General features: G+C 43.8%; 11 protein-coding genes and 3 long non-coding RNA genes across 16 annotated transcripts in view; 3 read left to right on the forward strand and 11 right to left on the reverse strand.

Moving 5' to 3' along the window:
* Positions 1 to 347: 347 nt before the first annotated feature.
* LOC311008601 lies at positions 348 to 1,026 on the reverse strand. The gene is made up of 3 exons (XR_014596533.1): positions 703 to 1,026; positions 533 to 574; positions 348 to 455 (listed from the first exon to the last, which is right to left on the reverse strand). It is a non-coding gene; the product is annotated as an uncharacterized lncRNA (long non-coding RNA).
* Positions 1,027 to 23,478: 22,452 nt separating this feature from the next.
* LOC311008595 (uncharacterized protein) lies at positions 23,479 to 29,090 on the reverse strand. Its single transcript, XM_084002322.1, has 6 exons — positions 29,059 to 29,090; positions 28,529 to 28,858; positions 24,865 to 24,906; positions 24,679 to 24,789; positions 24,547 to 24,581; positions 23,479 to 23,815 (listed from the first exon to the last, which is right to left on the reverse strand). Exons 2-6 carry the CDS (start codon positions 28,851 to 28,853, stop codon positions 23,702 to 23,704), a joined length of 627 nt encoding a protein of 208 aa, XP_083858448.1. The 5' UTR covers positions 28,854 to 28,858; positions 29,059 to 29,090; the 3' UTR covers positions 23,479 to 23,701.
* A 2,652-nt stretch (positions 29,091 to 31,742) lies between these two features.
* On the forward strand, positions 31,743 to 33,700 carry LOC311008592 (uncharacterized protein). 2 transcript variants are annotated; one of them, XM_084002318.1, is made up of 7 exons: positions 31,743 to 32,101; positions 32,184 to 32,254; positions 32,456 to 32,632; positions 32,720 to 32,778; positions 32,849 to 32,914; positions 33,038 to 33,094; positions 33,181 to 33,700. In XM_084002318.1, the coding sequence occupies exons 1-7, from the start codon at positions 31,935 to 31,937 to the stop codon at positions 33,370 to 33,372; spliced, it is 789 nt and encodes a 262-aa protein (XP_083858444.1). In that variant the 5' UTR covers positions 31,743 to 31,934; the 3' UTR covers positions 33,373 to 33,700. The 2 variants fall into 2 exon arrangements, with proteins under 2 accessions (XP_083858444.1, XP_083858445.1); XM_084002319.1 differs by having other exon boundaries at positions 33,038 to 33,700.
* A 72-nt stretch (positions 33,701 to 33,772) lies between these two features.
* Positions 33,773 to 34,428, reverse strand: LOC311009220. Its single transcript, XR_014596625.1, has 4 exons — positions 34,332 to 34,428; positions 34,117 to 34,229; positions 33,923 to 34,034; positions 33,773 to 33,842 (listed from the first exon to the last, which is right to left on the reverse strand). It is a non-coding gene; the product is annotated as an uncharacterized lncRNA (long non-coding RNA).
* Positions 34,429 to 40,087: 5,659 nt separating this feature from the next.
* On the reverse strand, positions 40,088 to 43,020 carry LOC311008596 (uncharacterized protein). Its single transcript, XM_084002323.1, has 6 exons — positions 42,988 to 43,020; positions 42,467 to 42,796; positions 42,288 to 42,329; positions 42,102 to 42,212; positions 41,971 to 42,005; positions 40,088 to 40,616 (listed from the first exon to the last, which is right to left on the reverse strand). Exons 2-6 carry the CDS (start codon positions 42,789 to 42,791, stop codon positions 40,503 to 40,505), a joined length of 627 nt encoding a protein of 208 aa, XP_083858449.1. The 5' UTR covers positions 42,792 to 42,796; positions 42,988 to 43,020; the 3' UTR covers positions 40,088 to 40,502.
* A 5,215-nt stretch (positions 43,021 to 48,235) lies between these two features.
* On the reverse strand, positions 48,236 to 50,287 carry LOC311009129 (uncharacterized protein; the record flags this gene model as incomplete). The annotated part of the gene is made up of 6 exons (XM_084003102.1): positions 48,236 to 48,776; positions 49,229 to 49,263; positions 49,361 to 49,468; positions 49,544 to 49,585; positions 49,722 to 50,051; positions 50,242 to 50,287. The coding sequence occupies 6 exons, from the start codon at positions 50,285 to 50,287 to the stop codon at positions 48,663 to 48,665; spliced, it is 675 nt and encodes a 224-aa protein (XP_083859228.1). The 3' UTR covers positions 48,236 to 48,662.
* Positions 50,288 to 51,220: 933 nt separating this feature from the next.
* Positions 51,221 to 60,918, reverse strand: LOC311009131 (uncharacterized protein; the record flags this gene model as incomplete). Its single annotated transcript, XM_084003104.1, has 6 exons — positions 60,888 to 60,918; positions 55,131 to 55,460; positions 54,952 to 54,993; positions 54,766 to 54,876; positions 54,634 to 54,668; positions 51,221 to 51,340 (listed from the first exon to the last, which is right to left on the reverse strand). The coding sequence occupies exons 2-6, from the start codon at positions 55,453 to 55,455 to the stop codon at positions 51,221 to 51,223; spliced, it is 633 nt and encodes a 210-aa protein (XP_083859230.1). The 5' UTR covers positions 55,456 to 55,460; positions 60,888 to 60,918.
* On the reverse strand, positions 59,874 to 60,642 carry LOC311008890. Its single transcript, XR_014596579.1, has 4 exons — positions 60,371 to 60,642; positions 60,192 to 60,233; positions 60,006 to 60,116; positions 59,874 to 59,908 (listed from the first exon to the last, which is right to left on the reverse strand). It is a non-coding gene; the product is annotated as an uncharacterized lncRNA (long non-coding RNA).
* Positions 60,919 to 87,877: 26,959 nt separating the features above from the next.
* On the reverse strand, positions 87,878 to 89,913 carry LOC311008597 (uncharacterized protein). Its single transcript, XM_084002324.1, has 6 exons — positions 89,881 to 89,913; positions 89,363 to 89,692; positions 89,184 to 89,225; positions 89,001 to 89,108; positions 88,869 to 88,903; positions 87,878 to 88,417 (listed from the first exon to the last, which is right to left on the reverse strand). The coding sequence occupies exons 2-6, from the start codon at positions 89,685 to 89,687 to the stop codon at positions 88,304 to 88,306; spliced, it is 624 nt and encodes a 207-aa protein (XP_083858450.1). The 5' UTR covers positions 89,688 to 89,692; positions 89,881 to 89,913; the 3' UTR covers positions 87,878 to 88,303.
* Positions 89,914 to 111,659: 21,746 nt separating this feature from the next.
* Positions 111,660 to 112,981, forward strand: LOC311008800 (uncharacterized protein). The gene is made up of 3 exons (XM_084002696.1): positions 111,660 to 111,692; positions 111,797 to 112,162; positions 112,534 to 112,981. The coding sequence occupies exons 1-3, from the start codon at positions 111,662 to 111,664 to the stop codon at positions 112,971 to 112,973; spliced, it is 837 nt and encodes a 278-aa protein (XP_083858822.1). The 5' UTR covers positions 111,660 to 111,661; the 3' UTR covers positions 112,974 to 112,981.
* Positions 112,982 to 115,026: 2,045 nt separating this feature from the next.
* LOC311008876 (uncharacterized protein) lies at positions 115,027 to 117,510 on the reverse strand. Of its 2 annotated transcripts, XM_084002819.1 has the most exons (6): positions 117,181 to 117,510; positions 116,767 to 117,111; positions 116,337 to 116,672; positions 115,954 to 116,085; positions 115,839 to 115,870; positions 115,027 to 115,730 (listed from the first exon to the last, which is right to left on the reverse strand). In XM_084002819.1, the coding sequence occupies exons 1-6, from the start codon at positions 117,218 to 117,220 to the stop codon at positions 115,671 to 115,673; spliced, it is 945 nt and encodes a 314-aa protein (XP_083858945.1). In that variant the 5' UTR covers positions 117,221 to 117,510; the 3' UTR covers positions 115,027 to 115,670. The 2 variants fall into 2 exon arrangements, with proteins under 2 accessions (XP_083858945.1, XP_083858944.1); XM_084002818.1 differs by having other exon boundaries at positions 115,027 to 115,870.
* Positions 117,511 to 119,948: 2,438 nt separating this feature from the next.
* LOC311008938 (uncharacterized protein) lies at positions 119,949 to 121,508 on the reverse strand. The gene is made up of 5 exons (XM_084002900.1): positions 121,447 to 121,508; positions 120,657 to 121,346; positions 120,438 to 120,560; positions 120,310 to 120,353; positions 119,949 to 120,166 (listed from the first exon to the last, which is right to left on the reverse strand). Exons 1-5 carry the CDS (start codon positions 121,499 to 121,501, stop codon positions 120,050 to 120,052), a joined length of 1,029 nt encoding a protein of 342 aa, XP_083859026.1. The 5' UTR covers positions 121,502 to 121,508; the 3' UTR covers positions 119,949 to 120,049.
* Positions 121,509 to 127,557: 6,049 nt separating this feature from the next.
* Positions 127,558 to 130,154, reverse strand: LOC311008957 (uncharacterized protein). Its single transcript, XM_084002918.1, has 6 exons — positions 130,102 to 130,154; positions 129,699 to 130,022; positions 129,246 to 129,596; positions 129,033 to 129,164; positions 128,702 to 128,748; positions 127,558 to 128,615 (listed from the first exon to the last, which is right to left on the reverse strand). Exons 1-6 carry the CDS (start codon positions 130,142 to 130,144, stop codon positions 128,487 to 128,489), a joined length of 1,026 nt encoding a protein of 341 aa, XP_083859044.1. The 5' UTR covers positions 130,145 to 130,154; the 3' UTR covers positions 127,558 to 128,486.
* Positions 130,155 to 141,865: 11,711 nt separating this feature from the next.
* Positions 141,866 to 142,214, forward strand: part of LOC311009196 (prostaglandin D2 receptor 2-like) — a 3,228-nt gene continuing 2,879 nt past the window's right edge. Inside the window, exon 1 of the mRNA XM_084003219.1 lies at positions 141,866 to 141,930. The gene's annotated coding sequence lies outside the window, so the exon portion shown is untranslated. The remainder of the gene's footprint in view (positions 141,931 to 142,214) is intronic.

The following is a 142,214-nucleotide window of genomic DNA, read 5'->3' on the forward strand; positions in this document are numbered from 1 at the left end:
TTCCTGTGTGTTTCCGAGGTGAAATCAGTGTTAGGAAGAAGAGAGTGAGGAAGCTAATGAACCTCACTTTAGAGATCATAGCTGAAATTAGAGTTTTAAAGTAGGAATTAACAAGATAATTTTAATTGAGCTAAAATAGGACTATTTCCTGTTTGATGCCACTGAGCATTAACTTTAAAACCATAAACACAGTTTATTTAAAGTTCTGGGTTCACCTCGTTTCTTTCTGTCTGCGTTTCTTCATTCACAGCTAAACAGCAGAAGACAAAGTGTGATTATTTAATTATTACTGATCATATTACTGAGGATTTATCCATCATGCACTAGAAATAATTTTACTACTGTACCTTTCTGGAGTTTCCTGATTTTAACAGCAGGAATGACGAGTATGGTGAGGAAAACAATCAGACCGACCAGGATCAAACTCATTAGGTCTGTCTTTAAATCAGGCTCGTCTACAAGAAAAGTCATAGAATAAGTATATAGTAATAATTACTAGCTCATTCATTTACAATGAAAAGGACAACCTTACTTTCAGTTTTAATGTCCAGTCCACCATCAGATTCACTGTTACCTAAAAAGAAATGTTGATGGAATAAGCTTTGGTTTGCAGTTTGTTTGTCTTCATGCTGTTTTATACATTATCGAGATACACTGTTAAAATGATGAGAAAAAGTTAACAATTCTTAACTCCAATCTTACCTTGTACGATTAAATGAACTGCATAGGAAATTACTGTATGTGCATCTTTGTAGAATCCACAGAAATACAGTCCAGAGTCAGATAATACCACCCGCTTGATTGTGAGAAAGACAGTGGAGATGTTGGAGGTCATTTCAAATCCTTCTCGAAACCCATCACAGACTGAAACTTCGCCACCATAACTGTACATAGAGGAGATGCAGCTGGGCTTGCTTCCGTTGATCAGTCTGAACCACTCTGTCTGAGCTGGCTCTTTGGAAATGTTGAGGCACAGCAGTTTGACTTTTTCACCAGGCTGGACCTCCACAGAAACCGAGTCAGACATCCAGCCTGAAACAGACAGCAGAGACAACAAGACATTTACTCCTCAAATTTGCAACATTTCAATTCGTTAAATTATAGTAAATTAAAAACAAAATACTAACTAATTAGCATATTAAAATATAAAGGTGGGTTTCTGGATAAAAGAGAGATAATAACTGTATTTGCTGCTAAGGAATGACTGAATACCAGGACTTACTGAGGCTGCAGAGAAGCAAGGCTGTTATTAAGGTGAAGCTTTCCATTGTGCGTTGAACCATGTCACAGCAGGGGCATTTTATATCACTGTAGAGGGGCTTTCATTGGAAAGGGGCGGGGTATTGAATAGTTCATGCAAGGAAGCTCAAATCTGTCACCACATAATATCTGTACCAGTTGCAATTTGAGCCGTCTGATGCACAGCTAATAAGGTCAGACATACATTAATCACATGCAAGTTTGTTGCTTCCCATGCTCATCTCAGAGTCAGTCTGCTGCTCCTGTGTGTTTTAATGACACTGAATGAATGACTGAAGCGGCTCAGATTGGCCAGGCATCGTTATTTGACGAGTTGGGAGTGAGGAGGTGTTGCACCACTGGTCTGTATGATGGAGCTAGAGATGTAGCCTTTTGCCACAAACTCTCCAGTGTTTTTTTTGTGGCCGATTATGAAACCTCTAAAATTTCAAATTTTTCACCAGTCCCCATGTGCACACCAATTTTGCTACTGTTTAATTAAACAACTCAAACAATCAAATGAACTTGTTACAAGTTTGATAGTAGCTGCAGTTTCACTGTGGCGCCAATTTTCCAAAGCACTCTCACACTTGTTACCTCTCCACGAAACTGAAAATATAACAGTGGAATAAAAATCGTTTGAAAGGTTAATACTAGGGTTGTAAACGATTAACCGATGCGACCGGATATTCGGTTCAACAAGTGAGAGATACGGCTGCATCGGTAGCAGCCTCCTCAATCGATATGAATTATCAATGAATTCCTAGATGAATCGGTTATAGAGTCATGGATCGGGTATCGCGAGACTTTGAAGCGGTTGGCGGCATTACACCAGCGTCTCTAAAACAACGCGAGAGCTGAAGCTACCCGCGAAACGCCGTAGCTGCCTAGCTGGTATGAGTTATAAACAAGGGACAACACAGAACATGGAGGAGGTGGAGAGGCGGGCGCAGCACAGGTAGGCGGCTGCAACGCTGCCGTGTAACCGCAGGCATTCCACGACCGCATCTGAGAGATGGATGGCTTTGAATGTCAATCGCTTGTGTCTCAACTTGCGCCACAAGAGGCGGCCGCAGCACGGGTAGCGTCCATGACACTGTCCTGTGACCGCCATCCAACCATTCAGCCAAACTTTTTTTTGGTATTTAAAAATAAATACATTGACATGTGATTTTGTTGTTCTGTTTTTGTTTTTGTTTTTTTGTTTGCCAGTTCCATACAGCCACAATGCTTGGGGATATGTGGTATTTTACATATTTGAAAAGAAACTATTGTACTGTCACTTTCATAGAATTGGCTTCTTTATTTTATAAAATATCTACAACAAATATTAACCGTAGAATCAAATCGTATCTGTATGACAGATTGACTATATAGGATCTCAGGTGGCAGCAACCACTTCAGGGTGTCGGGTCAGGACACGGGTAAGTGCAGAATGAAGGACAGAGCCAGCAATAAAGTCAACCTTTTATGAATCCGAGTGGGTGTGTGTGTGTGTGTGGTTTCTGCAATGTTAAACACAACAATACAGATTGATTAGAAATAAGGTACAACTTAACATAAACATATACTGAGTTAGATATACACTATCTCTCTAATCAGATAACTACAGCTCCAAATGATTTATGAACTTAAATCATTATTAAACAATAAACAGAGAATGAGCATTGATATGCAATATACAGTATAAACATCAAAGACTAGCAATACAGTAGCCTAGCATAAGGCACTCAGGCTATTGCTAGTTAGCGGCTAATTGTTTGACACTCATTAGCACCTAAGTGTTTATCACATAATGAAATCTGAAGGCAAAAACTACTACAGTCATCAGTTGACTCATGAATAAAACAGAAATATCAACATAGTGTAACATATGAATACAACAACATAACTCATGGCTCAATGGAGGCACACACTGCAGACACACGGAGGGACAGTTCAGCCGATACCTGCTCTGAGCTGAGCAGTACGTATGTGGTGCGTTCAAGGACCTCAGAAGTGTAGGAATTCACATGCACAACAATTATCAACAACTTAAAGGAATAATGCTCAGAGGGACGACCTTTTGTACAGCCGCCCCCAAATTTGGTGTGCAAATTTGACACTGCTTAGAGGTAAGATCGGGCCTAAAAAATCCAGCCCGACCCGACCCAGGCCCGCGGGATTAAAGCCCGACCCGGCCCGAACCCGAGCAATTAACTTGATTTGCAGGCCCGAGCCCGAACCAAACCCGAAATTTCATATTTTATTTGTGAGGACTCAGAGTACGTCCTAAGAATCTAGCGCGGCACTTTAAGAGAGAGAGAGAGAGAGAGAGAGAGAGAGAGAGAGAGCGCAGAGAGAGAGACGGGGAGAGGGAGAGAGAGAGAGCGCAGAGAGAGAGACGGGGAGAGGGAGAGAGAGAGAGCGCGCAGAGAGACAAAGAAGAGCAATGACGGGGTGGATAATAGACATTTAAATAGAATAATGCAAATAAATGTGAATATAAAAAAAAAAAAAAAAAAGTCAGCGAGAGAGAAGCCCGGCCCGACCCGACCCGAACGTAATGATTGACATTTTATACCCGACCCGACCCGAAATTCGGGTCGGGTCGGGCTCGGACTCGGGCTCGGGCTTAAGATCTTACCTCTAACACTGCTAGAGCACTTTGCTAGATCTTGGTAACATCCTGGGGCAGAGAAGGTAGCTTTATGAGTCGTACCACTGGGCGGGTATAGGTCCGGTCCTTGACTTGGACGACCGCGGTTCTTATCCGACCATCAGCTCCAGGTATGACGGTTTTCACTGTTCCTACTTGCCAGAGAGCTCTTGGAGTTTGCTGGTCAACGATGAGAACCACAGTTCCAACAGTAATGTCGTCCTTCTCGGTCTGCCATTTCTGCCGTGCTTGTAAGGTGGGTAGGAAGTGCCTTATGAAGTGCTTCCAGAAATGGTCAGACAGGACTTGAGTGTGTCTCCATCTCTTGCGACTGAGCAGTTCCGATTCTGGGTAGACCACTTGTGGCAGAGAACTCTCTGGCCGCCCCATCAACAAGGAGTTGGGTGTGACAGGATCCGGGTCTGCGATGTCTGTGGAGACGTAACCCAAAGGCCTGGAGTTGAGGATACTCTCTACCTCCAACAAGACGGTCCTCAGCACCTCCTCCGACACAGTTTGGGCTCCCAATGTGCTGCGCAGGGCTGCCTTCACGGATCGCACCTCTCGTTCCCAAGACCCGCCAAAGTGGGGAGCGTTGGGGGGGTTGAAGCGGAACCGGATCTGTTCTGTTGCCAGTTGTTCTCGGAGGGTTGGTTCCATGACTTTGAACGCTTCATGCAGTTCCTTACTTCCGCCCTTAAAGTTGGTGCCTTGATCCGATAGGAGCTCAAAGGGCTTCCCTCGACGAGCTATAAACCGTCGGAGCGACATCAGGAATGAATCGGTGTCCATGTTCGCCACCAGATCTAGGTGGACTGCCCGAGTGGTGAGACACTTGAAAAGGATGCCCCACCTTTTCTCATTGCGTCGTCCCACTTTGATGAGCATAGGGCCGAAGCAGTCCATCCCGGTTGAGTAGAAGGCAGGTCGGAAGAGCCTCAGACTCGAGGGGGGCAGATCTGCCATTCTTGGGACTGCTGGTTGCCCTCTCCACTTCTTACACTCAGGACAGTGGTGTTGATATTTCCTCACTGCTTCTCTACCTCTCAGAATCCAGTACTTCCTGCGGAGCTCCGCAAAGACACGTTCAGCTCCAGGATGATGCAGCTGCGCGTCACAGTGCTGGATTAGGAGCTTCGTGACTGGGTGAGAGGGGTCCAGAAGAACCGGATGCAGAACTTCAGAGCTTAGGCTATCACACCTACGGAGTCTACCTCCCACTCTGATCAAGTCGGAAGACTCGTCATACTCAGGAGCGAGGGTAAGTAGTCGGCTGCTGGATGAGATGGCCTTCCCGGCTTTCAGTAGTGCAAACTCTCCTTGGAAGCTCTCCATCTGAGCATGTCTCAGCAGGGCCAGCTCTGCCTTCTGAAAGTCATCAGCAGTAGGATGGCCGGTGGTAGCGGCCGCCCCGTGCAGCGACTGCGTGGTGGCTTTCAGGAGTTCCTGGTAAGTGTTGAACTGGTGTATGTCGGGTATTGCTGAACTGGTTGACCCTGTCAACAGGCCGCAGAACACTGTCTTCCTCAGCTCCTCTACTCCCTCTGCAGGTTCTCCCACCGGTGCCTTTGGCCAGTGGTTAGCCTGCAGGTGAAGAAACGGTGGCCCTCGGCTCCAGCGATTCTCTCCAGCCAGCTGAGCCAGTGTCTTCCCTCTCGTGATGTCGTCAGCGGGGTTTGTTCCAGAGTCGACATAGCGCCAGGATGCTGGGTCAGACAGCTCTTGTATTTCTGTGACTCTGGTTCCCACGAACACTTTATACCGGCATGAGTCCGAATGGAGCCAGTTGAGCACAGTAGTTGAGTCTGTCCAATACACCACCTCCTGGATGTCAAGAGTGAGCTCCTTCTTCAAGACTGAAGCCAACTGTGCTCCTGTTAGAGCTCCGCACAGTTCCAGTCTGGGGATTGAGAGTTGCTTCTTGGGCGCCACTCTTGACCTCGCAGCCAAGAAGGCCACACAGACTTGGCCTTCACCTCTGTCGGTGCGCAGATAAGCTACGGACCCATATGCGCGCTCGGAAGCATCGCAGAACACATGAATGCTCCGAATGCTGCTGCTGCAGTCCAAACTTGGGTCGGTGTAGCATCTTGGCAGGGTTATGTGCGACAGCTGGGACAGTTCACTTTCCCACAGACGCCAGGCTTGGAGCAGGTCTTCTGGTAGGTGGGGGTCGTCCCATCCCCGTTTCTTGTTCCAGAGGTGTTGCACGATGACCTTGGCTCTGGTAGTGTATGGGATAAGGAACCCAAGCGGGTCGTACTGCTGGGCAAGCAGCCGAGAGATGTTCCGCATAGTCGGCTCTGGACTTTCGCTCTGGTGACGCTTGTACCGCAGTGTGTCGAACTTGCACTGCCATACAAGTCCTAGAGTGCGCTCCTGAGGATCGGCTGATTCTTGGGAGAACCAGAGTACACTGCTCTCTGACCGGGACTCCACAGGTAAGTGGCCGATGACTGTAGGGACATTACTAGCCCATTGTCGCAGTTCGAATCCACCTTCCATGAGAAGAGACTGCAGGCGGTCCACCAACTTTTTAGCTTGCATTTCCGAGGGGAGACTCTGCAAACAGTTGTCAACGTAGAAATTACGTTCCACGGACAGACGTGCATCCTCTTCTGGCTCGGTGTGCTTCTGGACATGGGACTGAAGTGCAAAGACAGCGCAGCACGGGCTGCATGTAGTCCCAAAGGGGAGTACTTGCCATTTGTAGACAGTAGGTTTCTCGTCTACCTTCATGTCTCGCCACAGGAAGCAGAGGAAGGGTTTGTCCTCTTTCAGCAGACGGACCTGGTGGAACATCCCCTTCACGTCGCTAGTAATGGCGACTGGGTGTTCCCTGAACCTGAGGAGGACTCCCAACAGGGTGGCTCCGAGTGTGGGCCCTGGCAAGAGGTGGTCATTAAGGCTCTGACCCTCGAATGTGAAGGAGCAATTGAAGACTATCCTGTTGTGGAGAAAAATGTAAATACATAAGCTAATCACACATGTTTTAAATTACTACACACACATACACACCCACAGGCACAGGCGAGAGAGCAGCGGGGGTAGGGGCCAAACAATATACATAGGACACATTCCTAAGCGGAATCCGCACAGGGGGGGAGTATATGATATATGTGCATCTCGACAACATACATACACATACATAGAAGACAGCACCCGGAGGGATGGACCGTATGAGCCAGTGTGGGTGGAGATACCCAGCGCTCCAACCAGGCCGCGGCATGCTAAAATTACGCTCCGCCTGCATCTATAGAATGAGCCAATCAGACTCATGCGGAGTCTCTTGAAATACACTGCGCACTCTGTTGTAAAGCGCCTTTTGAGTAAATTCAACCCTATGTTGAGTTGACTTTTAGGTCCGTGCACGTTTAACTGCCGGAATATGTTTTCCTGATATTTGTGCTAATAAAGCGCTGTTATTGATATAACCTATAGACTCTCCTCGTATATTCAAGCTTACTATTTTTTTCACAACACTGTCTTTACCATTGTGGCGCACCATGTGGTGCGGATGAACCACGAATGGTTACTCTTTGCAGCCTCTGCAGGTGACACAGGTGTGACGTAGCCAGTGTCAAGAAGTTTGTGGATCTCCTTGGAGTAGGATGCCGCTCTTTCTGGTTCTCTGGCTAGCCGCTTCTCCGTCCCACGTAGCTGAGCCAGGACGACCTCCTGCGTAGCATGGAGCGGAGGAAGATTCTCCTTCCACAGCAATGGGGTGGCGAAGCGACTCACTCCATCCACGGTAACCTTGATTGTCTTCTCCTCAAGCCTTCGGACGGCCTCAGCATCTTGTCTGGACCTGGTAATGAGCCGCTCACTCCTATACGGTAAGGTATCCATTTGCCACAGTCTCTCGACATGGCTGAAGAGCTCGGTTTCTGGTGAGGAGCAGGAAGTGAAAAGACACTGCTGTGGTGTTAACCGGTGACGCAGGAATCTTGAGGGACCTTGTAGAGCCCATCCGAGTCTGGTGCGCACAGCAGCAGGTCCACCAGGGGGACCCAGGCGTACTGGCTCCACTGGAGTGATAAGATGTGGATTATCTGACCCAATGAGCAGCAGTGGCTGGACCTCCCTCATGTCCGGCAGTGGCAGGTCCATAAGATGACGGTACCTCTCCTGTAGAGCTTTCACTGGATAAGTATGGCGAGCGAGGCCGAGTTCCTTTGCAGTGAAGGCTCTGTGGATCTGAAACGACTTGCCAGGCTGTGATGCAGGAGCCACAGAGAATGAAACAGTGGCACCATGAATAGTGCAAACCTCTTGCCGGACCGTCCGGAGTGCTAGGTCCTCAGGTTCCCCATGAAGCCCCAAGCGATCAGCTGCCTCACGTAGGAGGATGGTACGCTCCGAACCATCGTCCAATATAGCGTAGGTCTCAATCACCTTGGCACCACTCTTGAGAATGACACGACTCAACTTGAGTAGAACCTGGCTGCTGCTGGTTGGTCGATCTACATAAAGCGTCTCGGAGATGGAACTCACCAAGCAGGCGCTTTCTTCAGTGGAGCTGGACTTAGCAGATGCTGGTGCAATTTGGCTGGTGTTGACTCCGTGAAGAACCTCAAGGTGCCGTCGTTCGCACTGTTTGCACTTCGCTTTGAGGTCACACTTGGCCGCTTGGTGCTCACGGCCACATTTCCAGCACCTCTTGTTTGACTTGATCCACTCTGTTTTCTGTTCCCTCGACAAGAGTTTGAAGTTACTGCACTGATTCATGTAGTGCTGCACAGTGTCGCAGAATGGGCAGTACTTCTTCGGTTTCTCCTGTATGGCAGTCATGTCTTTCTCTGCGGACTTTCCCTTCTGTTCACTACCGTGGAGAATAGTCGTAGTCTTATGAGGCTTGTACTCAGGACGCCTCTCCTTCCGTGGAGCTGGTTTCTCTCTGTCTGAGTGGTCACAGTACTGGTCTCCAATCACCTGGACACGCACCTCATACTCAAGCCACTCAGCTAGGTCTAGCAGTGTTGGTATAGGAGTGTGGATGGGGTTCACAAATCTCTGGAAGTTGGCTCTTAGGTCGTATGGCAACTTGGCTAAGAGGCGAGATACGTGTGAGCCGCACCTCAACTCTGTCCCACCCTGTTCTCCCAACTGATGCAACATACCAACTAGTGCACGGATCTGAAGAGCGAATGACTTGAAGGATCTGATGTCACCACTCCTGATGTTAGGTCCATCCATGAGTTTGGTGATCCACTTCAAGGCCAGATGTTGAGGTTGACCGTACATCTCGGTAAGTGCTCTCATGGTGTCACTAAATGGATATGGACTGTTGCTGTATGAATCAGCGATGAGCAGCGCTTCTTCACACTTGAGGTGATCGGTCAATATCTGAAACTTGAAGTGCTCTGTAGCCTCGAGTGGGAGTATGTTGTCCAACGCTAACTTCAATCTTGCAAACTCACGTGGGTCCTCATGCACGAGATCAGGGATCGTTGGTTGAGGTCCACGATAGGTCTCTGCTGGTAGGCGTCTGCTGAAGGGGGCAGGCGTCCGAGGCCACTCAGCTGGTTGCAGGCGATCAGGTGAGTACCTACGAGGATCACCAGGGTAGCGGTTATCCCAGGGCTTGTACTGATCAGTATGACTATAATAGCCATGTCCATGTGCAGGACGGTAACGACTGTCACGGCGATCAGAAGAAGGATATGTGTGATCTTGTCTGTAATATTCATCATCATAGCGGGCTCTCGGACTAGGCAGTCTATGGGACCTGGCAGGCTGACTGTAGCTGCTGACATGCCTATCATAAATATCATCAACCTGGGGATGATACCTGCTGGCACTATGATGAGGGCGGTGACTGTCCATAAGCTGACTGTAAACAGCACCAGGTGTAGAGCACGAAGTGCGTTGCTCTTGATAGAGTTGCTGCGACTGTCCCTCAGCGGTTGAATGTTGAGGTGGAGGAAGCTTCTCACCCTTTGTTGTGGTTGGGGGGAAGTCTTGAGATTGAGGGGATGACTCACCGGAAGATGATGGTGACTGTGCTGCGCCCTTACTTTGTAACCCTGCTCCCTTTAGACTGCGACTGAGCTCCTCTATCTCGTCATGCTGACTGTCCTGTTGGTGTGAAGACTTATCGCTGAATGGCACCTTTATGGCACACTCAGGCTGATGTGGGTCCTCTGAATGGCACCAGCTTACTAGTGTGCGCAGGTGTGGATGTCTTCTCGTCCTCACGCAGTCTGGACTGTGACATGGCGTGCTGTGGGGCTAGTACAGGAGAGCTAGAGATTACCTCTGTAAGGCGTTGCACATCTCGTCGCAGTTGGTCATGTTCCTCTCTCATATTATGAATGTACTGGAGAACCTCAGGAGAAGTAGTCTGTCTGGCCTGCTCATCATATGAGAGGCGGTGCTTAGCGGGGTAACCCACCTCATAGTCCTTGAGATATGGTGGCAGTTGGCTGCGTCGGCGCGGGCGATCAGACTCTCTGTATAGGTCTCTCTCTTCCATGCTGATCAGGTAAGGCTGAAGTAGTTGCTCCGATCCGGCTCGAAGGACCAAAATTGTATGACAGATTGACTATATAGGATCTCAGGTGGCAGCAACCACTTCAGGGTGTCGGGTCAGGACACGGGTAAGTGCAGAATGAAGGACAGAGCCAGCAATAAAGTCAACCTTTTATGAATCCGAGTGGGTGTGTGTGTGTGTGTGGTTTCTGCAATGTTAAACACAACAATACAGATTGATTAGAAATAAGGTACAACTTAACATAAACATATACTGAGTTAGATATACACTATCTCTCTAATCAGATAACTACAGCTCCAAATGATTTATGAACTTAAATCATTATTAAACAATAAACAGAGAATGAGCATTGATATGCAATATACAGTATAAACATCAAAGACTAGCAATACAGTAGCCTAGCATAAGGCACTCAGGCTATTGCTAGTTAGCGGCTAATTTTTGACACTCATTAGCAGCTAAGTCTTTATCACATAATGAAATCTGAAGGCAAAAACTACTACAGTCATCAGTTGACTCATGAATAAAACAGAAATATCAACATAGTGTAACATATGAATACAACAACATAACTCACGGCTCAATGGACGCACACACTGCAGACACACGGAGGGACAGTTCAGCCGATACCTGCTCTGAGCTGAGCAGTACGTATGTGGTGCGTTCAAGGACCTCAGCAGTGTAGGAATTCACATGCACAACAATTATCAACAACTTAAAGGAATAATGCTCAGAGGGACGACCTTTTGTACAGTATCGTTCTTACACTGTATGGAATCGATTTGAATCGAATCGGTCTGTAATAAAAGGATGTCGTTTTTGAATCGAATCATAACCTGTGTATCTAGGATCATATCGAATCGTTTATCACAGAGAGATGTGCAACCCTAGTTAATACTTGCAAATATCATTTCAAACACTTGCTACATAGACATCCTATGTATATTAAATAACATTGACATTCATTTATGACATTTCAATGACACTTATTTTTAATGTGATGGTGTCACACCAGTAAAATCCAGGGCTCACAGTAAAGACAGAGGTTCTGGTGCACCATAAATGTCAGGACGAGGACGAGGAGGGAGGACCCAGACGCAGGACAAGCAGTTTTAAAAGGCTTTATTCAAAAGTACAAAACAACGAGAGGGGAGTTATTTTCAAAATAAAACAGGAAATGACAAGACAAAAACCCAAGACGAGACATTACCTCACCGGCGTGACAGTACCCCCCCCTTAAGGGACGGATTCCAGATGTCCCTAAGGTCCATGATACGTAGGGCGGGTGGAGGGGGCCAGGAGGAGGGGCTCAGGAGGCCGGACATGAGGGCGACCCAGCAGACGGGGCCGCTCAGGAGGCCGGGCATGAGGGCGACCTAGCGGGCGGGACCGCTCAGGAGGCCGGGCATGAGGCCGACCTAGCGGGCGGGACCGCTCAGGAGACCGGGCATGAGGGCGACCTAGCGGGCGGGACCGCTCAGGAGGCCGGGCATGAGGGCGACCTAGCCGACGGGGCCGCTCAGGAAGGCGACGTGGAGCAGGCGTAGGATGACCCCCCGTCGGAACAGGAACGAGCGATGAGCGGACCTCCCGAAAGCTGCTCGGAGCAGGCGTAGGACGGCCCCCCGTCGGAACAGGAACGGGTGCCGGTCGTCCCTTGCCTGAATCCTCTCTTGCCTGAATCGTCGTGTCGATCATTGTATCAGACGATTGAAGTTGTCGTGCTCGACTGGGGTGCAAAGTTCTACGACACTGGGACCTTATACGGGTGCAAAAACATGACATTTTATGTCGCCACTAGGTGGCGCTCTGATTGTGAGTCAATATTGCAGTGCAGACGTGTTCAGGGTGGGACACTCTTCAAATGTGAGAAGTTTGAACATGATCGGACAATGGACACTGAAGTTATAACAGTTTAGAGTATTGTGGTGAAGCATGAAATACGTCCACGTTCAGGGCGCCGTAATTGCGCTCCCGTAGGACTTATGTAAGACCTTTAGCTGATTTTTAATCGTCGAGGCCTCTAGAACAGGCTCACAAAGTTTGGTAGGAATCGGATCAACGGTGTAGGAGGAGTTCGTTAAAATACAAACATTTCAATTGAAAAATGAGTGATTTACTGTAGCGCCCCCGAGTGGTCAATTTTAATAAAACTTTCAAAATATGTTCCAGCGAGATGTGTGAACATATCCTGCAAGTTTCATGATGATTGGGTTAAATATTGTGGAGTTATGTGTATTTATTTCTAGAGCCCCGCCCCTCTGACGTTCATTGGCTAATAACTTCTGAACGCAATGATTTTTACAAAGCTTTTCATGGCACTTGCCCAACTTGGTCTAATGATGATGCACAGCAAATTTGGTGAGAATCGGATCTACGGTTTAGGAGAAGTGAGCAAAAACGTGTTTTTCACAAAATTCAAAATGGCGGAAAATTTCGGGAGGCGGACTTTAGTACTCCATGAGGCTTTTTTGTAGAACACACTTGCCTGCACATGTGTACCAAATTTTGTGTCAATTGGAGTTACGGTGTGTGCCAACGTAAGACGCGTTAGGTGGCGCTAGAGAGCCATATTTTTGTGGCACATTACAAGACCTCAAAAATATCGCAATATTCGCCAGTCCCCATGTGCACACCAATTCTTTTAAGCCAATTTTGATGCTAAGGCCTCCAAAATGGCAACCAAAGTGGCAGAAAAAAAAGAATAAAAAACTATAGTTTCAATAGGGCTTCGCTGCCCGACGTTGTCGGCGCTCGGGCCCTAACAAGTGGGACAGTTTTCACAGCTACTGTTGATGGTTTCCACAGAGCTTTGACTTCAGACATGTTCACCTCAGTGGTTTTAAGACCACACTGTGCTGTCTCTTTTAGTCTTTTTAACAACCTATAATAAGACTTCTCTTTGTGTAGAAATCAAGATCGACAGAATATAAATTTTACAGCATGTGTTTCTGGAATGCTCTTGGTGTCATCCAGTATAGCTTCAGAAGAAGTTATAATATCTAATCTCACTTTGTGTAAACGCGAGTTCTGTCCAGTGTTTCTGGTATCACTGTTCCCAAAGGAAGCTTCAGTAAACAACTTCAAAAGAAAGCTTTCAAGTCTTTGGTGCTATATTCATATTCAAAAAACCTGGTGTAATATTTTTAAAGCAGAAGAAACTGACCATGAGTACAAGAAGTAGATTAATATGATGAAACATTTCTTCTGTTACAGTGTGTTCCTGAGTCCTATCTGCTGGCAGCATAGTTGGTATTTGGGTTCATTTGGACCAGACCAAGGGAAATAAATGATGCATTGTCAAACATGTCCAAACGTGGTGAAAAGAACAATATATTATTATATTAACAGTTTATGCAGTATGTTAATGCTTCTGATACAGTATGTGTATTAGGTTCTTTATTAATACATGATTAGATAGGCATTATAAGTATGATCATAGGACCGCATGTCATGATTAATGGTAGAGACAAGACCGCTTCATTTGCTTTCACACCACTAACCTTTATTTATTCCCTAAAGAATCTTTGAGGTTTCCCTCATTTGCAAAGAGCCAATTTAAACAAGTGGGACAGTTTCCACAGCTACTGTTGATGGTTTCTACAGAGCTTTGACTTCAGACATGTTCACCTCAGTGGTTTTAAGACCACACTGTGCTGTCTCTTCCTGTCAAACAAGTGATGTGTACGCCACACCCTCCACAGACCAAGTACGTTTGACAGTCATGAGTGTCCTTCCTGACTCCATTACACATTAAGCAGACAAAAAAAGAAATATAGACACTTTGACCATGAGAGAGAGAGACATCAGAAAGAATCATGAGCGAAAAAAACAGACATATCATTCTAAACATGTTTTATTAAGTAGATCCTTCCTCCAACACTGAACCAAACAAACCAGCAGAGGAACATTATAAAGCAAAGTCTATCTGGTGGCAGCATACACAACGCTTGGCTCCAGCTCTCTGTCCGATGCAGGCCTTCTTCTTTTTGCCTGGAAACTTAGAGCTGCGTAGTTCAGTTCATCTGATCCCAGATTCTGTTAATCAGAGTATATAAAGTCACATCACACACACTGTAGCTGAGTTTCACAAAAATCCTTATTTGTGGTGTCTGTGTATGACAAAAGCTCATAAACAGAATGAGTTACACCGCAATGTGGTTATGTTTATATTTTAAAGTAACAATGTTGTAACTGCTTGTTGTTTGTAACTGTATGCAATGAAAAGGTAAAGCAAATCTTCTGAATGAGCTGATGGAGCATTCCTGTGTGTTTCAGAGGGGAAATCAGTGTTAGGAAGAAGAGAGTGAGGAAGCTAATGAACCTCAGTTTAAAGATCACAGCTGAAATTAGAGTTTAAAAGTAGGAATTAACAAGATATTTTTTAATTGAGCTCAAAGAGGACTATTTCTTGTTTGATGCCACTGAGCATTAAATTTAAAAAGCATAAACACAGTTTATTTAAAGTTCTGGGTTCACCTCGTTTCTTTCTGTCTGCGTTTCTTCATTCACGGCTAAACGGCAAAAGACAAAGTGTGATTATTTACTTATTACTGATCATATTACTGAGGATTTATCCATCATGCGCTACAAATAATTTTCTTACTGTACCTTTCTGGAGTTTCCTGATTTTGACAGCAAGAACAATGACGAGTATGGTGAGGAAAACAGTCAGACCGACCAGGATCAAACTCATTAGGTCTGTCTTTGAATCGGGCTCGTCTACAAGAAAAGTCATAGAATAAGTATAGTAATAATTACTAGCTCATTCATTCACAATGAAAAGGACAGCCTTATTTTCAGTTTTAATGTCCAGTCCACCATCAAATTCACTGTTACCAAAAAAGGAATGTTGATGTAATACGTTTTGGTTTGCAGTTTGTTTGTCTTTATGCTGTTTTCATACATTATCGAGATACACTGTTAAAATGATGAGAAAAAGATAACTGCAAGGCAATTCTTAACTCCAATCTTACCTTGGACGATTAAATGAACTGCATAGGAAATGATTGTATGTTCATCTTTGTAGAATCCACAGAAATACAGTCCAGAGTCAGATACTACCACCCGCTTGATTGTGAGAAAGACAGTGGAGATGTTGGAGCTCATTTTGAATCCTTTTTGAAACCCATCACAGTAGAAATTTTTGACACCATATATGAACATAGAGGAGATGCAGCTGGGCTTGCTTCCGTTGATCAGTCTGAACCACTCAGTCCGACTTGGCTTTACGGTAATGTTGGGGCACTGCAGTGTGACTTCTTCACCAGACTGGACCTCCACAGAAACCGAGTCAGACATCCAACCTGAAACAGACAGCAGAGACAACAAGACATTTACTCCTCAAATTTGCAACATTTCAATTCGTTAAATTGTAGTAAATAAAAAAAAAAAAAAAAACTTACTAATTTGCATATTAAAAAATAAAGGTGGGTTTCTGGATAAAGGAGAGATAATAACTGTATTTGCTGCTAAGGAATGACTGAATACCAGCACTTACTGAGGCTGCAGAGAAGCAAGGCTGTTATTAAGGTGAAGCTTTCCATTGTGCATTGAACCATGTCACAGCAGGGGCATTTTATATCACTGTAGAGGGGCTTTCATTGGAAAGGGGCGGGGTATATATAGTAGTAGTAATAGTTCATGCAAGGAAGCTCAAATCTGTCACCACATAATATCTGTACCACTTGCAATTTGAGCCGTCTGATGCACAGCTAATAAGGTCAGACATACATTAATCACATGCAAGTTTGTTGCTGCCTATCTCAGACTCAGTCTGCCGATCCTGTGTGATTTAATGACACTGAATGAATGACTCAGATTGGCCAGGTGTTGTTATTTGATGCTCAGAGCAACTGACCTAGTATAAAGTGCGAGAAAACCTGGTATTTGACGAGTTGACGAGTGAGGAGGTGTTGCACCACTGGTCTGTATGATGGAGCTAGAGATGTAGCCTTTTGCCACAAACGCTCCTGCGTTGTGTCACTTTTTTGTGGCTGATTACAAAACCTCTAAAATTTCAAACTTTTTTTTACCAGCCCTCATGTGCACACCATATTTGCAACTGTTCAATTAGTCCTTAGTTTCCCCTGATTACATCTTTCCTCGTTACACAAGATAAGCAAAGGAATTTGTTGGAAGTCTGACAGTAGCTGCAGTTTCACTGTGGCGCCAATTTTCCAAAACACTCTCGCACTTGCTACCTCTCCACGAAACCGAAAATGTAACAGTGGAATAAGAATCTTTTGAAAGGTTAATACTTGCAAATATCATTTCAATAACTTGCTACATAGACATCCTATGTAAATTAAATAAACTTAACATTAATTTATGACATTTCAATGACACTTGTGATGGTGTGACACCAGTAAAATCCAGGGCTCACAGTAAATACAGAGGTTCTGGTGCAAGCACACAGCCTTCTTTCAACCATGTCAAGCTTCTCCTGTCAGATGGTTCACATTCTCTTGCCACCTTCATTGATGGCAGCATTATCAATAAAGGGCTCCCCTTCCAGCTGGGTTTGGGTCGGGCCACCCTGCCTCACCCAATTCCAGCCAATGCTTTGGACAGTCACCTGCTAGGGACCATCACCAACCAGATTTCTCCGGTCCATATTCTCCTGTCTGGCAATCACCATGAGACTCTCCGGTTCGACATCCTGCCCTGTCCTCACATTCCGGTGATCCTAGGATATTCCGGTGATCCTAGGATACCCTCGGCTGTACCAACACAACCCTCACAATGACCATGGTGCCATCCTCGGGTGAATGCTTCCCTCCACCAGATTTGCCTGAAGCAAGCTACCACACATCTGTGCCCACCTTCGCCCAGTGCAGGTTCCTCCTGAATACCATAAATTCAAGGAGGTGTTCAGCAAGGCCAAGTCTCTGCCCCTGCATCAACCTTATGACTGCGTCATGGACCTGCAGCCTGGCACATCCCTGCCCAAGGGATGTATTTACTCCCTGTCTGCTCCTGGGAGAGGGTCTATGGAAACCTACATCGCAGATTGCTTGGCCAGTGGCATCATCTGTCCATCATCCTCTCTTGCAGGGGCAGGTTTCTTTGTGGTGTAGAAGGATAAGACTGAGGTCCTGCATTGACCTGCTAGGGACCATCACCAACCTGACTTCTCCAGTCCATATGCTCCTGTCTGGCAATCACCATGGGACTCTCCAGCTCCACATCCTGCTCTCTCCTCACATTCTGGTGATCCTAGGATACACTTGGCTGTGCCAACAGGAGGTGTTCAGCAAGGCCAGGTCTCTGTCCCCGCACCGGCCTTATGGACCTGCAGCCCGGCACATCCATGCCCAAGGGATGTCTTTTCTCCCTGTCTGCTCCTGAGAGATGGTCTATGGAAACCTACATTGCAGATTGTTTCCCGCTGGCATCATCCTCTCCTGCAGGGGCAGGTTTCTTTGTGGTGTAGGAGGATAAGACTGAGGCCCAGCATTGACTATCGGGGCCTAAATGTCAAGGACAGTTACCCCTTTCCACTCATCTTATCAGAGTTCTAGCTCCTTGAGGGGGCCACTATCTTTACCAATCTAAAACTCTGCACCGCCTACCACCTGGTCCGTATCCAAGAGTGCGATTCGTGGAAGACGGCCTGTAATGCTTTAACGCTAATGCTCTGGCCATCTTCCAAGCCTTGGTGTACGACATCCTCAGAGACATGCTCAACCGCTGTGTGTTCGTTTACCTCAATGACATCCTTATCTACTCCAAGTCCCAGGACAAACATGTCCACCACGTACAGACTGTTCTGCAGTGTTTTCTGGAAAACTTGGTCTTTGTTAAGGCAGAAAAGTGTGAGTTCCATGCCTCCTCCATCTCCTCCCTGGGGTACATCATTGCACAGGGCAATATCTAGATGAAACCGGCTAAAGTCTCAGTGGTCACTTCCTGGGCAGTTTCTGACTTCCAGAAGCAGCTCCACCAATTCTTGGGGTTTACCAATTTTTACTGCTGCTTCATACGAAACTACAGGTAAGTTGCTGCCCCCCTCACGGCTCTCTCCTCTTCGAAGTTCCCTTTCCACTGGACCCAAGCCACAGAATAGACTGTCGGACACCCAAGGCAAGATTTACCTTTGCCCCCATCTTTCAAGGTCATGATTCCGTCTCACAGTTTGCCATGGAAGTGGACGCTTCCAATGGAGTGAGGGCCGTATTGTGGCAACTTGCCAAACCGACCGGATACTCCATCCCTGCACCTTTTTCTCTCGGCACCTATCTCCGGCCGTGACAAACTATAACATTGGCAACAGGTAGCTCTAGGTGGTCAAGCTGGCTCTTGAAGAGTGGGGACACTGGCTGGACAGGACCAAGCTGCCATTCCTGGTTTGGACTCATCATAAAAACCTTCAGTACATTCGGATGGCTAAGAGACTTAACTCCAGTCAAGCTCAATGACAAGGAAGATAGTTTAATGACGAGAGGCAATTGTACCATGCTCTTTTTTTAACTACCTATGATCAGACTTCTCTTAGTGTAGAAATCAAGATCGACAGAATATACATTTTACAGCATGTGTTTCTGGAAGGGAGCTTTAAAAGTCTCTAGCAATTAAGAAAATAACACTTAACATATCACAAAGTATTCAGAAGTATAATAATTGTAATACATGCAATGCTTTATGAAGCCTCAAAGACACTTTACTGTTAAAAAAATCTTACTATAAATTTACATTACATACATTTACATTTAGGGCATTTAGCAGACGCTTTTGTCTAAAGCGACTTACAATAAGTGCATTTGTCAAAAGAAAGGAACTACAACATATCATTGCCAATAAAGTAAGAGCAACAAGTGCTAGGTCCTCGTCTGAGTTAAGTAGTAGCTGTTCAGCAAATATACCTTAAGAACACAGTGCTATGATCAAAGTGCTATAGGTAAGAACATAGAAGTGCTATTTTTGTTGTGTGTGTGTGTGGGGGGGGGGGGGGTGTGTGTTGTTAGTGAGTCATGCTAGAGTCAAGGTGAAGTCTCTCTGAGTCTTGAGCCTTTTTCAGAAAATGGCAAGTGACTCTGCTGTCCTGACATTGGTCGGGAGTTCGGTCCACAACTGAGGCGCCAGAACAGAGAAGAGTCTGGACTTTGCTGAGCAACATTCGTTTGATTTCAGCGATGGTGGTACTAGCCGGCCAGCTGAAGTAGAGGAGTGAAGTGCTTGCGTCGGGGCATGAGGTTTGACCAGTGTTTGAAGGTAGATGGGTGCTGTTTGATTGCTGGCCTTGAAGGCCAGTGCCATCGTCTTGAATTGGATGCGTGCTGCAACATGGAGCCAGTGGAGGTCACGGAGGAGGGGGGTCACATGGGAGAATTTGGGTAGAATGAAGATAAGGCGTGCTGCAGCGTTCTGGATACGCTGCAATGGTTTAGCCACCGAGGCCGGGAGTCCAGCCAGGAGAGAGTTGCAGGAGTCAAGGCGGGAGATGACCAGGGTTTGGACCAGGGTTTGGACCAGGGTTTGGACCAGGAGTTGCGTTGCATCCTTTGTGAGGAAAGTCAGAATCCTGTGGATATTGTAGAGGGCAAATCTGCAGGATCGGGCCACAGCAGTGATGTTGGGGGGTGTAGGATAGTTGGTCATTGAGGATTTCACCCAGGTTCCTCGCAGTTGACGACGGCAATACCGTGATGCCCTCGACAGTGACCGACAGGTTCATACGAGGGCAGTCTTTCCCCGGGATGAAGAGGAGTTCGGCTTTATTCAGGTTAAGGTTGAGGTGAAGTGCAGATTTCCAGGCGGAGATGTCTACCAGACATTCCGAGATGCGAGTTGCAATGTGATTGTCGGAGGTTGGGGGAAAAGAGAGGAATAGCTGGGTGTCATCTGCATAACAATGGTAGGAGAATCCATGTGCGTCTAGGGTGGGGTTTTTTTAGGAGGGTGAAGCCGGTGCTGAGGAATGGCAAGTTGTCGTGTGAGATGTCTTGGAGTAGAGAGGAGGGAATCGGGTCAAGGCAGCAGGTGGTGGCACGGTTAGAAGTAACAAGTGTGTGAACGTCTTCAGAGGTGAGAGGGCTAAAGCTGGTTAGGCCATCAGAGTTGAGAGTTGGGGGAGATGTTTTCTGGGAGGTTATAGGAGTGAATGAGGAGCTGATGTCTTTTACTTTCTTAGTAAAGTAAGTTGCAAAGTCATCAGCAGGGAGGGAGGAAGGAGGGGGAGGGGTAGGAGGGGTGAGGAGGGAGGAGAACATGGAGAGAGTTTCCTGGGGTTGGAGGCGGAAGAGTTGATCCTTGACAGGTAGAAGGCAGATTTAGCTGCCGAAACATTTGAGGTGAAGTCAGAGAGGAGGTGGTGGTAGTGAGCAAGGTCCTGGCCTGATTTCTTCCATTTTCTCTCTGCCGCTCGCACACTGGGCTGGTCGTGAGATTCGGGGACAGAGTGTCCAAAGAAGAGGAGAGTGAGGTCATCAGGTTGGAGGAGGCTTCCTCAGTAGGCATTAGGGAGAATTGTTCTGTGGATGGTAGTGAGGAAAGAACAGTTGAGGAGAGAGCGGAGGGAGTGATGGATTTCAGGCTGCGGCGGGTGGTGACAGTTTGAGGCGTAGAGGGTTGGGACGTGGTGGACTTCATGGGGAGGGAGAAAGTCACAAAGTGGTGGTTGGACACGGTGAGAGGGGTAACAGAGAGTGCCGAAATGCAGAAAATTACATTTCAAATGACACTATTCTCCTAACAGGAAGAGGTAACTCCTGAATCCTCCTTTTTTGTGGCTGTATCAAAGTGAAATATTATAAGTGAACTGACTTTTGAAACACAGGTTTGCATAAACAGTTAACTTATCTAAATGCACTGCTCTCTGTGTCATCCAGTATAGCTTCAGAAGAAGTTATGGGGCGGCTGGTGGCGCAGTGGTTAAGGCAGCCACCCCATGTATAGAGGCTCATTGTCCTCCACGCGGTGGTCCTGGGTTCGACTCCCACCTGGTACGCGTTTCCTGCATGTCATCTCCCTCTCTCTCTCCCTGTTTCCACACTGTCTGAATAAAGGAATAAAAAAAAGGCTTCAATGGCGCTCTAGCCAAAAAAATAATCTAGAAAAAAGAACATGTTATAACATATTGGGCCCTAGTTTCGTGGCGCAATGCAAGTTTCGACCCGCGCAGCCTTGTGCATGGTCAGTTTGGCAGTTTGGTGGATCGCCTGCGCCAAGATGGGTGTGGCGGCGCAGCAGGGGGAGGCGTCACAGATTCAGCTTGGCGTAGCGGAAGTCTTGTGGCAAAAAGCCTCGCCGAGACTGCGCTGAAAGCCCGCCAGCTCCAACCTGGTCTACTTTCGGCGCGAGGCGTAAATAAAGTCCATTCATTCAATGCGAATCACAGCTGGCGGAGTGGAAGTTTGGCTGACGGCGCGCAGTGCGCACACGTCACCGAGACCTCACAGGCAGGTGTCCACAGTTCCAGGCACATTTAAATGCAATAAATAATCACAACAAACACTATTTAATGCAACTAATTGAATCAACACGTGAATTTATATCTATATAGATTGTCCCATCACATCTGACGTCAGATCAAAGGCGGATGGTACGCGTAACGGAAACTCAGCCTCTCGGACCAAAACATCTCCCTCTCTCTCTCTCTCCTGTTTATTATAATATCGGTATTGTTATTATTATGATACGCACGCACAGCGCGTGATGCGCGTGGTGGGAGCGGCGGCGCTGCTTCTGTCATCGGGTTGTCAAGTGACGGATCTTGCACTGAACCTCCCCTAACGCATTAAAGGAGAGGAGAGGAGCTCATTTGATTGGTGATCTGAATCGGCTGTATTAAACCCAGTCCACGCCTCGTCTCCTCGTCTCCCACTCACGCCTTCTTCTCCTCCCTCTATCCCACTTGCGCGGGTGGGAGTGACGGGAGGTGTGCCTGCGCGAGCCTGCGCGGTGCACGAAACTTGCAAAGTCCAGGCGGACACACCCCGTCGGCATGGCGCAGGTGCGCTGAGAGCTGACTGCGCCTGGTCTACGAAACTAGGGCCCCTAATCTCACTTTGTGTGAACTCAAGTTCTGTCCAGTGTTTCTGGTATCACTGTTCCCGAAGGAAGCTTCAGTAAACAACTTCAACAGATAGCTTTCAAGTCTTTGTTGCTATATTCATATAAAAAAAACCCTGGTGTAATGTTCTTAAAGCAGAAGAAACTGACCATGAGTACAAGAAGTAGATTAATATGATGAAGCATCACTTCTTCAGTTACAGTGTGTTCCTGAGTCCTATCTGCTGGCTAGTTGGTATTTGGATTCATTTGGACCAGACCAAGGGAAATAAAGTATGCATTGTCAAACATGTCCAAACGTGGGGAAAATAAATTATATATGATTATATTAGCAGTTTATGCAGTACGTTAATGCTTCTGATACAGTTTATGTATTAGGCTCTTTATTAATACATAATTAGATAAGCATTATAAGTATGGTCATAGGACCGCATGTTATGATTAATGGAGACACGACTGCTTCATTTGCTTTCACACCAAAAACCTTTATTTATTCTCTAAAGAATCTTTGAGGTTTCCCTCATTTGCAAAGAGCCGATCATGACTGGGACTTTGACTTTAGAGGGATACCACTGGATCTCCTTACTCGCTCATCGTGGTGGTAGCACAAATACTCACACAGATGATAAGGGCACCACCAGTTAAAAGAACTCAACTATGTTCCCTCATATTAATAATATAATAAAGAATTTTACCTGTCTTTCATGTGTGTAGAAAAAGGTTAGTGTGAAGTCTTGCTCTCAATTATAGTTAGAAAGAAAATATAATTGGCAAAAATTGTGATGGTCAGGTCAGACTTAAGAAAAAATATCTGCACAAAAAAATGCAATCAATGCTTCTCCAATGTAAACTCATAGTACATTTTTGACAACCACAAGTTGCTGTTTATTCCTTTATTAATATCCTGCCTCCACTGATTCTCCAAAGAGTCTAAATACAGCAGTTCCTTTTATTTTAAACACGTGGGACAGTTTCCACAGCTACTGTTGATGGTTTCCACAGAGCTTTGACTTCAGACATGTTCACCTCAGTGGTTTTAAGACCACACTGTGCTGTCTCTTCCTGTCAAACAAGTGATGTGAACGTCACACCCTTCACAGACCAAGTACGTTTGACAGTTATCAGTGTCCTTCCTGACTCCATTACACATTAAGCAGACAAAAAAGACACTTAGATACTTTGACCATGAGAGAGAGAGAAACAGGAAGAATCATGAGCGAGAAAAAACAGACAGATTATTATAAACATGTTTTATTAAGTAGATCCTTCCTCCAACACTGACCCAAAAAAACCAGCAGAGGAACATTATAAAGCAAAGTTTATCTGGTGGCAGCATACACAACGTTTGGCTCCAGCTCTCTGTCCGATGCAGGCCTTCTTCTTTTTGCCTGGAAACTTAGAGCTGCGTAGTTCAGTTCATCTGATCCCAGATTCTGTTAATCAGAGTATATAAAGTCACATCACACACACTGTAGCTGAGTTTCACAAAAATCTTTATTTGTGGTGTCTGTGTATGACAAAAGCTCATAAACAGAATTACTTATTTAATTTGCTACACTGCACTGTGGTTATGTTTACATTTTAAAGTAACAATGTTGTAACTGCTTGTTGTTTGTAACTGTCCTTCCATCCATTGTCTACCGCTTATCCTGTATTCAGGGTCACGGGGGGGCTGGAGCCGATCCCAGCTCTCATTGGGCGAAGGCAGGGTGTAGAGACAGACAACCATTCACGCTCACATTCACACCTACGGGCAATTTAGAGTCATCAATTAACCTATCCCCATGCATGTCTTTGGACTGTGGGAGGGAGCCGGAGAACCCGGAGAGAACCCATGCTTACACGGGGAGAACATGCAAACTCCATACAGAAGGAACCCAGGAATAGAACCCGGGACCCTCTTGCTGTAAGGCGAGAGTGCTACCCACTACACCACCGTGCAGTGTTTGTAACTGTATGCAATAAAAAAGCAAAACGAATCTTCTGATTGAGCTGATGGAGCATTCCTGTGTGTTTCAGAGGGGAAATCAGTGTTAGGAAGAAGAGAGTGAGGAAGCTAATGAACCTCAGTTTAAAGATCACAGCTGAAATGATTTCCTGTTTGATGCCACTGAGCATTAACTTTAAAACCATAAACACAGTTTATTTAAAGTTCTGGTTTCACCTCGTTTCTTTCTGTCTGCGTTTCTTCATTCACGGCTAAACGGCAAAAGACAAAGTGTGATTATTTAATTATTACTGATCATATTACTGAGGATTTATCCATCATGCACTAGAAATAATTTTCCTACTGTACCTTTCTGAAGTTTCCTGATTTTAACAACAAGAACAATGACGAGTATGGTGAGGAAAACAGTCAGACCGACCAGGATCAAACTCATTAGGTCTGTCTTTGAATCAGGCTCGTCTACAAGAAAAGTCATAGAATAAGTATAGTAATAATTACTAGCTCATTCATTTACAATGAAAAGGACAAACTTACTTTCAGTTTTAATGTCCAGTCCACCATCAGATTCACCGTTACCTAAAAAGAAATGTTGATGTAATACGTTTTGGTTTGCAGTTTGTTTGTCTTTATGCTGTTTTCATACATTATCGAGATACACTGTTGAAATGATGAGAAAAAGATAACTGCAAGGCAATTCTTAAATCCAGTCTTACCTTGGACGGTTAAATAAACTGCATAGGAAATGATTGTATGTTTATCTTTGTAGAATCCACAGAAATACAGTCCAGAGTCAGATACTACCACCCGCTTGATTGTGAGAAAGACAGTGGATGTGTTGGAGCTCATTTTGAATCCTTTTTGAAACCCATCACAGTAGACATATTTGACACCATATATGAACATAGAGGAGATGCAGCTTGGCTTGCTTCCGGTGATCAGTCTGAACCACTCAGTCAGAGTTGGCTCTACGGTAATGCTGGGGCACTGCAGTGTGACTTCTTCACCAGGCTGGACCTCCACAGAAACCGAGTCAGACATCCAACCTGAAACAGACAGCAGAGACAACAAGACATTTACTCCTCAAATTTGCAACATTTCAATTCGTTAAATTATAGTAAATTAGAAACAAAATACTAACTTATTTGCATATTAAAAAATAAAGGTGGGTTTCTGGATAAAAGAGAGATAATAACTGTATTTGCTGCTAAGGAATGACTGAATACCAGGACTTACTGAGGCTGCAGAGAAGCAAGGCTGTTATTAAGGTGAAGCTTTCCATTGTGCGTTGAACCATGTCACAGCAGGGGCATTTTATATCACTGTAGAGGGGCTTTCATTGGAAAGGGGCGGGGTATTGAATAGTTCATGCAAGGAAGCTCAAATCTGTCACCACATAATATCTGTACCAGTTGCAATTTGAGCCGTCTGATGCACAACTTATAGGGTCAGACATACATTAATCACATGCAAGTTTGTTGCTGCCCATGCTCATCTCAGAGTCAGTCTGCTGCTCCTGTGTGATTTAATGACACTAAATGAATGACTGAAGCAGCTGAGATTGGCCAGGCGTTGTTATTTGATGCTCAGAGCAACTGACGTAGTTTAAAGTGCGAGAAAGCCCGGTGTCGTTATTTGACGAGTTGGGATTGAGGAGGTGTTGCACCACTGGTCTGTATGATGGAGCTAGGGATGTAGCCTTTTGCCACAATCTCTCCTGTCTTGTGTCACTTTTTAATGGCCGATTACTAAACCTCAAAAATGTCCAATTTTTTACCAGTCCCCATGTGCACACCAATTTTGCTACTGTTCAATTAGTCCTTAGTTCCCCCTGATTACATCTTTCCTCTTTACACTAGATAAACAAATGAACTTGTTACAAATTTGATAGAAGCTGCAGTTTCACTGTGGCGTCAATTTTCCAAAACACTCTTGCACTTGTTACCTCTCCACGAAACCAAAAAATATAACAGTGGAATAAAAATAGTTTCATAGGTTAATACTTGCAAATATCATTTCAAACACTTGCTACTTAGACATCCTATGTATATTGAATAACCTTGACATTAATTTATGACATTTCAATGACACTTATTTTTAATGTGATGGTGTCACACCAGTAAAATCCAGGGCTCAAAGTAAAGACAGAGGTTCTGGTGCACCATACAAGCACACAGCCTTCTTTCAACCATGTCAAGCTTCTCCTGTCAGATGGTTCACATTCTCTTGCCACCTTCATCAATGCCAGCATAATCAGTGAAGGGCTCACCTTCCAGCTGGGTTTGGGCCGAGCCACCCTGCCTCACCCAATTCCAGCCAAAGCTCTGGACGGTCACCTGCTAGGGATCATCACCAACCAGACTTCCATATGCTCCTGTCTGGCAATCACCATGAGACTCTCCAGTTCCACATCCTGCCCTCTCCTCACATTCCGGTGATCTGAGGATACCCTTGGCTGTGCCAACACAACCCTCACAATGACTGGACCACAGGTGCCATCCTCGGGTGAATGCTTCCCTCCACCAGATTTGCCTGAAGCAAGCTACCACACATCTGTGCCCACCTTCGCCCAGTGCAGGTTCCTCCTGAATACCATAAATTCAAGGAGGTGTTCAGCAAGGCCAAGTCTCTGCCCCTGCACCAACCTTATGACTGCGTCATGGACCTGCAGCCTGGCACATCCCTGCCCAAGGGATGTCTTTACTAGAGAAGCATTATAAGTATGATCATAGGACCGCATGTTATGATTAATGGTAGAGACAACGGCTTCACTTGCTTTCACACCACAAACCTTTATTTAGTTTTCACAGCTTCTGTTGATGGTTTCCACAGAGCTTTGACTTCAGACATGTTCACCTCAGTGGTTTTAAGCCCACACTGTGCTGTCTCTTCCTGTAAAACAAGTGATGTGTACGCCACACCCTCCACAGACCAAGTACGTTTGACAGTCATCAGTGTCCTTCCTGACTCCATTACACATTAAGCAGACAAAAAAAGAAATATAGACACTTTGACCATGAGAGAGAGAGAGACAGGAAGAATCATGAGCAAGAAAAATCAGACATATTATTCTAAACATGTTTTATTAAGTAGATCCTTCCTCTAACACTGAACCAAACAAACCAGCAGAGGAACATTATGAAGTCTATCTGGTGGCAGCATACACAACGTTTGGCTCCAGCTCTCTGTCCGATGCAGGCCTTCTTCTTTTTGCCTGGAAACTTAGAGCTGCGTAGTTCAGTTCATCTGATCCCAGATTCTGTTAATCAGAGTATATAAAGTCACATCACACACACTGTAGCTGGGTTTCACAAAAATCCTTTTTTGTGGTGTCTGTGTATGACAAAAGCTCATGAACAGAATTACGTTTGCTATACTGCACTGTGGTTATGTTTACATTTTAAAGTAACAATGTTGTAACTGCTTGTTGTTTGTAACTGTATGCAATAAAAAGGCAAAACAAATCTTCTGATTGAGCTGATGGAGCATTCCTGTGTGTTTCAGAGGGGAAATCAGTGTTAGGAAGAAGAGAGTGAGGAAGCTAATGAACCTCACTTTAAAGATCACAGCTGAAATTAGAGTTTAAAAGTAGGAATTAACAGGATCATTTTTAATTGAGCTCAAAGAGGACTATTTCCTGTTTGATGCCACTGAGCATTAACTTTAAAACCATAAACACAGTTTATTTAAAGTTCTGGGTTCACCTCGTTTCTTTCTGTCTGCGTTTCTTCATTCACGGCTAAACGGCAAAAGACAAAGTGTGATTATTTAATTATTACTGATCATATTACTGAGGATTTATCCATCATGTGCTAGAAATAATTTTCTTACTGTACCTTTCTGAAGTTTCCTGATTTTAACAACAAGAACAATGACGAGTATGGTGAGGAAAACAGTCAGACCGACCAGGATCAAACTCATTAGGTCTGTCTTTAAATCAGGCTCGTCTACAAGAAAAGTCATAGAATAAGTATAGTAATAATTACTAGCTCATTCATTTACAATGAAAAGGACAACCTTACTTTCAGTTTTAATGTCCAGTCCACCATCAGATTCACTGTTACCTAAAAAGAAATGTTGATGGAATATGTTTTGGTTTGCAGTTTGTTTGTCTTCATGCTGTTTTCATACATTATCGAGATACACTGTTAAAATGATGAGAAAAAGATAACTGCAAGGCAATTCTTAACTCCAATCTTACCTTGGACGATTAAATGAACTGCATTGGAAATGATTGTATGTTCATCTTTGTAGAATCCACAGAAATAAAGTCCAGAGTCAGATAATACCACCCGCTTGATTGTGAGAAAGACAGTGGAGATGTTGGAGCTCAATTCAAATCCTTTTTGAAACCCATCACAGTAGAAAACATCGCCACCATAACCGTAGATGGAGGAGATGCAGCTGGGCTTGCTTCCGTTGATCAGTCTGAACCACTCAGCCAGAGTTGGCTGTACGGTAATGTTGGGGCACTGCAGTGTGACTTCTTCACCAGGCTGGACCTCCACAGAAACCGAGTCAGACATCCAGCCTGAAACAGACAGCAGAGACAACAAGACATTTACTCCTCAAATTTGCAACATTTAAATTGGGTAAATTGTAGTAAATTAAAAACAAAAAACTAACACTAAAACACTAATTAGCATTTTAAAAAATAAAGGTGGGTTTCTAGATAAGAGAGAAATAATAACTGTATTTGCTGCTAAGGAATGACTGAATACCAGGACTTACTGAGGCTGCAGAGAAGCAAGGCTGTTATTAAGGTGAAGCTTTCCATTCTGCGTTGAACAATGTCACAGCAGCGGCATTTTATATCACTGTAGAGGGGCTTTCATTGGAAAGGGGCGGGGTATTGAATAGTTCATGCAAGGAAGCTCAAATCTGTCATCACATAATATCTGTACCAGTTGCAATTTGACCCGTCTGATGCACAGCTAATAAGGTCAGACATACATTAATCACATGAACGTTTGTTGCTGCCTATCTCAGACTCAGTCTGCCGATCCTGTGTGATTTAATGACATTGAATGAATGACTGAAGTGGCTCAGATTGGCCAGGCATCGTTATTTGATGCTCAGAGCAACTGATGTAGTATATACTGCGAGAAAGCCCGGCGTCGGTATTTGACGAGTGAGGAGGTGTTGCACAACTCATCTGTATGATGGAGCTAGAGATGCAGCCTTTTGCCACAAACTCTCCTGTCTTGTGTCTCTTTTTTGTGGCCGATTACGAAACCTCTAAAATTTCAAATTTTTCACCAGTCCCTATGTGCACACCAATTTTGCTACTGTTCAATTATTCCTTAGTTCCCCCTGATTACACCTTTCCTCTTTACACATGATAACCAAAGGAACTTGTTACAAGTTTGATAGTAGCTGCAGTTTCACCGTGGTGCCAATTTTCCAAAACGCAATTCTCTTGCCACCTTCATCGATGCCAGCATAATCAATGAAGGGCTCACCTTCCAGCTGGGTTTTGGCTGGGCCACCCTGCCTCACCCAATTCCAGCCAACGCTCTGGATGGTCACCTGCTAGGGACCATCACCAACCAGACTTCTCCGGTCCATATTCTCCTGTCTGGCAATCACCATGAGACTCTCCAGTTCCACATCCTGCCCTTTCCTCACACTCCGGTGATCCTAGGATACACTTGGCTGTGCAAACACAACCCTCACAATGACTGAACCACAGGTGCCATCCTCGGGTAGAATCCTTCCCTCCACCAGATTTGCCCGAAGCAAGCTACCACACATCTGTGCCCACCTTCACCCAGTGCAGCTCCAGACGTGTCCGGGTTCCTCCTGAATACCACAAATTCAAGGTGTTCAGCAAGGCCAAGTCTCTGCTCCCGCACCGACCTTATGACTGTGTCATGGACCTGCAGCCCATGCACATCCCTGCCCATTGGATGTCTTTACTCCCTGTCTGCTCCTGGGAGAGGGTCTATGGAAACCTACATTGCAGATTGCTTGGCCAGTGGCATCATCTGTCCATCATCCTCTTCTGCAGGGGCAGGTTTCTTTGTGGTGTAAAAGGATAAGACTGAGGCCCCGCATTGATTATCAAGGCCTAAATGTCAAGGACAGTTACCCCTTACCACTCATCCTATCAGAGTTCCAGCTCCTTGAGGGGGCCACTATCTTTACCAATCTCAACCTCTGCAACGCCTACCACCTGGTCCGTATCCAAGAGGGCGATCTGTGGAAGACGGCCTGTAACGCTTGAACGCTAATGCTCTGGCCATCTTCCAAGCCTTATTCTCCAACCACTATGGGCCCTAGTTTTCGTACGCCAGGCGCAGTTGGGGCGCAGCGCACCTGCGCCCGACGACGACGGGGTGTGTCCGCGTGGACTTTGCAAGTTTCGTGCACAGCGCAGTAGGGCGCAGGCACTCCTCCTGTCACTCCTACCCCCGCAAGTACGAAAGAGGGAGGAGAGAAGGCATGGAGTGGGATTAACACAGGTGATTCAGAATCAAATGAGCTCCTCTCCTCACCTTTAATGCGCCGAGGCGAGGTGCAGTGCAAGTTTTGTCACTTGACAACCCAATGACAGAAGCAGCGCTGTGCGTAGGGCACCAAGTGCTGAGGGGGCACCAAAAATATTATGAAAAATCATCATAGTCATAATAATTATAATGCTGATATTATATCACTATAGAAATTGTAGGCACATTTCAGGCATGTAACAAAACATCACAAAACAGGGTCAGGGCGCACAGCAGTACACATAATGGTGGCGAGAACCCGGTGCCTGCACGAACCGGCTGGGCCATTCATCATCATCATCATCACCGTCTTCATCATCTGCGCTCCACAGCTGCACCGGATTCCCCGACCAACACCAGAACGGCGGGACACCGGGACCTCGCGCGCTGCTCAGACCAGCTGCAGCCCCAACTCCGGTTCCAACTCGCGGCAAAGTTGCGCGTTTCTCTACAGACATTGACAACAGGCTGCCAAGGCACGAGACCAGGCACGAGCTGCGCTCAAGCAGAACACCATCCCCAAAAGTGCTGTATTTTTTTTTAAAGATTTTTTCAGGCATAGACGCATTTAACAGCCAAACTTTTCCCAGGATGAAACTGATGTTTTGGTCCGAGAGGTCCAAGTTTCAGCTGTGTTATTCAGTCAGGCTAAGTTTCCGTTACGCGTGCCATCCGCCTTTGATCTGACGTCAGATGTGACGGGACAATCTATATAGATATAAATTCACGTGTTGATTCAATTAGTTGCATTAAATAGTGTTTGTTGTGATTATTTATTGCATTTAAATGTGCCTGGAACTGTGGAAACCTGCCTGTGAGGTCTTGGTGACATGTGCGCACTGCGCGCCGGTCAGACAAACTGCCACTCCGCCAGCTGTAATTCGCCTTGCGCCGAGAGTAGACCAGGGGCCCGTTTCACAAAGCAGGTTCAACAAACTCTGAGTGTAACCCTGAACTCTGAGTTGATCTACTCTGAGATAGGAAACTCTGAGTTTTCGGTTCCAGAACAGCTGATTTGAGTTAGGTTGATCAACTCGGAGTAGTTTCACCTGGAGTTAAGCTCGTGCACCACAAGTATAAAAAGACCGCATCAATGGAGCACCGATTCGACGAGACACCATGGCAACAGGGAAGCGGCGGGCGTCATTTTTCACCCCACTTGAGCTCGAAATTCTGATGCGCTCATACGGTGAGTTTGACGACGTTTTTCGAAGCAAGTGTAACACCGCTGCAGCAGCTAAAGCGAGGGAGACGGCGTGGGAGAAAATTGCTGCTCGGGTCAATGCGTAAGTTTTAATGTAGTCCTTTGCAATCACAATAATATTACAGGGTGACACTGAGTGCAGCCTAGTAATTAATTTCATTTAGGTGCAATCCCATGGGGGAGAAGCGAACTTGGCAGCAGCTGAAGATGAAACATAAAAACATTGTTCAAACAGGTAAGACCTCGGCATAATCTCACGGCGGTACCTCATTTTGATTATGTTTGACATTGTAAAGTAGCTAAATATTAAGTGGCTGTTTGACTGTACAGTTGTTTATCCCCAACATAATGTTTTCATACACATTAATGCCTTCTCATCTGTATCATGTTCTGTTAAATATATAGGCTATTTAAACTAACACAGACTTCTACTCAGCCAACAGAAAGAAAGCGGACGCCCGTAAAACGGGGGGTGGCCCCGCACCGCCTCCTCTAACGGAGGCAGAGGAGCTGGCTCTCAGCCAAAATGTAGGAAGGCCAGTGGCAGAGGGAATCCCGGGAGGGAGCTCATCATCTGAGCTCACCCCCCAAGACACAAGTGCTTTCATAAAATGTATTATGCCTAGATCTATCTATCTCTATCTATCTAAAGCCTATTTATTTCCCTTTCATGACTTTGTTTTTAATTTTGTCCCAACAGATTCTGATGGTGCTGTCTGCCTGGTGGAGCCCCCTCATGCCACAGCAGACCTTGCCACTGTAAGTAGCAATAATCCAAAGATTTTGTCAAATGGTAGTTTAAATATACTGAAACGTATCACTCATCTAGGATGAAGAGTATGAGGAAACGGTGTCTGCTGCCTTTACCGAGGGGGATCCAGAAAGGCCTATAGAGGTAACATGTTGATATATTACTGATAGTTCTCTTCCCATTTACATTTATTAACATTGTGGTGGAATATAGAGTGACATTTAGCCTACACTGAAGTATTAACACACTCTCATCCTTTTTTAACAGAGCATGGCTGGGCAGCAGCAGGAGGGTCCCTCAACTTCCACTGCAGAGATTGACACAGTGAGATGGATGTTCAGTTAACACCAGAGATTCATTCTGTGAATTCATGTGCAACTGTATAATGTCCTCCTTGTATGTATTCCCAGTTACCAGTAAAAGACATTTATAAAATTCACCTGCTGAAAAAAATACAAAAAACAGACAAAGAAATGCAGTACTTGGATCGGCAGATTAGAAAGGCAGACTTGGAAATTCAAATACTGGAGCACAAGTTAGAGGTTGGTACATGGTCGCAGGTGAATTATGTTAATTATGTTAACTATTGGAACATTACCTAAACTAGATCTTTAATTTGCAGGAAATAAAGAAGACCAAATGAAATGTGTAATATGTCTTTATTTGACGTTGGTGGTGGTGATGATGGTGACTCAGTCACTGAAGTGATGATGACATATTGTGTCCCTGACTGCTCTGCCGTCCTGCATAGCTGACAGGTGGATGGGGTCGTCATCATCAGCGTCTTCAATTTGTAGGGCAGGGTGTTGCTCTCCTCTAATAGTAGCAATATTATGAAGAACAACACATGCCACAATAATATCACAGGCCCTCTCAGGGGTCACCCTGAGGTGACGTAGGCACTGGAAACGGGCTTTCAGCAGGCCTATGGTCATCTCAACCCGGGCTCTCGTCCTGCAGTGAGCCCGGTTGAAGTTCGGTTGGGGGCCTGGTTCAGGGTCAGGGTAAGGGGTCAGCAGCCTCGGCTGGCATGGGTAACCCCTGTCACCCAGCAGATGGCCATCAAACTCTCCTGTTATGTATAGTAGAGTATATTAAAAGGAGGGAGACAAGTGAGTTATACAGTATTGTGCTAATCATTAGGCTGCTTACCACGTTGCAGCCTGTTGCTCAGGTTAGACTCGCGATACATTCTTGAGTCATGAACAGACCCAGGCCACTTGGCCTCCACATTACAAATTATGTGTGCAGCATCACATACGATCTTGACAGTGCAGAGAATGACAGATGTTGAATTATGATGCAGTCTTCATCATTTTGAAACAGTATACTCAATCCACATGTACCTGCACATTTATGCTGTGAATGGACTTCCTATTCACATAATCCACTTCATTCTGTGACGGAGCCGTGATGGGGATGTGTGTGCCATCTATGCATCCAATCACACTGGGAAATCCTGAAATAAATTACAATTAATAATCCCAGTCTGAGGTTGCAGCACAATGTCATTAACAGAATATTATTTAATATTAATTTAATGGATCTCTACATCATTCACCTGCAATCCTGTGGAACTCCTCCTTGATGGCTCTGACAGGTTTGTGCCCAGGGAAAACAACAAAAACAGGCAGTAGCCGTTTCAGCGCGAGGCACACCTTTCTGACCGCTCTGCATACAGTTGCCTTACTCAAGTGCTCTGCATCTCCGATGTTGTACAAAAAACTCCCGTTTGCCAAAAAACGCAGCGCAACACATAATACCTGCTGGGATGTGAGAGCATGACTTCTGTTAGTCAGATTGCAAATGTAAGGACGGATAAGGTTGTGTATGTAAATGATGGACTGTGATGTGAAACGGTAGCGCTCAAAAAGATAATTGTTTGGAAATGCAAGAACATCTAGGCGCGGTCTGATAATCATCTGCCGACGAATGTTTAATTCTCTGCGCAGTAACGCTGCGCCTTCATCCACGGGATCATTATCAAAAGGACATGCCATGATGGTGAAAATAGTCGCCACCTACAAAAAATTATTATGAACAGGTACTGACTGATGATTTACTCACAAACACATGGCAGAACTATAGTACGCCAAAACTCGCCTGCCGACTGAATGAGGAAATCAAATACCGTGTGTGGCTGAAAGAGGGCGGAGACAGAGAGAAACTCGAGGTTTGTTGAGGAAAAACCTGGTCCCGACCAGGTTAGGTTCAAAGAGTAAGTTACCATGGTAACTGACCGAGAGGTTAAGTTACCTCTCTCTGTGAAACAGGCTAGAGTTACCCCTCTTTCTCTGGTTTGAGTTACCTAGCTTTGTGAAACGGAAAACTCAGAGTTTCTCTGATTTCAGGGTTAACAGACTCAGAGTTTTCACTAAACCTGCTTTGTGAAACGGACCCCAGGTTGGAGCTGGCGGGTTTTCGGCACAGTCTCGGTGAGGCTTTTTGCAGCGAAAATTCCGCTGCGCCAAGCTGAATCTGTGACGCCTCCCCCTGCTGCGCCACCACACCCATCTCGGCGCAGGCGATCCACCAAACTGCCAAACGGACCGTGCGCAAGGCTGCGCTGGTCGAAACTTGCATTGCGCCAACTCTGCCACCCTGCGCCACCCTGTGCTGCACCACTAAACTAGGGCCCTATGTGTTTGTTTACCCTGATGACATCCTTATCTACTCCAAGTCCCAGGACGAACACGTCCACCACGTACAGACTGTTCTGCAGTTTCTTCTGGAAAACCCGCTGTTTGTTAAGGCAGAAAAGTGTGAGTTCAATGCCTCCTCCATCTCCTCCCTGCGGTACATCGTTGCACAGGTCAATATCTAGATGAACCCGGCTAAAGTCTCTGTGGTCACTTCCTGGGCCGTTTCTGACTTCCAGAAGCAGCTCCAACAATTCTTCAGTTTACCAATTTTTACTGCTGCTTCACAAGTCGCCGCCCCCTCATGGCTCTATCCTCTTCGAAGTTCCCCTTCCACTGGACCCAAGCTGATGAACAGACTTTTCGGACACTCAAGGCAAGATTTACCTTTGCCCCCATCCTTCAAGGTCCTGATTCTGACTGACAGTTTGCCATGGGAGTGGACACTTCCTATGTGGGAGTGAGGGCCGTCTTGTCGTGAAGTGCCACCACCGACCGGAAACTCCATCCCTGCGCCTTCTTCTCTCAGCACCTATCTCCAGCTGTGACAAACTATGACATTGGCAACAGGGAGCTCTTGGCGGTCAAGCTGGCTCTTGAAGACACTGGCTGGACAGGACCAAGCTGCCATTCCTGGTTTGGACTCATCATAAAAACCTTCAATACATTCAGACAGCTAAGAGACTAAACTCCAATCAAGCTCAATGACAAGGAAGATAGCTTAACTATTAGATGCAATTTTAGTCTTTTTTTACAATCTATAAGTCTTCTCTTTGTGTAGAAATCAAGATCGACAGAATGTACATTTTACAGCATGTGTTTCTGGAAGGGAGCTTTAAAAGTCTCCAGCAATTAAGAAAATAACACTTAACATAACATATAATATTCAGAAATATAAAAATTGTAATAAATGGAATGTTTTATGAAGCCTCAAAGACACTTTACTGTTAATTTTTTTTTTTTTTCAAATGACACTATTCTCCTAACAGGAAGAGGAAACTCCTGAATCCTCCTGTTTTGTCGCTGTATCAAAGTGAAATATTATAAGTGAACTGACTTTTGAAACAGGTTTGCATAAACAGTTAACTTATCTAAATGCACTGCTCTCGGTGTCATCAAGTATACCTTCATCCATCCATCCATCCATTTTCTTCCGCTTATCCGGTACCGGGTCGCGGGGGCAGCTGCCTGAGCAGGGACGCCCAGACTTCCCTCTCCCCGGACACTTCCCCTAGCTCCTCCGGGAGGACCCCAAGGCGTTCCCAGGCCAGCCGGGTGACAAAGTCACTCCAGCGTGTCCTGGGTCTTCCTCGGGGTCTCCTCCCGGTGGGGCATGCCTGGCCGCTTGTATCCGGGATCTTATTCTTTCGGTCATGACCCAAAGTTCATGACCATAGGTGAGGGTAGGAACGTAGATTGACCGGTAAACCGAGAGCTTCGACTTTCGGCTTAGCTCTCTCTTTACCACGACGGACCGATACAGCGACCGCATTACTGCAGCCGCTGCACCGATCCGCCTGTCAATCTCGCGTTCCATCCTTCCCTCACTCGTGAACAAGACCCCAAGATACTTAAACTCCTCCATTTGGAGGTGCTAATCCTCATCCCGGCTGCTTCACACTCGGCTGCAAACCGCCCCAGGACATGCTGGAGGTCCTGGCTCGAAGGAGCCAACAAGACCACATCGTCCGCAAAAAGCAGGGATGAAATCCAGTGGCTCCCGAACCAGATCCCCTCCGGCCCACGGCTGCGCCTAGAAATCCTGTCCATAAAAATAATGAACAGGACCGGTGACAAAGGGCAGCCCTGCCGGAGTCCAACATGCACCTGGAACAGGTCTGACTTACTGCCGGCAATGCGAACCAAGCTCCTGCTCTGGTCATACAGGGACCGAACAGCCCTTAGCAGAGGGCCCCCGACCCCGTACTCCCGAAGTACCTCCCACAGAATGCCATGAGGGACATGGTCGAATGCCTTCTCCAAGTCCACAAAACACATGTGGACTGGTTGGGCAAACTCCCATGAACCCTCGAGCACCCTGCGGAGGGTATAGAGCTGGTCCAGTGTTCCACGGCCAGGACGAAAACCGCATTGTTCCTCCTGGATCCAAGGTTCGACTATCGGCCTAATTCTCCTCTCCAGCACCCTGGAGTAGACTTTCCCGGGGAGGCTGAGAAGTGTGATCCCCCGATAGTTGGAACACACCCTCCGGTCCCCCTTTTTGAATAGAGGGACCACCACCCCGGTCTGCCAGTCCAGAGGCACTGTCCCCGACTGCCACGCGATGTTGCAGAGACGTGTCAACCAAGACAGCCGCACAACATCCAGAGACTTGAGGTACTCAGGGTGGATCTCATCCACCCCCGGTGCCTTGCCACCGGGGAGCTTCTTAACTACCTCGGTGGCTTCAGCCCGTGTAATGGGTGGATGAACCTCTGAGTCTCCAGCCTCTGCTTCCCCAATGGGAGTACGTGTCAGTGGGGTTGAGGAGATCCTCGAAGTATTCCTTCCACCGCCCGACGATATCCCCAGTCGAAGTCAGCAGCTCCCCACCTCCACCGTAAACAGTGTTGGTGGAGGGCTGCTTCCCCTTCCTAAGGCGCCGGATGGTTTTCCAGATAGTCCTCCTCCATGGCCTCCCCGAACTTTTGCTTCAGCGACCGCCCGTGCTGCAGCACGCTTGGCCTGCCGGTACCCGTCAGCTGCCTCGGGAGTCCATCGAGCCAACCAGGTTCGGTAGGACTCCTTCTTCAGCTTGACAGCATCCCTTACCTCCGGTGTCCACCACCGGGTTCGGGGATTGCCACCACGACAGGCACCGGAGACCTTACGGCCACAGCTTCGAACAGCCGCGTCAACAATGGAAGCAGAGAACAAGGTCCATTCGGACTCAATGTCCCCAGCCTCCCTCGGGATCTGGTCATAGCTCTCCCGGAGGTGGGAGTTGAAGACCTCCCTGACAGAGGGTTCCACCAGACGTTCCCAGCAGACCCTCACAACGCGTTTAGGTCTGCCAAGTCTGTCCAGCTTCCTCCCCTGCCAGCGGATCCAACTCGCCACCAGGTGGTGATCAGTTGACAGCTCAGCCCCTCTCTTCACCCGAGTGTCCAAAACATACGGCCGGAGGTCAGATGACACAACCACGAAGTCGATCATTGACCTCCGGCCTAGGGTGTCCTGGTGCCATGTGCACTGATGGACACCCTTATGTTTGAACATGGTGTTCGTTATGGACAAACCGTGACCAGCACAGAAGTCCAATAACAGAACCCTACTCGGGTTCTGATCGGGGAGGCCGTTCCTCCCAATCACGCCCCTCCAGGTAACACTGTCGTTGCCCACGTGAGCGTTGAAGTCCCCCAGTAAAACAATGGAGTCCCCGGTTGGAGCACTCTGAAGTACCCCTCCCAAGGACTCCAAGAAGGCCGGGTACTCTGCACTGCCGTTTGGCCCATAGGCCGAAACAACAGTGAGAGACCTATCCCCGGCCCGAAGGCGCAGGGAAACGACCCTCTCGTTCACCGGGGAAAACTCCAACACATGGCGGCCGAGCTGGGGGGCTATGAGCAAGCCCACACCAGCTCGGCGCCTTTCACCGCGGGCAACTCCAGAGTAGAAGAGAGTCCAGCCTCTCTCAAGGAGTTGGCCAGAGCCCAGACTGTGCGTGGAGGTGAGCCCGACTACCTGTAGCCGGTAGCGCTCTACCTCCCGCACTAGCTCAGGCTCTTTACCCCCCAGTGAGGTGACATTCCATGTCCCCATGGCTAGAGTCACCATCCGGGGATTGGGTCGCCGGGGCACCCGCCCAGGACAGCCACCCAAATCCCACCGCACCGGCCCCTTCTGAACCCTCCTGCGGGTGGTGGGCCTACAGGAGGGCGGGCCCACGTCGCTCTTTCGGGCTGTGCCAGGCCGGGTCCCGTGGGCACAGACCCGGCCACCAGGCACTCGCCTGCGAGCCCCAACCCCGGGCCTGGCTCCAGGGTGGGGCCCCGGTGACGCCAATCCGGGCGACGTGAACTTCCTCGATTTTAACTTCTTCATTAAGGGCTTTGGAACCGCTCTTAGTCTGACCTGTCACCTAGGACCTGTTTGCCTTGGGAGACCCTACCAGGGGCATTAAGCCCCGGACAACATAGCTCCTAGGATCATTCAGGTGCTCAAACCCCTCCGCCACGGTAAGGTGTCGGTTCAGAAGAAGTGATATTATCTAATCTCACTTTGTGTAATTGCAAGTTCTGTCCAGTGTTTCTGGTATCACTGTTCCTGAAGGAAGCTTCATTAAACAACTTCAAAAGATAGCTTTCAAGGGTTTGGTGCTATATTCATATAAAAAACCATGGTGTAATATTTTTAGTACAAGAAGTAGATTAATATGATGAAGCATCACTTCTTCAGTTACATTGTGTTCCTGAGTCCTATCTGCTGGCTAGTTGATATTTGGGTTAATTTGGACCAGACCGAGGGAAATAAATGATGCATTGTCAAACATATCCAAACGTGGGGAAGATACATTATATATTATTATATTAACAGTTTATGCAGTACATTAATGCTTCTGATACAGTATATGTATTAGGTTCTTTATTAATACATGATTAGATAAGCATTATAAGTATGATCATAGGACTGCATGTTTTGATTAATGGTAGAGACACGACCGCTTCATTTGCTTTCACACCACAAACCTTTATTTATTCTCTAAAGAATCTTTGAGGTTTCCCTCATTTGCAAAGAGCCAATTTAAACAAGTGGTACAGTTTCCACAGCTACTGTTGATGGTTTCCACAGAGCTTTGACTTCAGACATGTTCACCTCAGTGGTTTTAAGACCACACTGTGCTGTCTCTTCCTGTCAAACAAGTGATGTGTACGCCACACCCTCCACAGACCAAGTACGTTTGACAGTTATTAGTGTCCTTCCTGACTCCATTACACATTAAGCAGACAAAAAAAGAAATATAGACACTTTGAGACAGGAAGAATCATGAGCGAGAAAAAACAGACATATCATTCTAAACATGTTTTATTAAGTAGATCCTTCCTCCAACACTGAACCAAACAAACCAGCAGAGGAACATTATAAAGCAAAGTCTATCTGGTGGCAGCATACACAACACTTGTCTCCAGCTCTCTGTCCGATGCAGGCCTTCTTCTTTTTGCCTGGAAACTTAGAGCTGCGTAGTTCAGTTCATCTGGTCCCAGATTCTGTTAATCAGAGTATATTAAGTCACATCACACACACACACACACTGTAGCTGAGTTTCACAAAACCCCTTATTTGTGGTGTCTGTGTATGACAAAAGCTCGTAAACAGAATGAGCTACACCGCACTGTGGCTATGTTTACATTTTAAAGTAACAATGTTGTAACCAGTGTTGGGAGTAACGCGTTACAAAAGTAATGCATTACTGTAATGCATTACGTTTTGCTGTAACGCGGTAATGTAAGGCATTACAAAAAAAAAACTGGTAATATTTTACTCGGTACAAATCTCAGTAACGCGCGTTACAATGCATTTTAAACCCAAAATCGATTGACTCTACATTCGCGATCGCGAGATGGGCATACGCTCCACTTTTGGAAAAGTGTGAAAGCCGGTCCGTGTAACTCTACACTATGTTAATTAAGCGCTGTCATTTACAGTAACAAGTAATAAATAGAGGCAGGCTCCGATTCTCCCCGTCGGTTTTGAACCGCTTTTATGTCCGCGTCATAACGCTCTAGGTGCGAGTTTAAAACAGTAGGTTAACTTCAAAACGCGAGCGTCAGGCGCTGTCAGAGCGTTTATTTAGAGCTCCCCCTAAATGTCTCAGGTAGGCTTTCAGGTAATTTCGCAGCATAACACAGCGCCTTCAAGGTCATTAAAAAAGACGAACGGCAAATCTGGAATGAAAAATGGCCCTGTTATTTCATCCCCGAATCCCATTCATGAACACAATATCTAATATCAGTTATCTGAGTCGTTTTCCGTTTTTTAAACGAATAACGGGATACGAGTCATTTTCCATTTTTCGTTCTTTTATTTTGAAGCGAAAAACATCACATCCTGCTGTGAAATGAGCTGCATTGAACACAAGAAGATCTATTGAGAACAAAAAATCCATATTTCCATTTATTTTGGCGAAAAGTAATGCAAAAGTAATGTAAAAGTAGTGTAATGCCTTACAATTCAAAGACAGTAATATTGTAATGTAACTAATTACTTTGAAATGACAGTAACAAGTAATAAATAATGCATTACGCTTTTGAAGTAACTTGCCCAACACTGGTTGTAACTGCTTGTTGTTTGTAACTGTATGCAATGAAAAGGTAAAACAAATCTTCTGATTGAGCTGATGGAGCATTCCTGTGTGTTTCAGAGGGGAAATCAATGTTAGGAAGAAGAGAGTGAGGAACCTAATGAACCTCAGTTTAAAGATCACAGCTGAAATTCGAGTTTAAAAGTAGGAACTAACAAGATATTTTTTAATTGAGCTCAAAGAGGACTATTTCCTGTTTGATGCCACTGAGCATTAACTTGAAAACCATAAACACAGTTTATTTAAAGTTCTGGGTTCACCTCGTTTCTTTCTGTCTGCGTTTCTTCATTCACGGCTAAACGGCAAAAGACAAGTGTGATTATTTAATTATTACTGATCATATTACTGAGGATTTATCCATCATGCGCTACAAATAATTTTCCTACTGTACCTTTCTGGAGTTTCCTGAATTTAACAGCAGGAACAATGACGAGTATGGTGAGGAAAACAGTCAGACCGACCAGGATCAAACTCATTAGGTCTGTCTTTGAATCAGGCTCGTCTACAAGAAAAGTCATAGAATAAGTATAGTTATAATTACTAGCTCATTCATTTACAATGAAAAGGACAACCTTACTTTCAGTTTTAATGTCCAGTCCACCATCAAATTCACTGTTACCTAAAAATAAATGTTGATGGAATAAGTTTTGGTTTGCAGTTTGTTTGTCTTCATGCTGTTTTCATACATTATCGAGATACACTGTTAAAATGATGAGAAAAAGATAACTGCAAGGCAATTCTTAACTCCAATCTTACCTTGGACGATTAAATGAACTGCATAGGAAATGATTGTATGTGCATCCTTGTAGAATCCACAGAAATACAGTCCAGAGTCAGATACTACCACCCGCTTGATTGTGAGAAAGACAGTGGAGATGTTGGAGCTCATTTCAAATCCTTCTTGAAACCCATCACAGTAGAAATTATCGCCACCATACATGAACATAGAGGAGATGCAGCTGGGCTTGCTTCCGTTGATCAGTCTGAACCACTCAGTCAGAGTTGGCTTTACGGTAATGTTGGGGCACTGCAGTGTGACTTCTTCACCAGGCTGGACCTCCACAGAAACCGAGTCAGACATCCAGCCTGAAACAGACAGCAGAGACAACAAGACATTTACTCCTCAAATTTGCAACATTTCAAGTTTGTTAAATTGTAGTAAATTCAAAACAAAATACTATCTAATCAGCATTTGAAAAAATAAAGGTGGGTTTCTGGATAAAAGAGATATAATAACTGTATTTGCTGCTAAGGAATGACTGAATACCAGGACTTACTGACGCTGCAGAGAAGCAAGGCTGTTATTAAGGTGAAGCTTTCCATTGTGCGTTGAACCATGTCACAGCAGGGGCATTTTATATCACTGTAGAGGGGCTTTCATTGGAAAGGGGCGGGGTATTGAATAGTTTATGCAAGGAAGCTCAAATCTGTCACCACATAATATCTGTACCAGTTGCAATTTGACCCGTCTGATGCACAGCTTATAGGGTCAGACATACATTAATCACATGCAAGATTGTTGCTTCCCATGCTCATCTCAGAGTCAGTCTGCTGCTCCTGTGTGTTTTAATGACACTGAATGAATGACTGAAGTGGCTCAGATTGGCCAGGCATCGTTATTTGACGAGTTGGGAGTGAGGAGGTGTTGCACCACTGGTCTGTATGATGGAGCTAGAGATGTAGCCTTTTGCCACAAACTCTCCTGTGTTGTGTCACTTTTTTGAGGCCGATTACGAAACCTCTAAAATTTCAAATTTTTCACCAGTCCCCATGTGCACACCAATTTTGCTACTGTTTAATTAAACAACTCAAATAAACAAATGAACTTGTTACAAGTTTGATAGTAGCTGCAGTTTCACTGTGGCGCCAATTTTCCAAAACACTGTCGCACTTGTTACCTCTCCACGAAACCGAAAATATAACAGTGGAATAAAAATTGTTTGAAAGGTTAATACTAGGGTTGTAAAGGATAAACCGATGCGACCGGATATTCGGTTCAACAAGTGAGAGATACGGATGCATCGGTAGCAGCCTCCTCAATCGATATGAATTATCAATGAATTCCTAGATGAATCGGTTATAGAGTCATGGATCGGGTATCGCGAGACTTTGAAGCGGTTGGCGGCATTACACCAGCGTCTCTCAAACAACGCGAGAGCTGAAGCTACCCGCGAAACGCCGTAGCTGCCTAGCTGGTATGAGTGATAAACAAGGGACAACACGGAACATGGAGGTGGTGTCACGCCCCGTCGTGGTGTATAGTGGTTTGTCTGTCCTCCCAGTGTTTCTAGTCTCGTACTTCCTGTTTTATTTTGGTTACTCATTTGTTGTCTCGTTTCAGGTCCCTTAACTTCCTGCCCTCCTGTGTGATTGCCTACCCTGCCCTAATGTGCTGCACCTGGGTCTCGTTATCTCCCTTCCCCCCCAGAGTATTTAGTCTGTGTGTGCTTTTCCTCTTGTTGCCAGTTCGTCTTGTCCCTTGTGTCAGCGTTCCAGCGATTTCTGTAGAGTTTTTTCTTGTGAGCCTTCCCAGTGTGACCAGTTTTTGCCTTTTTGACTTTGCCTTAGCCTGTTGGATTTTGTACCTTTGCCTTTGTGGACTGAACACCCGTGTACCGACCTCTGCTGTAATTAAAACCATTTTTCTGATTCATCTCGAGTCGAGCCTGCCTTCTTGGGTCCTACCTGTGTTCGTTACAGTACGAACTGGCCAAGAATGGACCCAGCGGGCTCAGGGACCCTTGTTGATGTTTTGCAAGCCCAGGCGAGCAAGATCCAAGACCAGGACCAGCAAATTTCTACCCTTCGGCATGAACTGAAGGAGATGACGAGCCATCAGGAGTTCCTGTTGGCCGGTTTTGGTAACCAGCTCAACAGCCTTATGGATCAGATGAGGGGGCTGCACAGTCCTGTGGCTCTCTCCACAGAGGCTGCTTCTTCTTCGGGGTCTGCCGCTGAACCTGCCGCTCCGGTTGTGTTGTCCACTCCCGCTCCTCTGCCTCTTCACCTCTCCCGGCCTGAACGCTTCTCCGGGGATTCAGGTGACTGCAAAGCCTTTCTCACCCAGTGTGATTTGCATTTTGAACTGCAGGCTGCAGCGTTCCCTACAGACCGCTCCAAGATTGCATACATCATCTCCCATCTTACGGGGAGAGCGGAGACCTGGGCCACTGCAGAATGGAGCAGAGGCTCTCCGGTGTGTAGTTCCTTGTCCGCCTTTACCACTTCACTGACTCAGATTTTCCAGAACATTGTTCCTGGGAGGGAGGCTGCTCGAGCTTTGGTGCGTCTCCGGCAAGGCAAAAGGCATGTGTCAGACTACGCCATCGAGTTTCGCATTCTCGCGGCAGAGAGTGACTGGAATGAGGCCGCATTGTATGACGCGTTTTTGGGCGGTCTTTCAGACCCATTAAAGGACTACCTGGTGCCTGTGGATTTACCAGCCGATTTGGATTCTCTCATTGCCCTGGCGGTGAAGATCGACAAAAGACTGTGTGAGAGACGGAAAGGCTACTATTGTGCCCCCACTTCGCCTCCGCTTCACTGGGGGCAGCGTTCCAGCCGTTCCTCGTCGTCCTCGGTCCCTTGGCGTGCTCTTTCTCCTGAGGGTCCGCCACCGGCTCCCCCTTCTGTTCATGAGAAGCCCATGCAGTTGGGTCGCACCCAGCTGACTCCTGCGGAGCGACAACGCCGGATGGTGGGGAGGCGATGTTTATACTGTGGACAAGCTGGCCATTTCATCGCTGCCTGCCCCCTGAGGAATGCTGGCCCTCCTGACAAGGTGAGACGAACTTCAGTTCCTTTAAAAACATCCAGACTGCTGCCTTCTGTGTGTCTCCAGTCTTCTGTGTCCTCCGTTAAGGTTCCGGCTCTGGTTGACTCAGGGTCGGATGCTAATTTAATGGATATTGGTCTCGTTAGTAGTCTTGGTCTGAGGATGCTGCCACTCGATCTGCCGCTCGAGGCCAGCGCCCTGGATGGACGGATCATATGTAAAGTTACTCACCGCACTCAACCTCTGAGACTCTTTTTCCCCGACTCCCACGCTGAGATGATCTGTTTTCATGTTTTCCAAGCCCCACAGCATCCCCTCATCCTGGGCTATCCTTGGCTCACCACGCACAATCCCCACATTAATTGGGCCTCTGGTCAAATTCTCTCCTGTGGAAAGGACTGCCGTCGTCATCGCCTTCCCCCGGCTCGGGTTCCAGTGAACGTCCTACCGGAGTCCGCCTCATCTGGTGATTCTCCAGAGGTTTCGATCTCCATGGTTTCCCAGGATCCCTCCACTACGGACCCGGAGTTTCCGGACTTCTCCAAGGTTCCATCTTGCTACCACGATCTCAAGGAGGTTTTTAGCAAGACCCGAGCCACCTCCTTACCTCCTCATCGGCCCTCTGATTGCCCCATCGACCTGCTGCCCGGATCCTCGCCCTCCAGGGGGGGTCTGTACTCCCTGTCTGCACCAGAAAAGGAGGCTATGAGGAAGTACATTGAGGAGTCCCTGGCTGCAGGAATCATCCGGCCTTCCTCCTTGCCGGCAGGAGCTGGGTTTTTCTTCGTCGCCAAAAAAGACAAGACCCTGCGGCCCTGCATTGACTACAGGGCACTCAATGCTGTCACGATTCGCAACAGGTACCCCCTCCCCTTAATCTCAAGTGCATTTGAACTATTGCATAATGCTAAGGTTTTCTCAAGACTGGACTTAAGAAATGCTTACCATTTGGTTCGTATTAGGGAGGGGGACGAGTGGAAGACTGCATTTAATACTCCTAGTGGACATTACGAATATCTCGTCATGCCTTTTGGGTTGACCAATGCTCCAGCTGTGTTTCAGGGCCTAGTGAACGATGTCCTCCGTGACATGTTGAATGTGTTCGTGTTTGTCTACCTTGACGATATCCTGATCTTCTCTCCAGATGAACAGTCCCATGTTGGTCATGTCAGGAGAGTGCTTCAGCGTCTTCTGGAGAATCAACTATTTGTAAAAGCAGAAAAGTGTGTGTTTCATGTACCTTTGCAAGTTTTTGCCTTTTTGACTTTGCCTTAGCCTGTTGGCTATACACCAGATCACTAGGTTCTGTTATCACATCGCATGGATTCTCCTACCATTGCTACGCAGATGACACCCAGCTGTTCCTCTCTTTTCCCCCGTCCTCTGACACTCACATTGCAACTCGCATCTCGAACTGTCTGGCTGACATCTCTGTCTGGACAACTGCACATCACCTCAAGCTAAACCTGAATAAAACCGAACTCCTCTTCCTCCCAGGGAAAGACTGCCCTCGCATGGACCTGTCGGTCACTGTCGAGGGCATCACAGTATTGCCGTCATCAACTGCGAGGAACCTGGGTGTAATCCTCGATGACCAACTATCCTGCACCCCCAACATCACCGCTGTGGCCCGATCCTGCAGATTTGCCCTCTACAATATCCGCAGGATTCGGACCTTCCTCACAAAGGATGCAACGCAACTCTTGGTCCAAGCACTGGTCATCTCCCGCCTTGACTACTGCAACTCTCTCCTGGCCGGATTACCGGCCTCTGCGATTAAACCATTGCAGCGTATCCAGAACGCTGCAGCACGCCTTATCTTCAATCTACCCAAATTCTCCCATGTGACCCCCCCTCCTCCGTGACCTCCACTGGCTCCCTGTTGCAGCACGCATCCAATTCAAGACGATGACACTGGCCTTCAGGGCCATCAATGGAACGGCACCTGTCTACCTTCAAACACTGGTCAAACCTCATGCCCCGATGCGAGCACTTCGCTCCTCTATTTCAGCTGGCCGGCTGGTACCACCATCGCTGAAATCAAACAAATGTCGCTCAGCAAAGTCCAGACTCTTCTCTGTTCTGGCGCCTCAGTGGTGGAACGAACTCCTGACTAATGTCAGGACAGCAGAGTCATTTGCCATCTTCCGAAAAAGGCTCAAGACTCACCTGTTCAGACTTCACCTCGACTCTACATAGCATGACCCACTAACACCCCCCCCCCCCAAAAAAAAACCTTACCTATAGCACTCTGATCGTAGCACTGTTGCTCTTGAAGTACTACTTTACACAGATGAGGACCTAACACTTGTTCTATTTTTAGCTCTTACTTTATCGGCAATGATACGTTGTGGTTTCTTTGTTTCCTTCTTTTGACAAATGTCCTTATTGTAAGTCGCTTTGGACAAAAGCATCTGCTAAATGACCTAAATGTAATTGTAAATGTAAATGTAAATAATATCTAATCTCACTTTGTGTAAACGCATGTTCTGTCCAGTGTTTCTGGTATCACTGTTGCCCAAAGGAAGCTTCAGTAAACTACTTCAAAAGATAGCTTTCAAGGGTTTGGTACTATATTCATATAAAAAAAACCCTGGTGTTAATATTTTGAAAGCTGCTAATGCTTCTTATACAGTATGTGTATTAGGTTGTTTATTAATACATGATTAGATAAGCATTTTAAGTATGGTCATAGGACCGCATGTCATGATTAATGGTAGAGACAAGACCGCTTCATTTGCTTTCACACCACAAACCTTTATTTATTCTCGAAACAATCTTTGAGGTTTCCCTCATTTGCAGAGAGCCAATTTAAACAAGTGGGACAGTTTCCACAGCTACTGTTAATGGTTTCTACAGAGCTTTGACTTCAGACATGTTCACCTCAGTGGTTTTAAGACCACACTGTGCTGTCTCTTCCTGTCAAACAAGTGATGTGTACGCCACCGCCTCCATAGACCAAGTACGTTTGACAGTTATTAGTGTCCTTCCTGACTCCATTACACATTAAGCAGACAAAAAAAGAAATATAGACACTTTGACCATGAGAGAGAGAGAGACAGGAAGAATCATGAGTGAGAAAAAAACGACATATTATTCTAAACATATTTTATTAAGTAGATCCTTCCTCCAACACTGACCCAAACAAACCAGCAGAGGAACATTATAAAGCAAAGTCTATCTGGTGGCAGCATACACAACACTTGTCTCCAACTGTCTGTCCGATGCAGGTCTTCTTCTTTTTGCCTGGAAACTTAGAGCTGCGTAGTTCAGTTCATCTGATCCCAGATTCTGTTAATCAGAGTATATAAAGTCACATCACACACACTGTAGCTGAGTTTCACAAAAATCCTTTTTTGCTGTGTCTGTGTATGACAAAAGCTCATAAACAGAATTACTTATTTAATTTGCTACACTGCACTGTGGTTATGTTTACATTTTAAAGTAACAATGTTGTAACTGCTTGTTGTTTGTAACTGTATGCAATGAAAAGGCAAACAAATCTTCTGATTGAGCTGATGGAGCATTGCTGTGTGTTTCAGAGGGGAAATCAGTGTTAGGAAGAAGAGAGTGAGGAGGCTAATGAACCTCACTTTAAAGATCATAGCTGAAATTAAGAGTTTAAAAGTAGGAATTAACAGGATCATTTTTAATTGAGCTAAAATAGGACTATTTCCTGTTTGATGCCACTGAGCATTAACTTTAAAACCATAAACACAGTTTATTTAAAGTTCTGGGTTCACCTCGTTTCTTTCTGTCTGCGTTTCTTCATTCACGGCTAAACGGCAAAAGACAAAGTGTGATTATTTAATTACTACTGATCATATTACTGAGGATTTATCCATCATGCGCTAGAAATAATTTTCCTACTGTACCTTTCTGGAGTTTCCTGATTTTAACAGCAGGAATGACGAGTATGGTGAGGAAAACAATCAGACCGACCAGGATCAAACTCATTAGGTCTGTCTTTGAATCAGGCTCGTCTACAAGAAAAGTAATAGAATAAGTATAGTAATAATTACTAGCTCATTCATTTACAATGAAAAGGACAACCTTACTTTCAGTTTTAATGTCCAGTCCACCATCAGATTCACTGTTACCTAAAAAGAAATGTTGATGGAATAAGCTTTGGTTTGCAGTTTTTTGTCTTCATGCTGTTTTCATACATTATCGAGATACACTGTTAAAACGATGAGAAAAAGATAACTGCAAGGCAATTCTTAAATCCAATCTTACCTTGGACGGTTAAATGAACTGCATAGGAAATGATTGTATGTTCATCTTTGTAGAATCCACAGAAATAAAGTCCAGAGTCAGATAATACCACCCGTTTGATTGTGAGAAAGACAGTGGAGATGTTGGAGCTCATTTCAAATCCTTTTTGAAACCCATCACAGTAGAAAACATCGCTACCATAACCGTAGATGGAGGAGATGCAGCTGGGCTTGCTTCCGTTGATCAGTCTGAACCACTCAGCCAGAGTTGGCTCTACGGTAATGTTGGTGCACTGCAGTGTGACTTCTTCACCAGGCTGGACCTCCACAGAAACCGAGTCAGACGTACAGCCTGAAACAGACAGCAGAGACAACAAGACATTTACTCCTCAAATTTGCAACATTTAAATTGGGTAAATAGTAGTAAATTAAAAACAAAATACTAACTTATTTGTATATTAAAAAATAAAGGTGCGTTTCTGGATCAAAGAGAGATAATAACTGTATTTGCTGCTAAGGAATGACTGAATACCAGGACTTACTGACGCTGCAGAGAAGCAAGGCTGTTATTAAGGTGAAGCTTTCCATTGTGCGTTGAACCATGTCACAGCGGGGGCATTTTATATCACTGTAGAGGGGCTTTCATTGGAAAGGGGCGGGGTATTGAATAGTTCATGCAAGGAAGCTCAAATCTGTCACCACATTATATCTGTACCAGTTGCAATTTGAGCCGTCTGATGCACAGCTTATAGGGTCAGACATACATTAATCATATGCAAGTTTATTGCTGCGCATGCTCATCTCAGACTCAGTCTGCTGCTCCTGTGTGATTTAATGACACTAAATGAATGACTGAAGCAGCTCAGATTGGCCAGGCGTTGTTATTTGATGCTCAGAGCAACTGACGTAGTGTAAAGTGCGAGAAAGCCCGGTGTCGTTATTTGACGAGTTGGGATTAAGGAGGTGTTGCACCACTGGTCTGTATGATGGAGCTAGAGATGTAGCCTTTTGCCACAATCTCTCCTGTCTTGTGTCACTTTTTAATGGCCAATTACTAAACCTCAAAAATGTCAAATTTTTTACCAGTCCCCATGTGCACACCAATTTTGCTACTGTTCAATTAGTCCTTAGTTCCCCCTGATTACATCTTTCCTCTTTACACTAGATAAACAAATTAACTTGTTACAAGTTTGATAGAAGCTGCAGTTTCACTGTGGCGTCAGTTTTCCAAAACACTCTTGCACTTGTCACCTCTCCACGAAACCAAAAATATAACAGTGGAATAAAAATAGTTTCATAGGTTAATACTTGCAAATATCATTTCAAACACTTGCTACTTAGACATCCTATGTATATTGAATAACCTTGACATTAATTTATGACATTTCAATGACACTTATTTTTAATGTGATGGTGTCACACCAGTAAAATCCAGGGCTCACAGTAAAGACAGAGGATCTGGTGGACCATACAAGCACACAGCCTTCTTTCAACCATGTCAAGCTTCTCCTGCCAGATGGTTCACATTCTCTTGCCACCTTCATCGATGCCAGCATTATCAATGAAGGGCTCACCTTCTAGCTGGGTTTGGGCCGGGCCACCCTGCCTCACCCAATTCCAGCCAACACTCTGGACAGTCACCTGCTAGGGACCATCACCAACCAGACTTCTCCGGTCCATATTCTCCTGTCTGGCAAACACCATGAGATTCTCCTGTTCCACATCCTGCCCTCTCCTCACATTCCGGTGATCCTAGGATACCCTTGGCTGTGCCAACACAACCCTCACAATGACTGGACCACAGGTGCCATCCTCGGGTAGAATGCTTCTGTGGGGATCTACACAGACAGGCACACAACATAGCTGCATCACATTCACACAACACCAGGAAGTGCAAGTCAGACTCTCTTTGTGTTTGCTGGACATTGTTGTGTGAGTTGGGCTCCCTTCTTCATTGCAGGGTAGTTTCCAGAAGTGTGCCTACTCTTCACGGAGGACACAGGCTTCTGCAGGGAGTTTTTAACATTGATGTGACCACCTCATTGTGACCTGAGCTGCTGGGCTGCACTGCAACGGAACGTTCACCGTGTTTCTTTACATGTCAATGTGCTGTGGGACAGTTGAGCATACTGAAAAGGACCAGGGGTCCGTTTCACAAAGCAGGTTTAGTGAAAACCTTGAGTTAGTTAACCCTGAGATGAGGGAAACTCTGGTTTTTCGGTTTCACAAAGCCAGTTCAGCATAAATCTGAGTCAGTTACCCGGGTAACATACTCCGTGAACCTAACCTGCTCGCTAGCAGGTTTGCTTCAACAAACCGTGAGTTTCTCCCTACATGTCTCCGCCTTTTTCCGGAATCTGAACCAACTCTGAAAAAATGTGCCGTCCTTTCATCGTCAACCTAATTGATATGGAAATAAAAGTGATTCTAGCAGCTTTGCGTTGGGAGACAATTTTGATTACCTTTCCTTTCAATCACATTAGATATTATCTAAACAATAGTCTCCGACATTTTCAACATTTCATATCGCGGACATAATCCGCAACCAGATTCTTTGCGGAGGTAGTGTTTTTGCGAACGGGAGATTTATGAAATGTTTAAGTACATTTCTGTGTTGAAATACCTGCTTATATTTACTGTTTAATATGTGAAATATGATTAAAATCATATGCCTTAGTCAACGTGTTTGCACAATATTCTTATGCTTAATTTTCAACTGACGCCACTTTCTTTCTGTGCCTGGGGGGATTACCCCCAATGAAAATGATAATTGATTCAATGCGCTACTTTGTGAACTACGGGAATTGAAGCCCTGTTGCCTGCACCGGGGGCGGCATTGCTAACCATTACACCACAGTGTCTCTGTGCAAGCGTGAAAATAAAGCAGACTGTCCTCCTCGAGAAAACGACCACATAGGTCGTGTGTCAAGCACCGAATTACGACCATATGTTACGTTTCAAAATAGCGCGCCCTCTAGCGGTCAAGTAAATATCGACACTCCGGTGTCTCAGACGATCGCCCCCCCCACACGTCGACCTAAACCTACCCCGATTCCACGACATCTTCCCCCCTTCATTCAGTTATACACATTAGATCGGGCAGTAATTGTCTGCCACGCTAACTATCGCTACTTTGCTGCAGTTACGTTGCTCCGCTTTCTCAGGATGAGCTTTCTACAGTTTTCTACATAAACACTCAGTAATATCTAATGACGCTCTCCCTGTTGCCATGGTGAATCGTAGTATCGGAGCTCCATTGATGATGGCTTTATAGAGTCGGCAGGCACGCACGTAACTCAGAGTTTACATACTCAGAGTTGACTGAACTAATTCAAAACCGCTGTTCTGAAACTGAAAACTCAGAGTTGCCCATCTCAGAGTTGGTCAACTCAGAGTTCAGGGTTAGGTTCAGAGTTTGTTGAACCTGCTTTGTGAAACGGGCCCCAGGCCAGCCACTGTTTGTTTGTTTTTTCTTGAAGTAGTAGGCAGTTTTTTTGATTGTTTTATCTGTTGTTTGTTTATTTTAAAGAATATTTTCCCTCATTTGCAAAGAGCCGATCATGACTGTGACTTTGACTTCAGAGGGATACTACCGGATCTCCTTCCTCGCTCATCGTGGTGGTAGCACAAATACTCACACAGATGATAAGGGCACCACCAGTTAAAAAAACTCAGCTCAAGGGACTAGAACTAATTTATGTGTTGTTCTCAACCTATGTTAACCTCATATTAATAATAAAATAAAGAATTTCACCTGTCTTTCATGTGTGTGGAAAAAGGTTAGTGTGAAGTCTTGCTGTCAATTATAGTTATAAAGAAAATCAAAATTGGCAAAAACGGTGATGGTCAGGTCAGACTTAAAAAAACAAACCAAAATAACATGAATTGGAATCTGCACAAAGAAACGCAATCAATGCTTATCCAATGTAAACTTATAGTACATTTTTGACAACCACAAGTTGCTGATTATTCCTTTATTAATATCCTGTCTCTACTGATTCTCCAAAGAGTCTAAATACAGCAGTTCCTTTTATTTTAAACAAGTTGGACAGTTTTCACAGCTACTGTTGATGGTTTCCACAGAGCTTTGACTTCAGACATGTTCAGCTCAGCGGTTGTTTTAAGACCACACTGTGCTGTCTCTTCCTTTCAAACAAGTGATGTGTACGCCATTACACATTAGGCAGACAAAAAAAGAAATATAGACACTTTGACCATGAGAGAGAGAGACAGAGAGACATCAGAAAGAATCACGAGTGAGAAAAAACAGACAGAGTATTCTAAACGTATTTTATTAAGTAGATCCTTCCTCCAACACTGACCCAAACAAACCAGCAGAGGAACATTATAAAGCTAAGTCTATCTGGTGGCAGCATACACAACGTTTGGCTCCGGCTCTCTCCCCGATGCAGGCCTGTGGCTTCTTTTTGCTTTTGCCTGGAAACTTAGAGCTGCGTAGTTCAGTTCATCTGATCCCAGATTCTGTTAATCAGAGTATATAAAGTCACATCACGAACACATACACTGTAGCTGAGTTTCACAAAAATCCTTCTTTGTGGTGTCTGTGTATGACAAAAGCTCATAAACAGAATTACGTTTGCTACACCGCACTGTGGTTATGTTTACATTTTAAAGTAACAATGTTGCAACTGCTTGTTGTTTGTAACTGTATGCAATGAAAAGGTAAAAACAAATCTTCTGATTGAGCTGATGGAGCATTCCTGTGTGTTTCAGAGGAGTAATCAGTGTTAGGAAGAAGAGAGTGAGGAAGCTAATGAACCTCAGTTTAAAGATCACAGCTGAAATTAGAGTTTAAAAATAGGAATTAACAGGATCATTTTTAATTGAGCTAAAAGAGGACTATTTCCTGTTTGATGCCACTGAGCATTAACTTTAAAACCATAAACACTGTTTATTTAAAGTTCTGGGTTCACCTCGTTTCTTTCTGTCTGCGTTTCTTCATTCACGGCTAAACGGCAAAAGACAAAGTGTGATTATTTAATTATTACTGATCATATTACTGAGGATTTATCCATCATGTTCTAGAAATAATTTTCTTACTGTACCTTTCTGGAGTTTCCTGATTTTAACAGCAAGAACAATGATGAGTATGGTGAGGAAAACAGTCAGACCGACCAGGATCAAAGTCATTATGTCTGTCTTTAAATCAGACTCATCTACAAGAAAAGTCATAGAATAAGTATAGTAATAATTACTAGCTCATTCATTCACAATGAAAAGGACAAACTTACTTTCAGTTTTAATGTCCAGTCCACCATCAGATTCACTGTTACCTAAAAAGAAATGTTGATGGAATAAGCTTTGGTTTGCAGTTTGTTTGTCTTCATGCTGCTTTCATACATTATCGAGATACACTGTTGAAATGATGAGAAAAAGATAACTGCAAGGCAATTCTTAAATCCAATCTTACCTTGGACGATTAAATGAACTGCATAGGAAATGATTGTATGTTCATCTTTGTAGAATCCACAGAAATACAGTCCAGAGTCAGATAATACCACCCGCTTGATTGTGAGAAAGACAGTGGAGATGTCGGAGCTCATTTCAAATCCTTCTTGAAACCCATCACAGTAGAAAACATCGCCACCATATATGAACATAGAGGAGATGCAGCTGGGCTTGCTTCCGTTGATCAGTCTGAACCACTCAGTCAGAGTTGGCTCTGCGGTAATGTTGGGGCACTGCAGTGTGACTTCTTCACCAGGCTGGACCTCCACAGAAACCGAGTCAGACATCCAGCCTGAAACAGACAGCAGAGACAACAATGCATTAACTCCTCAAATTTGCAACATTTAAATTGGGTAAATAGTAGTAAATTAAAAACAAAATACTAACTTATTTGCATATTAAAAAATAAAGGTGCGTTTCTGGATCAAAGAGAGATAATAACTGTATTTGCTGCTAAGGAATGACTGAATACCAGGACTTACTGACGCTGCAGAGAAGCAAGGCTGTTATTAAGGGGAAGCTTTCCATTGTGCGTTGAACCATTTCACAGCAGGGGCATTTTATATCACTGTAGAGGGGCTTTCATTGGAAAGGGGCGGGGTATTGAATAGTTCATGCAAGGAAGCTCAAATCTGTCACCACATAATATCTGTACCAGTTGCAATTTGAGCCGTCTGATGCACAGCTAATAAGGTCAGACATACATTAATCACATGCAAGTTTGTTGCTGCGCATGCTCATCTCAGACTCAGTCTGCTGCTCCTGTGTGATTTAATGACAGTAAATGAATGACTGAAGCAGCTCAGATTGGCCAGGCGTTGTTATTTGATGCTCAGAGGAACTGACGTAGTATAAAGTGCGAGAAAGCCCGGTGTCGAGTTGGGATTAAGGAGGTGTTGCACCACTGGTCTGTATGATGGAGCTAGAGATGTAGCCTTTTGCCACAATCTCTCCTGTCTTGTGTCACTCTTTAATGGCCGATTACTAAACCTCTAAAATGTCAAATTTTTTACCAGTCCCCATGTGCACACCAATTTTGCTACTGTTCAATTAGTCCTTAGTTCCCCCTGATTACATCTTTACTCTTTACACTAGATAAACAAATGAACTTGTTACAAGTTTGATAGAAGCTGCAGTTTCACTGTGGCGTCAATTTTACAAAACACTCTTGCACTTGCTACCTCTCCACGAAACTAAAAATATAACAGTGGAATAAAAATAGTTTCATAGGTTAATACTTGCAAATATAATTTCAAACTCTTGCTACATAGACATCCTATGTATATTGAATAACCTTGACATTAATTTATGACATTTCAATGACACTTATTTTTAATGTGATGGTGTCACACCAGTAAAATCCAGGGCTCACAGTAAAGACAGAGGTTCTGGTGCACCATACAAGCACACAGCCTTCTTTCAACCATGTCAAGCTTCTCCTGCCAGATGGTTCACATTCTCTTGCCACCTTCATCAATGCCAGCATAATCAGTGAAGGGCTCACCTTCTAGCTGGGTTTGGGCCGGGCCACCCTGCCTCACCCAATTCCAGCCAACACTCTGGACAGTCACCTGCTAGGGACCATCACCAACCAGACTTCTCCGGTCCATATTCTCCTGTCTGGCAAACACCATGAGATTCTCCTGTTCCACATCCTGCCCTCTCCTCACATTCCGGTGATCCTAGGATACCCTTGGCTGTGCCAACACAACCCTCACAATGACTGGACCACAGGTGCCATCCTCGGGTAGAATGCTTCTGTGGGGATCTACACAGACAGGCACACAACATAGCTGCATCACATTCACACAACACCAGGAAGTGCAAGTCAGACTCTCTTTGTGTTTGCTGGACATTGTTGTGTGAGTTGGGCTCCCTTCTTCATTGCAGGGTAGTTTCCAGAAGTGTGCCTACTCTTCACGGAGGACACAGGCTTCTGCAGGGAGTTTTTAACATTGATGTGACCACCTCATTGTGACCTGAGCTGCTGGGCTGCACTGCAACGGAACGTTCACCGTGTTTCTTTACATGTCAATGTGCTGTGGGACAGTTGAGCATACTGAAAAGGACCAGGGGACCGTTTCACAAAGCAGGTTTAGTGAAAACCTTGAGTTAGTTAACCCTGAGATGAGGGAAACTCTGGTTTTTCGGTTTCACAAAGCCAGTTCAGCATAAATCTGAGTCAGTTACCCGGGTAACATACTCCGTGAACCTAACCTGCTCGCTAGCAGGTTTGCTTCAACAAACCGTTAGTTTCTCCCTACATGTCTCCGCCTTTTTCCGGAATCTGAACCAACTCTGAAAAAATGTGCCGTGCTTTCATCGTCAACCTAATTGATATGGAAATAAAAGTGATTCTAGCAGCTTTGCGTTGGGAGACAATTTTGATTACCTTTCCTTTCAATCACATTCGATATTATCTAAACAATAGTCTCCGACATTTTCAACATTTCATATCGCGGACATAATCCGCAACCAGATTCTTTGCGGAGGTAGTGTTTTTGCGAACGGGAGATTTATGAAATGTTTAAGTACATTTCTGTGTTGAAATACCTGCTTATATTTACTGTTTAATATGTGAAATATGATTAAAATCATATGCCTTAGTCAACGTGTTTGCACAATATTCTTATGCTTAATTTTCAACTGACGCCACTTTCTTTCTGTGCCTGGGGGGAATACCCCCAATGAAAATGATAATTGATTCAATGCGCTACTTTGTGAACTACGGGAGTTGAACCCCTGTTGCCTGCACCGGGGGCGGCATTGCTAACCATTACACCACAGTGTCTCTGTGCAAGCATGAAAATAAAGACTTATTACCTTTAGATCAATAGACTGTTTCATTCAGTTATACACATTAGATCGGGCAGTAATTGTCTGCCACGCTAACTATCGCTACTTTGCTGCAGTTACGTTGCTCCGCTTTCTCAGGATGAGCTTTCTACAGTTTTCTACATAAACACTCAGTAATATCTAATGACGCTCTCCCTGTTGCCATGGTGAATCGTAGTATCGGAGCTCCATTGATGATGGCTTTATAGAGTCGGCAGGCACGCACGTAACTCAGAGTTTACATACTCAGAGTTGACTGAACTAATTCAAAACCGCCGTTCTGAAACTGAAAACTCAGAGTTGCCCATCTCAGAATTGGTCAACTCAGAGTTCAGGGTTAGGTTCAGAGTTTGTTGAACCTGCTTTGTGAAACGGGCCCCAGGCCAGCCACTGTTTTTTTTTTCTTTTCTTGAAGTAATAGGCAGTTTTTTTGATTGTTTTATCTGTTGTTTGTTTATTTTAAAGAATATTTTCCCTCATTTGCAAAGAGCCGATCATGACTGTGACTTTGACTTCAGAGGGATACTACCGGATCTCCTTCCTCGCTCATCGTGGTGGTAGCACAAATACTCACACAGATGATAAGGGCACCACCAGTTAAAAAAACTCAGCTCAAGGGACTAGAACTAATTTATGTGTTGTTCTCAACCTATGTTAACCTCATATTAATAATAAAATAAAGAATTTCACCTGTCTTTCATGTGTGTGGAAAAAGGTTAGTGTGAAGTCTTGCTGTCAATTATAGTTATAAAGAAAATCAAAATTGGCAAAAACTGTGATGGTCAGGTCAGACTTAAAAAAACAAACCAAAATAACATGAATTGGAATCTGCACAAAGAAACGCAATCAATGCTTATCCAATGTAAACTTATAGTACATTTTTGACAACCACAAGTTGCTGATTATTCCTTTATTAATATCCTGTCTCTACTGATTCTCCAAAGAGTCTAAATACAGCAGTTCCTTTTATTTTAAACAAGTTGGACAGTTTTCACAGCTACTGTTGATGGTTTCCACAGAGCTTTGACTTCAGACATGTTCAGCTCAGCGGTTGTTTTAAGACCACACTGTGCTGTCTCTTCCTTTCAAACAAGTGATGTGTACGCCATTACACATTAGGCAGACAAAAAAAGAAATATAGACACTTTGACCATGAGAGAGAGAGACAGAGAGACATCAGAAAGAATCATGAGTGAGAAAAAACAGACAGATTATTCTAAACATATTTTATTAAGTAGATCCTTCCTCCAACACTGAGCCAAACAAACCAGCAGAGGAACATTATAAAGCTAAGTCTATCTGGTGGCAGCATACACAACGTTTGGCTCCGGCTCTCTCCCCGATGCAGGCCTGTGGTTTCTTTTTGCTTTTGCCTGGAAACTTAGAGCTGCGTAGTTCAGTTCATCTGATCCCAGATTCTGTTAATCAGAGTATATAAAGTCACATCACACACACATACACTGTAGCTGAGTTTCACAAAACCCCTTATTTGTGGTGTCTGTGTATGACAAAAGCTCATAAACAGAATTACGTTTGCTATACTGCACTGTGGTTATGTTTACATTTTAAAGTAACAATGTTGTAACTGCTTGTTGTTTGTAACGGTATGCAATGAAAAGGTAAAAACAAATCTTCTGATTGAGCTGATGGAGCTTTCCTGTGTGTTTCAGAGGGGAAATCAGTGTTAGGAAGGAGAGAGTGAGGAAGCTAATGAACCTCAGTTTAATGATCACAGCTGAAATTAGAGTTTAAAAATAGGAATTAACAGGATAATTTTTAATTGAGCTAAAATAGGACTATTTCCTGTTTGATGCCACTGAGCATTAACTTTAAAACCATAAACACTGTTTATTTAAAGTTCTGGGTTCACCTCGTTTCTTTCTGTCTGCGTTTCTTCATTCACGGCTAAACGGCAAAAGACAAAGTGTGATTATTTAATTATTACTGATCATATTACTGAGGATTTATCCATCATGTGCTAGTAATAATTTTCCTACTGTACCTTTCTGGAGTTTCCTGATTTTAACAGCAAGAACAATGATGAGTATGGTGAGGAAAACAGTCAGACCGACCAGGATCAAACTCATTAGGTCTGTCTTTGAATCAGGCTCGTCTACAAGAAAAGTCATAGAATAAGTATAGTAATAATTACTAGCTCATTCATTTACAATGAAAAGGACAACCTTACTTTCAGTTTTAATGTCCAGTCCACCATCAGATTCACTGTTACCTAAAAAGAAATGTTGATGGAATAAGCTTTGGTTTGCAGTTTGTTTGTCTTCATGCTGTTTTCATACATTATCGAGATACACTGTTAAAACGATGAGAAAAAGATAACTGCAAGGCAATTCTTAACTCCAATCTTACCTTGGACGATTAAATGAACTGCATAGGAAATGATTGTATGTTCATCTTTGTAGAATCCACAGAAATACAGTCCAGAGTCAGATAATACCACCCGCTTGATTGTGAGAAAGACAGTGGAGATGTTGGAGCTCATTTCAAATCCTTTTTGAAACCCATCACAGTAGAAAACATCGCCACCATATATGAACATAGAGGAGATGCAGCTGGGCTTGCTTCCGTTGATCAGTCTGAACCACTCAGCCAGAGTTGGCTCTACGGTAATGTTGGGGCACAGCAGTGTGACTTCTTCACCAGGCTGGACCACAGAAACCGAGTCAGACATCCAGCCTGAAACAGACAGCAGAGACAACAAGACATTTACTCCTCAAATTTGCAACATTTCAATTGGGTAAATTGTAGTAAATTAAAAACAAAATACTAACTTATTTGCATATTAAAAAATAAAGGTGCGTTTCTGGATCAAAGAGAGATAATAACTGTATTTGCTGCTAAGGAATGACTGAATACCAGGACTTACTGAGGCTGCAGAGAAGCAAGGCTGTTATTAAGGTGAAGCTTTCCATTGTGCGTTGAACCATGTCACAGCAGGGGCATTTTATATCACTGTAGAGGGGCTTTCATTGGAAAGGGGCGGGGTATTGAATAGTTCATGCAAGGAAGCTCAAATCTGTCACCACATAATATCTGTACCAGTTGCAATTTGACCCGTCTGATGCACAGCTAATAAGGTCAGACATACATTAATCACATGCAAGTTTGTTGCTGCGCATGCTCATCTCAGAGTCAGTCTGCTGCTCCTGTGTGATTTAATGACACTGAATGAATGACTGAAGCAGCTCAGATTGGCCAGGCGTTGTTATTTGATGCTCAGAGCAACTGACGTAGTGTAAAGTGTGAGAAAGCCCGGTGTCGTTATTTGACGAGTTGGGAGTGAGGAGGTGTTGCACCACTCGTCTGTATGATGGAGCTAGAGATGTAGCCTTTTGCCACAATCTCTCCTGTCTTGTGTCACTTTTTAATGGCCGATTACTAAACCTCTAAAATGTCAAATTTTTTACCAGTCCCCATGTGCACACCAATTTTGCTACTGTTCAATTAGTCCTTAGTTCCCCCTGATTACATCTTTCCTCTTTACACTAGATAAACAAATGAACTTGTTACAAGTTTGATAGAAGCTGCAGTTTCACTGTGGCGTCAGTTTTCCAAAACACTCTTGCACTTGTTACCTCTCCACGAAACCAAAAATATAACAGTGGAATAAAAATAGTTTCATAGGTTAATACTTGCAAATATCATTTCAAACTCTTGCTACTTAGACATCCTTTGTATATTGAATAACCTTGACATTAATTTATGACATTTCAATGACACTTATTTTTAATGTGATGGTGTCACACCAGTAAAATCCAGGGCTCACAGTAAAGACAGAGGATCTGGTGCACCATACAAGCACACAGCCTTCTTTCAACCATGTCAAGCTTCTCCTGTCAGATGGTTCACATTCTCTTGCGACCTTCATCGATGCCAGCATAATCAATGAAGGGCTCACCTTCTAGCTGGGTTTGGGCCGGGCCACCCTGCCTCACCCAATTCCAGCCAACACTCTGGACAGTCACCTGCTAGGGACCATCACCAACCAGACTTCTCCGGTCCATATTCTCCTGTCTGGCAAACACCATGAGATTCTCCTGTTCCACATCCTGCCCTCTCCTCACATTCCGGTGATCCTAGGATACCCTTGGCTGTGCCAACACAACCCTCATAATGACTGGACCACAGGTGCCATCCTCGGGTAGAATGCTTCTGTGGGGATCTACACAGACAGGCACACAACATACAGTAGCTGCATCACATTCACACAACACCAGGAAGTGCAAGTCAGACTCTCTTTGTGTTTGCTGGACATTGTTGTGTGAGTTGGGCTCCCTTCTTCATTGCAGGGTAGTTTCCAGAAGTGTGCCTACTCTTCACGGAGGACACAGGCTTCTGCAGGGAGTCTTTAAAATCAATGTGACTACCTCATTGTGACCTGAGCTGCTGGGCTGCACTGCAACGGAACGTTCACCGTGTTTCTTTACATGTCAATGTGCTGTGGCACAGTTGAGCATACTGAAAAGGACCAGGGGTCCGTTTCACAAAGCAGGTTTAGTGAAAACCTTGAGTTAGTTAACCCTGAGATGAGGGAAACTCTGGTTTTTCGGTTTCGCAAAGCCAGTTCAGCATAAATCTGAGTCAGTTACCCGGGTAACATACTCCATGAACCTAACCTGCTCGCTAGCAGGTTTGCTTCAACAAACCGTGAGTTTCTCCCTACATGTCTCCGCCTCTTTCCGGAATCTGAACCAACTCTGAAAAAATGTGCCGTCCTTTCATCGTCAACCTAATCGAGATGGAAATAAAAGTGATTCTAGCAGCTTTACGTTGGGAGACAATTTTGATTACCTTTCCTTCCAATCACATTAGATATTATCTAAACAATAGTCTCCGACATTTTCAACATTTCATATCGCGGACATAATCCGCAACCAGATTCTTTGCGGAGGTAGTGTTTTTGCGAACGGGAGATTTATGAAATGTTTAAGTACATTTCTGTGTTGAAATATCTGCTTATATTTACTGTTTAATATGTGAAATATGATTAAAATCATATGCCTTAGTCAACGTATTTGCACAATATTCTTATGCTTAATTTTCAACTGACGCCACTTTCTTTCTGTGCCTGGGGGGATTACACCCAATGAAAATGATAATTGATTCAATGCACTACTTTGTGAACTACGGGAGTTTAACCCCTGTTGCCTGCACCGGGGGCAGCGTTGCTAACCATTACACCACAGTGTCTCTGTGCAAGCATGAAAATAAAGACTTATTACCTTTAGATCAATAGACTGTTTCATTCAGTTATACACATTAGATCAGGCAGTAATTGTCTGCCACGCCAACTATCGCTACTTTGCTGCAGTTACGTTGCTCCGCTTTCTCAGGATGAGCTCGTTTTCTACATAAACACTCAGTAATATCTAATGACGCTCTCCCCGTTGCCATGGTGAATCGTAGTATCGGAGCTCCATTGATGATGGCTTTATAGAGTCGGCAGGCACGCGCGTAACTCAGAGTTTACATACTCAGAGTTGACTGAACTAATTCAAAACCGCTGTTCTGAAACTGAAAACTCAGAGTTGCCCATCTCAGAGTTGGTCAACTCAGAGTTCAGGGTTAGGTTCAGAGTTTGTTGAACCTGCTTTGTGAAACGGGCCCCAGGCCAGCCACTGTTTGTTTGTTTTTTCTTGAAGTAATAGGCAGTTTTTTTGATTGTTTTATCTGTTGTTTGTTTATTTTAAAGAATATTTTCCCTCATTTGCAAAGAGCCGATCATGACTGTGACTTTGACTTTAGAGGGATACTACCGGATCTTCTTCCTCGCTCATCGTGGTGGTAGCACAAATACTCACACAGATGATAAGGGCACCACCAGTTAAAAAAACTCAGCTCAAGGGACTAGAACTAATTTATGTGTTGTTCTCAACCTATGTTAACCTCATATTAATAATAAAATAAAGAATTTCACCTGTCTTTCATGTGTGGAAAAAGGTTAGTGTGAAGTCTTGCTGTCAATTATAGTTATAGAGAAAATCAAAATTGGCAAAAACTGTGATGGTCAGGTCAGACTTAAAAAAACAAACCAAAATAACATGAATTGGAATCTGCACAAAGAAACGCAATCAATGCTTATCCAATGTAAACTTATGGTACAATTTTGACAACCACAAGTTGCTGATTATTCCTTTATTAATATCCTGTCTCCACTGATTCTCCAAAGAGTGTAAATACAGCAGTTCCTTTTATTTTAAACAAGTTGGACAGTTTCCACAGAGTTTTGACTTCAGAAATGTTCAGCTCAGCGGTTGTTTTAAGACCACACTGTGCTGTCTCTTCCTGTCAAACAAGTGATGTGTACGCCATTACACATTAGGGCAGACAAAAAAAGAAATATAGACACTTTGACCATGAGAGAGAGAGAGACAGAGAGAAAGAATCATGAGTGAGAAAAAACAGACAGAGTATTCTAAACATATTTTATTAAGTAGATCCTTCCTCCAACACTGAGCCAAACAAACCAGCAGAGGAACATTATAAAGCAAAGTCTATCTGGTGGCAGCATACACAACGTTTGGCTCCGGCTCTCTCCCCGATGCAGGCCTTCTTCTTTTTGCCTGGAAACTTAGAGCTGCGTAGTTCAGTTCATCTAATCCCAGATTCTGTTAATCAGAGTATATAAAGTCACATCACACACACTGTAGCTGAGTTTCACAAAAATCCTTATTTGTGGTGTCTGTGTATGACAAAAGCTCATAAACAGAATTACGTTTGCTATACTTCACTGTGGTTATATTTACATTTTAAAGTAACAATGTTGTAACTGCTTGTTGTTTGTAACTGTATGCAATGAAAAGGTAAAAACAAATCTTCTGATTGAGCTGATGGAGCATTCCTGTGTGTTTCAGAGGGGAAATCAGTGTTAGGAAGAAGAGAGTGAGGAGCTATTGAACCTCACTTTAAAGATCACAGCTGAAATTAGAGTTTAAAAGTAGGAATTAACAGGATAATTTTAATTGAGCTAAAAGAGGACTATTTCCTGTTTGATGCCACTGAGCATTAACTTTAATACCATGAACACAGTTTATTTAAAGTTCTGGGTTCACCTCGTTTCTTTCTGTCTGCGTTTCTTCATTCACAGCTAAACGGCAAAAGACAAAGTGTGATTATTTAATTATTACTGATCATATTACTGAGGATTTATCCATCATGTGCTAGAAATAATTTTCCTACTGTAGCTTTCTGGAGTTTCCTGATCTTAACAGCAAGAACAATGACGAGTATGGTGAGGAAAACAGTCAGACCGACCAGGATCAAACTCATTAGGACTGTCTTTGAATCAGGCTCGTCTACAAGAAAAGTCATAGAATAAGTATAGTAATAATTACTAGCTCATTCATTTACAATGAAAAGGACAACCTTACTTTCAGTTTTAATGTCCAGTCCACCATCAGATTCACTGTTACCTAAAAAGAAATGTTGATGGAATAAGTTTGGGTTTGCAGTTTGTTTGTCTTCATGCTGTTTTCATACATTATCGAGATACACTGTTAAAATGATGAGAAAAAGATAACTGCAAGGCAATTCTTAAATCCAATCTTACCTTGTACGATTAAATGAACTTCATTGGAAATGATTGTATGTGCATTTATGAAGAATCCACAGAAATACAGTCCAGAGTCAGATACTACCACCCGCTTGATTGTGAGAAAGACAGTGGAGATGTTGGAGCTCATTTCAAATCCTTTTTGAAACCCATCGCAGTAGAAAACATCGCCACTATAACGGTACATAGAGGAGATGCAGCTGGGCTTGCTTCCGTTTATCAGTCTGAACCACTCAGTCAGAGTTGGCTTTACGGAAACTTTGGGGCACAGCAGTGTGACTTCTTCACCAGGCTGGACCTCCACAGAAACCGAGTCAGAAATCCAGCCTGAAAAAGAAGCAGAGACAACAAGACATTTACTCCTCAAATTTGCAATTTTCAATTCGTTAAAAACTAAATACTAACTAATTGGCATATTAAAAAATAAAGGTGGGTTTCTGGATAAAAGAGAGATAATAACTGTATTTGCTGCTAAGGAATGACTGAATACCAGGACTTACTGAGGCTGGAAAGAAGCAAGGCTGTTATTAAGGTGAAGCTTTCCATTGTGCGTTGAACCATGTCACAGCAGGGGCATTTTATATCACTGTAGAGGGGCTTTCATTGGAAAGGGGCGGGGTATTGAATAGTTCATGCAAGGAAGCTCAAATCTGTCACCACATAATATCTGTACCAGTTGCAATTTGAGCCGTCTGATGCACAGCTTATAGGGTCAGACATACATTAATCACATGCAAGTTTGTTGCTGTGCATGCTCATCTCAGAGTCAGTCTGCTGCTCCTGTGTGATTTAATGACACTAAATGAATGACTGAAGCAGCTCAGATTGGCCAGGCATTGTTATTTGATGCTCAGAGCAACTGACGTAGTATAAAGTGCGAGAAAGCCCGGTGTCGTTATTTGACGAGTTGGGATTGAGGAGGTGTTGCACCACTGGTCTGTATGATGGAGCTAGAGATGTAGCCTTTTGCCACAATCTCTCCTGTCTTGTGTCACTTTTTAATGGCCGATTACTAAACCTCAAAAATTTCACATTTTTTACCAGTCCCCATGTGCACACCAATTTTACTACTGTTCAATTAGTCCTTAGTTCCCCCTGATTACATCTTTCCTCTTTACACTAGATAAACAAATGAACTTGTTACAAGTTTGATAGAAGCTGCAGTTTCACTGTGGCGTCAATTTTCCAAAACACTCTTGCACTTGCTCTCCACGAAACCAAAAATATAACAGTGTAATAAAAATAGTTTCATAGGTTAATACTTCCAAATATAATTTCAAACACTTGCTACTTAGACATCCTATGTATATTGAATAACCTTGACATTAATTTATGACATTTCAATGACACTTATTTTTAATGTGATGGTGTCACACCAGTAAAATCCAGGGCTCACAGTAAAGACGGAGGTTCTGGTGGACCATACAAGCACACAGGCTTCTTTCAACCATGTCAAGCTTCTCCTGCCAGATGGTTCACATTCTCTTGCCACCTTCATCAATGCCAGCATAATCAATGAAGGGTTCAACTTCCAGCTGGGTCTAGGGTCACCCTGCCTCACCCAATTCCAGCCAACACTCTGGACAGTCACCTGCTAGGGACCATCACCAACCAGACTTCTCCGGTCCATATTCTCCTGTCTGGCAAACACCATGAGATTCTCCTGTTCCACATCCTGCCCTCTCCTCACATTCCGGTGATTCTAGGATACCCTTGGCTGTGCCAACACAACCCTCACAATGACTGGACCACAGGTGCCATCCTCGGGTAGAATGCTTCTGTGGGGATCTACACAGACAGGCACACAACATAGCTGCATCACATTCACACAACACCAGGAAGTGCAAGTCAGACTCTCTTTGTGTTTGCTGGACATTGTTGTGTGAGTTGGGCTCCCTTCTTCATTGCAGGGTAGTTTCCAGAAGTGTGCCTACTCTTCACGGAGGACACAGGCTTCTGCAGGGAGTCTTTAAAATCAATGTGACTACCTCATTGTGACCTGAGCTGCTGGGCTGCACTGCAACGGAACGTTCACCGTGTTTCTTTACATGTCAATGTGCTGTGGGACAGTTGAGCATACTGAAAAGGACCAGGGGTCCGTTTCACAAAGCAGGTTTAGTGAAAACCTTGAGTTAGTTAACCCTGAGATGAGGGAAACTCTGGTTTTTCGGTTTCACAAAGCCAGTTCAGCATAAATCTGAGTCAGTTACCCAGGTAATGTGGAGAAAAATGTAAATACATGAGCTAATCACACATGTTTTAAATTACTACACACACATACACACACACAGGCACAGGCGAGAGAGCAGCAAGGGCAGGGGTCAAACAACATACCAAGGATACATTCCTTAGCGGAAGCCGCACAGGGGAGGAGTATATGATATATGTGCATCTCGACAACATACACACACATACATAGATGACAGCACCCAGAGGGATGGATCGTATGAGCCAGTGTGGGTGGAGATACCCAGCGCTCCAACCAGGCCGCGGCATGCTAAAATTACGCTCCGCCTGCATCTATAGAATGAACCAATCAGACTCATGCGGAGTCTCAATGAAATAAGCTGCGCATTCTGTTGTAAGCGCCTTTTGAGTGAATTCAACCCTATGTTGAGTTGACTATTAGGTCCGTGCACGTATAACTGCCGGAATATGTTTTCCTGATACTTGTGCTAATAAAGCGCTGTTATTGATACAACTCATAGACTCTCCTCGTATATTCAAGCTTACTATTTTTTCACAACAAATCTGGTAGCAGAGGATGGTTGGGAGAAAAGCTTGAGGAGGAAATAATTTTAACGACTACCTCCTGTCTTGCAGAAGGAGGGGGGTTTCCTGAAAGAAAGTGGAGGCCAGAAGGATTCATCCATTCTCGGGAAAGTTGGTCACTGAGCGCTCAACCGAATAGGTAAGCAGAAACCTATTTAATTGAATTCTGTATATTGAAAAATATAAATTAGGTGATCAACAACTACCGAGTGTGAGTATGAATACTTTAGACAAAATTTAACTAAAGGATAAAATGTTAAAAGAACAGAAGGAAAGCATATTCTGCAAAAGTGATAAAAATAAACCTGCCATAGTGTGTACACATGTGTGACTGAACCTAACAGAAAACACGAGATGAAGGACGAATAGAAGGGCTTTTATGTGTACAGTATCGTGAAGTAGCGGACCCACCACACCCCGTGAAGCATGAGAATTCTTGCACATAATTAAGTCACTCTATTAACGAACATAGCGTGTTTTGGGTTAACCAACAGACTGCATAAATAGTACTTTGTAATTTGGAAACCGATACAACTCCCCCGGGACCGCGCTGTCGAGCAGAGAAGCGTAGGCAGTGGTTGTAATACAATAGAAATGTATAGTACTTTGTAATTTGGAGATCGATACAACTCCCCCGGGACCGCGCTGTCGAGTAGAGAAGCGTAGGCAGTGGTTGTAATACAATAAAATTTAGACATGGCATGGAGTTTTATGACATAGACATAGAAGAGTTCAGAGAGATAGATAACAAAGAAGAAGAGGAAGCAGCCGACACCCTGTTGCACGCTCTAGGAAGTGACACTCTCCACTCAGCAGCAACAGCAGAGACACACACACCAACGATAACGGTAGTGAGTAGACAGATACTAGAACTAGAAAAACTTATTAAGACGAGTCTGTTAAATAAACCTAGTGGGATTGGGGCTGGTCTGGGTAACGTTAGGAGCGATTCTTTTGATTATATTGAGGGATTGAACGAGGGGGAAATGGAAGACTTCGTAGAGACCTTGAAGGCTAGAGTTATGACTGAGGATAGAAGTAAAAAGGGAGATGGGAAGATAGTTAAATCAGTAGCGAAAAGGTGGGAGATAAAGGGATGGATCACCAAGGACGGGCTGCCATCAAGAGAAGCTATGAATATAATGGTGAATGATGTCAAACAAAGATTAGAGAGAGCTCGACAGAACATGGAGGCTGAAAAGGACAAGCGATCATTTTTCAAACCACTCAAAAAGATGTTTGAAGAACAAGAAGAAGAGACAAGAGTAACAAATCTAATGCTAAAAGACCTGTTTCAGCAGAGAAGAATGGAGAGGGGAGACAAACATGAAGAGACACAGGGAGGGGGAGGGGGCATATATCCAGTCCTGCCAGAGAAGTTAACAACTGGGCCTCCAGAAACGACACCTCCCCCAACAGCCCCACCTCCCTACACCCACCAAAGCTCATTAATGCCTGCACAGACCACAGACACAGCAGTACAAGCACCAGTACTAACATTGGCCGGCGTGGAAGTCCTAGTACAAGACCAAGACAGAGAGGAAATGAAGAGAGAAGTGGAAAGACTGCAACAGCGAATAACGGCACTGGAGCCCCCTGGAGGATCAAGGAGTCAAGGCGGCTCAGAAAAGACCTGGTCAGAAAGTGAATCAGAAGGACCCCTCACAAAAAATCCCTCGAAGCCACCTAGTGGTGGAAACCATATCGACCCAAGGAAGGAGGGGTCAACCAGAGCAAAGTCACATACCACTGCCAAGACAACATGGACTCCCATGTACGGACCACCGCAGCGGTTTTGAATGCGGTGAACTCTCGATTTTGGACTATAACCCCCCATGACGTAGGAGCCCTGGAAACACAACCAGTAATTGTCACCCTGAAAGACCCAGATGCACCTCCTATTTATCGACGGCAGTATCCTCTAACCCAAGATCAAATGAAGGGAATTGCCCCCACGATACAGGGCCTTCTGGACGTCGGGGTAATATACGAGTGCCACTCCCCATGGAATACTCCCATATTACCGGTACAGAAAGCAGGGGGAAAGGGCTGGAGAATGGTACAAGACTTCCGCCCTATAAATGATGTAACGACTCCAGATGTTCATCCAGTACCAGACCCACACGTAGCACTCACGAGTTTAAGCCCAGCATTTCGATACTTCACTGTCATAGATTTGGCAAACGCTTTCTTCAGTGTTCCACTGGCACAAACATCACAAGCCATGTTTGCTTTCACGTTTGGGGGCAAACAGTACACCTACAATCGGTTGCCACAGGGGTTCAGGGACTCGCCAGGTCTCTTTAATCAGGTACTAAAAGCACACCTACTAGAACTCCAATGGCCACCAGGGGTTGTGCTCATTCAATATGTAGATGATCTTCTCTTGGCAGCAGAAACATCTACCCTCTGCCTGGAGGCCACTGCCCTACTGTTCTCAGTTCTGCACAAAAAGGGCTACAAAGTCAAGAGAGAAAAAGTGCAGCTATGCAGAGAAGAAGTCCTATTCCTAGGCCGACAAATCTCGGCATCAGGATTGGGAGTATCTACGGCCCACAGGGAATCAATCCTACACCATCCAAAGCCCACCACGGTGGCAGACATGCTGTCATTTCTGGGACTAACGGGCTACAGCCGATCCCACATACCTGATTACTCCAATCGGACACAACCTTTGCGGACAATGATCAACGAGGTAGGGGCTCGAAACCTCACAGAACGACTACCCTGGACTTCTGAAGCTGAACAAGCATTCACTGACATGAAACAAGTACTCTCCCAAGCTGCTGCACTCACCTCACCGGACTACACAGAAGTGTTCCATTTGGATGTTTCTGAACAAAATGCATTTTTAAATGCTGTTTTGTATCAGAAAAAAGGGGGAGAGAGGAATGTGTTGATATACTACTCTTCAAAACCCGACGCAGTGGAAACCGGACAGTCAATGTGCGCCAGATATGTTGCAGCAGTAGCAAAAGCTCTCCAAAAAACAGCACATGTAGTGATGTGTCACCCATTACAGGTCCACACTGAACATGGAGTTGCAGCGTTTTTGGCAAGTAAGGAGTTTACTTTCAGCATGGCCAGAAAAACCAAGATTCAAAGAGAATGCACCAGGCCACATATAACCTTTGTCGCAGCCGAAAGGAACATGGCTGGAAACTTTGGGAAAGGAACCCCACATTCATGTGAAGAACTTGCGGTCAAGGAAAGTAAGCTCAGACAAGACCTGAAAAATGACATAGATCCCAAAGCAGAACTCTGGCTCTACACTGACGGATGCTGCTACCGAGGAGAAAACGGACTGAACCAGGCATCATATGCAGTGATTCAGCAACACCCCAATGGAAGACATGAGACGCTCAAAGCAGAAGTAATACCACAACCCGCTTCAGCGCAAATGGCAGAAGTCAAGGCGCTCACCGAAGCCTTGAAACTGGCCAAAGGAAAGACGGTGAACATCTTTACAGACTCTGCTTACGCACATGGGGCGGCACAAGTAGATGCACCCATGTGGCAACGGAGGGGATTCGTAACATCCAGCAACGCCCCAATCAAACACCAAAGAGAAATACAAGAGCTGGTGGAAGCAATCACTCTACTAAGAGGAGTATCCATAATGAAGTGCAAAGGTCATGAGAAAACAGGCACCAGGATCAGTCAAGGAAACGAAGCTGCAGATCAGGCGGCCAAAAAGGCAGGAGGATATCAGCCAAAGCAAATGGTACTCAGGCTGACGCCCCCCCAACCTAAACTCACCGAAGAGGACCTAAAAAAGATACAAGAACAAGCAGGCCCGTACGAATGGTCGACATGGACACAAAAGGGGGCCACAAAGAAAGAAGGTCTCTGGAGATCACATGATGGAAGGATAGTGGCACCAGCAAAACTAGTAGCGACCCTACTAAAAGAAGCCCATGGACCAACCCATGAGGGACAAAGACAGACACTGTTGAACATTTCAGCACTCCGGTGGCACCCACACCTAGACAGCATGGCAAAACTATACTGCGAAGAATGCGTCGTCTGTGGAAACCACAACCCAAGAAAACCATTCAAAACGCCCATGGGATCCTACCCCGTACCTCTCGCACCATTCCAAGATATTAGTATAGATTATACAGATATGGGACAGGAGAACTTAGTACAGGGAAAGAGGTACATGTTGGTAATGGTAGACAGATTTTCAAGATGGGTAGAAGCAATCCCCACAAATAGAGAAGACGGGAAGACAGTAATAAAGTGGTTGCAAACAGAGCTAATACCCAGATACGGGGTACCGAAACGTATCAGATCAGACAACGGGACACATTTTAACAATCAGATGCTGAGTGAAGTGGAGGCATTCCTGGGGATTGCACACAGTTTTGGTTTGGTCTACCATCCACAGTCCCAGGGACTGGTGGAACGCGCGAATCAAACGTTGAAGGCTAAAATAGCCAAGGTATGTGCGGGCAGTAAGATGACATGGTTGGAGGCCCTCCCTTTGGCTCTCATGGCCATGAGAACCTCAAAAGGGGGAGGCACGCACCTGTCGCCCCATGAGTTGTTGACGGGAAGGCCAATGCCTGGCCCGCCACGTGATGGAGGACATATACCTCCTTTAGATGTGTGTCAGATAGAGAAATCCGACTACATGAGAGAACTAATATCTCTTGTCTCAGCCCTCTCAATACAGGTGCAGAAGGCACAGGAGAAGGATCCCGAAGAGCAGGGGACGATAGTCAAAGTAGGAGACTGGGTCAGGGTCAAGGTTCACAAAAGAAAGTGGACAGACCCCAGGTGGACTGGTCCGTACGAAGTGAAGGAGGTTACTTCACACTCGGTCCAGGTCAAGGGAAAAGCAGGAGCTCCCTGGCACCACCTGACATATTGTGCCCCAGCATCACCACCTACTCGCTCACTCCAGGAAGTGAGAACAGATTTGGCCCAAAATGACGACTCCGAGGAGTTTTAGGAGACTCTGCGGAGATCCGTCTGTTGCACCGGAGGAAAGACGGAGGTGGAGATATGCAGACTATCTCCCAAGGGGGAAAACGATGTGCACCGTGATCATGGGTGTAACCGGGGTGGCGGTAATACTCCTTCTACTAGGACTCGAACTAATAAACAAAGAGCGAGACAATTCCACCAACATTTACCTAACCCGTCCCAAAAGGGAACAAACGAAAACTTTCCAGATCCCCGAAGTCGCGTGCGGTGCTAAAATAGTTTTAAATTATACTGCCGGGGATACCACAATGTTCACATTCGACCTGTGCTCCGTGATAGACTGCGGGGAATCCCAAGCAAGTTGGCGGGGCTACGATGTCTATCTGTGTCATAGCCCTCGAAAAGTGGAGAGCTGCGAGGCCACTGGGAATGCTTACCAACATGGGTTTGGGTTCTCGGTGGATTCACAGCCATTTTGTCCCGAGTGGTATCTAGTAACAAAGTTCACTGGGACTTGGTCCGGTTTTACCCGATTCCCACACAGCGAGTTTTGGGACCACATTTCGTTCCAAAGAGATTTCAGTCCAACCGGCAATCCGCTCACTCTCTCTATCAATAACATTAAGGCAAGCTCCACGGGAAAAAATCGCATATGGATCGCATTAGGAGTAGACGTCACCGGAAAAGACCAGATACGAGGAATACAAGTAAACATATACCCGCCCAAATACGCCCCCACTAGTAAAGGTAGTGCAACGAATACGACCACAGCTAATTCCACTGCCCTAAAGCCGCCCACTACCAGTCCGATTGTGATGACCCAGGATTACACAGAATTAACTCCTTTAGACGTCGTAAAGATGGCTACAGGCTTCGGAGAAAGTAACATTTGGTTGAGGTGGATTATGGATAATGCTAAGCGCCAGAACATGACGGGATGTGTAGCATGCGCGGCTGCGCGTCCTGCCATGTTCGTCGAACCTGCCCCCTTATATCCAGACAAAGACAAAGTAGGTTATGAATGTATGATGAACTTAACCAGAAAAGCCACACCCTCAGGATGCCAATCCCTGGCATCAGTCTTCCCACCCATTGATAATAAAACTAGGGCCGGCTATTTTACCGCCATAAAAGGAAAAGAGTACCTTTAAACAAAATGTTCACACCTAGTTGGTGTCAAAAGAGGGATTTGTGGAGAAAAATGTAAATACATGAGCTAATCACACATGTTTTAAATTACTACACACACATACACACACACACACAGGCACAGGCGAGAGAGCAGCAAGGGCAGGGGTCAAACAACATACCAAGGATACATTCCTTAGCGGAAGCCGCACAGGGGAGGAGTATATGATATATGTGCATCTCGACAACATACACACACATACATAGATGACAGCACCCAGAGGGATGGATCGTATGAGCCAGTGTGGGTGGAGATACCCAGCGCTCCAACCAGGCCGCGGCATGCTAAAATTACGCTCCGCCTGCATCTATAGAATGAACCAATCAGACTCATGCGGAGTCTCAATGAAATAAGCTGCGCATTCTGTTGTAAGCGCCTTTTGAGTGAATTCAACCCTATGTTGAGTTGACTATTAGGTCCGTGCACGTATAACTGCCGGAATATGTTTTCCTGATACTTGTGCTAATAAAGCGCTGTTATTGATACAACTCATAGACTCTCCTCGTATATTCAAGCTTACTATTTTTTCACAACAGTAACATACTCCGTGAACCTAACCTGCTCGCTAGCAGGTTTGCTTTAAGAAACCGTGAGTTTCTCCCTACATGTCTCCGCCTTTTTCCGGAATCTGAACCAACTCTGAAAAAATGTGCCGTCCTTTCATCGTCAACCTAATCGAGATGGAAATAAAAGTGATTCTAGCAGCTTTGCGTTGGGAGACAATTTTGATTACCTTTCCTTCCAATCACATTAGATATTATCTAAACAATATTCTCCGACATTTTCAACATTTCATATCACGGACATAATCCGCAACCAGATTCTTTGCGGAGGTATTGTTTTTTGCGAACGGGAGATTTATGAAATGTTTAAGTACATTTCTGTGTTGAAATACCTGCTTATATTTACTGTTTAATATGTGAAATATGATTAAAATCATATGCCTTAGTCAACGTGTTTGCACAATATTCTTATGCTTAATTTTCAACTGACGCCACTTTCTTTCTGTGCCTGGGGGGATTACCCCCAATGAAAATGATAATTGATTCAATGCGCTACTTTGTGAACTACAGGAGTTGAAGCCCTGTTGCCTGCACCGGGGGCGGCCTTGCTAACCATTACACCACAGTGTCGCTGTTCAAGGCTGAAAATAAAGACTTATTACCTTTAGATCAATAGACTGTTTCATTCAGTTATACACATTAGATCGGGCAGTAATTGTCTGCCACGCTAACTATCGCTACTTTGCTGCAGTTACGTTGCTCCGCTTTCTCAGGATGAGCTTTCTACAGTTTTCTACATAAACACTCAGTAATATCTAATGACGCTCTCCCTGTTGCCATGGTGAATCGTAGTATCGGAGCTCCATTGATGATGGCTTTATAGAGTCGGCAGGCACGCACAAAACTCAGAGTTTACATACTCAGAGTTGACTGAACTAATTCAAAACCGCTGTTCTGAAACTGAAAACTCAGAGTTGCCCATCTCAGAGTTGGTCAACTCAGAGTTCAGGGTTAGGTTCAGAGTTTGTTGAACCTGCTTTGTGAAACGGGCCCCAGGCCAGCCACTGTTTGTTTGTTTTTTCTTGAAGTAATAGGCAGTTTTTTTGATTGTTTTATCTGTTGTTTGTTTATTTTAAAGAATATTTTCCCTCATTTTCAAAGAGCCGATCATGACTGTGACTTTGACTTTAGAGGGATACTACCGGATCTCCTTCCTCGCTCATCGTGGTGGTAGCACAAATACTCACACAGATGATAAGGGCACCACCAGTTAAAAAAACTCAGCTCAAGGGACTAGAACTAATTTATGTGTTGTTCTCAACCTATGTTAACCTCATATTAATAATAAAATAAAGAATTTCACCTGTCTTTCATGTGTGTGGAAAAAGGTTAGTGTGAAGTCTTGCTGTCAATTGTAGTTATAAAGAAAATCAAAATTGGCAAAAACTGTGATGGTCAGGTCAGACTTAAAAAAACAAACCAAAATAACATGAATTGGAATCTGCACAAAGAAACGCAATCAATGCTTATCCAATGTAAACTTATAGTACATTTTTGACAACCACAAGTTGCTGATTATTCCTTTATTAATATCCTGTCTCTACTGATTCTCCAAAGAGTCTAAATACAGCAGTTCCTTTTATTTTAAACAAGTTGGACAGTTTTCACAGCTACTGTTGATGGTTTCCACAGAGCTTTGACTTCAGACATGTTCAGCTCAGCGGTTGTTTTAAGACCACACTGTGCTGTCTCTTCCTTTCAAACAAGTGATGTGTACGCCATTACACATTAGGCAGACAAAAAAAGAAATATAGACACTTTGACCATGAGAGAGAGAGACAGAGAGACATCAGAAAGAATCATGAGTGAGAAAAAACAGACAGTGTATTCTAAACATATTTTATTAAGTAGATCCTTCCTCCAACACTGAGCCAAACAAACCAGCAGAGGAACATTATAAAGCTAAGTCTATCTGGTGGCAGCATACACAACGTTTGGCTCCGGCTCTCTCCCCGATGCAGGCCTGTGGCTTCTTTTTGCTTTTGCCTGGAAACTTAGAGCTGCGTAGTTCAGTTCATCTGATCCCAGATTCTGTTAATCAGAGTATATAAAGTCACATCACACACACTGTAGCTGAGTTTCACAAAAATCCTTATTTGTGGTGTCTGTGTATCACAAAAGCTCATAAACAGAATTACGTTTGCTACACTGCACTGTGGTTATGTTTACATTTTAAAGTAACAATGTTGTAACTGCTTGTTGTTTGTAACTATATGCAATGAAAAGGTAAAAACAAATCTTCTGATTGAGCTGATGGAGCATTCCTGTGTGTTTCAGAGGGGAAATCAGTCTTAGGAAGAAGAGAGTGAGGAAGCTAATGAACCTCACTTTAAAGATCACAGCTGAAATTAGAGTTAAAAATAGGAATTAACAGGATCATTTTTAATTGAGCTAAAAGAGGACTATTTCCTGTTTAATGCCACTGAGCATTAACTTTAAAACAATAAACACAGTTTATTTAAAGTTCTGGGTTCACCTCGTTTCTTTCTGGATGCGTTTCTTCATTCACGGCTAAACGGCAAAAGACAAAGTGTGATTATTTAATTATTACTGATCATATTACTGAGGATTTATCCGTCATGTGCTAGTAATAATTTTCCTACTGTACCTTTCTGGAGTTTCCTGATTTTAACAGCAAGAACAATGATGAGTATGGTGAGGAAAACAGTCAGACCGACCAGGATCAAACTCATTAGGTCTGTCTTTGAATCAGGCTCGTCTACAAGAAAAGTCATAGAATAAGTATATAGTAATAATTACTAGCTCATTCATTCACAATGAAAAGGACAAACTTACTTTCAGTTTTAATGTCCAGTCCACCATCAGATTCACTGTTACCTAAAAAGAAATGTTGATGGAATAAGTTTTGGTTTGCAGTTTGTTTGTCTTCATGCTGTTTTCATACATTATCGAGATACACTGTTAAAACGATGAGAAAAAGATAACTGCAAGGCAATTCTTAACTCCAATCTTACCTTGTACGATTAAATGAACTGCATAGGAAATGATTGTATGTGCATTTATGAAGAATCCACAGAAATACAGTCCAGAGTCAGATACTACCACCCGCTTGATTGTGAGAGAGACAGTGGAGATGTTGGAGCTCATTTCAAATCCTTTTTGAAACCCATCACAGTAGAAATCATCGCCACCATAACCGTACATAGAGGAGATGCAGCTGGGCTTGCTTCCGTTGATCAGTCTGAACCACTCAGTCAGAGTTGGCTCTACGGTAATGTTGAGGCACAGCAGTGTGACTTCTTCACCAGGCTGGACCTCCACAGAAACCGAGTCAGACATACAGCCTGAAAAAGAAGCAGAGACAACAAGACATTTACTCCTCAAATTTGCAATTTTCAATTTGTTAAAAACAAAATACTAACTAATTTGCATATTAAAAAATAAAGGTGGTTTTCTGGATCAAAGAGAGATAATAACTGTATTTGCTGCTAAGGAATGACTGAATACCAGGACTTACTGAGGCTGCAGAGAAGCAAGGCTGTTATGAAGGTGAAGCTTTCCATTGTGCGTTGAACCATGTCACAGCAGGGGCATTTTATGTCACTGTAGAGGGGCTTTCATTGGAAAGGGGCGGGGTATTGAATAGTTCATGCAAGGAAGCTCAAATCTGTCACCACCAGTGGCGTTTTCTTGCAGAGGCCAAGGGAAGCCAGGCTTCCTCAGTTATTTCAGAATATAACCATCATTTAATAAAATCACACTCAACAGTTTACGTAATCCCTCTGTGATGTGTCTGTCGTCTCCTCCTCGTCTCTCTTCATTAATTATTGAGCGTTTCACGATGTGTAAAACAGCGCCCCTCTAAATGTTACGGGGTGAATGAGCGTTGAAAACATGTCACTGCACCCTGTTGTCTGTGAGGAGGCCAAGCTGCGCTGGCCTCCCTTGGTGAAAAAAAAAAGAATGATTGACCAATCAGGTGAGGCTATTGTCACGACACTGCTCCCCTGTGATTGATCAGGACAGTGTAAAGGGAAGCCGCAAACTCGTTGGCATCAGGCCAATCAAATCACAGTATGTGTTATCGTCAACGTCAATGAATGAAATAACGGAAGATTCGTTGCTTTGTGTTCATCTCTTGATAAACTAGCTAATTTTTTAAGCGTGATTATGGAGGGTGGAGATTTGGAGTAAAAAAGTAGTAAATCATTTTACTAAACTGCCTCTACAACAGCAACTCCGGATTAAATCTGACGGCCGGCCAACACCAAAACTAGAGCTCCGTTGCGCCATAGTACGGAGTCCGTACGGAGAGGAAGAAAGGTTTTCGGACCTTTAATGAGGAGAATTAAGTCCGCACTGAGTGGTTAGCTGGTAGCGCCAAGCTACAGCGGCTATTCTGCTGGCCCTGTCTCCTTTTTGACAAGGATTCCTGCTACCTGAATAATCTTATAATAATAAGAGAGAGAGAGAGAGAGAATCGGTGCTCAGCGTGTGTAAGTCCTAGTAAAATGATGCTGGGCGAGTCTAAAAGTTCATCCGACCACGGGAAATAGCAACATATAAACTGCAACATCAGTTTTTCTGCTCCCACCCCGTAAAACATACACAGCTTAGAGGTTGTGTTTTACTTGGCTTCCTCGGAAATTTTCCCCACGCCACGCCACTGGTCACCACATAATATCTGTACCAGTTGCAATTTGAGCCGTCTGATGCACAGCTAATAAGGTCAGACATACATTAATCACATGCAAGTTTGTTGCTGCCCATGCTCATCTCAGAGTCAGTCTGCTGCTCCTGTGTGATTTAATGACACCGAATGACTGAAGCGGCTTAGATTGGCCAGGCATCATTATTTGATGCTCAGAGCAACTGACCTAGTATAAAGTGTAAGAAAGCCCGGTGTCAGTATTTGACGAGTTGGGAGTGAGGAGGTGTTGCACCACTGGTCTGTATGATGGAGCTAGAGATGTAGCCTTTTGCCACAAACTCTCCTGTGTTGTGTCACTTTTTTGTGGCCGATTATGAAACCTCTAAAATTAAAACATTCTCACCAGCCCCCATGTGCACACCAATTTTGCTACTGTTCAATTAGTCCTTAGTTCCCCCTGATTACATCTTTACTCTTTATACATGATACACAAAGGAACTTGTTGCAAGTTTGATAGAAGCTGCAGTTTCACTGTGGTGCCAATTTTCCAAAACACTCTTGCACTTGCTTCCTCTCCACGAAACCAAAAACATAACAGTGGAATAACAATAGTTTCATAGGTTAATACTTGCAAATATCATTTCAAAAACTTGCTACATAGACATCCTATGTATATTGAATAACCTTACAATACATCAATTCATGACATTTCAATGACACTTATTTTTAATGTGATGGTGTCACATCAGTAGTATCCAGGGCTCACAGGTTCTGGCAGGGGCAGTATTCAGGCTTTTATTCTAAATAAAAAACTCACACATGGGATTCCTGGCATGGGCTGTGAACGAGCAAAGCAGGTTGGAAACACATGGACGCACGAAATACTCAGACGCAGGAGAAAGGGAGACACAGATTATTTAACACATGAGGGTAATGGGCAACAGGTGGAAACAATGAGGAACCAGGGATGATATCAGACTGGGGACACATGAGGAAGGGCAAGTGACCTGAAACAAGAGGAGAGTTACTCTTCAAAATAAAACAGGAAATTCACAAGACCCAAAACCCAAGACAAGATAAAACTCATCACGGCGTGACAGTACCCCCCGTTAAGGGACGAATCCCAGATGTCCCAAAGGTCCTTGAATCCCTGGTCCAGGAGGGCAGGCAGAGGGGGCCTGGAGGAGGGGCTCGGGAGGCCGGGCAGGAGGGCGAGACCAGGTATGAGGGTGACCAAGCGAACAGGGCTGCTTGGGAGGCCGGGCAGGAGGGCAACCAAGCGGACGGGGCCGCTCGGGTGGCTGGGCAGGAGGGCGAGCAAGCCGATGGGACCGCTCGGGAGGCCGGGCAGGAGGGCGACCCAGCGGGCGGGGCCGCTCGGGAGGACGGGCAGTAATGTGACCCAGCGAGCAGAGCCCCTCAGGAAGGCTGCGTGGCTCCCCATCTGGACCGGAACAGGCGATGAGCGAACCGCCAATAGGCTGCGTGGAGCAGGCGCAGGACGGACCCCGTCGGGACAGGAACAGGAACCGGCAACGAGCGAACCCCCAATAGACTGCGTGGATCAGTCGTAGGACGGTCCCTCGTCGGGACAGAAACAGAAACAGGCAACGAGCGAACCCCCAATAGGCTGCTTACAGCAGGCGATGGATGGTCTCCCATCGGGACAGGAACAGGAACCGGCGACGAGCGAACCCCCAATAAGCTGTGTGGAGCAGGCGTAGGACGGTCCCCCGTCTGGACTGGTGACAGACGATGCTCCACCTGGACAGGTGACGGACGGGCCTCCGCGTGGACTGGGGATCGAGCTGAGGCATGGGCTGGTAGCATGGCTGTGGCTGGTGGAGCTAGGTGCTCCTGCAAGACCGGGAGCCCCGCCGAAAGATGTCCGAGGTGGGACGCCATTGCTGTCTGGAACTCCTCCAGGCAGGACAGGTGGGATTCTCGGGCCTGGAGAAGTTCCACCAACTGCCTAACCCCTGCTGAGTCCATACTGGTCCGAGTATTCTGTCAGGCTTGGACAAGGAGGGAGGACTCAGATGCAGGGCAGAGGCAGTATTCAGGCTTTTATTCTAAATAAAAAACTCACACATGGCTGCTCACTCAAAGACACTTAACTGTTAAAAACAACTTTTTTCAAATTACACTATTCTCCTAACAGGAAGAGGAAACTCCTGAATCCTCATTCTTGGTGGCTGTATTAAAGTGAAATATTATAATTGAACTGACTTTTGAAACACAGGTTTACATAAACAGTTTGTTTGTTTTGTCTGTGGACCCGGACTGAGAGACAGAGAGGCTGAGCGGCAGGTAAGGTGTTTATTTACAACAGGTAATTGTGCATCGAGCTGGTGCGGATGATGTGGCTGTGCGGGCAGATCGGCAGGGGACAGCCGAGGTGATGAGCAGGCAGGCAGGCAGGCAGGCAGGAGTCCGGCGGAGAGGCGCTGGGGATTTCCTGGAGAGCGAAGCCACAAGACAGGCATTAGCGGAGAAAGCTACAGTACACAGAAGCACGTTTAGCCTAACGAAGGTGAACGATACGGAGCGTGTCAACATCACCGTAGGGACTGAATCATCTGGCGATGAAGTGGTGGAGAGAGCTGAATGGGAAACAGGTGCGCCACTCCGCCTCGACCGTCGACACGCCTTGCGGACACACCCCGAGGAGGAGCCGGTGAGGGAGAGGAAGGAGGGGGAAAACAGACAGGGAAAGACAAACAAGACAAAAAAACCCAGACTGTCCCGGCAGAACCGTGACAAACTTATCTAAATGCACTGCTCTCGGTGTCATCAAGTATAGCTTCAGAAGAAGTTAAAATATCTAATCTGACTTTGTGTAAACGCAAGTTCTGTCCAGTGTTTCTGGTATCACTGTTCCTGAAGGAAGCTTCAGTAAACAACTTCAAAAGATAGCTTTCAAGTCTTTGGTGCTATATTCATATAAAAAAACCTGGTGTAATATTTTTAAAGCATAAGAAACTGACCATGAGTACAAGAAGTAGATTCATATGAAGAAGCATCACTTCTTCAGTTACATTGTGTTCCTGAGTCCTATCTGCTGGCTAGTTGGTATTTGGGTTAATTTGGACCAGACCAAGGGAAATAAATGATGCATTGTCAAACATGTCCAAACGTGGGGAAAAGAAATGATATATTATTATATTAGCAGTTTATGCAGTACGTTAATGCTTCTGATACAGTATGTGTTTTAGGTTCTTTATTAATACATGATTAGATAAGCATTATAAGTATGGTCATAGGACCGCATGTTATGATTAATGGAGACACAACGGCTTCAATTGCTTTCACACCACAAACCTTTATTTATTCTCTAAAGAATCTTTGAGGTTTCCCTCATTTGCAAAGAGCCGATCATGACTGGGACTTTGACTTTAGAGGGATACTACTGGATCTCCTTCCTTGCTCATCATGTTGGTAGCACAAATACTCACACAGATGATAAGGGCACCACCAGTTGAAAGAACTCAGCTCAAGGGACTAGAACTAATTTATGTGTTGTTCTCAGCCTATGTTAACCTCATATTAATAATAAAGTAAATAATTTCATCTGTCTTTCATGTGTGTGGAAAAAGGTTAGTCTGAAGTTTTGCTGTCAATTATAGTTATAAAGAAAATCAAAATTGGCAAAAATTGTGATGGTCAGGTCAGACTTAAAAAAACAAACCAAAATAAACATGAATTGGAATCTGCACAAAGAAACGCAATCGATGCTTCTCCAATGTAAACTTATAGTACATTTTTGACAACCACAAGTTGCTGATTATTCCTTTATTAATATCCTGTCTCCACTGATTCTCCAAAGAGTCTTAATTTTAATTTTATTTTATTTTAAACAAGTTGGACAGTTTTCACAGCTTCTGTTGATGGTTTCCATAAAGCTTTGACTTAAAGTGTAAGACCGGCGAAAATGGACCCCATTGTCTTTTTCGCCACGAAAAAACATCAAATAAGCCATCCAGACATTTTTTTTCAGTGATCACCCATGCATCGAGAAAGCCTCGAAAGACGCTAACAGCCCCATAGTGCTAACACTGATTAGATTGGGGCGATGAGCCTAACGCATCCACAACGGCATATTTTAACCACTAATATTGCTCAAAATAGCACCAAACCTCTTCAGTAGCATGATAAGGGTCCTTACACATAAAACCAACACCAACAACGTAGTTAGCGAACCCGGAGTTTATTAAAAAGGACTGTTTTGAAAGACTTACTCACTGCCCAACTTTCAGGTATTCTCGTAGTATAGTCCGTACAAGTCGATTATCGAATGCAATGCAACAGGAGATGAATTGTTCCAGCAAAACACGTAGTTGTGGTTTCATTTCCTTTCATTTCTGTGTCAACACTCGATAGACATCATCACAAACAGCCAAGTAATGCATTTTCCATGGAATTATAAATACCAAGACTTTCCTCATTGAACTGAACTCCAGTGCATTCGGTAATCGACTTGTATGGACTACCTGTCAACATGGAACTACTGGTAAGGCACAGACTTGTAAACTAGTCTTTTTTAATAAACTCTGAGTTCGCTAACTACGTTGTTGGTGCTTAGTTTTATGTGTAAGGACCCTTATCATGCTGCTGAAGAGGTTTGGTGCTATTTTGAGCAATATTAGTGGTTAGAATATGCCGTTGTGGATGCGTTAGGCGCATCGCCCCAATCTAATCAGTGTTAGCGCTATGGGGCTGTTAGCGACTTTCAAGGCTTTCTCGATGCATAATTCAAATTTTTCACCAGTCCCCATGTGCACACCAATTTACCAAGCTACTGTTTAATTAAACAACTCACATAAACAAATGAACTTGTTACAAGTTTGATAGTAGCTGCAGTTTCACTGTGGCGCCAATTTTCCAAAACACTCTTGCACTTGTTACCGCTCCACGAAACCGAAAATATAACAGTGGAATAAAAATCGTCTGAAAGGTTAATACTAGGGTTGTAAACGATAAACCGATGCGACCGGATATTCGGTTCAACAAGTGAGAGATACGGCTGCATCGGTAGCAGCCTCCTCAATCGATATGAATTATCAATGAATACCTAGATGAATCGGTTATAGAGTCATGGATCGGGTATCGCGAGACTTTGAAGCGGTTGGTGGCATTACACCAGCGTCTCTAAAACAACGCGAGAGCTGAAGCTACCCGCGAAATGCCGTAGCTGCCTAGCTGGTATGAGTGATAAACAAGGGACAACATGGAACATGGAGGAGGTGAAGGTGGAGAGGCGGGCGCAGCACAGGTAGGTGGCTGCAACGCTGCCGTGTGACCGCAGGCACTCCACGACCGCACGTGAGAGATGGATGGCTTTGAATGTCAATCGCTTGTGTCTCAACTTGCGCCACAAGAGGCGGTCGCAGCACGGGTAGCGTCCACGACAATGTCCTGTGACCGCCATCCAACTAGTCAGCCAGACTTTTTTTTGGTCCATGTCTAAAAATAAATACATTGACGTGTGATTTTGTTGTTCTGTTTTTTTTTTTGCCAGTTCCATACAGCCACAATGCTTGGGGATATGTGGTATTTTACATATTTGAAAAGAAAGTATTGTACTGTCACTTTCATAGAATTGGCTTTTTTATTTTATAAAATATCTACAACAAATATTAACCGTAGAATCAAATGGTATCGTTCTTACACTGTATGGAATCGATTTGAATCGAGTCGTTTTTGAATTGAATCGTAACCTGTGTATCTAGATGCATATCGAATCGTTTATCACAGAGAGATGTGCAACCCTAGTTAATACTTGCAAATATCATTTTCAACACTTGCTACATAGACATCCTATGTATATTAAATAACATTGACATTCATTTATGACATTTCAATGACACTTATTTTTAATGTGATGGTGTCACACCAGTAAAATCCAGGGCTCACAGTAAAGACAGAGGATCTGGTGCACCATACAAGCACACAGCCTTCTTACAACCATGTCGAGCTTCTCCTGTCAGATGGTTCACATTCTCTTGCCACCTTCATCAATGCCAGCATAATCAGTGAAGGTCTCACCTTCCAGCTGGGTTTGGGCCGGACCACCCTGCCTCACCCAATTCCAGCCAACGCTCTGGACGGTCACCTGCTAGGGATCATCACCAACCAGACTTCCATATGCTCCTGTCTGGCAATCACCAAGAGACTCTCCAGTTCCACATCCTGCCCTCTCCTCACATTCCGGTGATCCGAGGATTCCCTTGGCTGTGCCAACACAACCCTCACAATGACTGGACCACAGGTGCCATCATCGGGTGAATGCTTCCCTCCACCAGATTTGCCTGAAGCAAGCTACCACACATCTGTGCCCACCTTCGCCCAGTGTCCTCCTGAATACCATAAATTCAAGGAGGTGTTCAGCAAGGCCAAGTCTCTGCCCCTGCACCAACCTTATGACTGCGTCATGGACCTGCAGCCTGGCACATCCCTGCCCAAGGGATGTCTTTACTCCCTGTCTGCTCCTGGGAGAGGGTGTATGGAAACCTACATCGCAGATTGCTTGGCCAGTGGCATCATCTGTCCATCATCCTCTCCTGCAGGGGTAGGTTTCTTTGTGGTGTAGAAGGATAAGACTGAGGCCCTGTATTGACTATCGGGCCTAAATGTAAAGGACACTTACCCCTTTCCACTCATCAGAGTTCCAGCTCGTTGAGGGGGCCACTATCTTTACCAATCTGAAGCTCCACAATGCCTACCACCTGGTCAGTATCCAAGAGGGCGATGAGTGGAAGATGGCCTGTAACGCTTTAACGCTAATGCTCTGGCCATCTTCCAAGCCTTGGTTGAGGACATGCTCAGAGACATACTCAACCGCTATGTGTTCGTTTACCTCAAGGACATCCTTATCTACTCCAAGTCCCAGGAAGAACATGTCCACCACGTACAGACTGTTTTGCAGTGTCTTCTGGAAAACTCACTCTTTGTTAAGGCAGAAAAGTGTGAGTTCCATGCCTCCTCCATCTCCTCCCTGGGGTACATCGTTGCACAGGGCAATATCTAGATGAACCCGGCTAAAGTCTCAGTGGTCTTTTCCTGGGCAGTTTCTGACTTCCAGAAGCAGCTCCAACAATTCTTGGGTTTAGCAAATTTTACTGCTGCTTCATACGAAACTACAGGTAAGTCGCTGCCCCCCTCACGACTCTCTCCTCTTTGAAGTTCGCCTTCCACTGGACCCAAGCCACGGAATAGACTTTCGGACACCCAATGCACGATTTACCTTTGCCCCCATCCTTCAAGGTCCTGATTCCGACTGACAGTTTGCAATGGAAGTGGATGCTTCCAATGTGGGAGTGAGGGTTGTCTTGTCGCAAAGTGCCACCACCACCAGAAACTCCATCCCTGCGTCTTCTTCTCTCAGCACCTATCTCCGGCCTTGAGAAAATATAACATTGGCAACAGGGAGCTCTTGGCAGTCAAGCTGGCTCTTGAAGACACTGGCTGGACAGGACCAAGCTGCCATTCCTGGTTTGGACTCATCATTAAAACCTTGAATACATTCGGATGGCTAAGAGACTAAACTCCAGTCAAGCTCAATGACAAGGAAGATAGCTTAACTACTAGATGCAATTTTGGTCTTTTTTAACAACCTATAGTAAGACTTATCTTTGTGTGGAAATCAAGATCGACAGAATATACATTTTACAGCATGTGTTTCTGGAATGCTCTTGGTGTCATCCAGTATAACTTCAGAAGAAGTTATAATATCTAATCTCACTTTGTGTAAACGCAAGTTCTGTCCAGTGTTTCTGGTATCACTGTTCCTGAAGGAAGCTTCAGTAAACAACTTCAAAAGATAGCTTTCAAGTCTTTGGTGCTATATTCATATAAAAAAAACCCTGGTGTAATATTTTGAAAGCAGAAGAAACTGACCATGAGTACAAGAAGTAGATTCATATGAAGAAGCATCACTTCTCAAGTTATCGTGTGTTCCTGAGTCCTATCTGCTGGCTAGTTGGTATTTGGGTTCATTTGGACCAGACCAAGGGAAATAAATGATGCATTGTCAAACATGTCCAAACGTGGGGAAAAGAAACAATATATTATTATATTAACAGTTTATGCAGTACGTTAATGCTTCTGATACAGTATGTGTATTAGGTTGTTTATTAATACATGATTAGATAAGCATGTATGAGCAAGTATGATCATAGGACCGCATGTTATGATTAATGGTAGAGACACGACCGCTTCATTTGCTTTCACACCACAAACCTTTATTTATTCTTGAAACAATCTTTGAGGTTTCCCTCATTTGCAGAGAGCCAATTTAAACAAGTGGGACAGTTTCCACAGCTACTGTTGATGGTTTCCACAGAGCTTTGACTTCAGACGTTTTCACCTCAGTGGTTTTAAGACCACACTGTGCTGTCTCTTCCTGTCAAACAAGTGATGTGTACGCCACACCCTCCACAGACCAAGTACGTTTGACAGTCATGAGTGTCCTTCCTGACTCCATTACACATTAAGCAGACAAAAAAAGAAATATAGACACTTTGACCATGAGAGAGAGAGAGACAGGAAGAATCATGAGTGAGAAAAAACAGACAGATTATTATTCTAAACACATTTTATTAAGTAGATCCTTCCTCCAACACTGACCCAAACAAACCAGCAGAGGAACATTATAAAGCAAAGTCTATCTGGTGGCCCCATACACAACACTTGTCTCCAGCTCTCTGTCCGATGCAGGCCTTCTTCTTTTTGCCTGGAAACTTAGAGCTGCGTAGTTCAGTTCATCTGATCCCAGATTCTGTTAATCAGAGTATATAGAGTCACATCACACACACACACACTGTAGCTTAGTTTCACAAAAATCCTTATTTGTGGTGTCTGTGTATGACAAAAGCTCATAAACAGAATTACGTTTGCTACACTGCACTGTGGTTATGTTTACATTTTAAAGTAACAATGTTGTAACTGCTTGTTGTTTGTAACGGTATGCAATGAAAATGCAAAACAAATCTTCTGATTGAGCTGATGGAGCATTCCTGTGTGTTTCAGAGGGGAAATCAGTGTTAGGAAGAAGAGAGTGAGGAGGCTAATGAACCTCACTTTAGAGATCACAGCTGAAATTAGAGTTTAAAAGTAGGAATTACCAGGATCATTTTTAATTGAGCTAAAATAGGACTATTTCCTGTTTGATGCCACTGAGCATTAACTTTAAAACCATAAACACAGTTTATTTAAAGTTCTGGGTTCACCTCGTTTCTTTCTGTCTGCGTTTCTTCATTCACGGCTAAACGGCAAAAGACAAAGTGTGATTATTTCATTATTACTGATCATATTACTGAGGATTTATCCATCATGCGCTAGAAATAATTTTCCTACTGTACCTTTCTGGAGTTTCCTGATTTTAACAGCAGGAATTACTAGTATGGTGAGGAAAACAATCAGACCGACCAGGATCAAACTCATTAGGTCTGTCTTTGAATCAGACTCATCTACAAGAAAAGTCATAGAATAAGTATAGTAATAATTACTAGCTCATTCATTTACGATAAAAAGGACAACCTTACCTTCAGTTTTAATGTCCAGTCCACCATCAGATTCACCGTTACCTAAAAAGAAATGTTGATGGAATAAGTTTTGGTTTGCAGTTTGTTTGTCTTCATGCTGTTTTCATACATTATCGAGATACACTGTTAAAATGATGAGAAAAAGATAACTGCAAGGCAATTCTTAACTCCAATCTTACCTTGTACGATTAAATGAACTGCATTGGAAATGATTGTATGTGCATTTATGAAGAATCCACAGAAATACAGTCCAGAGTCAGATACTACCACCCGTTTGATTGTGAGAAAGACAGTGGAGATGTTGGAGCTCATTTCAAATCCTTTTTGAAACCCATCACAGTAGAAATCATCGCCACCATAACCGTACATAGAGGAGATGCAGCTGGGCTTGCTTCCGTTGATCAGTCTGAACCACTCAGTCAGAGTTGGCTCTACGGTAATGTTGAGGCACAGCAGTGTGACTTCTTCACCAGGCTGGACCTCCACAGAAACCGAGTCAGACATCCAGCCTGAAAAAGAAGCAGAGACAACAAGACATTTACTCCTCAAATTTGCAATTTTCAATTAGTTAAATTATAGTAAATCAAAAACAAAATACTAACTAATCAGCATATTAAAATATAAAGGTGGGTTTCTGGATCAAAGAGAGATAATAACTGTATTTGCTGCTAAGGAATGACTGAATACCAGGACTTACTGAGGCTGGAAAGAAGCAAGGCTGTTATTAAGGTGAAGCTTTCCATTGTGCGTTGAACCATGTCACAGCAGGGGCATTTTATATCACTGTAGAGGGGCTTTCATTGGAAAGGGGCGGGGTATTGAATAGTTCATGCAAGGAAGCTCAAATCTGTCACCACCAGTGGCGTTTTCTTGCAGAGGCCAAGGGAAGCCAGGCTTCCTCAGTTATTTCTGGATCAAAGAGAGATAATAACTGTATTTGCTGCTAAGGAATGACTGAATACCAGGACTTACTGAGGCTGGAAAGAAGCAAGGCTGTTATTAAGGTGAAGCTTTCCATTGTGCGTTGAACCATGTCACAGCAGGGGCATTTTATATCACTGTAGAGGGGCTTTCATTGGAAAGGGGCGGGGTATTGAATAGTTCATGCAAGGAAGCTCAAATCTGTCACCACCAGTGGCGTTTTCTTGCAGAGGCCAAGGGAAGCCAGGCTTCCTCAGTTATTTCAGAATATAACCATCATTTAATAAAATCACACTCAACAGTTTACGTAATCCCTCTGTGATGTGTCTGTCGTCTCCTCCTCGTCTCTCTTCATTAATTATTGAGCGTTTCACGATGTGTAAAACAGCGCCCCTCTAAATGTTACGGGGTGAATGAGCGTTGAAAACATGTCACTGCACCCTGTTGTCTGTGAGGAGGCCAAGCTGCGCTGGCCTCCCTTGGTGAAAAAAAAAAGAATGATTGACCAATCAGGTGAGGCTATTGTCACGATACTGCTCCCCTGTGCTTGATCAGGACAGTGTAAAGGGAAGCCGCGAACTCGTTGGCATCAGGCCAATCAAATCCCAGTATGTGTTATCGTCAACGTCAATGAATTAAATAACGGAAGATTCGTTGCTTTGTGTTCATCTCTTGATAAACTAGCTAATTTTTTAAGCGTGATTATGGAGGGTGGAGATTTTGAGTAAAAAAGTAGTAAATAATTTTACTAAACTGCCTCTACAACAGCAACTCCGGATTAAATCTGACGGCCGGCCAACACCAAAACTAGAGCTCCGTTGCGCCATAGTACGGAGTCCGTACGGAGAGGAAGAAAGGTTTTCGGACCTTTAATGAGGAGAATTAAGTCCGCACTGAGTGGTTAGCTGGTAGCGCCAAGCTACAGCGGCTATTCTGCTGGCCCTGTCTCCTTTTTGACACGGATTCCTGCTACCTGAATAATCATATAATAATGAGAGAGAGAGAGAGAGAGAGAGAGAGAGAGAGAATCGGTGCTCAGCGTGTGTAAGTCCTAGTAAAATGATGCTGGGCGAGTCTAATAGTTCATCCGACCACGGGAAATAGCAACATATAAACTGCAACATCAGTTTTTCTGCTCCCACCCCGTAAAACATACACAGCTTAGAGGTTGTGTTTTGCTTGGCTTCCTCGGAAATTTTCCCCACGCCACGCCCAGAGCTGCCAACTTTTGAAAAAACCTTGGAGTGAGATTTTGTCGGGGGTAACCACAGAGCTGCCAACTCTCACGGTTTGACCGTGAGAGTTGGCAGCTCTGTTGTAAGTATAGTCTCAGATGAGAGTTTAGATTCCCATCTGACTTCTCGAGGTAGTTTCTCCCGCTGTCTCACTCTTCTTCTGTCGCTAATTTCGGATGCAGCATATATGGGTGCAGTACATATGGTTCAGTGGCGCTCATCAGCGCCATCTACCGTCGGGGAGTTTGGAAAGGAACGAACGCTTCTAGGCTGAAGATCTGATTTTTTTTTTTTTTTTTTGCCGTGAGAAATTGGATGTGTGGCGTATGTGCGTGTGTAAACAGGCAAAAGAGTGTGTCACACGGTCAAACCGTGAGAGTTGGCAGCTCTGCACGCCACTGGTCACCACATAATATCTGTACCAGTTGCAATTTGAGCCGTCTGATGCACAGCTAATAAGGTCAGACATACATTAATCACATGCAAGTTTGTTGCTGCCCATGCTCATCTCAGAGTCAGTCTGCTGCTCCTGTGTGTTTTAATGACACTGAATGAATGACTGAAGGAAGCGGCTTAGATTCGCCAGGCATCATTATTTGATGCTCAGAGCAACTGACCTAGTATAAAGTGTAAGAAAGCCCGGTGTCAGTATTTGACGAGTTGGGAGTGAGGAGGTGTTGCACCACTGGTCTGTATGATGGAGCTAGAGATGTAGCCTTTTGCCACAATCTCTACTGTCTTGTGACATTTTTGTGGCCGAATACGAAACCTCTAAAATTAAAACATTTTCACCAGCCCCCATGGGCACACCAATTTTGCTACTGTTCAATTAGTCCTTAGTTACTCTTTATACATGATACACAAAGGAACTTGTTGCAAGTTTGATAGAAGCTGCAGTTTCACTGTGGTGCCAATTTTCCAAAACACTCTTGCACTTGCTTCCTCTCCACGAAACCAAAAACATAACAGTGGAATAACAATAGTTTCATAGGTTAATACTTGCAAATATCATTTCAAAAACTTGCTACATAGACATCCTATGTATATTGAATAACCTTTACATTAATTCATGACATTTCAATGACACTTATTTTTAATGTGATGGTGTCACATCAGTAATATCCAGGGCTCACATGTTCTGGTGCACCATACAAGCACACAGCCTTCTTTCAACCATGTCAAGCTTCTCCTGTCAGTGTCAGGCTTGGACAAGGAGGGAGGACTCAGATGCAGGTCAGAGGCAGTATTCAGGCTTTTATTCTAAATAAAAAACTCACAGATGGGATTCCTGGCATGGGCTGTGAACGAGCAAAGCAGGTTGGAAACACATGGACGCACAAAATACTCAGACGCAGGAGAAAGGGAGACACAGATTATTTAACACATGAGGGTAATGGGCAACAGGTGGAAACAATGAGGAACCAGGGATGACATCAGACTGGGGACACATGAGGAAGGGCAAGTGACCTGAAACAAGAGGAGAGTTACTCTTCAAAATAAAACAGGAAATTCACAAGACCGAAAACCCAAGACAAGATAAAACTCATCACGGTGTGACAGTACCCCCCGTTAAGGGACAAATCCCAGATGTCCCAAAGGTCCTTGAATCCCTGGTCCAGGAGGGCAGGCAGAGGGGGCCTGGAGGAGGGGCTCGGGAGGCCGGGCAGGAGGGCGAGACCAGGTATGAGGGTGACCAAGCGAACAGGGCTGCTTGGGAGGCCGGGCAGGAGGGCAACCAAGCGGACGGGGCCGCTCGGGTGGCTGGGCAGGAGGGCGAGCAAGCCGATGGGACCGCTCGGGAGGCCGGGCAGGAGGGCGACCCAGCGTGCGGGGCCGCTCGGGAGGACGGGCAGTAATGTGACCCAGCGAGCAGAGCCCCTCAGGAAGGTTGCGTGGCTCCCCATCTGGACCGGAACAGGCGATGAGTGAACCGCCAATAGGCTGCGTGGAGCAGGCGCAGGACGGACCCCGTCGGGACAGGAACAGGAACCGGCGACGAGCTAACCCCCAATAGGCTGCGTGGATCAGTCGTAGGACGGTCCCTCGTCGGGACAGAAACAGGCAACGAGCGAACCCCCAATGGGCTGCATAGAACAGGCGGAGGATGGTCTCCCATCGGGACAGGAACAGGAACCGGCTACGAGCGAACCCCCAATAAGCTGTGTGGAGCAGGCGTAGGACGGTCCCCCGTCTGGACTGGTGACAGACGATGCTCCGCCTGGACAGGTGACGGACGGGCCTCCGCGTGGACTGGGGATCGAGCTGAGGCATGGGCTGGTAGCATGGCTGTGGCTGGTGGAGCTAGGTGCTCCTGCAAGACCGGGAGCCCTGCCGAAAGATGTCCGAGGTGGGACGCCATTGCTGTCTGGAACTCCTCCAGGCAGGACAGGTGGGATTCTCGGGCCTGGAGAAGTTCCACCAACTGCCTAACCCCTGCTGAGTCCATACTGGTCCGAGTATTCTGTCAGGCTTGGACAAGGAGGGAGGACTCAGATGCAGGGCAGAGGCAGTATTCAGGCTTTTATTCTAAATAAAAAACTCACACATGGCTGCTCACTCAAAGACACTTAACTGTTAAAAACAACTTTTTTCAAATTACACTATTCTCCTAACAGGAAGAGGAAACTCCTGAATCCTCATTCTTGGTGGCTGTATTAAAGTGAAATATTATAATTGAACTGACTTTTGAAACACAGGTTTGCATAAACAGTTTGTTTGTTTTGTCTGTGGACCCGGACTGAGAGACAGAGAGGCTGAGCGACAGAGGGGTATTCCACCAAACTCGCTAATTAAAGCGGCGCTTACCTGGTTAAGCCTGGTTAGAACTAACGCCAACTTCCACTTGCGGCTAAACCCGTTCCATTAACGCATTTCAGCCGCGCCTTGTTGAGGCTTATTCAAGCCAGGTTAAAGTTGTCTTGTGTTACGCCGTTCACGGGATATGAAGCCAGACCAGAATCGTGAATGTCGAATCATCGAGAAAATGGCAGAAAAGACCAGCGCAAAAAATATTGATGGAACTGTATGAGGAGTACAAACCCATCATAACCAATAAAGGGAATACTGTAGTGATAAATAAAAATCGCGAGGCTGCTTGGGCAAGAATTGCCGAACGATTAAATACGGAAGTACCGTTAAGAGTAACATGTTCTAATATAACACTGACAACGATTTCTCTAACGTGAGGATAGTGTAGAGGTAACGTGCCGGCTTTACACGTGGCCGGCCACTGTTCAATTCCCGACCATGGAAGTTTGAGAAACTTCTTTCTTTGTCTGGAACTCTCTAGGGACTGTGCGCGTCTTTACTGAAGACCTCTGCCAGGTCGTGGTAGGCAGAGGGGATGGTGGCGAGGTCTACCGGTGCAGGATGGGCTGGGGTTACTGGAGCATCGGAGGGAGCAGCAGAATGGAGACAGTTGGAGTGGCAGTGTACACTCCAGCTGCCAATCCGTGCCCAAGACCAGTCGATGTGGGGGTTGTGTAATTTTAGCCAGGGGAGACCGAGGACCACAGGAGACTGGGGTGAGGGGATTATGAAGAGTTGGATCTTCTCACTGTGGTTGCCAGACAGGAGGAGTGTCAGGGGGGCGGTGCGGTGAGTGACCCTGGCTAATAATTGGCCATCCAGGGCGAAAACCTCCTTGGGGACCGGAAGAAGGAGTGTGGGGATGTGAGCCTGGTCTACCGTGCCCACGTCGATAAAATTCTCGTCGGAGCCTGAGTCGACGAGCACCGGCAGGGATAAGGGCTGAAGAGACCAGATAAGGGTTCCCTGGAGTAGGATGCGAGAGGGGGAGGTAGCCACGGAGGCAGTTCGGCTCATCAGCGCTCCCCTGTCGCATGATAAGCCCGGGCTTTTGGCTGAAGGGGGCAAAGGGGAAGGGCGTGACTGGGCCTTCCTTTAGCCTACGCCGGCTTCCGCTGGTGAGAGGTGCATGCGGCCCAGCTGCATTGGCTCCTCCGCAGGCTGGACAGAGGGAGGAGGCATGGCAGTGGGGCGGAGAGGCACCGCGGAGGGCTTTTGGGGCTGAAGGTGAGCAGGAGGGGACCTTAGGGACCTTTCCCTACGTCTCTCCCTGAGCCTATTGTCGAGTCTTATAGCTAGGGTGATGGCCCACCATAGCTCCTTGGGCCGACAGGGCGTTAAGGAGGTGCTCGGTCTCGGCCGGGTCCATGTGGCCAGATGATTCTGTTGTGTTTTGTCTGTGGACCCGGACTGAGAGACAGAGAGGCTGAGTGGCAGGTAAAGTGTTTATTTACAACAGGTAATTGTGCATCGAGTTGGTGCGGATGATGTGGCCATGCGGGTAGATCGGCAGGGGACAGCCGAGGTGACGAGCAGGCAGGCAGGCAGGAGTCCGGCGGAGAGGCGCTGGGGATTTCCTGGAGAGTGAAGCCACAAGACAGGCTTTAGCGGAGAAAGCTACGGTACACAGAAGCACGTTTAGGCTAACGATGGTGAACGATACGGAGCGTGTCAACATCACCGTAGGGACTGAATCATCTGGCGATGAAGTGGTGGAGAGAGCTGAATGGGAAACAGGTGCGCCACTCCGCCTCGACCGTCGACACGCCTTGCGGACACACCCCGAGGAGGAGCCGGTGAGGGAGAGGAAGGAGGGGGAAAACAGACAGGGAAAGACAAACAAGACAAAAAACCCCAAAACCGTGACAAACTTATCTAAATGCACTGCTCTCGGTGTCATCAAGTATAGCTTCAGAAGAAGTTATAATATCTAATCTGACTTTGTGTAAACGCAAGTTCCGTTCAGTGTTTCTGGTATCACTGTTCCCGAAGGAAGCTTCAGTAAACAACTTCAAAAGATAGCTTTCAAGTCTTTGGTGTTATATTCATATAAAAAACCTTGGTGTAATATTTTTAAAGCATAAGAAACTGACCATGAGTACAATTTGGAGATTGATATGATGAAGCATCACTTCTTCAGTTACAATGTGTTCCTGAGTCCTATCTGCTGGCTAGTTGGTATTTGGGTTCATTTGGACCAGACCAAGGGAAATAAATGATGCATTGTCAAACATGTCCAAACGTGGGGAAAAGAAATGATATATTATTATATTAGCAGTTTATGCAGTACGTTAATGCTTCTGATACAGTATGTGTTTTAGGTTCTTTATTAATACATGATTAGATAAGCATTATAAGTATGATCATAGGACCGTTAGAAAGGTTAGTGTGAAGTCTTGCTGTCAATTATAATTATAAAGAAAATCAAAATTGGCAAAAATTGTGATGGTCAGGTCAGACTTAAAAAAACAAACCAAAATAAACATTGTTGTGAAAAAAATAGTAAGCTTGAATATAGGAGGAGAGTCTATGGGTTGTATCAATAACAGCGCTTTATTAGCACAAATATCAGGAAAACATATTCCGGCAGTTAAACGTGCACGGACCTAGTAGTGAACTCAACATAGGGTTGAATTTACTCAAAAGGCGCTTACAACAGAATGCGCAGCTTATTTCATTGAGACTCAGCATGAGTCTGATTGGCTCATTCTATAGATGCAGGCGGAGCGTAATTTTAGCATGCCGCGGCCTGGTTGGAGCGCTGGGTATCTCCACCCACACTGGCTCATACGGTCCATCCCTCCGGGTGCTGTCTTCTATGTATGTGTATGTATGTTGTCGAGATGCACATATATCATATACTCCCCCCCTGTGCGGATTCCGCTAAGGAATGTGTCCTATGTATATTGTTTGGCCCCTACCCCCGCTGCTCTCTCGCCTGTGCCTGTGGGTGTGTATGTGTGTGTAGTAATTTGAAACATGTGTGATTAGCTTATGTATTTACATTTTTCTCCACAACATGAATTGGAATCTGCACAAAGAAACACAATCGATGCTTCTCCAACGTAAACTTATAGTACATTTTTGACAACCACAATTGTCACCTGATTATTCCTTTATTAATATCCTGTCTCCACTGATTCTCCAAAGAGTCTAAATACAGCAGTTCTTTTTATTTTAAACAAGTTGGACAGTTTTCACAGCTTCTGTTGATGGTTTCCACAAAGCTTTGACTTAAAGTGTAAGACCGGCGAAAATGGACCCCATAGTCTTTTTCGCCATGAAAAAACATCAAATAAGCCATCCAGACATTTTTTTTCAGTGATCACCCATGTATCGAGAAAGCCTCAAAAGACGCTAACAGCCCCATAGTGCTAAAACTGATTAGATTGGGGCGATGAGCCTAACGCATCCACAACGGCATATTTTAACCACTAATATTGCTCAAAATAGCACCAAACCTCTTCAGTAGCATGATAAGGGTCCTTACACATAAAACCAACACCAACAACGTAGTTAGCGAACCCGGAGTTTATTAAAAAGGACTGTTTTGAAAGACTTACTCACTGCCCAACTTTCAGGTACTCTCGTAGTATAGTCCGTACAAGTCGATTATCGAATGCAATGAAACAGGAGATGATTTGTTCCAGTAAAACACGTAGTTGTGGTTTTATTTCCTTTCATTTCCGTGTCAACACTCGATAGACATCATCACAAACAGCCAAGTAATGCATTTTCCATGGAATTATAAATACCAAGACTTTCCTCATTGAACTGAACTCCAGTGCATTCGGTAATCCACTTGTATGGACTACCTGTCAACATGGACCTACTGGTAAGGCACAGACTTGTAAACTAGTCTTTTTTAATAAACTCCGAGTTCGCTAACTACGTTGTTGGTGCTTAGTTTTATGTGTAAGGACCCTTATCATGCTGCTGAAGAGGTTTGGTGCTATTTTGAGCAATATTAGTGGTTAGAATATGCCGTTGTGGATGTGTTAGGCGCATCGCCCCAATCTAATCAGTGTTAGCGCTATGGGGCTGTTAGCGTCTTTCAAGGCTTTCTCGATGCATGGGTGATCACTGAAAAAAAATGTCTGGATGGCTTATTTGATGTTTTTTCATGGCGAAAAAGACTATGGGGTCCATTTTTGCCGGTCTTACACTTTAAGACTTAAGACACACTGTGCTGTCTCTTCCTGTCAAACAAGTGATGTGTACGCCATTACACATTAGGCAGACAAAAAAAAGAAATATAGACACTTTGACCATGAGAGAGAGAGACATCAGAAAGAATCATGAGTGAGAAAAAACAGACATAGTATTCTAAACATGTTTTATTAAGTAGATCCTTCCTCAAACACTGATCCAAACAAACAGCAGAGGAACATTATAAAGCAAAGTCTATCTGGTGGCAGCATACACAACGTTTGGCTCCGGCTCTCTCTCCGAAGCAGGCCTTCTTCTTTTTGCCTGGAAACTTAGAGCTGCATAGTTCAGTTCATCTGATCCCAGATTCTGTTAATCAGAGTATATAAAGTCACATCACACACACTGTAGCTGAGTTTCACAAAAATCCTTATTTGTGATGTCTGTGTATGACAAAAGCTCATAAACAGAATTACTTATTTAATTTGCTTCACCGCACTGTGGTTATGTTTACATTTTAAAGTAACAATGTTGTAACTGCTTGTTGTTTGTAACTGTATGCAATGAAAAGGCAAAATAAATCTTCTGATTGAGCTGAAGGAACATTCCTGTGTGTTTCAGAGGGGAAATCAGTGTTAGGAAGAAGAGAGTGAGGAGCTAATGAACCTCAGTTTAAAGATCACTGCTGAAATTAGAGTTTAAAAGTAGGAATTAACGGGAACATTTTTAATTGAGCTAAAATAGGACTATTTCCTGTTTGATGCCACTGAGCATTAACTTTAATACCATGAACACAGTTTATTTAAAGTTCTGGGTTCACCTCGTTTCTTTCTGTCTGCGTTTCTTCATTCACGGCTAAACGGCAAAAGACAAAGTGTGATTATTTAATTATTACTGATCATATTACTGAGGATTTATCCATCATGCACTAGAAATAATTTTACTACTGTACCTTTCTGGAGTATCCTGATTTTAACAACAAGAACAATGACGAGTATGGTGAGGAAAACAGTCAGACCGACCAGGATCAAACTCATTAGGTCTGTCTTTGAATCAGACTCATCTACAAGAAAAGTCATAGAATTAGTATAGTAATAATTACTAGCTCATTCATTTACTATGAAAAGGACAACCTTACTTTCAGTTTTAATGTCCAGTCCACCATCAGATTCACTGTTACCTAAAAAGAAATGTTGATGGAATAAGCTTTGGTTTGCAGTTTGTTTGTCTTCATGCTGTTTTCATACATTATCAAGATACACTGTTAAAATGATGAGAAAACGATAACTGCAAGGCAATTCTTAAATCCAATCTTACCTTGGACGATTAAATGAACTGCATAGGAAATGATTGTATGTTCATCTTTGTAGAATCCACAGAAATACAGTCCAGAGTCAGATACTACCACCCGCTTGATTGTGAGAAAGACAGTGGAGATGTTGGAGCTCATTTCAAATCCTTCTTGAAACCCATCACAGTAGAAATCATCGCCACCATAACCGTAGATGGAGGAGATGCAGCTGGGCTTGCTTCCGTTGATCAGTCTGAACCACTCAGTCAGAGTTGGCTCTACGGTAATGTTGAGGCACAGCAGTGTGACTTCTCCACCAGGCTGGACCTCCACAGAAACCGAGTCAGACATACAGCCTGAAACAGACAGCAGAGACAACAAGACATGTATTCCTCAAATTTGCAACATTTCAATTTGTTAAATTGTAGTAAATCAAAAACAAAATAAAATCTGGATAAAAGAGAGATAATGACTGTATTTGCTGCTAAGGAATGACTGAATACCAGGACTTACTGAGGCTGCAGAGAAGCAAGGCTGTTATTAAGGTGAAGCTTTCCATTGTGCGTTGAACCATGTCACAGCAGGGGCATTTTATATCACTGTAGAGGGGCTTTCATTGGAAAGGGGCGGGGTATTGAATAGTTCATGCAAGGAAGCTCAAATCTGTCACCACATAATATCTGTACCAGTTGCAATTTGACCCGTCTGATGCACAGCTAATAAGTGTAGGACAACAAGGGTAATACCTAATGGTACCTACGTAAACTGTGTATGTAAGGAAACTAAGGACGATATTAAAATATGTATATCAATGTGTATTAATCTACAATTTTAATACCTGCTCTCGTAAAAGGGGCACCATCTGTTGGTCAGACAGAACTTTATAGAATTCACGTTAATGACTCTAATGACCACTTATTAATTAATTAACAATCAATCAATATCATTTAATAAATCAGTCTCATTTCCTTAGAATATAAGTTCTAGAAATAGGGATCTTTGTATTCTGCACAGAAGAAATATCCACGGACAACGACTTTATGCTTTAGGGGAATTTATTGATTAACTAGGGATTAAACAAAAGTGAATAAAACAATAACAGATGTAATAAACAAAACACCAATACAACGCCAGAAATATAACTGGAAATGTGATTAACAGCTCATCTAGCACGTTTGGCGATAAAGGCGAGTGTGTTCTTTCTAAGAATTTGGACTCCTTAGTAAGAGGAAAAGGTGAATAATAGGATAAATGACCTCACAGATATTAGATATTAACAGACGCTATACTTAGTTTCACCCTGCAACTCGGTCATTACTGTTGAATGCAGATTCGGTCTTACTTTGGGACGCTTCTTCTCGGCTTACTGAAACTCCAAGCGGTCGCTCTTCCGTCGGTGACGTAGACCCGAAGGGATCTTCCTTGCCGTGACCCGAGGGAACCGTTAGCGCCGATCTGCGGTAGTTTCGTAGCGGGCGTCCGTCTTTGCTGTAATCCGTCTTAGTTAAACAGCTGTCTTCTCCTTGAATTCGGCCTTGGGTGGCTTAGGTATAAGCGTTAGTCAATATGCCAAATCTTTGCGGCCGCTGGTTGAGTTAGCATTGATCAAAAAGGCTTGCGGAAAAAGAAAAGCTAAAAATGCAAAAATGAAGAATCTAACGTCGAACAAACTATTCTAATAAAAGGAGTAAAAATTGGGAACTAAGAAAAGTACGAAACTTGAAGAGGGTAAGAGCAAAGGCGAAGGCCGGGTGGCCAGCGCCTGGTGGCACGGGGGAGGGAAAAGCCTGGGAGGGAAGAGCGCAACCGGTGTCTGTAACATGCAGCTTTTATACTGACTGAGGGGGCGTGTCCAGGAGGGACCTGTTCGAGTTACAGTCCGAAATCTTTGTGAGTTAAACTGTTAACCAAAACTAAATGCAATCCTATGACTAGAACGTTTGAACACCATCTCGCCGTTATGGTCAAAGTTGGCACATAGAATGATAGGTCACACAGAATGAAACATGAACTGTAAACATTTCTCTGTACAAATAATTTTTGGTAGAGTTGAAAGGAACTTTGATCCAACACATACAATGCAAACCTATCAAGCTAGCCCAAACAAGTTTGGTAACTTAGTTAGCATTTTGTCCTCGGGATGCGGGCAGATTAATGAGCAAACATAATTTCGTCTGACTGCGTGAGTGCAGTAGTAAGTCCATTACAATGACAATGTAAATTTTTTTGCATTTTTGGTAACTTCTCTGTCCTTCGGCGTAGAACGACGGGAAGTTCGCCAGTATGCTTATAATTCCTCAATGATTAGTATGGATGGTTTTAAACTAATGTGGAACCCATATCTCATCCTTTTCTTGAATTGGTCAAAATGTGAACATGATTTCCTGCAGAGTTCATGTGACCCCTCTCTGCATGCCAGCAGACCAGGTCATTAGTTTATGACTCCCAAGAGGGGAGGAAGGGGTCTTCACCATGCCTTGGGAGCAAATGGTGAGGAAGAGATAAGGGGCCCTAGTTTCGTAGACCAGCGCAGGGCGGCGCAGGGTGGCGCAGCCGGCGCAGTGCAAGTTTCGACCCGCGCAGCCTTGCGCACCGTCAGTTTGGCAGTTTGGTAGATCGCCTGCGCCAAGATGGGTAGTGGCGGCGCAGCAGGGGGAGGCGTCACAGATTCAGCTTGGCGTAGCGGAAGTTTCGTGGCAAAAAGCCTCGCCGAGACTGCGCTGAAAGCTCGCCAGCTCCGACCTGGTCTACTTTCGGCACAAGGCGCAAGGCGTAAATAAAGTCCATTGATTCAATGCGAATCACAGCTGGCGGATCGGAAGTTTGGCGGACCGGCGCGCAGTGCGCACACGTCACCGAGACCTCACAGGCAGGTTTCCACAGTTCCAGGCACATTTAAATGCAATAAATAATCACAACAAACACTATTTAATGCAACTAATTGAATCAACACGTGAATGTATATCTATATAGATTGTCCCGTCACATCTGACGTCAGATCAAAGGCGGATGGCACGCGTAACGGAAACTCAGCCTCTCGGACCAAAACATCTCCCTCTCTCTCTCCTGTTTTTTATAATATGGGCATTGTTATTATTATGATACGCGCGCACAGCGCGTGATGAGCGTGGTGGGAGCGCCGGCGCTGCTTCTGTCATCGGGTTGTCAAGTGACGGATCTTACACTGAACCTCCCCTAACGCATTAAAGGAGAGGAGAGGAGCTCATTTGATTGGTGAAGATCTGAATCGGCTGTATTAATCCCAGTCCACGCCTCGTCTCCTCCTCGTCTCCCACTCACGCCTTCTTCTCCTCCCTCTTTCCCACTTGCGCGGGTGGGCGAGACGGGAGGTGTGCCTGCGCGAGCCTGCGCGGTGCACGAAACTTGCAAAGTCCAGGCGGACACACCCCGTCGGCGCGGCGCAGGTGCGCTGAAAGCTGACTGCACCAGGGGTCCGTTTCACAAAGCAGGTTTAGTAAAAACCTCGAGTTAGTTAACCCTGAGATGAGGGAAACTCTGGTTTTTCGGTTTCACAAAGCCAGTTCAGCATAAATCTGAGTCAGTTACCCGGGTAACATACTCCGTGAACCTAACCTGCTCGCTAGCAGGTTTGCTTCAACAAACCCTGAGTTTCTCCCTACATGTCTCCGCCTTTTTCCGGAATCTGAACCAACTCCGAAAAATTGTGCCGTCCTTTCATCATCAACCTAATCAACACGGAAATAAAAGTGATTCTAGCAGCTTTGCGTCGGGAGAGGATTTTGATTACCTTTCCTTCCAATCACATTAGATATTATCTAAACAATATTCTCCGACATTTTCAACATTTCATATCGTGGACATAATCCGCAACCAGATTCTTTGCGGAGCTAGCTTTTTTGCGAACGGGAGATTTATGAAATGTTTAAGTACATTCCCGTGTTGAAATACCTGCTTATATTTACTGTTTAATATGTGAAATATGATTAAAATCATATGCCTTGGTCAACGTATTTGCGCAATATTCTTATGCTTAATTTTCAACTGAAGCCACTTTCTTTCTGTGACTGGGGGGGATTACACCCAATGAAAATCATAATTTATTCATTGCCCTACTTTGTGAATTACGAGGATTGAACCGGTGTCGCCTGCATCATAGGCAGCGTTGCTAACCGTTACCCCACAGTGTCGCTCTGCAAAGCTGAAAATGAACACTTATTACCTTTAGATCAATTGACTGTTTCATTCAGTTGTACACATTAGATCGGGCAGTAAATGTCTGCCACGCCAACTATCGCTACTTTGCTGCAGTTACGTTGCTCCGCTTTCTCAGGATATGCTCATTTTCTACATAAACACTCGGTAATATCTAATAACACTCTCCCAGTTGCCATGGTGAATCGTAGTATCGGAGCTCCATTGATGATGGCTTTGTAGAGTCGGCAGGCACGCGCGTAACTCAGAGTTTACATACTCAGAGTTGACTGAACTAATTCAAAACCACTGTTCTGAAACCGAAAACTCAGAGTTGCCCATCTCAGAGTTGATCAACTCAGAGTTCAGGGTTAGGTTCATAGTTTGTTGAACCTGCTTTGTGAAACGGGCCCCTGGTCTACGAAACTAGGGCCCAAGGTGTTATCATTTATACTTCAATCGAGGCTCTCTGTCAAACAAAGGTTTTAATCAGTTTCCAGATGTGTTTAGGTGCCTCAAAGTCTGGTGACTCTGAAGGTCTGGTCCTCCTCGTTCGGGGTTGCCAGGAGAACTTGTAGATGCTCTGAATTAAGGGTTCGTAAATCCTCTAACCGAGCCATAAAGCGGCCTCACATTTCCTCCAGGTCGGTCCAGTGATCTGAAGGAGAATGTTTACTCATCTGCTGTGATGGGACCTTTGTCTGTATATCTTTTAAAGGTGAATAGTTCATCTTTCGTTCGTTGAGAAGTCACATCCGAGAATCGTGGGGCTGTGGCCCCTACATAAGGTCAGACACTAATTACATGTAAGTTTGTTGCTTCCCATGCTCATCTCAGAGTCAGTCTGCTGCTCCTGTGTGATTTAATGACACTAAATGAATGACTGAAGCGGCTCAGATTGGCCAGGCATCGTTATTTGATGCTCAGAGCAACTGACGTAGTGTAAAGTGTGAGAAAGCCCGGCGTCGGTATTTGACCAGTTGGGAGTGAGGAGGTGTTGCACCACTGGTCTGTATGATGGAGCTAGAGATGTAGCCTTTAACTCTCCTGTGTTGTGTCACTATTTTGTGGCTGATTACGAAACCTCTAAAATGTCAAACTTTTTTTTACTAGTCCCCATGTGCACACCATTTTTGCAACTGTTCAATTAGTCTTTAGTTCCCCCTGATTACATCTTTCCTTGTTACACAAGATAAGCAAAGGAACTTGTTACAAGTCTGATAGTAGCTGCAGTTTCACTGTGGCGCCAATTTTCCAAAACACTCTTGCACTTGCTACCTCTCCACAAAACCAAAAATATAGCAGTGGAATACAAATATTTGCATAGGTTAATACTTGCAAATATAATTTCAAACACGTGCTACATAGACATCCTATGTATATTAAATAACCTTAACATTAATTTATGACATTTCAATGACACTTATTTTTAATGTGATGGTGTCACACCAGTAAAATCCAGGGCTCACAGTAAAGACAGAGGATCTGGTGCACCATACAAGCACACAGCCTTCTTTCAACCATGTCAAGCTTCTCCTATCAGATGGTTCACATTCTCTTGCCCCCTTCATTGATGGCAGCATTATCAATGAAGGGCTCACCTTCCAGCTGGGTCTAGGGTCACCCTGCCTCACCCAATTCCAGCCAACGCTCTGGACGGTCACCTGCTAGGGACCATCACCAACCAGACTTCTCCGGTCCATGTTCTCCTGTCTGGCAATCACCATGAGACTCTCCAGTTCCACAACCTGCCCTCTCCTCACATTCCGGTGATCCTAGGATACCCTTGGCTGTGCCAACACAACCCTCACAATGACTGGACCACAGGTGCCATCCTTGGGTAGAATGCTTCCCTCCACCAGATTTGCCTGAAGCAAGCTACCACACATCTGTGCCCACCTTCGCCCAGTGCAGCTCCAGATGTGTCTGGGTTCCTCCTGAATACCACAAACTGAAGGAGGTGTTCAGCAAGGCCAAGTCTCTGCCCCCGCACCGACCTTAAGACTGCGTCATGGACCTGCAGCCCGGCACATCCCTGCCCAAGGGATGTCTTTGTTCCCTGTCTGCTCCTGAGAGAGGGTCTATGGAAACCTACATCGCAGATTGCTTGTCCGCTGGCATCATCTGTCCATCATCCTCTCCTACAGGGGCAGGTTTCTTTGTGGTGTAGAAGGATAAGACTGAGGCCCTGCATTGACTATCGGGGCCTAAATTTCAAGGACAGTTACCCTTTTCCACTCATCAGAGTTCCAACTCCTTGAGGTGGCCACTATTTTTACCAATCTCAATCTCCGCAACGCCTACCAACTGGTCCGTATCCAAGAGGGCGATGAGTGGAAGATGGCCTGTAAAGCTTTAACGCTAATGCTCTTGCCATCTTCCAAGCCTTGGTTGACGACATGCTCAGAGAACTGCTCAACCGCCATTGTTTACCTCTATGACATCCTTATCTACTCCAAGTCCCAGGATAAAACATGTCCACCACTTACAGACTGTTCTGCAGTGTCTTCTGGAAAACTCACTGTTTGTTAAGGCAGAAAAGTGTGAGTTCCATGCCTCCTCCATCTCCTCCCTGGGGTATATCGTTACACAGGGCAATATCAAGATGAACCCGGCTAAAGTCTCAGTGGTCACTTCCTGGGCAGTTTCTTATTTCCAGAAGCAGCTCCAACAATTCTTGGTTTCCCAAATTTTACTGCTGCTTCATACGAAACTAAAGGTAAAGGCTCATTTATGCTCTACGCTAGAGACGCATACGGATACGGACGGAGCCTTCGGTCCGTTCTCTGCGTACATTTCGTCCGTATTTCTGTCCGTATCCTACAAGCTTGCAGATGCGTACCGATACGGACCAAAACGTTGTAGTACCAACGGAAACCGTGGGGGCAGTGTCGGGCATTGTACACGAAAAAGTGCCGTGAATAGCATACACAAATTAAAAAACTTTTTAAACATGGCTGAACTATTTGAGGAGAGAGTTTACGAGTTGGTGAGAAACTATCCCCATATGACGCAACATCGCCTGGTCACAGGGACAGACAAATGCTGCAGAACAGCTGGGAGGAGATTGGGCTCGGCCTGAATGTGAACTGGACGGCAGCGAAGGAGAAGTGGAGGTCGATTCGAGACCGCTTCGTCCGACCCCACAACAAGACGCTCAGCAAGCGGAGTGGGGATGCCGCTGACGGGGGGAATGAACCGCCAATTCTGCGGCGCTTGGGATGGCTCAAGGCATATGTAAATCACCGAATGACTGCAACCAATTTTTCCCCTCCCGATTCAGTTAGTCCTTTATTTAACATTGTAGTATTCAGTATGTAATATGCACTTTTCTTCAATTCTAAAACATATGCTATGCTGACCCGGTTGATAATGAATTACTTTTTATTTCACAGATTACAATTTAACTAAATATAAATTGAACAACTGCCGTCTATCGATTCACACTGACAACCCTTTTCATGTGGTCCTCGTTCTATCCGCTAGAAAATGATGGCGACGAGACAGTTGTGACGCTGTACGCCGTCAATCCTCCTTCACCAGCATCTACCTCCTGCACGATGTCCAGTGATGTGGCAAGCCTATTGGTTGTTTGGACTACTTGTTTGAATAAGCTTAAATTTTAAATTTGTATTGTAAATGTTATGAAATGTTAACAAGCTGCACTGTTGTTTACAACAGCTATTTATTGTTATTTGCCAATTATTCTATTTGAATGTTGCTGATGTAGCCTACTGTCTGTAATGTTCTGTTTTTTAGAGACAAAGTGTTCCAATAATTGTCTGGGATGGATAAACTTCCCTTCACACACCTGGCATCTGTCAAGCAGAGGCATTATTCTATTTGAATAAAAGTGGCTTCCTCTTTGTAGATGTCTTATTTGACATTTGTGACACTCAATTTTTTTAGGGGGATAATATAATAATAATAATAATAATAATAATAATAATAATAATAATAATAATAATAATAATAATAATATAACATTCATTTTAAGAGCTTGAACTGATTTCTATGCCATGCTGTTACTGTGTGTGTGTGTGTGTGTGTGTGTTTAATGTAATGTGCCACGTTGGATGACGGCATCCTGCCAACTAACTCTTCCTTCATCAGTCTGAAAATACTCTTTGAATATATCCCAAACAGCCATGCCATCCTGCGTTGCTCTGGCAGCAGTGAAACAATAAAAAATATCGAGTGTCGAGCAGATTGGTGTCTCCCTGAAAAGCCTGCCTCCATTCTCCTGGTACACTTTCCGTGTTGATCAGTACCGGTGTGATGTATCTCTCAGCTTCTGGCTGGGACTGATCTGCATCACACAGATAGTTGTGTAGCACAACACAGGCCTTGGTGATGTCCTCTGCCACTTCAACTGACCTTGCTGCAAGTCAAGTATGCCGAATGAGTTCTCAATAACTCGCCTGGCCCTTGAATGTCGGTAGTTGTAGGTCCGCTGATCAGATGTGAGGCACCCCCCTGTTAAGATATATGGCAATTTATTACTTTTCTGGGACGAATGATACTAAAAGCACACAAATTCACTCAAACCAGCTTTGGTTTATGTTTTATTATAGTATTGTGTTCTTGTTTATGTTAATGCTGCAACATTATTGTTGATTAGTATTTCCTTTATATATTTCTTTCTAGGTACACCGACCTGAATATGGTCACATCAGGTTCACTTTCTGTGGAAATGCTTCATCACCCACAAAAACAGGTGGAGTGATGATCTCAGTTGCAGGTAGAGGAGCAGGGGGTGGAAGATGAAGCTTTCCCTGGATGAGCTGGGATCCAAAATGGGTCCTTGAGAAAACTCCAGCACCACTGTCTCTCCCATAAGCTCCAATGTCCACGTACCTGAATCTGTACTTTGCATCACAGACTGCCATCAGGATGAAACTAAAGTACCCTTTGTAGTTATAAAAACTACTGCCACTGTTGGCTGGTGCTCTCACCCTGATGTGTTTCCCATCTATGGCCCCGACGCAATTGGGATAATTCCACAGCTCCCAAAAATCCCTCTTGATCATCTCCCACTGTTCTGGCTCTGGAAAAGCCATGAACTCATCCTTGCCCACGGTCCATATAGCCTGGCACACCTCCTTGATTGATTGAATTTTTTGAATTTATTTATTTAAAAAAAGGGACAATGCACAAAAAAAACATTAATCTTGTAAAACAAGAAGAGATGCTTTGAGCCAGGTTATAGCAACAATTGCTAATTTCCGCCTGTAGTCCCTGGGCAGGTAAAGTGCTAAACAGATACAATATTAAGATTAATTGAAATAAGACATAATAACCATAATATTTAAAAAATTGACAGAATGCACTAATAAAAGCAGGGAAACAAGAGCGCCAAATCATAAAGTGCACAATAGAGACCAACAGCACATACACTCTCTCTCACTCTCATCACACATTCAAACACATACACATACAATACACAGATAACAATCATCCTCATCCTCAACCACACTCATAGCCAGACACATACACACACTCACATAATACTCAACAATGTGTGCAAACTTGCTTACTTAGTAACCAGCGCTTTGACAAGCATGAGAATGTGTGAGGATTTGTACATAGAATAAGTTCTGTGGGAAGGACATTCCACTGACTCATGGCCACACATGAAAAAGAAGAGCTGCCAAACTGAGTTCTACGTTGAGGAATACTGCACTCACCCCTCGTAACAGATCTAGTTAGACGTACTGTGTTTTCAGAGCAGAGTGTCACAAACTTTTTCAGAGGGGGGGCATAAGCATTATGAATAATTTTGTGAAGTAGACAAACATTTGAGTATATAATCAAGTTTTCAAAGCTCAAAATATCATATTTGGCAAGTACATGGCAATGATGGTAATGCCGTGGTTTTTTGGCATGGGTCTTAAGACTACTTTTGTACAATAACTCTAGTGGTTTTGTAACTGTTTTACATGCCTGAGACGACGATGCCTTGACGATGCAACTGACAGTTGCAGTACCTAGCTTGTAACTTGCCGCCAAAGCTTGCTGACTAATCCCTGACGCGAGAAATCGAATGGTGACCGCTAGTTGCTCAGCCGGCGTCACCGGTGAATTGTGCGAGTTCGCATGCTGAATGTGAACAGCCACCCGGCGAAGCAAGTTATCGAAAGCACCGACTGACATCCTAAAATACTGAAAATGGTGCTTGTCGTCAATTTCTCTCATTGGTAAAACTAATGATTGGAATTCTCCGTCCACACTCCGAGATGTATTCAGTGGTCTCACAGATCACCGCTGTCTACATCGCTTCCTGCGATTTTGCCTCTTTCTTAACAGATGCAGGATCGTTATCTCCTCCATTGTTGCCATGTTTGTTGTTGTGGGGTTTTTTTTAGCTTTATTGGAGTAACTTTTTAAATGTGAACGACGCCCTCTAGTGGATGTTTTGCTCAACGTTCATTCCAACGTAGAGGACGCATGAAAGCATGAGGGCAGCGACGTTTAGAACGTTGATAACGCACGTCTCTATTTACGCACAAAATGGAAGCATAAATGAGCATTTAGTCACCGCCCCCCCTCACGGCTTTCGCCTCTTAGAACTTCCCCTTCCAATGGACCCAAGCCATGGAAAAGATTTACCTTTGCCCCCATCCTTCAAGGTCCTGATTCCGACTGACAATTTGCCATGGAAGTGGACGTTTCCAATGTGGGAGTGAGGGCCGTCTTGTCACAACATGCCACCACTGACCAGAAGCTCCATCCCTATGCCTTCTTCTCTCGGCACCTATCTCCGGTCGTGAGAAACTATGACATTGGCAACACGGAGCTCTAGGTGGTAAAGCTGGCTCTTGAAGAGTGGCCGGACAGGACCAAGCTGGCATTCCTAGTTTGGACTCATCATAAAAACCTTGAATACATTCGGATGTATAAGAGACTACACTCCAGTCAAGCGAAATGACAAGGAAGATAGCTACGAGAGTAGCTAAGTAGCTAAGTACGAGATGCAATTTTAGTCTTTTTTGACAATCTATAATAAGACACTTTTGTTAAGATCGACAGAATATACATTTTACAGCATGCGTTTTTGGAAGGGAGCTAAAAAAGTCTCCAGCAACTGAGAAAATAACACGTAACTTATCACAAATATTCAGAAGTATAATAATTGTAATAAATGTAAGGCTTTATGAAGAAGAATGTTAAGATTAAAAAACGTACATGTTTTGCATCCCTGATGTCGGGTTACGCAATGCTGATTTGGACCTAAACCGGACGGCAAAGATTTATTGATCAAAATAAATGTACGCACATAGTAGTTCACAAAAAAAGGCAGGCAACAAACAAGAAAACTCCACCATGGCAGAGGAGCAGGGAAATCAGGCTTGAACATGAGAAACCTGTAAACCAACACAGTATCAAACTGGTAGATGAGTGCATCGTAAACCAAATACATGGATCACACAGGGCGAACTGACAGAGAAACACTGGGACTGGGGAATGAGACACAGCTGAAGAGACACGAGGGGAGGCAGACAAGTCTTATCACAGCAGGAGGCGGGGAGACAATTCCACAGGTGAGACACATGAGGACAGGGAAACAACACAAGAGGACGGGGGGGTCAAGACACCAGAAATGAGAGGCACAAGGAACAAGAAGTAACTAAACAAAACAGTAAATCAAAGAACCAAACCCAAACCCCAGATACAGAAATGACAAATTAAGGATGTCAACAACAAGGCAAACTCCAAAATGACAGGAAATATACTGAAAAAAAAACCAAGATTGTGACGTCTGAGGCGTGAAGTAAAGCCAAAACGGATGTTTCAAGTGTCACACAATTGACCCCCTTAGCAACCAATCAAATGTCACCCCTTTTCTAAGCTGGTGTCTGAACTTTCGTGCGGACCGTTCATTTCGTGAGACTTCTGAGACGATGCACCCTTATATCATCCTCTGTGGAGTATGTAAGTCCGTTAATGTAAAATAATCTCAGTGTATGAGTGTCTAATTAACGCTAAAAATGAAATGTCAGCTAATGCTTCTATAACATTATATCTTTTTGTCCTAGTTCACCTGTTGGCAGTGAGCCAGTCGTCAGCAGTCAAACAGGACACTGGGGTTGTATCCGCCAGTGTTGGGGACAATGTGACTCTACATTGCTTCTATGACAGCCAAGTGGCGATGCACTTCTCCTGGTACCGACAAACGTTAGGAGGTGGACTTGAGCTCCTGGCTCATATCTACAAGTATGATGAGCCATCCAAAGTTATCCGGCCGATGGAGAAGAACCCTCGTTTCTCTGTGCGACGGCAGAAAGGGGTGAATCATTTACAAATCTCTGATGCCCGCATCTCAGATTCGGCCACATACTTCTGTGGAAGTTCACACTCCAACGTAGTGGAATTTGGAGAGGGGGCCTTTCTAAGCGTTAAAGGTAATTGTGGCTTTGTTTTTAATTGTCTTTGACTTCAGAGGAAATGCAGACGTTGCTGGAGAAGTATTCAAAATCATCAGTGTGCATTTGGTTAGAGTGTTTAAGCAAGTAAATATGCAACAGAGATTATATAACAGTTTACATTTTTAGTCATATGAACCCACCAATCAACACCTGTAATTTAGAAATATAGGCTATGGTTCATAAGGCTCATAAGGGCTCATTGTTTATATGTTTTTGCAAAGAAATACATTTATTCACAAAGAGGCAAATTCTCATATGAAAGCCCTTTTAAAAAAGAAAAATTAAAGACCCTGCGTATGTTTCCAAAACTCAAATGCAATTAATAGCTTATTTTCTGTGGATTGTAGGAGCAAACCTCAAAGATATCGTCCAGTGGCCAGCCTCTGAGATCATCCAGCCAGGAGGCTCTGTGACTTTCAACTGTACCATACACACTGGGACCTGCCATGGAGAACACAGTGTTTACTGGTTCCGACACGGATCTCACCAAGGAATCCTCCACACACATGGGGACCGTCATCACGTCTCCACACCACCAGGATCTCCTTCGCAGAGCTGCGTCTACCATTTGCAGAAGATGAACCTGAGCTCATCTGACGCTGGAATCTACTACTGTGCTGTGGCCTCCTGCGGCGAGGTGCTGTTTGGTAACGGCAGCAAGCTCCTCATCAGAGGTGACGATGAAGACCAAATGAGAATCTTAGTCTGGCTCTCCATCATTAGAACTGGGGTTGTCGTGTCCTTTGTAACTATTTGTATTTTGGTTTATATCAATAAGAAATGGTGAAGTCTTTAATGCAACGTTTGGCTGAAAATGTCCACTTAGCTTAGAATATCTGTATCAGTTATATCACAAAAAAATATGTTAGATATATCATTATTTTGTTGTTTGGCTTTATTACACTTGTCTTAATAAATGCAACTTTGACAAAGCTATTGTTTGTTGTTAATTCTTATCTCTGCCATACTTGTTGGTGAAAGCAAAACAAAAGTATGTACGTACGTACACATTTTCATTCATAGAGTGGTCAAGGGATCCCTGTGAATATGGCCATTCCAGGAGAATCACATGGTTGGTACCACTGTGTGCCTTATGTAATCTTTAGCCGAGCCTCTTTAAGACAGTAATGTCGGCTGGGGTTGTCGGTGATCCTGCAGGTCTTGGAGGTTTCTAAAAAATGAAAGCAGATAACTTAACTTACCACAGTAAAGAACACTGCTGTGTTGCTGATCTGTCCTTGACTCAGTGTCTATCATTTAACGGTTTCTTTATTGCTGTTATTATTTTAGACCCATGTAATATATTTCTGTAACAGCAAGGGGAAGAGGTTGGTAAGCAACCACATCCTGTTGAGCCTACATCTATGCAAAAAGCCCTTGTATCGTGTTAGAGGTCTTCACACCTCCAAATAGACCTGAGGAAAATGAACAGCAGCAGCAGGATGTGCTGTCAGTTTACAAGCAGTCCTGTGGATGAATATAGAAGAAGTCTGTTTTATCCTCCTGCAGCAACAATAAAACATTCTCTAACCAAGGGGATGACAGATGTATGTGTGAATCAAAACCCTAAAAGTAATCATCATACCTGGATCCACTGGTTGGTATTAAAGCCATATTGACATGCAGACATGAGACCTGTGATGGTGAAAGAAGACCCTGGTCTAACTCAAGTCCTGGGTCGAGTCTTGACTCCTCAAAACCAGGTGAACCTGTGAAGACCTATAGCTGAGTTACAGGTCAGAAAACTTTCAATTGACTTTTATGGTTTTCAGTATCCCGTGAGAAACGTGTATAATTTTTTATTAAACACCAGCTTTGGAAACACTACAATAATTGAGTTGTTGAGTTTTCCTATAGGCATATGACATATAGGCTGAACATACAATGACACTGCTGTCTTACAGTGCATCCCAGTATATTATTACAGTGTTCTCTGTTCAGTCTAATCCAGTGAGATTGCATTATTATTCATCTGCATTTAGGACATGTCCCTCATTTCTCACAGCTGCCCTCTTAAATGACTTCTCTGTACACTTTGTTTCTGACTGGGCCACTTCCTGTGTTCAAGCATAACAAGACTGAAGTTTCCATTAGTGGTTCACAGCACTTCACGCCTTATTCACCACAGTAGTCAGAACAAGAGTCACATGCAGAGACCTGGCGAGCTTAAAGGTTGCGCCCAGCTTACATTTCTGGTAAGACCTTAACGATAGCCAGAGGGGACATTTGAACATGTTCTGCCCATGTCTGCATCCAAGGACTTTTTACTTTTCAGTAACTGCACATTTAACACCAACGTTTGCAGATGAACCCCTTGTTTTTAACATACCAGTTTACTGTTGATTACTTTGTGTTGTAAAGTTGCTGTATTTTGGTACTTTGCAACTAGAGAGTGATTATATATTATTTTTGTTGTTTGCAGTGTTGAGACTTTACTATATACAGAGTGATGCCCAGTGATGACCATCTTTGGGTTTTATTTCAAAGCGATTGTTTGTGCAGCCGCCATTTTGGTAGACATTCCATCTGACAAACACACACACACACACACACACACACACACACACACACACACACACACACACACACACACACACACACACTAGATAGTTTATTTAGATTTAGTGTATGGTTTATCGTTTAATAAAGCCTTTTTAGAACATACTGTTGTGCTTATTTTTTTTTTACATAATTTTACATGGAAACTATCAAACTCTGCTCTGCAAAGTATTTCAAATCCCTTCAGATATGCAAGCTATTAAATGGTTACTTTATAAACAAGAATTAATTCATTATTAATCAATTTCAAATTGATAGTTAGCATGTCAAATGGGAATTAAATTGAAATTGGCTATTTTTCCCTTGCTGAAAGGATGCTGCCCCTAAGAGTTATGTGATATTATTTCATTATTAATAATTATTTTCATTAACTAATTCCTTCAAATCGGCATATTCCAATTGTGGGCCCCAACATAAGTGGTGCCTCGTGTAAGGTTAAATACTGCTCCCTACTGAAGCCCAACACGTGAAATAAAAGCAGGTCAAAGACAAGTGAGACAAACCAAATATATTATTTAAAAACAACAAAATTACATCATCACACTTTAGAAGTCCAGCCTCAATTATACTTGTTACAGAGGACACAGACCCAACCAAAGACTAAATCAATAAGAAGTGGATGTAGTCATTGTGGTCACCCATTGGTTTATGGACTACGGTTTTGGATTTTATACCATATATTCTAGTCATGAAGAAGTGCTAAGCTAGAAAGACTTCTTCATATTTGACAAAGATAAAGAGCTCTTAGATGATCATGTTTTAAACTTGTTTTTACCACTAAATAGGAGATTTTACATTTTATAATGGCATTTCCTTCTCCATCAGTCTTTGTCTCTGGTTTGCCTGTATTCCCACAATGAATCGTAATGGTTTTGTTGACAGTTTCTACGTCAGAATACAGTACTTCACTGTATTTCACTGTAGTTTATCTGGACGGGAGGCTTCTGGGGGCCAAACACACAGATGCATAGAGGACACTCTGCGTCTGTGAGAAATGGGAATTAAAACGATTAAGACATTTTAAAATGTGGTGCAAATCCAACAGAAAGGTCACACAGATTTGACAAATGACACTGAGGGTGCTGTGACAAACTTGATTGTCTTCAGAAGATCTAGCAGTTGCCTCTGAAGAAACAAAGAGATAACTACAGTCAACTATAGTCTGATTGTGCTGATCATATAGAGCGGATCAATATGGGTTTAAATACCTGTGGAATATTCCCTGCGACTCTTGCAAAGTGTCCATATAAGGACGAGTATCACAATCCCAAGAAAGATGTTTGACAGCATCAGAGCAATAACGGCTGGACTCAGTTCAGCTGGTTTGGTGACCACATTGTCTGCAGAAGAAAATAAACAGTGTTTGATTGATATTTTAATAGGAACACTAGCAGTACAATGTCCTCCATTTGACAGAATTATGTATTCTTTGGAGCAAGTGCTTGTAATGTTGGCCACTTTGAATAATGACGAATAATCAGATAATGCTTTTAGTTCTAGACTTTGTTGACATTATTCAGTAGCAACTTTCTGCTAACTTTCTCTGTGTTTCAATGTTATTTGGACTAAAACGTGCAGCGTTCTGTCTTACTGTAAATATTAATCCCGGTCCCATTTCCAAACAGTGTCTGTCCACATGAAGTCACAACGCAGTAGTAGGTTCCACCATCATCAGAGCTGAGCCTCCTTATTAGAAGGTCGTAAATGCAGGAGGTCACTCCACTCTCAGTCTTTCGGCAGGTCTTCTCTCCGGATGAGTAAATCATTTGCGGAGCAAATTGTTGAGAGTTTTTCAGCCACGTGACACTGGTGTGTTCTGCTGCACAGTAGCCACTGTGAACTGAACAGCTGAGAGTCACAGAGTCTCCTAGCTGGACTGACTTAGACTCTGACTGCTGGACGCCAGAGTCACTGATCTTATTTGCACCTAGGGGCAAAAAAAAATCACAGAATTCCGATTATTATGTTGGCATTGCCTTAAACAATAAGGGTCCTTTAATGAGAATAAACAGAATGAATACCTTCCAGCATCAAAAATGTTCCTGAGCCAAATTTGATGTCTTTGAAGTGCATGACTCCACAGAAGTATGTCCCAACGTCTTCCCATGTTGTTGCAGATATGCTCAGATGACTGCTGACTCTTTCAATCTGGACTGAATAGCGTAGATGTGATTCATCTGCAAATTCAGTCTTGTTATAGAAATTATTGAATGCTGCCACAGGATGCAGTCCCTTCCCTGTAGTGAATTTGTACCACACTCTTTTTTTCAGTTCACTCTTTATGTGACACTGAATAGTCACTGAGTTTCCGAGCTTCACCGTTTGGAACGCATTAGGCTGGGAGATGACACTCAACTGTGCCACACCTGAAATATACAGACAGAGATATAATCACCTGTGTGTGTGTGACGAAGCTCATTTTTTTTGTTACTTACACAAAGACAGGAGCTGGAAAACGTTGACAAAGTGTAGCATCGTCTTGACTGCTGACTGTCTTCACTGGTCCCACTTCTTCTCCCACAGCTGTTCTGACTTTCTGAAGCAACAGCAGCCGTAACACTTACCACACACATCCTTAACACACGTCCTACATATGGCCTCATCTGTCAGGTCTGTTTGGTTTTGCATTGGCTTGTTAACAAAAGAAATCCCCATCATCATGGAACAGATCTGTAACAGTAGCTGTGCTATAATACTTGGTTCCGCTGACCTGAATGAGGTCAGCCAGGTGGAGAACTAGAGCATTTTATAAAACCACAGCCTCTCTCTTATGAAAAAGTGACCCCAGTTTTCAGAGGGATTATTTCTTCAGTAGAAAGTTCTGCTTCTCGTTCACTAAAACCTGTAAAAGGCACACTATTTCTAAAAATTTTTAGATAATATCGATTTTTTTTATTCCATTGCATTATGGTATGATGGCATATTATGGCCATTGTAGGTAAAAAGAAAAAAACACTAAACTGGGGGGCAATATTCCCAGAAAAAGTTGCAAATTTACACAATTATAAAGTCATACATTTACGAGAAAAAAACTCACTTGCCGTGTATGATGCCTGCAGTGGATGACCATAGACCGTTGCCATCCGGGAAGGCCCGGTTTAACACAGTGTGGTGCCGGTATAAAGACCATAGATTTACATGAACTAATAGCTAAAGTGCAGGCCGGTCTGAAAAATGTATTGCACCATTGTTGTTTCAGAACTATGTGCTGTTTGTTGTGTGTTCATGCAACTGTCCTTAGTCAGGGCCAATATGGGGCTAATCATCTTTGTATGCACCACATAGGCATACTTTTGCATATGCAGAGCATTACCAATTGAGGAGAAACATCCAATGGCTCTACATCACATACGTCATGGTCATGAAACATGTCCTTGGGAACACACAACATTCTCAACTCTCAACTCAACTTCTCAATTCCTCAACCGCCTATCTCACTACCTAGGCATCACCGCAACAGCTCTCTCCTGGTTCCAATCATACCTCTCTAACAGGAAACAGTCTGTCACCCTCTGCAACTCCCACTCCCCCCAGCCACCTTCAACCAAGGTGTGCCTCAAGGCTCTGTGCTTGCTCCTCTTCATAATCTACATGCTCCCTCTTGGTCAGATCATCTGCCAACATGGTCTCAAATCCCACTCATACGCCGACACAGCTCTACATCAGCAACAAACCATCCATTCAGCCTCCCCCCAACTCCCTGGTCAACTTCCTGCAAAACATCGAAGCCTGGATGTCAACAACCCTACTCAAACTCTACAGCATAATTCACAGCTCATGGTTGTGGCCCCCAAGGCGCTGCTTCGGAAGGTTGGAGATCTCCTCCAAAGCATAGATGGGTGTTCCATCTGCCCATCTTCTGAAGTCTGCAACCTTGGCATCATCTTGGACTCCACCCTCTCCTTCCAGTCCCACATCAAATCAATCACAAAATCCGCCTTCTTTCACCTCAGAAATATTTCCAGACTCCAGACCCTCTCCACTCCTTGGCAGAAGCCCTCCTTCATGCCTTCATCACCTCCCATTACTGCAATGGAGTCCTCTCTGGGGTACCCACCAAAACCCTGGACAGGCTCCAATACGTACAAAACTCATTTGCACCAACCCTCATCCATCTCCACTGGCTTCCAATCAACTTCCGAATAAAATACAAAATCCTGAATGAAATGACTGAATTCTCCAATTTTCTCTTATAGAAGGACCAAGGCGACTTGTTTTGTTCCTGGTTCTTACACTTCTTCTGTTTACCAGCAGGTTACAGCGAAGCGTTCCACCAACTTCTGAGGAAACTAGTGTATCGTCTCAAAACCAGTTGATGGGAACATGCCTAATTAGCATTTCTTTTTGAAAAATTTCAAAAGTTCGCTTAAAATTCAAGTGAATGGCTTTTCTGCATGGCTATTCTGAGGCCGGAGCAGATCTTTAGTCCAGGTGAACTATGGGATCATACATGAGCCGGACAGTTTGTTTTTATCTGTAATGACTTCATCATGAACAGTCTGAAAATTGTTTTCCCCTTCAGGATCACACAGGAACCGAAGCAGACTCTTCTTAACTGCTGGAGGAGCTAATGCTTCAGCGTACCAAGAGATGTTGGACAATTCCATGCTCCCAACTTTGTGGAACAGTTTGGGGATGACCCCTTCCTGTTCCAACATGACTGTGCACCAGTGAACAAAGCAAGGTCTATAAAGACATGGAGGAGAGAGTTTGGTGTGGATGAACTTGACTGGTCTGCAGTCCTGACCTCAACCCGATAGAACACCTTTGGGATGAATTAGAGTGGAGACTGAGAGCCAGGCCTTCCCGTCCAACATCAGTGTGTGACCTCACAATACATTTCTGGAAGAATGGTCAAAAAGTCCCATAAACACACTCCTAAACCTTCTGGAAAGCCTTCCAGAAGAGTTGAAGCTGTTAGCTGCAAAGGGTGGACCGAGGTCATATTAAACACTATGGATTAAGAATGGGACGTCACTTATGACTTCAAGCTCAAAGTGCTTTGAATTGTGATGGTTTATTAATGACATACATTTCACCAACAAAATCACATGTATGATTTGGTTTAAAAATCAAGAAGGAAAAACAGATTATCTTGTACCTACATTCATGTGAGTGACAGCATCTATGAATCTGAGCTGCTAAATATACTTTTTTAGGTATGAAAAAAAAGCAAACTCTAAACAAAATTGAGTGAAAAAGTGATTTAATTTGGCTGCAGACCATAAAGAAGTTTAAAACATAAATCTAAATGTACATTACACTTTAAAATTCACAAAGAAAAGTACAAATTCAATGTAAGTTCTACTGCTTTAGTCTGTAGTACACACATTCACTACAAGTCTGATCCCTCTGTCTCCTTGAGCTGTTGTGCAGGTTGACACTTAAAGCATAATAGAGCATCTGTGCGTGTTGGTTACCCTGGCAACAAAATATATATATATATCAGTGGATCATTACTTTTTCCTTGACAGAAATGAAACAATATCCAGGAAACATTGGATTGTGCAATAAAGTTGTCTGAACGATAATTCAACTGTTAATTCAAAACGTTGTTTATTCACCTTTGCATTCGCTGTGAAGGGAGCTTGAAGTCTTGCGTGAGTCTCTGGTTGTGAAACAGAAAAAGCTCTTTCATTCAAATGCCACATTCAGTGAATAAAAGCTCCCAGATAGAAACGGCATTAGTTACCTGTGGATTGGCTGGTTCTCTTGTTCATCACGCACACTAAGAAAGCCAGTAAAATACTCAGGATGGTGGAGAACACCAAAGCTCCACTCAGGAAATACACCAAGTCAAGAGAGGCCGCCTCATCTGCAAAGACAGAGATGAAGCTTACAACAGGTTTATTTGGGAAGCACCAATGAGTTCTCATCAAATGCAGCAACCTCAACTGGAAAACTTACTAACCCTCAAAGCCCAGCTTGGTCCCTTCTCCAAACAGTATGTGTCCACATGAGGCGACAGCACAGTAGTAAGTCCCGGCACCAGACAGATCCGGGCTCTTCATTGGCAGGTTGTAGACACAGGTGTGCGTTTGTGTGTCAGGTTTCCTCTCACACTGATCATCCCTGCCCCCATGGGTGTAAATGAGTCCTGGATAAGATTCTTCAGAGTATTTGAACCAGTAAACACTGTGATGTCCATCACAGGTCCCAGTGTGTACTGTACAGTTCAGAATCACAGAGTCTCCTGGCTGGATGGTCTCAGATGCTGACTGCTGGACCGAAGCTGGGACCTTCCAACCTGAACCCTGTACACTGACAGTAATGCTCGCTAAAATGTCAAATGTGTATAGATTGCAACGTATGCAGTTATAGGTAGCCGAGTCTGAACCGCGCATGTCTGTTATTGTCAAGTGATTTCTACCCTTTTCCGTATCCAGTGTGAAGCGTGAATTGTTCTGGAATTCATCATGAAACTTTTTTTTTTTATCATAAATATAGAAGGTAGAGATGACCCTTGGTTTCTGTCCCAGTATTTGTATATACCAGTAAAGCCTTGCAGCAACAGTGTCTTCATAGAAACATTGCAAGGTCAAGTCCTCCTGTGGTTTCACCGAAACAAAACTGCTCTCCTGATGAACCGATAAGGAGAACACTGGAGTGAGAAACAGTAAAGAGAGACAGAAAAATGTGGAATTAATATAATGTGTCCTTATATAAAAACATACAAGGTTAAGTTTATAAACACAACTCACCCATTTCCCCCCAGAACAGACAAGTTAGATAGAGTGCAAACATGGGAGATGTCATTGCGTTCAAATTACTGTGAGAAATGACAAGAATGTCAAACCCTTTCCCCACTCTTTAGAGACAAGACGGCGTATGATTGGCTAGCCTGAAGTGACACTGTGCTCTATGTCCTACTTAAGGAAACATGTTCACTGCCACACATAGATTTTGAAAAGATTCACGTGGATTTAAAAGATTAATAATGACATAACAGCTCCTCATCTTTGTATGGGACTTAAAATTTGCTCAAAGATCTTCATGTCAAATAGGAACAACACTGTGGAATTTTTATCTCATGTGTTCAGATGATGTTTAGAGCGCCATAATCAGCCATTCAATTCCACTCTCCTCCATTGTATTGGACTAGCAGCCGAAGTCAAATAAAAACAGCTTCATCTACATGAAAACCTACCACTGGGCATACAGGTGGACATGCTTTTCACTTTTAAAAAGCAGGCCTTTAATCTGAAAGCCAATATAATGAATTCAATAGCATATAAATTTGACCTAATAAGTATTATGCTGTTTTTGATTTAAGTACAGTACATTTTATTCGGCGGATATGACAAATAAAAATGAACTAAAGTGTTTTTTTCTTCAGTGGTCTTTGGCTTTAGAGATACCATTGCGAAAAGGGTTAACACACTTACATCCTGCTGAAAACCACAAAATGTTCCTAACACACAGAAAGAGATACAAAACACATAAGACTTGGTGAAACCTCGTATACGGCTGGACCGTGTGTGGTCAAGGTTAACTGCAGATCACATGACATGTAAGCTACATTTGTATAAAATGTTACAAGACTAAAACTTCATATGCGCATCTTAAGATGTTTGATTTGAAAGATCTTATAATAGATAGATGGACTTCATTGTCCCATAGAGCAATGTGTCTTGGGACACATTCAGTGTACACATACATATAACAAAACAAAAACAGAAACCTGCTAACCTGTCTCTATGCAATCACACAACCATACACACACACACATGCATAAAATAAAACAAAAATAATGAAGCTAATGACATTCAGTATTAGGGTAGTTCATTCATTAGTCAGTACTGCATACATTTGATATGAAAGGAAATAGCTAAACTTCTTAACCTCAACAATTATTTTGTTAAACACCACAAAAAAATCTCTCCTTTCGACTCAAACCCTCTCTACAACCTGCAGCCAATGACTAAGTGTTAGCTAATGCTAGTAAAATGCTAAAAAAAAAACTAACTATCACAGTAAACAACCCAGTTATCTCCAACAACAACAACAACAACAACAACATATCCAACGAGCCACTTAATCACGTAAACATCTTGATGAAGTTTGCAATACTTCACTAAGCAGACGGTTTCGGTTCAATCCCCTGGATCGCAGGATAGATCTGAGTGAGCAAAGTGAAAATCATTTTATTGCCATTCAACTTAGTTGTGAGGGATTGCTCAGCACTTGCCCCTCCCTTAATACCTTTGAGCAAGGCTCAGTAACCCAAGCTGCTCAGTGGCCAGCTGGTGGTTGTACTGGTCAGCTTCCATGTGTGAGTATGTAACTGTTAGAGTCCTTTTTTTTTCGCATGCATTTTTTCTCATCATTTCCCAAGGATACACAACTCCCTAAATGCTTTTTGACTGATTTGAAAAATGCAGAAAATCCAAACTGTTCTGAAAACATTTTTGGATGGACAAACGTTTTGGAGTCGCTGTGCAAACGTGATTGACACGACTTGAGGTCATATTTATTTTTCAACGTGCCACGATTTTGGACTAAATTTGAATGGATGAAATACAGAATTAACCTGCTTTGAGTACAGACACCGGGCCCTAGTTTCGTAGACTAGGCGTAGTCAGCGCAGCACGTGCACCACGCCAACGGGGTGTGTCCGCCTGGACTTTGCAAGTTTCGTGCACCGCGCGGGCCCTGCGCTGCGCCACGAAACTAGGGCCCACCATGTTTTTTTGGAACTAAAACTTTTTTTCCCCAGTGTGTGTTTCACCCAGGCGGCAACATGTGGTTCTGAAAAGTGAAGTCTGATTGCATGGAAGTCTATGAGAAAATGGTCCTACTTCTCTCTTGATTATCATCTCAGTAAACATTGTAAACATGAGTTCATGGTCTCAATCAGTTTCAAGTCTTCTTCAATCCAGCATGATGTTCAAAATACCTGCATTGTCCAGTAGCTGGCAAGAGAGGGTTGAAGATCTGCTTCACATGAATGCCTTCATATGGGAATCTAATTCTTGAGGAGATGTCTTTCTGTTGAGCTGGGAAAACATGTGATTGTTGCATTTGCATGTGTTCCCAGTCTTTAAGCTGATTTCAGTTTAGTTATTATTATTATGTTATTGATTCTATTTTAGAAGAAACAGCACTGTCAACTCATGCAGTAGACTTTACGAGGCTGGAACCAATGAAGTTGTTTGATGTTTGTGGTCTGTATGTACTGGCTTGAACTAAAACTGCAGTAAAAGCTCTATGATTATCACTCAAGTCAAGTCAAGTCATCTTTATTTATATAGCACCTTTCATACATATAAAAATGCAACCCAAAGTGCTTTACATTAAAATAAAATCAAACAGACCCTTTTAACATACATACCCCCCCCATCCTAAGGGAGCCCTCCACACCGAGAGCCGTCCAAGCCCACGACTACAGGGGACGCCGCCACAGAGACCACCCCGACCCAGACAGATAGGGATCGATACCATGGCCATAAAACCCTGGGGCAGGACTCCCCAACTGTCCAGGCCTGGACAACCCCCAGGACAGCACCGCAGGCAGGCCAGACAGAGCTCCCGGAGTGGAGTGCCCCCATGAGGAGAACAATGGAGCTGGAAACTAAGAGACAATAAAAATAGATAATAAAAGAAATGAAAAACCTCCTAAAACAACATAAATGAATGTTAATATGAATTACTGAAAGTAAAACAAAAATAAATAAGTAAAGGAATAATAAAACCTTTAAGAGAAAATTAAGACAACGTAAAATGACAGGACAGGATAAATGAGTATTACTAAAAGAATAAAAAGGACTTAGTTAAAAGCTAAATTAAAAAGGTGAGTCTTGAGCCTGCGTTTAAAGCAGAGACGGGGCGCTACTGACCAACACTCTTTTCACACCCATGCTACTTCCTGAGTTTTGCAAACAGACATGACAGCATAGGATGGCTTATCGGTCGCCTTTTCTGAAACAGACAATTTTTATTGTTGCATGCAAGAGGCGATACAGGTATGTCTGTATCATATACAGTGCTTTTTACCATCTTACAGTTTCTAAACCCCCCTATGATTTTAACATCATGCTCACACATTCATAGGTGCAACACAGACACACCCGCCCCCAGATAGCCTCCCACCACACACACATTTTGACACACAAACAAACCCTTCCTCCCCTTCTCAACACACACACTCATACACACACACACACACACACACACACACACACACACACATGCACACCCTCACTCACACACACACACACACACACACACACACACACACACACACACACACACACCCTCACACACACATTTTGACACACAAACAAACCCTTCCTCCCCTTCTCAACACACACTCATACACACACACACACACACACACACACACACACACACACACTCATACACATACACACACACACACACACACACACACACACACAAAAGAGGAAGCAATGCTTTATTTTAATGCTTTATTTTAAAAGCCTTACAGGTTCCCTGTGCTGCGAGAAGGTAAAAAAAAGACATGTATGGCAGAACAAAGCTCTACTGGATAGCACTTCATTTACTATGTTGAACTTCATCGACAAATAACTCAAGCTAATGGTTCTACACACACAATTTGGAATGGGTTACTTTTTGGGAAGTTCAGAACGACACGACAGTATTGAGCACGACGCTCCAAATGATGATGAAGTTACAAAATAGTTTGTCAAGCAGCCATATGATCTCTATCTGCAGCAGGACCACAGCTGCTTCAAGCAGTAATTAACTGTCATTTAGTGAAATGACAGTTAATAGGAACTGTAGTGTAAAAATTACACTTAAAATTAAATTGCAGTATCAAACTTGCTGAGGCAATTAGAGTCCAAAATTACTTTAGAAAGCATTTTATTTTTACCACTGAAGTGTGAGGAAGGCTTCTCCAAATCCAAAAATCAAGTGAAAATTTCTGTGGGTTTTGTTGCTCCCACGATTCCATGCTTAGTTAAAAGAACCGGTAAAAAAAATCCTTCAGATGACATTACATACAGGTACATCAGCTCATATCTTTACAGTTGCATCAATGCTTTTTCTCAGTTTATAGGACACTTGACTTTATGCATTGGCTTTTAACATACTAATATTAATATTCAATTATACGTGTCAAACTATATATGCGATTGAGAAGTGAAAAGGCAGCGGTGTTATTTTGAAACTACTGTAACAAACAAACGGCATCACGAATAAGACCACATAGACATCCTGTCTGGGGGGAGAGCGGGGTGAGAGCCGAGCGAAAGGGGGACAACGAAACCGCTTGGTGGTGAACTTGATGTGTGCGAACTTGAGCGACAATGACCAGAATGGAAACTCAGAAACAATATGTTTTTTCATATCTTTTCTTTGAGTGTTAAGAGCTGAAACAAAACCCACCTAACCTTTATTACATCATTCTCAAATTGATTTTGGGACGAGGAGGAATGGGAAAAACATATTTTTCACAGACATAAAATAAAATAAAATCATTTTATAAAAGAATAAATTGAGGAAAGAGGAAATTCCATCATTTCAAAATAAATGTATATTTTGACCCAAAACCATAAAACTGAGCATTTCTGGTAACACGATGAAATGACAAGTTGCTCTGACGTTCTAGGGCTTTAAATAGAAAGGATGGTGGTGAGACTTACTGAGAACCCCAATAATGCCTCTAACCACACACGACACACCTCACATTCTTCTTTGAAATCTTTTCTTTGCAATGTTCAAATGCACTGTCTAACTTATCTTTACCATCATAGATACCTAGTGGTCACGGCAACTGTTGAGTAAGCAGTTCAGTAAAATGTGTTGATCATTGAATAAATCATCATGGTTTAGGACTGCTGCTCTCTACTGACCAAGAGCCTAACTGCACACAATAACTGAATATAAACAAGGCCTGACACTGAAATTAAAGGGACATGCCACTGAGTTCACTATGAAGTTCAGTTTTCTAATTGTGTTAGTGAGATAATATCTTGTCCTGTTATATAGTATGAACACAAAAATAGGGAGTGCATAACTATATATATAAAATATCCTGTTACTTTGGAGCTTTCGGAAGAAATTATCCAGTGTTTTTGGAGTTGAACCAGGCAGCAGCCTCCGGGTTCTGCAAGTGAAGCCTGAAGCTTGCATTCTCTCTGCTGGCCATCAGGGGACGACTCTTCTGGTTGCAAATAGAAGTCAGACTGCTTGGAAGACTATGAGAAAATGAGCCTACTTCTCACTTGATTTATTATCTCAGTAAACATTGTAAACACGAGGTTATGGCCCCAATTTCAAGTCTTCTTTAATCCAGCATGATGTTCATTTAGTACATGATGGTACATTTAGAGTCAAATAGACGATAAAGCAGGGTGTGCTTTAAGGCGGGGCTACCTTGCGATTGACAGGTCACTATCATCACTACCACGCAAGCACTGCAATTAGCTACTACGATTTAGCAACACTTAGCTGTAAAGTTCGTCAGATCTTGTCCAAAGGTCACTCCTGTTCACTGGTTGCAGAAATCCAAGATGGCAACTGGAAGCTTCAAAACTGTAGTCCACAACCAATGGGTGACAACGTTCACATCTTAGTCTATGAATTGAATCACACTGGGGTCTAAAATTCTCTGCATGGCATGGGGACTAGAGGACTGGAGGACGACTTCGCTCTACCTCTGAGCCACAGCCGTCCTCATTTATTATAATCTGTCTCTTATGAGTGCTGACTTATGGAAGTGCAACATTAAATAGTTGGAATGCCCCTTTATCCACAGTAAAATCATGTAAAGTCACAGTAGTCCATATCATCTTTAATACACATGCAGAGTGATCAAAACAGGAAGATTTACAGTAACGTCATGCAGGTTACATGAGGACAGTCTTTTTAGGAATGAAAATCAAAAACGTATTTCTCTATATTGGAGCGTGCTGTATGATGCTCAGCAGTTGAATCATCATAAAACAAGAGTTTGAAATGTAGAAACCATCTTTGAAGGAAAAATACTGATTATTTAAAGTTTTATGACATCATTTTATTTTTCAAATGTTATTTTTACCAACTGTTATAAGAATATACCTTTAACTTCACAATCAGGCATAGACAGGATTCAAAGGATGTTAAAGAAACAGAAGTTGTTTCTAAAGGTGCTAAATTTGAAATTCAGTGCATATCCATGCTTGAGTGTTCACGACGATCATGAGTTCTCAAGTAGATGGTATAATGATACCATCTCTTTACATAGGAAATAGTGGTTTCCTGTTACATCAATGCTCTAAATTTTGATTTTAGCACCTTTAAAGGTCCCATATTATACATTTAAATTTCAAACAGTTATCAGAGGTCCAACAACACTGGATTCGATATGCATTGCCCCAAACCCATCCATGGTCCTGAATTTCAGCTGTCTTAAAGTTGCTCGATGAACTCTGCTGTGAACAGGCTGTTTCTGTGCCTGCACCTTTAAATGCTAATGAGCTCCCTCTGTCAACGCCTACTTGGAGATTGACGGAGACAATGCTGTTTACGCTAGCGGCAGCATGCACCAGTGTTTACGTGGATGTATTGCTATGGCTCGCCTATGTCTCAGGTGAAGTTGTTGGGACCCGTATTGTGGGGACAGATCCTTTTACGAGGGTCAGTGTTGAGGCAAAACCAGCTTTGTACTGACCCTTGTTTGTCCGATGTGAAGGACCAGTTTATAGGTGTAGAGCAAAGAGAACACTTATTTTTATAATATGGGATCTTGGGGTCGGTGGAGGTGTAGTAAATACAGTCACTTCAGGTCTGACTGTCTAATTCCAGTGTAAATGGTCTCCTCCTCTGTGCTCCTCTGTCTCCTGCTCTTGCCTTGCCTCTTTTTGAAGTCCAAAGCAACGTACTGCATAGCATCACATTCCTCATTCTGCACAAAATAATAAAGCCAAATTATAATGACCAGATGTTAAACAATACCGTTTCTTATGATAGGAAGATTTTTTTTCAGTTTACCTGACTACTACCAGTGTATTCTGGGACACTCGGGGGAGGGTGCAGCTCTACAAAATAAAAAAAAAAAAATTACATTTATGGTCATTACTTTCCACTCTATGTCATTAGGGATCAGTTCACACAAATTACAAAAAAAGGAGGATTGTCCAGATTACCCATGACATTGTTCCAAAAAAAAATACAGGGTAAATAAAACCAAACTATCTGCATGCTTGAATATCAATTATTATAAAAATAAATACAATTATATGGTTGAGAAATATGCATGAATGAGTCTTTACTCATGCACTCATCAAAAGATTCTTCTACAGAAAATATTATTCTATTGTACCTGCAGAAGGAAGATATTTTCTCTTAGACATTTTGCAGAGGATGATGATTAGGATGATGTTCAAGATAACGGACACAAGCAGAGCAGCAACCACACATTGCATCAAGAGAGGACTTGTTTCATCCTGTTTCCCTATGAAAAGAAAAAGCAATGTAGACAAGCAATCAAATAAAAGAAGGAGCTTTAATTTTCGTTTTTTAAGATGTTGCTCACCTCCAACTTCCAGTCTCGTTCCGTTCCCAAACAGTATTTCGCCACACGAAGCCACAGCACAGTAGTACGTCCCAGCATCAGACAGGCTCACGTTCCTCTTCGACAGGCTGTGAACGCAGCTCTGTGCAGGAGGCTCAGACTCCAGCCTCTGTACACACTGACCGCTGCTGCTGTGTGTGTGGATGTACATCATTCCCAAATGGAAGTTTCTTGAATTCTCCTTTTTGAACCAGTAAACACTGTGTTCTGTGTTACTGGTTCCAGTGTGCAACGTGCAGTTCAGAGTCACAGAGCCTCCCGGCATCGCAGAGTCGGACACCGGCTGCTGGAGGAAAGACCTGCGACTGGATTCTGAGAAACAGACATTCTTTAGAAAGGCTTATGATGTCAAACTGGGAAAAAAAATGTTTAATGAAAATAGTTTTCTGTGTCCAAATAAATAAATAAATATACCTTTTATGACCAAAAACACCCCTCTATCAAATGCAGTGACTGCAACACTTGTGTATCCACAGAAGTACATAGCTGAATCCGAGTCCTGGACATTGGAGATGTTCAGGTGGTAGAACCCTGCTCCGATATGAACTGAAAGGCGTTTGTTGTTTTTAAACTGGTTGTGGAAGCTGTTGGAGTAAGGTGAATGTTTGTAGAACGTGGATATTAATTGAGGTTGCTCCCCTGCAACCTGCTTGTACCAGCAGAGATTAGTGGCCTTAGAGGTGTAGAAACACGGCAGAGTCGCATTGTGGCCGGCCTCAGCGTAAAGCAGAGCACCATCTAAAACACACAGAGATACGTCAATGCAAGAATTTAAAACTTCTCAAAAATCACCCGCAATTCATTTTTTGTGACTTACAGGCTCTGAAGAGAGAAACCAAGAACACGTAAAACTCCAACATCCTTCCTCGATAACTCTTCCAGTGTGATGGGGTGAAACCGCCGTAAAGGGGTCGAGGACAGAAGCTACACCGTCAGTGGAAAAATATCTCTACGTGACCCAGGTGGTGTAGATGTGGGTGTTTCCAAAGGAAGTGATAAGCTGTTGTAATTGGTCTGTTGACCCCGACTGAACCCAGATCTTTTGAGAACATCCTCCAATGTTGTATTTTTTGTGGTTTAGATGTGTTTAAGATGTGCAATAGGCTTGTGTGCACTAAAAGTCTGCATTCTTTTGTCCATGCAAATGAAGATTCACATGACTCCTTTATTTGATCATTACACTAATTTATCTGAGGGGGGCGCCAACAACACACTGACAGAATGAGATCTTAACTATTGCCTTAACTATTGTGTAATTTTTTCTTTTACAAGGCAGGGGAAGTACATTTGAATACACCTTTCAATGACGAAGGTAAATTATTACACGAGACATAAAACATAAACACATAAAAAAACAAACAAAGCAGTATTAAGAGACACAAATTATTAGGATTTTAAATGTAAAATAGGAATGGATAAGATTAAATAATACATATCTGAAAATCCAATAAACAGACTGATCAACAGGCTGTTGAAAATGACAGAGCAGTTACAGCACTGTGCAAGGTGTGAATGAACAGAAGTTTTAAGGCCTAATTTAAAGGTCCCATATTGCACTGTTTTTCATCAATTTCACACAGCTGATAAAGGTCCAACAACACTGTTTTTGATATGCATTGCCCCAAACCCATCCATGGTCCTGAATTTCAGCTGTCTAAAAGTTGCTCAAATGAGCTCTGCTGAGAACAGGCTGTTTCTGTGTCTGCACCTTTAAATGCTAATGAGCTCCGTGTCCCTCGTTACTGAAGAAGTTCGATGTGAAGTGGTTAGCACACACATACAAGCTAACACGGGCCGTAGCCGGCACATTGTCATTAAAAATGAAACGCAACCATGATTTCTTCTGTTCTTCTGTAGCTGGGACTGAATATAAGCAATTATGTTGATTTGTACAACCAACAACAGAACAATTTGCGTATCTCACTGCTATTTCACCGCAGGACACACTGAACTTCACCTCAGTGATGAATGCCCCCTCTCGGATATCTCCTATCATCAGATGAGTTCGGCCTATAAGGACACACCGAACTTCACCTCGGTGATGAACGGCCCCTCTCGGATATCTCCTATCATCAGGAGTTCGGCCTAGGCAAATGACTCCCTTCTTTCGTAATGAGGGGAGCTGAATCTGAACAGCCTGTTGGAGTGCCGTTGTACCAGTGGAGGGGCTCAGAGACCATGCAGGAGTCGCTTGTTTTCCTCATTCTGTGAGTTGACAGGTTCAGGGAGGACCAGTTTATGTGTAGAGACCAGAGAAAATGTTTTTCATAATGCATAATGCATGGAGACATTTTCATAAATCCCACTGAGACATGCGGTAAATCATGTTGTAGATGTTCTTCAACGTTCAGTGTGCAGCATTTAACAGAAATGAAATTTAATGTTTACGCTTGGTCATTTTTGTTCAGTCGTGTGCAGTTACCAATCAACAAAAAGTAGTCCCCTTCCAAGGGAGTTCCTAGTGTTAAGGTTTCAAAAAGAGAGACACATGCATATCTTGAATGTGAGATTTCAAATTGATTACATATTGCCATATTTGGCAAAATACACTTGAACACTATGTACTGATGTGGGTAGTGTGTGAATTTCGACAGGGTAGTGTTATCTCAAATAACACACTGCTGTTATATGCTAACTGGAGGCTTGGAAGACCAGCCGGTGGTATAGCTACAAACATCTTGCCCTATCGGCAGTACCTCAGATCAGACTGATACATTAACCCGAAATGGCTTCTGAATTAGTGAAAAAAAACCTATATTGTGTAATTTGTACAGTTCAGTGTCTGCCTTGTAAATCGTAACCGCAAAGATGTCGCCTGTTGAGGGTGAGTGTGTCCAGTGTTTTGCACTCTGCTTTTTGCTTTTTTTTTCTTCAGTATTATACACACATGCAGCATTTGAATTACTTTTTTAAAGAACAAAATGATGTACTTACTACAGAACACTGCTGTCTTTGCCTTTGCAATGTGCTGATGTTACATGAACTGAAACATTTGATGTTAAAGAGAGATTAGCACGTCTTCTCATGTTTCACCATGTGACATCCTCACTCACTCGCTCACTCACTCACTCACTCACTCACTCACTCACTCACTCACTCACTCACTCACTCACTCACATGTTTGGTAACTTCTGCTTTGCTTGCTCTCAGCATTATCACACCCATGTGTACGTTTCCTCTCTTGGTGCTCACAGAGTGACACGCCTCCACAACTGACCTTGCACTTTATACTTAATATAAAATGTTCTTTTTGCAATTGCCAAGACACAAAAACTGATACTTCAGATACTTGGCAGAATTATTAACACGTGCAGCCTATCTATTGCCTGTAGTACAAGGCGAGTTCAATATATCCATGGTACCTTTAGGTTATCCCAGGGAGTTTACATCATATGACCACAAACATGGAATGTTTCCTGTCAGCGGAGCCACATATTTATTATACAAACCAAGAGCAAACTGTAATATTATTATAAATGTATTAGATATTATTATTAGACAAATATAGCACGGTCACCGCAGAGCGAGAAGGTCCCGGGTTCGATTCCTGGGTCGGGTTCGGGTTCCTTCTGTGTGGAGTTTGCATGTTCTCCTGTGTAAGCGTGGGTTCTCTCCAGATTCTCAGGCTTCTTCCCACAGTCCAAAGACATGCAGGATGGGGATCGGTTCATTGATGACTCTAAATTGCCCGTAGGTGTGAATGTGAGTGTGGATGGCCGTCCTTTCTAGGGTGTACCCCACCTCCAGCCCCCCCGCGACCCTGAATACAGGATAAGCGGTAGACAGTGGATGGATGGAAATATGACGGAGTTAAATACCAACCCAGTTTAAACTGCCAAATGCAGGAAGGACTGGCTAAAAATGTGTTAATTGAAAGGTTTATAATATCACTGCCCCATGGAGCACAATAGAGCTACTACTACTGTAATTACATTTGTAATTAAATGAATGTGATACTTGGATGTAATCTCATAGAAGATACTTTTCTCATTCCCTTTTGGGAAAATATTGCATGTTGGACAATATTAGCCTCACTCTTTCAGCTGCGACCCCGGCAGTGTGAATCATTGTTGGAGTAAATAAAAAAAACAGTATAATATAAAAACATTATTCAAGGTCAGAAGGTTTCCTTCATGTCTTATAATCACCCAGAGATATATGATATGAATTTATGATGAGAGAATATAAACTGATTTTACATTGTGGGGGTAGAGAGGATAAGGCTTAAATATTGTGATACACATAAGCAACACATTCATGTAGTACACACATGTAGCTAATTATAGTCAGATCTATGGTTCTTTAGATGCCACAGTGATATTATGAGTCTATTAATTTACACACACAGCTTCCCTTTCTGCATTTGCAGTTTAAACTGAGCTGATTTTAGTCTGGATTATGATTTACGTTTCTTTTTTATTGCAAAAAAAAAAAACATAAATCATAATTGGAAGCTGCATGTTCAAAACTCTTAACACAGTCTGCATTTCCATCATGCAGCTCAACTCAACAGTTAATCTCATGCCCAAGTGTCTCTCAAAAGAAGCTCATTCAACAAAACACTAGCACATTGTCTCACTTTGGAAACACACACAATCACTCTTAACAACTGGAACAACAAAATACTAACAACAAAGAACATTACATCAAATACATCTTAAATTTCAAGTTAAAATAGTTTTTGTCAGGTAAATCAGTATTTTATATAGGATATTTTGCACTTTAATGGTTCTAAATGATTGTATATGCTGTAAAATATTGCAACAACACTGAATCAGGAGTGCAGAGATTTATTCAAGAACATGTGCTTTTGCATAAGTACTTCAGGACCATACAAAAAATGAGGTAGAATACAAATTACAGTAAGAGATAAAACAAAAAAAGAACACATGTATACTGCAATATACAGACCCTGTCATCTGCATTCGGCCACATGTTTTCCTCAACGTCACATCTTATAGCTTCTCTGGCAAGGCACCTAGGGTTGAATCTTCTTGGATGCCTGATCCATCCCTGGCAGGCTTCGGGAGAAATATCTCCACAACCAGCAGTCATTGCATTCAGCAAGGAGTGCTGGTTGAGTGGAGAGGGATGATTAACCTTCCACCTCCATGCTGAAAAAAATTCTTCAATGGGGTTCAAGAAGAGCGAGTATGGAGGCAAAAACAGCACAGACATCCTTGGATGTGCAGTAAACCATGCAGTCAGCAGAGTGGTGGAATGTCGTATTGTCCCATACAACAAAACATGTATTTCTTGCCCTTTGACCCATTCCCCTGGCACACGTTGAATATAGAGGTCATCTAAAAAAGAAATGAGCCTCTCTGTGTTGTACAGCCCAATAAGAGGTTTATGCAGAGACAAACCATCATTGGACAGGGCTGCACACATTGTTATATTTGCCCCTCTCTGGCCTGTGTTGGGACCTAACCGTGGGACTACACAATGCGGCCTACAAAGCCTACACAATGCGGCTGGACAATGGGACAAAGGAGATAAAAAACTACAACCACCATTTTAGTGTCACCTCCACCTGGTCGCGAGATCTGACGTCACACAACTGGTGCCCTATTGGCTGGCAACTGCATGGGACTCCAGGGGGTCCCCCGGACCAGCCGTGAGCTATAAATCCCGCGGCCACCAGAAAAACTTTCTCTCTCCAAAGTAACTCGCGTTACGCCAGGAGGTGAACATTAGTCTGCAGCGTTTTCCTTTGTCCTAGGCCGCAGTCTTTCCCCCAAACTCGCTGGACGAGCAACAGACTGTTTTACCCCTCTTTTTCTCTACTCGTTTTATTTTTCTTTTGTTTATCATTTTGGATCCCGAGGAGACCGCCGCGACAGCGCGACTCTCCTGTTCCCCGCGGTAAGAAGAAAAACTTTCTTCGTCCCAGCTGCCAGCAGAACGGATAACTCGACCCGTCTTTGTCTGAAATCAGCTGACTAAATCGCCGAGCCCCGCGATTGTTCCTGCAGAAGGAAGAATAACTAACGGTTTTCTTCAACCAATTGGATCCGGCGCTGAACGAGCGCCCACGAACTACCGTCCGTTGCCGGCGTCAAGGAACGCCATCGCCGCACAGGACGAAACCCTCACATCTACGCATCTCACATCGACAAAAGTAAGAGGCTATTTGTCTGGGCAGAAGCAGAGATTCAATAGTGTAGGACATGCTTGTAATTCTTGTTAATGTGTTTTAAGTTCTGATCGCGGACCGCCGAGTCCGTTTGTTCATGTGCTGCTGTATGTGAATGCTGATCGTGTACCCACGCAGCTGGGTTGATTTCTGTAACAGTGTTCTCGACTAACCTCCGCCATATTCGCGAGCTCAGAAAGCCGCTACTATCAGTTAAAAGACCGGTCTCGCGGAATAAACGCCAGTTCACGCGCGCCCGTGTGATAGCGGCACGGCTTCTGAGCCTCAGAATATCGCTCGCGCATTCTCTCTCTCTTTGTTTGTGTCCCGCTAACACACACACACATACACGCTGCACACACGTGTCCTAAGCCAGCTGTTCCCGGCGGACGCTAGGGACATTGCTACATCTGGGGGCTACATACGGCTATCTCTCTCTCTCCCTCTCTCTCTCTCTCTCTCGACGCGCACACACACGCACGCACGCACACGCGCATGCACACGCACACGCGCACGCACACACACTCCACGTGTGTCTCTCCTTCTGTTTAGCTTAGTTTTGTGTGTTAGGTAGTTAGGTAATAAGGCTTTGTTAATTGCAGTGTTATTGATTGTGATCATTATTACTGATTTTAATAAATCTTATTATATTATAACTAGCGGTCTCTTGTGCTTGTTGTGTATAGGTCACTGGATAACAGCAGGTTGTGAAGGCTAGTGCTTGAATTTCACCCCCCTTTTAATTGTTAGATTGTTTTTATGCTTCCATGCCAATGATCACGATGATTGGCATGTGAGTATAAAACCTTTATATTGAGACTGAATACAGTTTTAGGTTATCTTTTCCCTGATCCCAGGGTGGTGCCCCGTTAGTCATGATTATATCATGATAATATATTAAAAATAATTATTAATACCGATAATCATATTGATATTGATAGTTAACTGTTGATAACCAAATCTGCTCCTGCTACAACCCCAACACCTGGTACATGGACTGTTGCACGTTGCCCAATGACATTTCTTCCTCGTCGTCTTGTTTTTGCCAGGTTGAATCCTGCTTCATCCACGTATACCAATTCATGTGGAATTGGTGTGGCCTCCATCTCCATGACTGTCTGAAAAAAAGGAAATTCATGGTTTTACAGCACAACAAACACATGTCCACTTGGTTCCTCATGGAACAAACATTTTACCTGAACATATTGATAACGTTGCTGTTTGACACGGTCTCCATTCCTATCGAAAGGTACTTTGTACAGTTGCTTCATCTGAACTTTTTTCTTCTCAAGCACTCTGGCAATTGTTGTAGTGCTGACGGTGGTCACATTGGCAAAGGCTGCATTGTCTCCCAGCACTCTGTCCCGAATTTCCCTCAACTTTATGGCATTGTTTGCGATGACCATATCAACAAGAGCGGTTTCTTGGACATCTGTGAAAATTCAGCCTCTTCCTCCTGCAGGTACCAACCTATGCATCCTATAGTAAAGCAATATAAAATACAAAATACTGTCATCAATATATTTCCCAATTTACAGCTGATGTAAAACATAGATTACTTTATTTTGTAAAATCTGGATCAATACAGTAATTGTGGGATGCATGTGTTACCTGTTAGTTTGCAGGAAAAGTCTCATTATTGATCCGACTGTTGAACCCTGCAAGTTTGGCTGCACCCTTAAACCAGGGTCAATTACTGTGGCCCTGATTTCATCAGATACCACAGCTCTTGGTCTTCCTCCCCTTCCTCTCCTGGCTGCTCTTCTCTCTCTACCAACTTCACCCACTGCTCTTTGATCCATACTTGCACAGGAAAAAGAATCAGAAGCCACTCCTTTTGTATTTCTAATGGGGCCAAACGCAGATCACCTGAATCAATTTTCAGCTGAAAACTACCATCAGCTGTTTGTAATTGCATCTTCGTTTTATTTATTTTTATTGTCAATATTTTTATATAATTTCAATAGATTTCAATGTGGCTGCAGCAGAAATTCCCAGTGTTTTTTCCCCTATCATTCTGTTTTGAGTGTGTTTTTAACTGTTTTGAACAAAGTGTGTTAGCATTGAATTGCTTTTAAAGCATAGAGTTTTGCAGGTGTGACCTAGTGAATGAGAAAAGACTTCATCCATTTCGGTGACTGTGGTCACTAAATGCACTTTGTCTGAAAGCAATGAAAAGTTAGACACAGTTTAGCCCAAATGCATTTCTGTTTTGCAGACTGTGCTAAGAGTTTTGAACATGTTGCTTCAGTTTCGACCAATGCGTCTTAGCAATAAAAAAAAAATTGTAACTTTCTTCTTATTTGAGTAATACCATCTCCAGATCCACACATCAAACTTTAGTTGGTAAGTTGGTGGTGAGTTGATCTCTTATCTCAATCTTAACCTTCTCCAGAAGTGCAGCAAAGGGCTTCCAAGAATGTTATTTGATGAATGTCATGTTATTGTTGACCCAGCTGAAGTTAGCTTTAAAGTTTTTTTTCCGATTGCTAAACGAAAGGGGAACAAGTGGAGCACTCTAACCGCGTCACCTGAGCTAAACAGTTTACATCAGCTGCAAAAGTGGCTCTGTGCAGTGAAACACTTTGAACAATCGCCATGGCCACAACACACACTGTCACTCAGAACATACTTTTCATCTTTACTGTTTGAATCATTTGAGTGACTTCACACAAATCAATATTTTATCAATCAATATCTTTCACATAAACGTTTTTATTTCATAACATACCAGTTTTTTAGGTAAACAAGAAGGAATAAAAATCAGCAGTTTGCTTCAATAGACATTTACTAATACTATTGTAGACAACAACCATGTCAACAATAGGATTGTCCTGCATCTTAACATATCCTTCCCCTTCCTCCTGTTTGGAGCCTTTGGCTCCAATTGTAAACCTATATTTTACAGTAAACGCTGTTATATTTTATACATATTTTTGTGTAAATATTCTATCATTGCAATACAGAAATCTATTCATTATTTACTGTGAGTCTCACCTGTTCAGTGGACAATTCACATTACAGATGCAACTGTAGATCTTTGCAGATTGTGTTGCACCCTCAACCAGGTCTCTCTCGATGAGAGAACATGATCCACATCATGGTCGAGAAGTGTGGCCCTTATTTCATTGGAAGTTACAGCTCTTGGTCTTCTTCTAGGTCTATCTCCACGCAGCACCCCCCTGTCTCTCTTTTACCTCCACCAACCTGTCTCCCTGCCACTCTTCTCCCTCCACTAACCTGTCTCCCTGCCACTCTTCTACCTCCACCAACCTGTCTCACTGCCACTCTTCTCCCTCCACCAACCTGTCTCCCTGTCTCTCTTCTCCCACCACCATCCTGTCTTTGTTGGTCCATTTCCAAAAAAAGTATTTCATGTGTTCTGAAGTTGCAATCATCAGTGTTTGAAAGTCAACAGGCTAAAATCATTGTGTTTTGAATGTGAGGTTTACAGTTTTGGCAGCGGTGTGTTTAGCATTTGAATAAAATGCTGTAAATCCAGTGTTGTGCAGGTTGTGGTTAAAGTCAGGAGAGAAGTGAGTAGAGTTTTGAAAACAGTTTTCAAGCAATGAAAAAGGAACTAGAGTTTGGTTCACGTGAACTGCTGCTGTGAAGACTGTGGTTAGAGTTTTGCGCATTGAAAAAAACTGTAACGTTATCTTGCTGGTCGGGAACTGCTAGCGTACTAGACGTCCCAGGCTGGTGTTGCTGTTGTGTAATTAACTGTTGTGTTGTGTGATTTGCTGTTGTGGTTTGCACTTCGGCGCCACTGTAATTCGACATACAGGAAGTAGTTTCACAACATGTTGCAAAAACTTCTTGAGATGTTTGTTTACTGATGTGATAAATCAAGAGATAATTAGGGTCATTTTTGTCATAGTCTTCCATACGATGAGACTTCTTTTCCCCACCCCCTGATGGCCAGTTGAGAGAATGCAAGTTAAAGGCACTTTTCAGTGCTGGAGGTTACAGAATGGTTATGCCTGAATAGTCTTTGCAATTTACATTATTATTTATTTAAGGTGGAAGTAACTCTTTTTTGCTAATTGGGTGCTGGAGAGATGCTGCAGGCAACCCACAAAAATTAGGGCTATTTAAAGCATTTAAAGCATAAAGAGGATACATTGGGCCCTAGTTTCGTAGACCAGCGCAGGGCGGCGCAGGGTGGCGCAGCCGGCGCAGTGCAAGTTTCGACCCGCGCAGCCTTGCGCACCGTCAGTTTGGCAGTTTGGTGGATCGCCTGCGCCAAGATGGGTGTGGCGGCGCAGCAGGGGGAGGCGTCACAGATTCAGCTTGGCGTAGCGGAAGTTTCGTGGCAAAAAGCCTCGCCGAGACTGCGCTGAAAGCTCGCCAGCTCCAACCTGGTCTACTTTCGGCGCAAGGCGTAAATAATGTCCATTCATTCAAGGGGAATCACAGCTGGCGCAGTGGAAGTTTGGTTGACGGCGCGCAGTGCGCACACGTCACCGAGATCTCACAGGCAGGTTTCCACAGTTCCAGGCACATTTACATGCAATAAATAATCACAACAAACACTATTTAATGCAACTAATTGAATCAACACGTGAATTTATATATATATAGATTGTCCCGTCACATCGGACGTCAGATCAAAGGCGGATGGCACGCGTAACGGAAACTCAGCCTCTCGGACCAAAACATCTCCCTCTCTCTCTCCTGTTTTTTATAATATTGGCATTGTTATTATTATGATACGCGCGCACAGCGGCGGCGCTGCTTCTGTCATCGGGTTGTCAAGTGACGGAACTTGCACTGAACCTCCCCTAACACATTAAAGGAGAGGAGAGGAGCTCATTTGATTGGTGAAGATCTGAATCGGCTGTGTTTATCCCAGTCCACGCCTCGTCTCCTCCTCGTCTCCCACTCACGCCTTCTTCTCCTCCCTCTTTCCCACTTGCGCCGGTGGGCGAGACGGGAGGTGTGCCTGCGCGAGCCTGCGCCGGCCTGCGCGGTGCACGAAACTTGCAAAGTCCAGGCGGACACACCCCGTCGGCGCGGCGCAGGTGCGCTGAAAGCTGACTGCGCCTGGTCTACGAAACTAGGGCCCATTAGCATAAATGGAATACAATATGAGTTAGTATGTTTTCTTGTGTGTTTAAAAACTAGAAAACTAGAATTGCTGCGTTTTCGTTGCCTTAGAATGAGCTGTTAGTATCTAAGTAAGGTCAGCTCCTCTTTAAAGAGCTGGCAGCCATGTCAGTGTCCCAGAACGGACAGACCAAATACTGCTTCTAGAGAGCGCCATTCATTGTTTCATATTTTCACTCTGTAGTTCTCCTATATGCCTGACACATGGGAGGTTTCAGTTGATGCAAGGGGAAGGTACCTGAAATAATATATCCAGTGCTGCACTGTTTTGATTTTTATCCAGTGTTTAAGTGAAACATTACTTGCTATTTATCTGTTCATCACCATGAGCAATGAGCCCTTTGAAACCTACGAATTGTGTTGCTGATGTGCCCCAAAATGATCAGCGTCGTACTGCGTTACCTAAACCGTTTGATATCATAGTAGTTAAGCTAACACTTTGATGGATGTAACTTCAGTAGAATTATCATCTGGTTTCATACACAAACAATGCTGTCGATAATAGGATTATTTACTGATTGGAACTGTTAACTTTTTGGCTTGTTTTACACAGATGCGTTTTTTTTTGTGTGATCCATAATGACATGTAATCTAATGGAGACCACTTTATTAAAATGTTTAAGAGAAATATAGACGTATATTATTTGTGGGAGGAAGTCCAATGTGTAATGTAATGTAATGTGAGTTCCAAATTAAAAGTATTCAGTAGTGTTGTGAATTCCCTGCTGGGAGGAGTACACTGCAGCCAGAGTATCATCACCGAAGCTGTTCCGTAACAAGTAGGCTAAGTGATTTATTTTCATATTTATTTATTTATTAATTTATTGGTTCGAATCAAGTCTGCTTTTGGGCTGAACACACATAAATCAACGTGAGTGAAACAGCTTCTTCTTTTTTTATCTTCAATCTACGCTGTGTAGTCACAATTGTATGTTTTTGTCTTCCTGTTATTTCAGCACATCCAGGTCAGTCTGTTTCGTTCACGTTGGCACTCTTTGATGTTCATACTGCTGTCACACAAGTGATTTTGGTAAAAAGGTCATTAGGCACTTTTATGATGCCAAAAAGCAAGAATGTCTGCAAAGCAAAAACATTAAAAATGTTTTCTAGATTTACAGGAAACTAAATTATTATGAAATGATAACCCACAAATATTTTTTGTGCATTGAGATTGAAATTAATAATTTCCTTACTCAGTTGCTTTCCAAAAACATTTGACCTACTATATTAATATCAAAGGCTTGACTCTTGCTTTGAGGGCGTTTTGTAACACTTGGCTCATATAATTTTTTTTTTGAGGTTTGTGACTTCCTATTACTGTACTCATACGCCCATTAGAGAAGTGCTGGGTACAGTGTCATGTAGAAAGTCAACAGATCTGCCAGAAGGCCGGAGGAACAGGTGAGTGATTTCTTTTGCAAGGTCTGCATGCTTAGAACAAGGAGTTTATTGCCAGGGGAAGGAGAGAGTGCCATTGTATTCACAATCTTGCAATTAGACAGTTAAATCAACTTTGCAAAGTATGCATCAACAGCAGGGTATTAAGCACAAACCGGAGGGCAATAGGTCTCACTATATTAAAAAGCGATGTTTTTATTACAAATGTGAACAGCCCATTAGAATGAATGATTTTTGTGAATTGTTATGTGATATCCAATTCAAACATTTAGATATGTGTTTAACAG

Source organism: Eutrigla gurnardus, assembly GCF_963514095.1.
Source record: "Eutrigla gurnardus genome assembly, chromosome: 23".
Lineage (NCBI taxonomy): Eukaryota > Metazoa > Chordata > Actinopteri > Perciformes > Triglidae > Eutrigla > Eutrigla gurnardus.

Coding starts and splice junctions, on each gene's coding strand:
- LOC311008595 (XM_084002322.1), bottom strand. CDS start 28,853: ATGTCTGACTCGGTTTCTGTGGAGGTCCAGCCTGGTGAAGAAGTCACA. Junction 24,907..28,528: donor AGTTCATTTAATCGTCCAAG/GTAAGATTGGAG, acceptor ATTTCTTTTTAG/GTAACGGTGAATCTGATGGT. Junction 23,816..24,546: donor CGCAGACAGAAAGAAACGAG/GTGAAACCAGAA, acceptor TCTGATTAACAG/AATCTGGGATCAGATGAACT.
- LOC311008592 (XM_084002318.1), top strand. CDS start 31,935: ATGGCAACAGGGAAGCGGCGGGCGTCATTTTTCACCCCACTTGAGCTC. Junction 32,779..32,848: donor CCACAGCAGACCTTGCCACT/GTAAGTAGCAAT, acceptor TCACTCATCTAG/GATGAAGAGTATGAGGAAAC. Junction 33,095..33,180: donor CCACTGCAGAGATTGACACA/GTGAGATGGATG, acceptor ATGTATTCCCAG/TTACCAGTAAAAGACATTTA.
- LOC311008596 (XM_084002323.1), bottom strand. CDS start 42,791: ATGTCTGACTCGGTTTCTGTGGAGGTCCAGCCTGGTGAAGAAGTCACA. Junction 42,213..42,287: donor ACTGGACATTAAAACTGAAA/GTAAGGTTGTCC, acceptor CTTTTCTTGTAG/ACGAGCCTGATTCAAAGACA. Junction 42,006..42,101: donor ATTCAGGAAACTCCAGAAAG/GTACAGTAGGAA, acceptor TTTGCCGTTTAG/CCGTGAATGAAGAAACGCAG.
- LOC311008597 (XM_084002324.1), bottom strand. CDS start 89,687: ATGTCTGACTCGGTTTCTGTGGAGGTCCAGCCTGGTGAAGAAGTCACA. Junction 88,904..89,000: donor AATCAGGAAACTCCAGAAAG/GTACAGTAGGAA, acceptor TTTGCCGTTTAG/CCGTGAATGAAGAAACGCAG. Junction 88,418..88,868: donor CGCAGACAGAAAGAAACGAG/GTGAACCCAGAA, acceptor TCTGATTAACAG/AATCTGGGATCAGATGAACT.
- LOC311008800 (XM_084002696.1), top strand. CDS start 111,662: ATGCACCCTTATATCATCCTCTGTGGAGTAT. Junction 111,693..111,796: donor TATCATCCTCTGTGGAGTAT/GTAAGTCCGTTA, acceptor TTTTTGTCCTAG/TTCACCTGTTGGCAGTGAGC. Junction 112,163..112,533: donor GGCCTTTCTAAGCGTTAAAG/GTAATTGTGGCT, acceptor TGTGGATTGTAG/GAGCAAACCTCAAAGATATC.
- LOC311008876 (XM_084002818.1), bottom strand. CDS start 117,220: ATGCTACACTTTGTCAACGTTTTCCAGCTCCTGTCTTTGT. Junction 117,112..117,180: donor TTTCCAGCTCCTGTCTTTGT/GTAAGTAACAAA, acceptor TGTATATTTCAG/GTGTGGCACAGTTGAGTGTC. Junction 116,673..116,766: donor AACATTTTTGATGCTGGAAG/GTATTCATTCTG, acceptor TTTTGCCCCTAG/GTGCAAATAAGATCAGTGAC.
- LOC311008938 (XM_084002900.1), bottom strand. CDS start 121,501: ATGACATCTCCCATGTTTGCACTCTATCTAACTTGTCTGTTCTGGGGG. Junction 120,561..120,656: donor GACCAAGCTGGGCTTTGAGG/GTTAGTAAGTTT, acceptor CTGTCTTTGCAG/ATGAGGCGGCCTCTCTTGAC. Junction 120,354..120,437: donor GAGAACCAGCCAATCCACAG/GTAACTAATGCC, acceptor TTTCACAACCAG/AGACTCACGCAAGACTTCAA.
- LOC311008957 (XM_084002918.1), bottom strand. CDS start 130,144: ATGTTGGAGTTTTACGTGTTCTTGGTTTCTCTCTTCAGAGCCT. Junction 129,165..129,245: donor AACGAGACTGGAAGTTGGAG/GTGAGCAACATC, acceptor TTCTTTTCATAG/GGAAACAGGATGAAACAAGT. Junction 128,749..129,032: donor AAAATATCTTCCTTCTGCAG/GTACAATAGAAT, acceptor TTTATTTTGTAG/AGCTGCACCCTCCCCCGAGT.